The sequence below is a fragment of the Castanea sativa genome, chromosome 6 (genome assembly GCF_040712315.1).
Source record: "Castanea sativa cultivar Marrone di Chiusa Pesio chromosome 6, ASM4071231v1".
NCBI classification, from domain to species: domain Eukaryota; kingdom Viridiplantae; phylum Streptophyta; class Magnoliopsida; order Fagales; family Fagaceae; genus Castanea; species Castanea sativa.
The window spans coordinates 21,720,495-21,858,415 of NC_134018.1; the positions used below are offsets into that span (position 1 = coordinate 21,720,495).

The window sequence follows — 137,921 nt, forward strand, 5'->3', positions numbered from 1 at the left end:
CCAATCAAATAATCTCCAATGATGAAAAATAAAATTAGCAGTTTAGCTTGGATATCTAAGGCTGAAAATTTTGAAAGTAAATAAAAATTGAAGCAAATAATCCTAGAGACTCAAACAGTAACAATATATAAACAAACTTATTTGTGGTTTTTTAGCTAAACAAATTAAGTGAGAAAAAGAGGACTTTTTTTATTGTCTTTTTCCTATGAGTGTCGAAGATTAACATGCATTTTTTGTAGAGTTTTTTGGTCTTTTGTTGCTTTTTTTTTTCTTCTTCTCTATCAATTATTTTAAATGGACATTTGTAGAAGTGTTCCATTTTTTTTTCCCAATCTTTTTAAATGTTGTGAGTTAGTGAGAGGTGTGCATGAAGGAAACCGTTAGAAATTGTTTAGTTTGAAGTTTATCATTTTGTTTAAAATTTAATTCTTTTTGTTTGAGATTAAAATTAAAAAAGAAAATAAAAAGTGCTTGATTGTTTTTTTTTTTTTTTTGGATAGAACCTGCTTGATAGGAGAGTTTGCTCTCTTTTTTTCCTTTTTATTTTCTTTAAAGTAACAATACATAATTCTAAATGTTACAGTCTTACGAAACAAACCAAGATATTTTTTGTAAGGGTAAGAGATGGGGTTCAAGTTTCTAAGAATAAGTTTTATATACATATACACTTCGATTATGGTAGAGTAGAATTTATATATTGTATATAAAAAAGAGAAATGTTATGTTCACAACATTTTTATAACATTTTCATAACAAATTATAGGTGATTGATTGTTATTAGTTCAAATTTGAACTTAATACTAAGATTACTTTTTTGCTTCAATAATAACAACTTGCTACTTAGGATTTGTTATAAAAATGTTGTGAAAATGTTGTAAACATATAATTTCTTTATAAAAAAACATAATTCCTTAAAAAAGAGAGTATTTTTTTTATAGGATAATTGAGAGTATTTGAATTCAAAAAAGAATCAAACTTTTCCAATAGAGAATAGATGGTATGTAGTTGAGCAGATTTGAATTAATTCTAACATGTAGTAAGATGAATCCAGTTACAGGTTCTTGGGTGGTTTAAATAACACCAAATTACGTTCTTAACCTTTTTGTTGTCTTTTATAGCTAATTTTAACTATAGGGTATCTGATTTTAGATTTTATATGACCATATTTTGGTATGTAAAATGAAAAAACCCAAACAAGGAATAATACATACATACATACATACATACATACATATATATATATATATATATATATATTACTTTTTATAATTTTTTTTAGTATATCTATACTACTATTTAATGGTTTCTCTTATTTGGACCGAATTTTTTTGTTCTAAAATACCCCTATATTCCTATGTTTAAATAGGGACAAAATTAAAGAATAATTTGGTAAAAATATAACTCTAACTTCAACTAAAATATTGCCTAAAAAATAGGGTCACTCTCTTATTGATTTTCAAATTTATTTATTTACTTATTATATTCTCAAAATAAAAATTATATATATAAAATAAAAAAACATATATTTTTTTGCTACAACTACTAAAAAAAAATAAAGCATATTTTTTTTTTCACGCGTGCAATGAGGTTAGTTGGGCAAAATTTGGTAAATAATATATTTTTTGGAAAAAATTCGGTGAATAGTATGTGACTGAAAGTATTTAGTAAGGTGGACTTTTTTGAAAATCGAGTTTGTGAAACTTGAGTTTCGACCCAAAATCAAGTTTCTCAAACTCGATTTAGACTTGATGTGAATTTAAAAAAAAGAAAGAAAGTGGAATTCGAGTTTAATAAACTCGAGTTCCATGCTTTTTTAAAAAATAAACTAGATGGAACTTAAGGGAAGCAGACACGAGTTCCGTTATTTTTTTAAAATGGAACTCAAGTTTACTACACTCGAGTTCCACTTTTTTTTTTTAAAATTCAATTCAGGTCTAAATCGAGTTTAAAAAACTTGATTTTGGGTTAGAACTTGAATTTCACAAACTTGATTTTTTAAATTCAGTCCAAATTACTAAATACTTTCAGCCGCATACCATTCACCGAATATTTTTTGCTGAAAAAATGCTGTTGAGCAAATTTTGCCAGGTTAGTTGTATAGAAGAGAGATGATAAAATTGGGAAACTGTGTTTGGTGACAGACATAGATAGCACTAAGCAGCACTACTGATAAACTTAGCCCGGATAACCCAACCCTTGGTCTGTAACTACTACATTAACCAACACCAAAAACTCTATCCTCTCAGTTCTCAGTTCTCAGTCTCTCTTTGCCATGTCGAGTGGAACACAGCGCATGTTGAAGAACTTGAAGAAGTTCGCAGATGTTAAATACAAGCTCTTCACAACTCGCTATGGCCAACAAGTCTCTGACATCTTCGACTTCCCCGTACACTTCGTTCTCTCTCCATTCACTCTCGCTTTCGACATTGTTGGCTCTGCTCCTCGTGGCTTTGGCGTCCCCGAGCTCATCTCCAAGCTCTCTTATTTTTCTATCTTCGTGAGTTTCTTCTCATAATCACTGTTTTTTTTTTGGTGATGATAAGTACAAAAATTTGAGAACTTGGCGGTTGCTTTTGGTGGTGTTTGCCATTTTGTTAAATGGGTTGCTTCAATATTTGTTGTTGGTTTTTTTTGAATTTTACATGCTTCAATCAAATTTGAAATCTCAAATCTGTGTTGGTGTGGAAATCATGGGAATTTTTTCGATGTTGCTTTTCGTGTAATTGTTATTTGGATAATTGGGTTGCTTCAGTCTTTGTGAGTTCTTAAAATTCACAAAGTTCAATTTAATGTGAATTTATGTTGGAATGCAAATTATTAGAATTTAGTGTCTGTTGTGGGTGCTATTTGTCATTTGCTTTAACTATAATTGTCATTTGGATTAGTGGGTAACTCAATTTTTGTTCACTTTTTGTTGGGTTTTGTGATGTTTGGGTGTTGTGGGTTGGACTTCATATTGTTTGATTTTATGGGTCATTGAATTATGCTTATGTTTTGGTCAGTGGGACTTGCATGATATTCTTATGGGACTTGCATGATATTCTTGTGCTTAAATCATTTAGATTTATATTTATATGCTTTGTGGGTCGATTGCAGGCTGTTGCTACTCTAGGGACTTATGACATTGCATTGGAGCTTGGAAAGAAAGTGATATGTCAGAGGTACTTGTCAGTATCCCTTTGAACTTGGACTAAAGCCTTTGTCCCTCAATAGCAGTTCTCTAGTCAAAATCTATAAATTTTCTGCCGTTTTATAGTTTTTGGGTGTGTATGTAAATTATATATTATTCACTTCTTTTACATGCATTTGAAACTGCACCTCCTTTCCCACTGCTTTACACTCACCACTTCTCTGTGGTAGCAAAGCAATCTTGTGATATTGTAGAGCTAAAATGGGTTGTTGTATCTCCACCGTGGTCATAAACGTTGATTGTAATAGTGCTCATGGTTGTTTGTGGGGGTAGGGGGGGTTTAGTTGGGGTTGATAACCTAAAGAGTTTGCCATTTTTCATTTATTTGTCAGTGCAGATATTAAGTTATTTTTTCATTGGTGTAAATTTTTGTAGGCTTTGATACAAGGATAATGAATGCACCAGATTGGTTTGCCTTTTGAAATGTATATTTTGGTGCTACAAACAACATATATCTGGGTAGCTTTGTATGGTGAATTAATGATTGGTGCTTTCTTACCTGGAAATGGTCTTGATGTGCAGAAACTGTCGTACTTGCAATGGGTGGCAGGCATTGCGGTGTACTAAGTGCAGAGGATCAGGGAGGGTGCATTACCAAGTTAAAAATTACACCTTGAAAGGGTAACCTCTCTCTAATCAGTTTTGATTTCTTAGATTGCAAACCTTGTAACTTTATAAGAGATAATGTTTCTGTTTCTCCATGACAAAATTCAACCTGCTACAGAGCTGGAATAGCTACCAATATATAGAATATAGCTGTTTGCCTTTCAAATGTCATCGTTATTGTCATTGGCTGTTTCCATGGAATCAAGCTTTAATCAGCATCCAAAAATTGCATTTCTTGTGTAATATCTCTCTCCCATGAATCCTTCTCCAGTGGAGAGAAGGCAACAGCTGAATGTGTTGCAGATGCCATTATGGACAATCGGGCAGAGTTGGTGCACCTTCCATCCACCATGGATCTTCATGTCCCCTTGCCAACTAAAGACTGCCCAACTTGCGATGGGACGGTAAGACATATGTTCTCTAGCACATATGGCTTTGTAAGTGATAGTCAAGGCATGTGCTTCTGCATGTAAAGTTTGCTATTTCTTGACATCCATTCAGGCATAAAATTTACTATAATCTTTTAACATCTCAATGTTAGGTTCTGATCTTTGTGTAAAATATATGTTGGTATTGCAGGGTGTAATGGGCTGTCCTGAATGCAAACACAAATTACAAGTCAGAATCTCTGCAGATGACGTGAGTTCTCGTCTGATACTGATTAGATTTTACTTCGAGCATTGTCAAAAGTTATTTAAGACTAGTGCACGTACGAAATTGCTGCATGTTTTCTGACACTACAACTTAGCAAATTCACAACTTTTGTTCTCTTCTTACATATATAGTTTCTTTATGCCTGACAAAGATGGCTAAATGTTGGGAGTACATTCGGGAGCTTTAGTATCTTATGCACCTCTCCATTAAAAGGATTTCTGATACAGCAGTGAAGACTGCTTCATGCCATGATCCACTCAAAAGCCTTCTAGTAATACTTTTTCATTCTTAGAGCCTCCATCTGATTCCGTAGGTCCTCCAGTCATTGTGAAAGTATAAAAAGAAAACCCACTGCCCTACTTGTAGAGCTTCCATCTGGTTCTAGATGTTCTCCAGTCACTTTGAGGATTCCTGATCAAGATTGTCTTGTCTGGCTGCCAAGATTATACTAGTCAGAAGGAAGGGGAAAAAGTAGTATTAATTGTATAATCAGAAAGAAGAGTGCAAGGGGAACTCCACCCTACAAGAATTTGATAGGAGAGGAAATGCCATTGAACATGAACATTGATGACAGACCATAATTGTCAAGATTGAATCTCAAAATGGTTCTGATAAGGAGTTGGTATCAGCAAAGATGTGTTGATATTGCATAGGAGAATTCTTTTGGGTTGTACATCTCTTACTTTGGCATGTTGTCTCAAAACTACCAGAAAGATCAATGCCCCTAATTGGCCTAGACTAAGCAGTTTGTACATACCATCCATTTTTTTGGATCAACTGATTACTTTTATCATCTATGAATTTTCTGATGACCATTTGAAATTGCTTCTATATGATTATACTAGGGTAATTTTAAGCAAAATACTGGTGTCTGGAAGAACTATAAGAGAGGGTTGTTACACTAAGACCTATGTTTAAATTCTCCTGTCTTTTTATCATTTTTGGATAACTTACTTGATCTATTTACAAATCATAATATATTCCATGGAAAATTTACACCGATACTATATGCTTTTAGTTGATGACATTGCCATAAGTGTGAGGGTAAAATATTCATGCTCTGCACTGTATTGGAATAGAGTGATTGTAAACTGAAGTAAAACTGGGTTCTAGGAGCATGTCATGGAATTTTGTAATTGTGTAGATCATTGGAAAATGCCATGAAATATCAAGAATCAAGAAGGTTGGCCATGGTGTTGGACCTTATTTTTCGATCACCCAGACACATTAAACAAGAATAGTATATAAGAGATTACGTTGTTGAGAAAAATGATTGATTTGGCAATTTTTTGAGTACAAAGCATTTGGCCAAATGTTGGGGCAGCATCGTTAGAGGATAAATTATTACTTATAATCTAGGGAGTTTGTCTTGTGCATTCTTATAGTGTGCTAAGGGTGGTTCCCTGTGCCTTCTAATACATATCACTTATGATTTTTGTTTCATGGCATATTCCATGATTTTGTTAAAAAGCTTCTATCCTTGGTGAAGATGCTGGTAACTCTCTCAATGCTTGACTGATTTTGCACCAACTTGGAGAAGGTGCTTTGACTTGCATGTTGAATTTGGTTCTGACTTGTGGGAGTGATTCTGCACAAGTCCAATGGTAATTTCCTGAACAGCATCACCTTCTGAGTTTTGTGGCTGTTCATATAAGCTAGAACTTTAGACGCTATATGAGCTTTTCATTGTGCTGAGATTTGTACTTTTAAGATGTTTAATAAACCTGGTTTTCATATATTAATGAGTCACACTAGTGTTGTTATATCTATTTGCTCTTATTTCATCTGTCCAATTTTAAAATGCTTCAATTATTTTTTTTCCTTGTGTCTTCTTGCAGATCATGGAGCCTCCATGGAAGGCCTATAATGTCTTGAAAAGGATGGACTATCCCTATGAGGTTAGTATTTTACTCTTAATATAATTTCATGATCATGTTGTTTATATTAGTGAAAGTGTATTCAGAATTCTTCAGTTTTCATCTAAAATTTAGAGTTCCATGTACCATTTGTCTAAAGGTAAAAGTGCGTGATGTAAAATCCTAGGATGATGATCAATAATCTGCAGCCCTCATGGAAAAGGATCATGGGCTCAATCCTTTTAAAGCAGCATATTACCTCACCAGCCTCACTTCCCATGGAATGGAAAATGAGGGGTGTGTTTTCCTTATAGAGAAATTAATGAAGATTTTATTAATAATTCTTTTGTAATTATTTTAGGTTATGTTGTGTCCTCAGCGTGAGCATGACATGATATTTTTTATCAATAAAATCTCTTTACTTATAAAAAAAATGAAGATTTTACTTAACTCAAATAAATAAATAATGATGCTCTCTGGCATGTTCCTTCTTTATAACCTTGACTTGCATTTTGTCTTGTCATGCCTCTACAAATATTATTTCTGTTTCTAGTTATGACATAATGATTGTTGTAAGTTGTAACTCTGCCATGCTGCTTAAGAATTCATTAAATATACTTTAATGCAATTCTGTCTTTGATTTTAACATTGAAATCAAGGGGAAAAATGGATATGTGTTTGATGACAGTACAGTTTCCTGTATGCTAGGAAAAGTGAAGGTCAGAGTTACCTGAATGTTCCTGACTTGATTTTTCTGAGTCATGGTAATATATGAGTGGTTTATGTTAAATTCCTGAAGGGCTTATAGACATATGCTCTTATCACATAATAAGGCATATGCCTTTCCAAAGGCATCATGGAATATGATGTGCTTGTGTTCTGAATATGTATGCTTGATAATGGATCCACCATGGATGGCCTGTAATCTGTCTGATGAAGAAGTTGATTAACAGAGGATGATAGAATTGGTGCCAGTGCGCCTGATATCAATATAGACATCTTGTTCATATCTAATTCATGGTTTTGTATACTGTTGCAGCATATAGTTCACAGCATGAGGGATCCCAGCATTGCTGCATTTTGGTTGATCACCTTGCCTCAGATTGTGGGTGGATTCGACTATGATGATGATGTCAAGCAGAAAATTTGGTGGCAATACAAGGTTTTGCATGCATCTTGCTTTCTTTTTCCCACAATTACTGAGGCATAAATTTTCTGTTAGGCACCTAGTGTCGTTTCACATACATGTTGCTGCTTGCCCTTTGAACTGTGCTTTTTCTTATTTTGATAATTGATTGGTTAAAAAGAGGGCAAAGCGAAATCTAGTCCTACTGGATATATCATATATGTTCTTATACAAATCTCCACTTCTCAAATTTGATCTGAAAATGGTAGACCTGAGTTTTGTTAACATACAAAATTTTATCCCAAGAATTGACTAGATGAAGTTGTTACTAAATTATGTTCTACAGCGCATGTTTTTGGATGGTAGCTATGCAGAAAAGTTATAGTATGGTTCCCTTTCCTTTTTGACTTATCCAAAAAAAAAAAAATCATTTTCCTTTTGGTTACAAAAGCTATCACAAAGTTATCAATTTTTTTTTGATAAATGAGTTAGAAATAGTATTAAGTACACTGGAAATGTACAATGGGAGTAATACAATCAAGTCCCTGATAGCAGTGGTCTAACAAATCATCACAAAGTTATCATTTATTGAAGGTTAATACATAGATGCAACAACAACAGGGGTTCAAATGATAGCTCAATGGTAATGACATCTATTGTTGTGCCCATATCTATGATTCAACCCCCCCTCCCCCAACTATCTACCTATATGTATATAAAAGATGCGACATCAACAACAATAATAATAGATCGTAGTACTGAGATTTTGGGATTGGCTATGAATCCTCAATAGACTAATCGGGGTTGGCCTGGCTACATGTATTCTTCTTCTCAGCCATTTTTTAATAAGTATTCTTCTTTGTTGGGTCCACGACCCTTTGTCCTGATCATCATCACACTAGTGTCGTTTAGGGCATAATGGGCATGATGACTTGGTGTCATCCTCACCTTCCTCCCGCTTATCATTGGAGTCTGCTCTGGGTTCCAAATTCAATGGTTGCAACAAAACATGAGGGTTGCTCTTGTTGTAGGAATCATACTCTGTATCATCTCTTTATTTAACATGTCATTTTTACTATTACTATTGTTATTTTATGTCTTCTTCTACCTCTTTTCATTTACTTGAATTGAATCCAATCACTTTTCTTCATTGGTGTATCAATTGCTCTCCTTTGCATATTATCAAACCATCTCAAACAATTCTTCCTCTTCTTTACATCAATAGGCACCACCCTTATCTTTAAATGATTTAAATTTTTTATTTTATTTTTTTATATCCTATCTTTCTTTGTATTTCCACTTATACATCTTAACCTTTTCATTTCAGCTACACTCATTAAATCATTTTATGAACATGTTGCTTCTTGATTGCCCAACATTCAATACCATATAGTATAGCTAGTCTTATAAAAGTCTTGTTGGCATCAATGGCTTGGGAAACATAATTTAGACATTTGGACATTTGGTTCCAGTGTGCTTAATGTGGATTGTGTGGTTAGAACGAAATCGTCATTCCTTTGAGGATAATGAGAAGACGTTGGATGAGTTAAAGGTTTTATGCTAACGTAGTCTTTTGGAGTGGTCTCATTGTTGGGGTTTTACTGATTGTTCTTCTCTCTCTGAGTTTATGTTTTCTCTTAGCTTAGTTTCCTGATTTCTCTTTTGGCTGTGCTGTTTGTTTTTTTTTTTTTTTTCCTTCTTGTTCATCATCATGAACAACTTGTACTTTTTTTTTTTCTCTTTAATAAAAGTTTTCTGATTACCTATCAAAAAAAAAAAAAAAAAAAAGTCTTATAAAACTTTCTCTTTGAACTTATAGATAATCTATGATCACATAGTACTCCTGATACATTTCTCCACTTTATATTCTCTGCTTTATCTTTTTTTTTTTTTTTTTTTTTTGGGATAAATAATAAGACTTTTATTGAATGAATGAACATCGTGTTCACGATGATGAACACTCTGGACATGAAATAAATACAAAAAGCTCAAGAGCTAAAGCTAACGGATTGTCGGAAAGAAGAAATTGAAATACATTGCGTAAAACTCCAAATAGTAGCCCATTGAAATAAACTATCAAAAAGAAGAGGTTTCAAAAGATCAAAGGATCTCTCATTATCTTCAAAGATGTGGTTATTACGTTCCTGCCAAACTAACCACATTAGACAAGTTGGAATCATATTCCAGATAGTTGATAGGTGCTATTCTCCCATGCAAAAAGAAGAGATATAACCATCTTTGGCATACCCATTGGACCCCAAACACCTGAAAAACTTCACTCCATAAAGCTTGAGCATGCTTACAGTGAAGTAAAGTAAAAGTTGGTCCCAAATTCCCCATCACATTGACACAGGCAACACTAACTAACTAGGGACTGATATCTCTTAACAAGATTGTCAATGTTAAGTATCCCATCCTTGGCTGCTGTCCATAAAAAGAAAGACACCTTTTTAGGCACCTTTACACACCAAATGCTATTCCAAGGAAAAATATTAGCAAGAGTACTAGACAGCCAATTATAATAGGAGTGCACATCAAACACACTAGTCAGAGTCAACTTCTAAGATAGCTTATCATCCCCCTCACCTCCCGGCATATAGGAGTAAAGATAAAGAAGCTAAAAAAAAGAACTAACACCATCTAGCTCCCAATCATGAAATGTTCTATGGAATTGTAAATTCCAACTCCTCTCTCCCTTCTGATGCAGAAACAATCAAGTCAGAAATCCAAGCTTCTTTAGACTGAGAACAAGCTTACAGTTCTGGATTAAGATCCTTTAGATGTGTACGTCCACTCCAAGGGTCACACCAGAACCAAATACGATGGCCCTCCCCCACATCATGCACTATCTGTCCAAAGAAGCTCTTTGCTCCTGTGCTAATACTCTTCCACATCCCACACCCATGAGTCCCTCTTACACCTCTAGTACACCAACCTCCTCTACTCTGCTTTGTCTTATGATTTACATTCTTTTCGATCTCTCCATCCTTATGAAATATTACCCTAAGATATTGAAAACACTAATGCTTTGGTATCTCTTACCATCAAGTTTTATACTCCATTGTTGTTTCTCCTTGTACTGAACTTTCACTCCATGTGCTCTGTTTAAAACCTACTTAACCTAAAGCCTTTAGATTCTAAAGCATCCTTCTACATAAAAATATATTTGTTTGGTAAAGTTGATTTATAAACAAATCCATTATAATACTTATCAAAAAATAAAAAAATCCATTATTGCTACATTGTCTTGTCAGGATTGTTCCGAATTGGTTTGGTACCCTCTTTCATGTCCTAAGATTAAAGCTAAATAATGAAGAAGCCTCCTGCAATGATATATAAGCTTGAGATGCAATCATTAAAGTCAGGAACCTAAATCTTACGGAAGACATATCTATGGATAATTATGTTCATTTTTAAAATTCATGATATACGTAAGTTTTTTTCTTACAAAGATTTTTATGCTCTTTTCTGTCTCTCGCACCTGTTTTTCTCTAAGACTTGAATAATCTAGAATATCTCCAGTATATTATCTGATATTTTGTTACTTTAAATGGTGTTTTACCAAACTCCTCAGTTCTTCAATTATTAAAGGTGCTTTATCTGTATTTTCATAGAAACTGGTAATGTCAATATAAATTAATACAGGTGTGCTACCTGACATTGGTAGATTTTGTACTATTCCTCCTAGAGTAAAATATTATGACCTTTTGATTTCATTGTTTTAGGTCACATTTTATGTTGGCATCTTTATCACATTGATTAATTTGTTAAGCACGATTTTCCTGATGCCTTCCTGTAATTCTTTATATATTTTTGTTGGGTTCAGGACTCCATGCAATATGATCAACTTCGAGATGTGGTGGCAAAGCGAAGACCAGGCTGGGAGCACTTGCAGGAGGTAAGATAATTTTATTCTCAGATGATGGTTCTATTAAAGAAATTTATTAAAACAGTAAGAAAACCAATGTGATTTTTGTATGCAATTAAGATTTCTCTAGTTTCGGTGGGATGCATTAGTACCTTGGTTGGTGGGGTGACGTAGGACAACCACAATAGTATAATAGAACAGAAAAATAATAGGATAACCCTAGGAGTCAGCACCTAAGGGCTGCTTGGAGTCAGCACCAAGCAAACTGGAGTCGGCACCAGTGTAAAAGAAAACAAACGTTTTTTTTTATAATTCTCAAAAGCTGTCTTACAATAATCAGAAAAAAGTGTTTAAATAGCTAACAACACAAAACCCTAATTATTAAATGTTCGGGCTTGCTTAATCTCAAGCCCAATAACTAATAGGCTCCATCCATAAGGCCACAGGTTGGGCCATCTTCTTTTTGCTCTTCCTCCCATACGTGTGTATAATTGGGGGCCTGTATCTTGTGTCCGCACCAACTCCCCCCGGGTGAGAGGAACTCGACCCCGTCGAGTGGAAAGCTGAAGAGCTCTGATAGTACTCCAGTAAGTCAGGATCCAGTCGCTGTAGCTCATCTCTAGTAATCCATGTGCAATCAGAATCTGGTCGCCCGCGCCACCGAACTAGGAAACGGTGAACTCCTCCATCACTGGTAGAAACAATTTGCTCATCTAAAATAGCATCAATAGATTCTTTATGTGCATAGGGCAAATTTAAGGGTAAAGGGGTAGACATAGGGGCATCAATAGGATTAAGCAAAGGCTCATCAAAAGGAGTATCAGGAATAGCTGTAGGGCTTTTATAAGCAACTAGATCCTCAATATTAAAGGAGGAGCTAATACCATAATCATGAGGAAGGTCAATGACATATGCATTTGGGCCCATTCGTTTCAATACCTTGAACGGACCGGCACTACGAGCCTGCAATTTCTTAACGGTCCTAGAGGGAAACCGTTCAGGTCGGATCCGAATCATGACATAATCTCCTACCTGAAACTCTGCATGATGCCGATGAGTATTAGCATGAATTTTATATTGAGAATTACTTACCTGAATTTTTTTGTGAATCTCAGTATGCAAATCATGAATATGTCGTGCAAATGCCTCAGTAGATTTAGAAATCCTAACATGTGGGGACATGGGCAAAAGATCTAAGGGCTTCCTAGGTGTAAATCCATGCACAACCTCAAAAGGACTAACGCCTATAGACCTATTGACAGAGCTATTATATGCAAGTTGGGCTATAGGAAGAATTGAATCCCAATTCCGATTGGCTTCACCCACTAGACACCGAAAGAGGTTCCCTAGGCTACGATTAACCACCTCAGTTTGACCATCAGTTTGAGGATGAAATGCCGTGGAAAATTTCAATTTGGTGCCTACTAAATGCCACAAGGTCTTCCAAAAATAACTCATGAAGTGAACATCCCTATCAGACACTATGGTTTTGAGGAGACCATAAAGCTTGGGAATCTCATCAAAGTAAAGCTTTGCAATTTTAGAAGCATCAGAAGTCTTAGAACATGGTAGGAAATGAGCCATCTTAGAGAAGCGATCAACAACTACTAGGATAGAATCATGCTTCCTAAAGGTGCGGGGCAAACCTAGCACAAAGTCCATACTCACGTCCTGCCACGGGCGATCTGGCACAGGTAAAGGCGTGTACAGACCAGTGTTTTGCTTGTGATGTTTGGCTAGTTGACATGTATGACACTGACCAACTATCTTGGCAACGCCCCTCTTAAGACCAGGCCAATAGAATTGACGTTCCACTTCCTCAATTGTCTTATCTCGGCCAAAATGACCTGCAAGGCCTCCTGCATGTATCTCCCAAACTAGGAAATCTCTCACTGACGACCGAGGGATACACAACTTGTTGGCTTTGAACAAGTAACCATCTTGAAGGGTATAATCATTCAAGATGGGACGTGAAGCATTACTTAGGCTAGTGTAGAGCTCCCCAAAATCTAGGCATGACTGATAGTCATCCTTAAGTCGTTCAAACCCAGTGACTTTAACACTCATGACTGATAGCAAAGACACTCTTCGACTCAGCGCATCAGCAGCCTTATTCTCAACTTCCGCCCTATGTTTCACCACAAAGTAGTAGCGTTGCAGAAATTCAACCCAACTACCGTGCCTAAAATTTAGCTTCTTTTGGGAATTGAGATAGCGTAAAGCTTCATGATCAGAGTAGATAATAAACTCTCGAAACAACAAGTAATGGCGCCAATGCCAAAGAGCTCATACAATGGCATAAAATTCTTTGTCATATGTGGAGTACTTTTGCTTAGCATCATTCAACTTCTCACTGAAATAGGCAATTGGATGACGCTCTTGACTAAGTACTCCCCCTATGCCAATACCTGAGGCATCACATTCCACTTCAAAAGGCTTGGTGAAATCAGGGAGACGCATGACAGGTGCCTCAGTCATCTTCTGTTTCACCTCCTTGAAGGCCTTAGTAGCAGCTTTTGTCCAAATAAACTCCCTATGTTTCAAGCAGTCAGTGATGGGGGACATAATGGTACTAAATCCTTTGATGAATCGGCGATAAAAGGAAGCGAGCCCATGAAAGCTTCGAATCTCATGTATAGTTTTGGGCTCGGGCCAATCCATAATTGCTTGAACTTTCTGGGGGTTGGCAGAAACTCCTTCAGATGACACTATGAAACCTAAGAAGACAACTTTATCTGTAAAGAAAGGGCACTTCTTGAGGTTACCATATAAACTCTCCTTCCTAAGGGTTGTACAAACTTGAGTTAGGTGGTCTAAGTGTTGCTCCCTAGACTTACTATAAATGAGGATATCATCAAAGTACACAACCAGGAATTTTCCCATAAAAGGCTTGAGCACTTGAGTCATCACTCTCATAAAGGTACTAGGAGCATTGGACAATCCAAAAGGCATAACCATCCACTCATATAAACCATCTTTCATCTTGAAGGTAGTTTTCCACTCATCACCAGGACGAACCCTAATTTGATGATAGCCACTTTTCAAGTCTATCTTGGAGAAGATCGTTGCTCCAGCCATCATATCCAACATGTCATCCAACCGAGGGATAGGAAAACGATACTTCACAGTGATCTTGTTGATGGCACGACTATCAACACACATCCTCCAAGTCCCATCTTTCTTTGGAGTTAAGAGTGCAGGGACTGCGCAGGGGCTCATGCTCTCACGAACAAAACCCTTCCTAAGTAGTTCTTCTACTTGCCTTTGCAACTCGGCATGTTCTGCAGGGCTCATCCTATAATGGGGCAAGTTAGGTAGGGTCGCTCCGGGCACAAAATCTATGGCGTGTTGGATATCATGCATGGGCGGTAAATGATCGGGGAGTTCCTCAGGGAAAACATCCTTAAATTCTTGGAGCACGGACCTCACTTCTTCAGGTTGCTCCTCACAGGTCTCTCCATGAAGTTCCCTAGCAACCAAGACAAACACAATGGATTCCTGAACTGCTACCCTTTCAAATGCCTTTGGGCTTATGATGTTCAGACCTTTCGCCTTCGGCACTTCTGGCTTCTTGCTCATGTCGATTGGCTTGGGTTTCAAAGGATTAAGCACAATCTTCTTGCCTCCAAACATAAATGAGCAAGAATTGGATCGCCCATGAAGGGTGACATCCAAATCATAAAGCCAAGGTCTACCTAAGATAATATGCCCTACATCCATGGGAATTACGTCACACCATATTTCTGCCTTGTAGGTGAGGAATTTTAGTGGGACAACACATCTTTCTTTTATGGCTATGGAGGAAGTATCCACCCAAGAAACTTTATATGGGTTAGGGTGTGGGATCAATTTCAAGCCTAGGCGGGAAACAACGTTAGAGGACACCGCATTAATGCAACTCCCACTATCTATAATAATCTTGCACGTTTTGTCTCCACACTTAGTGTAAGTCTGGAAGATGGCACTTCTTCGCCAATCATCAGTTTCCCTTTGTTCTGTCAAAGCACACCTTACCACATTCACTCTAGGGACACCAAAAACAGCCTTGAAATCATCAACCTGGGGAGAGATGGCTCTAATGCATGTGAGGTAGCTAGGATCATCTTCCCATTCGGCCTCAACATCTTGGACTTCTTCAGCATTTGGATCATACACTAGCTCTTCAACATTTTCTACCTTTTCATCATCCTCTTGAATGACAAGGGTCCTAGAGGGACATCTAGCTGCGACATGTCCAATCCCATTGCATTTGAAGCATTGGAGGCGAGAGCCTAATCTTGAGGGCTCATTGATCACACCTTTTCCCTTGTCCTCTTTTTCTATCGGGATGCTATTGGGGTTGACCTTAGGGGGTAAGGCAAGTTTAGGTTTGCTACCAAAAGGTTGAGGGTTGGGAGGAATGCTTCGAAGCTCAGAACGTCGCCAAAAGATAGATTTGGATGCTAACTCACAATTCCTAGCAAGGTCATAGGCTTCTCTTAAGGTGGTGACTCCTCGGGTGATAATCTCGCCTAGTAGGTTAGCATTTAAACATTTCTTGAACCTATTGAGTGTGACAACCTCTTCCTTAACTATTTGAATTCACCTCTGGAATTCCTTGAATTTCTCTATGTATTCGGTCATAGGAGCAGTGCCTTGTTTTAGGCGATCCCACTCCTCAAGGAGGGAGCTCCTATAAGTTGGAGGAAGATAATTCCTCGAGAGGGCGTCCTTCATCTCCATCCAATCAATAATGGGGGGCTCACGTCGTCGCCTAAGGGTTTCCTCAAGGTCCTCCCAGAAAAGATCAGCTCTCCCAATCAACTTCATCCTAGTGTACCTCACTTTCCTATTCTCAGCTCAATGGTAATAGTCAAAGAATTTCTCCATTTGACGTAACCAATTAGTGAAAACCCATGGGTTTAGGCAGCCATCAAAGGTGGGTTCTTCTATCATTTCCTTAGACATCCTATCATCATAATCCCTAGGACCATAGTGATTATAGTGATCATGTTCAAAGTGTGGAGCCCTATTAAAGTGACCATTGTTATTTTTCCCAAGCATGTTATCTCCTTTATGGTTAGTGGTCTCTCTTTGAGATGTTTCAATTCGCTTTACCCTATCCAGCAAATCACGGACACTCTTGGCTAGGTCTCCTATGGTTTGCTCTAAAGAGGGCCTAGATTCGGAAGTGGATTGATGTTCAGGGTTTGACATGACGCGACCACTACGTAGATGCATGCAACACAATATTTATGAATGCAGTTGAGATTCCCAAAAATTCAAGTAATCAATTCTCAATGTAAAATTAAAGGTCAAGCAAGAGTGCATGTAGAGACTAGATCGATGAATCAAAGGAAGGAATTGCAGACAAATAGTGACAGTGTTCACAGTATTAAGAGATAGCCCAAATAAAAGTCAAATTCCAATAAGCTCCACAATTAATAATAAGAATCAGATATTTCAAAGAAATTGGTTTTTTTTTTTTGGAATTTTAGAGTGGGTACTGAAAGAGGACACAAACAGTAAAACAGCTAATTTGAGCACAAAATGGATAGGATAATGGAGTATGGTGGGATATGCACATAAAAAAAACATAAAGATAATATTTTTTTAATGAGACAAAATTGAATCCACCAAAAATATAGAGTTAGAATTGTACCCTAGTCAGTGGCTCCACTTATTGCTCTAGGTAGCTACGGTCTGCTCCTCAAGTGAGTGAATTGACTTGGGCTGAATGGACCTGTGAAAACAATTTAAGCCCAATACAAGCAATGGGCTGTCACAGCAACAATTTTTTTTTTGGTTTTTTTATTTTTATATATATATATATATATTTTTTTGCAAAATAAAAAGTACATTGCGTTTAAGACATTACAGACTTGAAAAAAAACATGTTCATACGACAACTCAAATAAGAAACCAAACTACAGACTTAAAAAAAAAAAGAAAAAAAAGGAAAGACAACAGAGCTAAAATGAAAAGGAGCGGCGGAGCAAGCACGAAGCGACGCTGGAGTCAACGGCGGAGATGCGGCCTAGGTTCACCGGCGTCACGATCAGCGGTGCTCGATGGTGCAGATCGGAGCTCGCTTGTCTCGGCCTTGGCATTGGCGGTGGTCGTTGTCCTCAACGGCGATGGTCGAAGGTGAGGTGTTGGGTTTTGCGGCGGCTGAGGGCTGGAGGCTGTTGGGTGTCGCGGCGGTGGGCGTTGGTGTTGTGGGTTTTGGCGGCTGGTGAATGCTGGGTCATGCGTGGGTTGTCTCTTTTTTTTTTTTGATTTTGTGGGTGTTGGCGGCTAGGTCTTTTGTGGGGCTGTGGGTTCTGTGATCAGAGGCGGCTAGGTTCTGTGATTGGCGGCTAGGTTTTTTTTTTTTTTTTTTTCGTTTTGGGGCTGTGGGTTCTGTGATCAGAGGCGGGCACGGATGGTGGTCACCGGCTTGGGAGGCGCCGCTGGCTTCTCTATTGGTTTGGGGGTGAGAAACTCATGTGGGGCTTGGGGGAATACACTGATTGCAAGGGCTGGCTTGGGCTTGTTCAAGATCTCATGGGGCAAAAACTTGAAAGGTACTTTCATGGTTGGCTTGCTCTTTTTGATGGTTTTGCTTTGACGTGGTTGTCTACGGTTGTATTGAATGGATCGGAAGTTTGCTCTGATACCAAAACTGACGTAGGACAACCACAATAGTATAATAGAACAGAAAAATAATAGGATAACTCTAGGAGTCAGCACCTAAGGGCTGCTTGGAGTCAGCACCAAGCAAACTGGAGTCGGCACCAGTGTAAAAGAAAACAAACGATTTTTTTTATAATTCTCAAAAGCTCTCTTACAATAATCAGAAAAAGTGTTTAAATAGCTAACAACACAAAACCCTAATTATTAAATGTTCGGGCTTGCTTAATCTCAAGCTCAATAACTAATAGGCTCCATTCATAAGGCCACAGGTTGGGCCGTCTTCTTTTTGCTCTTCCTCCCATACGTGTGTATAATTGGGGGCCTGTATCTTGTGTCCGCACCATGGGGCCATCTAGCGCAGAGGTTTAACTCATCATGGTGGAAAGTGACTTGTTCCCAGGACTCCACCTTTTTTATTCAGCAAATAAAAAAAGGGATTTCTCTAGTTACCTTATTGGGGAGAAACAACTGTGACATTTGTGGTTAGAATATGCTCAAGTTTTATTTTGAAAATAGAGATGGTTGATCACAAACTCACAGTCACAATTGTAAGACATTCATGGTACAATTGTCAAATGTCAATGTCTGACTTGAATGAGAAGAAATTCGATAGTTTGCAAGTGGAAATCAGATCTCAAAAGATACAGAATCTTAGTGCTCTTTCTTTCTCTCTCCACATAAATGCAGATATCTTCTCATTTCCTTTCTGATTTATGCCTTCTTTCCAAGTTTCATACAATGCTGGAAAATGTGTTTTTAGCCAAAATAAATGATTTTAGCCCTTATAAAAAGAAAACTGATTCTTGAACTCTTTTCACGCTCATGTAACGTCAAGGCACTGCAGAAGAGAAAACTGCAAAACCTGATCCAACTTATCGTAATCGATTAGTTAACATGTTGGTTAACTATATTCTGAAACATGGAAAAAAAATCATTGGCTTATCAAATTATCTATTGAGCTACGAAAAAGATTCAACAAAAGACACAAACAAATCCACTATCTCTTTTACGTCCCTTTATTATGTCTTCCACGTAAGTCTTAAGGCCAATTAGGTCGATTTTTTTTCACTTGAATTTATCCTTATTCCCCAATTTTCCTTCTATACATACTCACCCCAATCTCACTTTTTAATAAATCAAAAGTACAAAGGATGATACAAACAGGTGTTAAAAATTATCTACAATTTGAATCTATGCTATTAGTTTATTCTTCTGTATGTGCATATGCGTAATAGTTACAGAGAGCTTTGTGGTTGTGTAAATAAAAGTCGATCTCTATCGATCAGTTTCAGGCTCTAAAAGAGGCAATATTGAATCTTCATCTTTCCACTATACTCTTTTCCATTTTATTTGAAATATATATTAATAACTGCTTCTAATACATCTAGATTCATAGTGGCTTCTGTAGACACTCGTATTGTTTCCCATGATTCAACTTTTGCAAAATATTTCTTCTTATAATATTGTTTATGATTCACAGGCCTTGATTTCTATAGATCCTGTCCGTGCTAGGGATGATCCTGTTATAGTGAAAAATATCCCCTACCACAAGGCCAAGAAGGCATTGGAGGCAGAAATGATGAAGCTTGATCCTCCACCACGGCCACCAAGCTGGGGTGTGCGTATTCTTTGCCTTCATTCTATTGCTCATAGTTTTTACTTTTCAACGTTTGTATACTTTTCAATCATATTCTGAATTTTTTATTTTAGCCATTTATTAAAAAAAAAATTCTGAAAAATGAAAAATATTTTGGCATGTTGCTTAGGAGGATGACTTGACTAAAATCAATTCACGGGGTAACTGTTGGGGCTGATAGCACTTGGCTGAATAACTGGGGCTTTTTAGATGGCCAGAACATGATCATACTTATCAGATTTTTCAAAAAGCATAAAAAAAGAAAGAAATTTAACCAGCAGCAGGAACAGCCAACTGTGGTTTTGATTTTTGTAAAGGGGTTTCCATACAAAGCTGACATTTGCTGTTGTACAAATGTTTGTTAGTGTCTCATAACAGCTATCATTGCATAGACTACGACTATTATGTGTATATTTTCATCTTATATTTTATCTCTTCTTTATGTCTTGTAAAATGTTCAGTAGTCTAAGTATGATAGTGTGTAGCTCTTCAAAATCTTCAGTTGTCTAAATGGTAGTGATTTTGCCTTTTGTGGGTTTTATTTATTCCTTCTAAGGGCAGGGGAGGAATTTCCAGTTTTTTACTTTGCAAGGACCTATTGCAGTTTTTCATATAATATGAAGACCAATTTTGCGGTTGTATTTGAAGTACTGTTTTTCTTTTTTCTTTTTTTAATTTATTATATGGCAGCCAGCTTTGTCTAACCATAGATAATAGAACTGAGTATCTAGTAAATGGGGTCTGACTGATATTTGGGTACCAGTATTTCACTTTGTTATGTTTTTTCAGCAGATTAAATTAGAAATTCATATTTAATGTTTCGTAGAATTTATCTACTGCTTTTGCATATAATGCATTGAAGTGTAAATTGACATGCTAATGCTTTTATAGATTGGATCTTAGTTAAATATATCCCTTTTTCTCTCGGTCTCTCTCTCTCTCTCTCTCTCTCTCTCTCTCTCTCTCTTGTTTCAATGTTACATGTTCTTTGGATGTGACCATGAGATGGTGACCACAATTTATGTGCTCTCTTTCTGCATGTGATGCATTTAATTGTGGTTTGACTTGCTAACTCTGGTTTGGCTTTTACAAATCGGTCCTGAATTTTATAACATCTACTCTCTCTTGCTGTTGATTGAATATTTTTTTGTTCTCTTTAGATATAGATCGCATACAAATAGAAGGGCATATGAGTTAGAATATTTTCTGCGTTGCATCAGAGATGAGGAATATACTTTGGATGTTTTGAACTAACTGCAGAGCATTGGCAGGAGCTAGAACTTCCACTTAATGCATCTTCTTGGAGTGAGGAAGATCTCAAAGATCCAGAGAAATTGTATGAGATGACTGTTCTTCTTAATGCACAAAGAGAAATTGCTGATAAAATCAAGGATGTTCAATGGGAAACTAAATGGCGTCAGGAAAAGGTTAGTTCTGACTTTTATGTGGGCTATGAAGGTAATTTTAATGTTTGAGAAATATTTGATATGTTGACAACATTGTGGTTTCTGGAAATCAAGTTTGAAACTTAGGTCTTAAAAGATGGTAAACTACTTGGGAACGTGGTTCTTTTGCAACCTGTAAATTACCATTACTCATAAAGAAAATAATGAGAGCTACAGCTCTATATATTGGGCCTTTTCATTTTCCTATTAAAGTGGCAAGGAACTGTGTGTGAGACATGCACAAGCATGTGCATAGGAGCCACTATGCACCCCACCCTAGTAGTGCCCATTTGTCCACATCTATCACTAATATACCTTGAATGTACGGTACAGTAATCCCATGCTACCACCGTGACTGCTTTGACTTACTTTGTCGACTAAGCATATAGAGGAATCAACTTTATTTCCTTACATTCATTCCCAAGTTAACAGAATAATTGTGATGTGGAGGGAAAATATTATTGTATTTTCATTATTTTTTGTATTTCTAGTGTCATGTTGAACAATATGGATGTCACATTAGTGCCTTTCTAAGTATTTTACTGATAGCCAATGGCCTCCTGTCCTAGTGTTATGAGGTTGGTACTGAGACCTCTGAAGGAAAAGTTCTAGAATCTGGAAATCCTTGAGTTTTAATGACAGTAGTCAAGTTGTTCACTGCATGAGTTTTGTAGGGAAAAGAAAAGAAACCAAGAAGTTGACAAAAATGCATATGTGCGCATATCTTAATGGCAGGGAACAAAATCCTCTCAATTTCACTTGGAATGGAGAGACCATTTTGCGGTTTAAGATTTTTTTTCTTGGATCTAAGAATGTATAAAGTGCCACATCATTTAAAATTTTTAATGACATGCCATGGAATAGACATTTAGATCTGTAATACTCAGTCTAAACCATGAAATGAATCAATTTCAAATGGAGAGGTTCCTTGTCTACATGGTGACACATTAACCTGCTTTTCCCAAGTACTTTCTTGCAATCCATTGAGAATTAATTTTACCAAAAAGTGAGTATTTTTTATATTTTTTTTGATAGGTAATCAAAGAAGTAATATTAATAGAAAAAGTAGTACAGGATGTTCATGATGATGAACAGAAAGATACAAAGAAAGAAAAACTAAGGGAAGGAAACTCTAAGGGAAAACATAAACTCTGAAAGAGACGAAGAATCCGTAAAACCCCAACAACGAGACCACTCGAAGAGGCTACGCTGACATAACACCTTTAACTCATCCAATGTCTTCTCCATGTTCAGTATTTTTTATATCTTAGATAAATAATTCATAAGGATGGTGAGATTGAAGAGGATGTAGAACATCAAAGAAGAGCAGGGTGGTTGAAGTAGAGAAGCACATTGGGATTATTGTGAGATCGTAGAATACTTATTAAGTTAAGGAGACAGTTTTACAAGGCTATAAAAAGACTAACCATGATATATAGCACTAAATGTTGGGCTATTAAGGAACATGTTCATAAAATGTGCATAATTGAAATGAGAATGGTAAGATGGATAAGTGGAAATAGAAGGAAAGATAGGATATGAAATAGGGGTGGCCTCCTTTGATGAAAAGATGAGAGAGAGTTGCTTCAGATGGTTTGGTCATCTGTGAAGGGTGAAGGAGAGCCATAAATGCACCAATGAGAAAAGAACAGTTTTTTTTAAAAATTTTTTTTTTTTTAAGAATTGAGAAAGGGTGATTTGATTTAAGTTGAGGGAACAAAAATATGTAGAGGTATACATAAAATAATACTAGTAGTAGTAAAAAATGACATCTTAATTAAGGAGGTGACAAAGAGTATAATTTTGGATTGGATAGAATGGCAAAGAAGAATATAGTGAATGACCTCGATTAGTCTATAGAGGATCCATATTCAATTCCATAGTTTTGGGACACCAACTTTGTTGCTGTTGTAACATCTTATGTCAAAGTTATAATAATTGTAAACCATCCATTTCTGTACATTGATCCTATATATTTTATTTTATTTTAATTTTCAGTTAAATGAGATGTTGGAGGAGAAGGTGCAACCATATATTCAGAATATTGACAATGGCATCCTGTCTAAACCTATTGTCTTACAATCACAAAATCAGGAGCATAAGGTTTGTCTTTAGCCTTTCCTTTTCACTTATCATTTACTTATTTTTGGGTTATCAAGAACTTATTTGGAATTTGGAAATTGAAACACCACCCCCCCCCCCCCCCAACAAACAGAAAAAAAAAAAAAAACACTAACCTGAAATCCTTACTTGGAACAAGAAGTTTATTTATGCATTCCAAATTGGCCACTTACAATTCCTTCTATCATTTCTTGGATGCTCCGTTTGGTGCTTCAAAAATATATGTAGGTAATGGCTATATTTTGTACATGCTAAAGCATGATACAGCTTGTGCATTGGAGCATCTCTGTACAATTACCTTTTAAGACAAAGCTGAATCATGAAGAAAAAGCGAAAACAGCAAATACAAGGTGTTTATGATGGTGAACACAAGAAACACATATTTATGATGGATTAAGGCTCATTTGAAGGATCAAATTTGTTCTATATTGAGTCAAAATTGTTCAAGTTCATATTGGAAGGGGGTGGAAGAACATATGGGCTGTGGATCTTTAAGAGGGGAAAGAACTGCATGCACAACGTGCTGCTAGGGAAGGAAGGAGCTTTGTCACTTCACTCAATGCTGGTGGAGATATTCTCGCAACCACTGGATCAACAGTTTATTAAGTAAAATTTGAGGCATGGCTACCTCGGATTAGTCACAAAATTGTGGTTTTTACTTTGTTGATATGGGAGTTTCCATTTTCTTTTTCGTGGAGTCCAAGACCTTTGAGTTCTCTGTTGAGGAGGGAGGAACTTATTTTATGTTACGCATTTTTTAGAGAAACCGAGATTCTCTCCGATCAGTTTTCATGGGCAAAGAGGGTGCAAAACGTTTGCTAACTATTGTGGAGGATCTCATGTCTAATGTAACTACTGGAAATTTTGCACGAACCTTTAGAGAGGGTGACAAGGTATTTATCTTGCAATTAGGTTCCAATTCCCATGGCAGATTTTTTATGATCTCGGAACTTGTCCATGGCCGGCGGAAAGGCTTTATCGTGGTGCCAGAAGGTAAATTGGGTAGTGGGTGGAGAGGGTTTGGACTACACTTGCGGAAAGTCATTGTTCCTGAGTCGAAAATCAGCACCCAACCACAAGCTGTCTTGAAGCAGACAATGGAGAAGTCCAAGTCTCTCTTGATGGCAACGACGGAGACTGATCGGAGAGGGGATGGTGGTAGCAAGAAAGGAAAGTCATTACTGCCAAATTTTCAAAATTCAAACACAACAAACTTGCGCAATCATACCCATGATTCTCGTGAATTGAATGCTGAAAAAGATCATGCGAGGTCTGAGGCTAAACTTCCGTTTGAAATTCAAGATATAGCTGGCAGAGCTGTATCGCTGGAGATTTCCATGGGATTGGAGTGTGGGCCGGATGGTAGATGGCAGGTTCAGTGGTCCAATGTGCAGGAGGTTGTAAAGCCCAACCCATCAATGAAGCCTATAGCTCCCTTCAAACCAAAGCCCAAACCCATACAAGTCTGGCGGCCCAAACCGATACAAACCCACTTACGTTCTTTATCAACTGGTGAAACCCAACACTTTGGGAGTTCTTTACCATCGGTCTCGGTAAGTAATGAGAGAGATTCCCGAAGCAGTATCGCAGTGATCGCGAAGCCGACGCACCCTCAAGTTGATCCTTGTAGCTCTCCGACGATAGCCCAGTCATTGAAGCTCGCCGATGACGCCGATATTGATGCCGATAGTGGGATTCCTGGCTCCGACGGGGCCGATACTGAGTCTCTTGGCTCCGATGAGGCCGATGAGCAAGCAACCACCTCTGATGGCGAAGATAATTTGCAGCGAGACATCCGATTGTTACTTCAGGAGCATTCCGGCAATGTTATCAAGAAATGGGGGAATTCAGATCAGTGGGTGCTTGAATTGAGAGACGGAAGGAGAGTGGCGGTTCCGATACAAATTTCTCTGCCACCGAGTGAAGTCACAGAGGTTCTAGAAGTGCAAAAACAGTTGGCTTTGGTTCCATTGAAGTGTTCAGACCCTTTGGAGGTGTCATCAGCTCAGTTTGAAGGGGATGAAGTACTTGTGGAGGACTGGGTTTCGGACACATATTCGGAGGTTGCTGAGTTGCCTAACGAAGGGGGTTTGTCACCTATAGCGGTGGAACCACTGGCCTTTTCTCTACCATTGGGCATGGAAGGAAAGGAAATTGTGGGTCTGGAGAGTCCAGTAAAGAAGGAATCTTACTCTGACTGGTTTCAAAGTAAATTCAATGGGTTTGATAATTTCCTGGGCGTATCATTAAAAGGGTTGGAAAATCAAGCAACAAATTTCTTGCTAGCTGTTGAGGCTGAATTGCAACGTAGGGCTGCTTTGGAGATTAAAGCACGTGACTTGAAGAGTTCCGGAGTGAGAGGTATCAGAGAGCTAAAAGGTCTATTCAGTTCAATTAATTATGGTTCTACTTCTTCTAGGCGGAATGGTACTAGTAGGATGCGGGCACTATCTGTTTCTAAATGAAGTTGAAGATAATTTCTTGGAATGTCAGAGGATTGAATGGGGTTGAGAAGAGGCTTCAGATTCGTAATTTATTGCAATCATGGAGGGCTGATATAGTATGTTTGCAGGAGACCAAACTTGAGTGGATCACTAGAGGAATTGTTCGAAGTATATGGGGTTGCCCATATGTTGATTGGCTTTACCTGGGTTCTGAAGGTGCTTCTGGGGGTATTGTTTTGATGTGGGATCGAAGGGTGGTGGAAAAAGTAGAGGAAGCAGTGGGGCATTTTTCTGTTTCGTGTAAATTTAAAAATGTTGGGGATCAATTTGAGTGGGCGTTTACAGGTGTATATGGGCCTAATTTAAACAAGAGGCGGAGGAAAATGTGGGAGGAGTTGGCAGGGTTGATTAGTTGGTGGGATGTGCCATGGTGTCTAGGAGGCGACTTCAATATAATCCGCTTCCCTTCGGAAAGATTAGGGGCTGAAAGCTGTACTCGGGCTATGTATGAGTTTTCAGATTTTATCTCTCTCCATAGGTTGATGGATATAGCTATGGATGGGGGCCTTTATACTTGGTCCAATACTTCCTCCGCTTCTAGAATAGACCGATTTCTTTTCTCTCCACTTTTGGCAGATCACTTCACTTTGTTCTCCCAAAAAAGGCTTTCAAGAGTACTTTCAGATCATTTTCCAATTTTGTTGGAGGGGGAAGTCATCGGAGAGGTAAAACCCCTTTTCATTTTGAGAATATGTGGTTGAAGCTGGAGAACTTTGTTGATAAAGTGAAGGTTTGGTGGGCATCTTACTTGTTCCAAGGCAATCCAAGTTTTATTCTAGCTAAGAAGTTGGCAGCTTTGAAATTGGATCTAAAAAAGTGGAACGAAGAGGAGTTTGGTAATGTCACTATTAAGAAACAGCATCTATGGAACAAATTAAATGATTTGGATGTTAGAGAAGAGATTCAGCCTTTAATAGCTGAGGAAAAATTAGAACAAAATAATCTCCGTACGGATATTGAAAAGCTCACTCTCTTAGAAGAGATTAGTTGGAGACAGAAGTCTAGGATGTTGCAATTGAGGGAGGGGGACGCAAATACCAAATTTTTCCATAGAATGGCTAATTCCCATAGAAGAAATAATGGCATTGAGAGCCTTATGGTAGATGGAAATTTGTCTTCCGATCAAGGCATGATTGCTAATTGTATTACTCAATTCTATAAGAAACTATACTCTGAGGAGCAAGTTGATAGACCATTTCCAGAAGTATTGATATTTCCAAGGATATCCGGTGATAATGCAGATTGGTTAGATAGACCCTTTGATGAGGTAGAAATTTTTGAGGTCATAAAGAATTTTAATGGTGACAAATCGCCTGGTCCAGATGGGTTTCTTATGGCTTTCTTCCAAGCTTGTTGGGGAATTCTCAAACCTGATCTTATGGCTGTTTTTAATCATTTTTATGTTAAAGGTCAGTTTGAGAAGAGTTTGAATGCAACATTCATCACTCTCATCCCTAAAAAAAATGCAGCAATTGAAGTTAAGGATTTTCGCCCCATTAGTCTTGTTGGGGGGGTTTATAAAATCATTGCTAAGGTCTTAGCCAATAGGCTTCGCACAGTCATGGAAGATATAATTTTAGCCTCACAAAATGCTTTTGTGAGAAACAGGCAGATTCTTGACCTTGTACTTATTGCTAATGAGAGCCTTGACAGTAGATTGAAATCTGATTTGCCAGGACTACTTTGCAAATTAGACGTTGAGAAGGCCTTTGATCATGTAAACTGGAGATTTCTTATGCAGCTGTTAGAAAAGGGTGGTTTCTCTGCTAAATGGCGTCAGTGGATTTTCTTTTGTATATCTACAGTTCGTTTCTCTATTCTGATAAATGGCTCTCCTTGTGGGTTTTTTGAGAGTTCCAGGGGGTTACGACAAGGAGACCCATTATCCCCTTTGTTATTTGTATTGGTTATGGAAGCCCTTGGGAGGATGTTGGAAAAGGCTGCCCATGATGGTCACATGTCAGGCTTTAGTGTGGGTTGTGTAGAGGGAAGATCATTGGTGGTGTCTCACCTTCTCTTTGCGGATGATACTTTGATTTTTTTGTGGTGCTGATTTGGACCAGATTCTGTTTCTCTGTATGATCCTTATTTGGTTCGAGGTGGTTTCTGGCCTAAAGATAAATTTGGACAAGTCAGAATTGGTTCCTATTGGTATGGTGCATAATTTGGACCTATTGTTGACTGTTCTTGGCTGTAAACAAGGTACTCTTCCAATGAAGTATTTGGGTCTTCCTTTAGGAGCTAAATGCAAGGATAAGGCAATCTGGAACCCAATTCTGGAAAAGATAGAACGGAGATTAGCAGGATGGAAACGTCTGTACTTATCAAAGGGAGGTAGAGTCACTTTAATTAAAAGCACTCTATCTAATTTACCTACTTATTTCCTATCTCTATTCCCTATTCATGTTGCTGTGGCTAACCGAATTGAGAAACTACAGATAAATTTCTTATGGGGTGGCATTGGAGATGAACCAAAATTCCATTTAGTTAAATGGGCTACTGTATGCAGTCCCATTGCTTCAGGGAGCCTTGGGATAAGGAAGATAAGACTTTTTAATGAAGCTTTGCTAGGAAAGTGGCTATGGAGATTTGGGATGGAGAGGACTGCCTTTTGGAGGCAAGTCCTAGAGGTAAAATATGGCTGTGAAGGGGGTGGCTGGTGTACTAGGCCTGTTAATGGTCCATATGGTGTGGGTTTGTGGAAAAATATTCGTCAGGGATGGCCTTCTTTTTCTCGTCACATTCTATATGATGTTGGGGATGGGTCAAGAGTGAAATTCTGGCAAGACCATTGGTGTGGTGAGACTTTCCTTGCAGTCAGTTATCCGGAATTGTATAGATTTTGCAGAGACAAGGAGGCTAGTGTGGCTGAGCTTATGAAGCTTGATAATGGAGTTCTCTTTTGGGATGTAAGTTTCTTTAGGGGTGTGCATGCTCGGGAATCAGAGGCATTGGCTGGTTTTATGGATACCATTTATGGTGCTTCGGTGAAAGGATTTGGTGAGGATAAGATGTGCTGGAAACTTGATAGAAGGAAGGGTTTTATGGTTAAGGATTATTATAGTCTCTTAGTGGGCTCCAATGATTGTTGCTTTCCTTGGAAGAGTATTTGGAAACAGAAAATTCCTTCTCGTGTTGCTTTCTTTGTTTGGACTGCTGCTTTGGGGAAGTGCTTAACGATTGACAATTTACGAAAAAGGAAGATTTGGATATTGGATTGGTGTTACATGTGCAAGTGCAATGGTGAATCGGTTGATCATCTTTTTCTCCATTGTCCGGTTGCAATGGATATGTGGGCAATGGTGTTTGGATTGTTTGGAGTTAGCTGAGTGATGCCGCAATCTGTAGTGGGGCTATTAGCATGTTGGCAAGGCAGATTTGGTTGTCATCGAAATGGGCATATATGGATGATTGTTCCACATTGCTTATTGTGGTGTCTTTGGAGAGAGAGAAATATCAGGTGCTTTGAAGATAAGGAGAGATCAATTTCAGACTTGAAGCTATTTTTCTTTAGAACCCTTAGAGATTGGTTGACTGCTTTGCAGAACCAATCATCTTTATCTTTTCTTGATTTCTTAGATTCTTGTAATTTTTGTTCTTGACTGTTTAACCCTTGTACACTCCCTGTGTACTAGGGTGTTTTCATTTTTTGATATCAATAAACATCTTACTTATCAAAAAAAAAAAAACAGAAACAACAACAAAAAACAACAAAGATATGAAAAGCAACTTAAGGGGCAATTCTAAGGGAAGTAAGAAACTTCAAAGTTGAAGAACAATTTGAAGAACCCTAGCACCTAGCCCAATCAAAAGCATAGAGCTTGTAACTGAACAAGCAATTTCTCTTTAGCCTCAAAAGAGCGCCAATTTCTTTCCATCCAAAAAACCCATATCAAATAGCAAGGAACCATATTCCATATGTCCAAAGAAAATTTCCTCAGCCAATTACTCCAACAAAACACCAAACTCCCCACTGAACCTGGCATGACCCTTTGGATCCCAAAAACTTGTAACATTTGCACCCACAAAGAGTGAGCTACAGGACAATGTAGGAGAAGATGGTCTACAGATTCCTCATTACAGCAGCACATACAACACCTATTCATCATAGGGAGACCCCGAAGCATCAAATTATCCAAGGTAAGTATCTGACCATGAGCTGCAGTCTATGAAGCACGGAAGCGGCTGGGAGGGTGCCACACCGGAGTCCGACGCGACCCGACGCGGTTGCCTGCGTCAGTGCCGCGTCTGAGTTTTTTTTTTTTTTTTTTTTCACGGATTCGCACTGAATCGGCTTCGATTTGCGCCGAACCGGGCAGATTCGGCCGGAATCAAGCCGTATCGGCCGAATCGGCCGGCGACCAAAATGGCCGAAACAGGCCGAAATATGCCTTGAATCACGCCGGAACAGCCGAAATCAGCTTTAAATGATGCCCAAACATCCTAAATTTGTCCTTCCTTAATTTTTTCCTGAATATTTGTTGCTTCTTTTGTGTTTTCTTTTGTGTTTTGTGTTTCTTGCCTTCTTCTTTCTTGTTTTGTGAATCAAGGCATAGTAATGTGTTTTTTAAGAATATTTCAATAGTAAAAATATATAGAAAATATAAATAAAAATATTTTTAATAATTTTTTAATCGCCGCACCCCGCCACACCCGCACCCAACTTTTTCAAAAATTGCCAAGTCCCGCACCCACACCCGCACCCGCACCCGAATCTGGAAACGCTCCCGTGCTTCGTAGGTTGCAGTACACATGAAGAAAGCCACCCTTTCGGAACCTTGACTTTCCAAATCTCCTTCCAAGGGAAGCTAGAAAGAGAAGTACCCCTAATCTTATTGTAAAAGGACCGAACATCGAACTTACCATTCCCATTAAGACACCAATGGGGACTATCACACCCAATGCCTCTCAGAATCCGAGACTGCATGAAATCCAGGAAAGAGAAGGCAGCTTCTAATTCCCTCTCATGAAAATCCCTATAAAATCTCAAGTTCCAAAATCTATCATTCCCTCCCTCTTGATGACACAATACATCAGAAATGCAAGTTTTCTTGTCATTTGAACACGTATATAATTGAGGATAGAGCATTTTAAGTGAGGTATCCCCAATCCACCTATCATGCCAAAAAAGAATGCGAGAGCTATCACCCACCACTAGGGCCAAATGTTTGGAGAACCTCTCCCAACCGTCATTAATACCATGCCAAAGACCACACCCGTGAGCCCTTCTGCAAATTTTAGTATTCCACCCCCCTTGACCCTCTCCATATTTGGTGGCAATGACCCTCCGCCAGAGATGAGTTCCTTCTTGGCCAAACCTCCATAACCATTTTCTTAATAGGGCTTGATTGAAGTGAACTAACTTCCTAATCCCCAAACCACCCATCTGTAATGGTGAACACACCTTCTCCCAAGCCACCAAAGAATATTTGAAACACTCCTCTGACGACCCACACAAAAAATTCCTCTGAATACGCTCCAATCTATCGCTCCAATCTATTAGCCACAGCTACATGGATGGTAAATAAGGATAGGTAGTATGTAGGAAGGCTAGAAAGGGTGCTCTTCAAAAGAGTAAGTCTACCATCCTTAGACAAATATAGACGCTTCCAACCAGATAACTTCCTTCCTGATCTGATTCCCAAATGATCTGATTTCCATTTAAACATTAAATCCATAGGGCAAGATTGTCTTAATTTGTATGATTGAAATCATTGGTGGGGGTATAGGAAGGATTACGCATTAAGTGCTATTCATGTTGTGGATGATCTGTCCTTTTGATTAATGTGTTACTGAGTTTGGATTCAAGCTTCTCCTTGTATTTGAACTTCGAAACAGGTAACTCTGTTGTGGGATTTTTTTTTGATAAGCTGTTGTGGGAATTTAATGGTTGAAAATTGAATATTTTAGAATAATGTTTAATATTTCTAGCTTAAGCTTTTGGGACGTGCAGTAATTTATTATGGAATTAGAGTAGGTGATACCATGTCTACACTCTACCTTTCATTTTAAAATTAAATATCCCACATGTTGGGTCCCACTTATTAAGGGAGAGCCTAGGCCTTTATGTGAAGGGGAGTAAATTCTACGTGTTGGGTTTGTGGGTTCTGATGGTGCGATCGGTGGGACAAGGGTTGTGTTTTGTGCGGTGGTTGGGTGCTGTGAGTTGGGTTTCTAAGGGTTGTTTATGGTGGCATTGGGATTGGTGGGTTTGTGGGTTTTTTTGGGTTGTAGTGGTTGTCGGTGGTGGTAGGAGGCAGAGTGGCATTTTTGGCCAAGGCCGTGGTTGTAGGAGGCGGAATTGGGTTTTACACTTGTTGCCCAGGTCTTTTTGGAAGGGGATCTTGGCAGTGTTGGTGTGTTTGTGAGGGAAGGAGGAGGAGTAGTGGTACCTAAGGGAAGGAGGAGGAGAATTGTGATTTGTAAGTATGGTTACCGATTTGACTGGTCAAACTTATGGGACCCACTATTTTGAGTTAAAGATGAGTATTTTTAGCAGAAAACTAAATCCAAACACGTTGGGAGTAAGTTAAGAGAAAAAGAGAATAAAATATGTGATATGAGAATGAGTATTGAGTTATGAAAATTGAGATGTGAGAAGTGAGATATGAGTGATGTGGGAACCAAACAAGCCTTAAATGATTAAATTCACTATTTCTTATCTGCTTAAATTTTTGGGATAAGCGGTAATTTATCAAAATAGATCTAACTACTACCTTTGCCCAACTTGTGAATACAATTATTACTCTGCATAATGATATCCTTTATAATAGCATCTATTTGTCATTAAAAGTTCCTTTAAATGGTTAGAATGTTGAATGGGCATTCATTTTAGGGATAGAGTTTCTGATAGATTGGCTTGTAAATTTTTTTCCCCTTCATTATTTTTATTTCCAATCATGGAAACAACTATACGTGCAAAATTGGCCATATTATATTTCTGCAATTTATTAATTTTAAGGACTCATGTTGATATGTTGTTGCAGAGGAGCCGGCACCGGAGATGGTTTTTCTTTTGACAAATTTTGAACCACTGTTGTATCTGAGTGCCCACAGCAGTTCATTGATGTTCATTTGGGATGGTGTATTTTTTAGTTTTCCATTGTCTTCCTCATGGTAGATAGTTATGTTTCCCCTTATAAGTCCATCTCTACCCTTTTGAGGCCTCTAGAAATTCTGTTTAATCTAATGAGTCTCTCTACCTCCTTATATACAGAACTGTGTATCTTTTTGCAGTAAATTTTTTCTTCCTTATAACTGCATGTATGAATCAGTGGATTCTTTTCTTAACACCCCGCCTCCCTCCTTTTTTTTAACTCTGCTGTATGAGTGAAGTGTTGGGAGATGATAAACCAGTAACATGAGTGTGAATGAGAGAAGCTTTGCCAGTAAATAGATGAAAAGCGAAAATACACTTTTGGTCTTTACATTTTGGGCCGATTCTCATTTTGGTCCCTAAATTAATTTTGCTACTAATGTAGTCCCTAAAAAAAGAAAATCAATTCTATTTTAGTCCTTGCTGTCAACCGACTAACAGAAAAATCTTACGTGACAAACAGAGTGTATAGGTGGCATATCAAATGCTGACGTGGCTAATAAAATAATAATAAAAAAATACCATGTCAGCATACACGTCAGCATATATATATTTTAAAAAGCAACCTCAGAAAATTAAAAAACAAAATAATGAAATAAATTATTTTTTAAAACCTTAATCGATTTTTTTTTTTTTTTTTTGCTTTTCATTATTTCTTTGGTGTTCTTCCCATTCTTCCCAAAACATGACTGTACATGTTCTTGAAACCCAGCAAACCGATCAACCAAAACCAATATAGAACCATCAATCTGAGATTAAACCAATCAAACTCATGAAAAAAAAAAAAAAAATCAAAACCGATCAACCAATCATACTCATATGAAACCAAAACCAAATCAAATCCATATGAAACCACAACCAAATCAAACCGATCAACCTATCTATCACCACCACTGTCGATCTCAACCTCACCCACTGATCAACCCATCCACCACCACCGAGTTCCCAAATCAAGAAACTAAAACATTAGATGTAGCTTCACCAAGTTCCCACCACCTTGTGCATATCGAAGAGAGAGAGAGAGTGGTTTAGACTGAGAGAATTAGAGAGGGAAGAGAGTTTTTACCTTCGGTCTTGGAGCTACGGTGGCGCGTGGTGGAGAAGAAGGCCGAGCTGTGAGCTCTAGCCCTAACAGTGAAGAGAAAGAGAATGTGAGATTAGAGAGTTTTTAGGGATTATTTGATGGGTTTGAATTAAAAAGATAAAGGAGTGAAGTGTGAAAAATTATTATTGTTTTATAGTTTACATTTTTGTGTTTTTTGTTTTTTGTGAAATGGGATTGTTTTCTTAGCTTCTTATGAGATTTGGGTTCATGTTCTTTTGATTTTTTTTTTTTTCAAATCTGAATCTATGTATTTTTATGTTTTTTAATTTTTTTTAAATTGAGAAATTAATTTTTTTAAATTGGATGCTGACATGCTATTTTTATTATTACTTTATTAGCCACGTCAGCATTTGATATGTCACCTATGCACTCCGTCTGTCACGTAGGATTTTTTAGTTAGTCGGTTGATGGCAGAGACCAAAATATAATTGATTTTATTTTTTTAGGGACTACATTAATAGCAAAATCAATTTAGGGATCAAAATGAGAATTGACCCAAAATGTAGGGACCAAAAGTGTATTTTCGCCTAGATGAAAATCAAGCAACCCAAAAAAAAAAAAAAACCAGAATTGCAAATTTTCTGATACGAACAAATTTTGCTTTCCATTTTTTTGTTTGTTTATTTATTTATTTTTGTCACTTTAACCTGAACTTGCCTCTCCAGACATAGAATTCCTGTTCTGCCAAGAAGTCCAAAAGGCCAAGACTAGAGTTACCCTTATAAGTTATAACAGCTTTATTTACTCTTCTCCTTCTCCTTAATTATTAAGCGGAAAAAGAAAGGACAACTAACTGCTAGATAAGTCAAGGCCATGAATGAGTACTAATGGAGGAATTGAAAACCAAGCACAAGGATTAAATTCCACATCTTAGGCCTATTTGGTAGTAGTTTTCAAGTATTGCTGTTCAAAATTATGTTAGAATTGAGATTTAAAAGTGTTGTGAAAATACATGTTTAAAGTACTCGTAGTGCAAAAAATGTGTTTGGTACCATGTTTCAAACAATATATTTTAAAATGTGAAAAAATATAATTTAATTGTGTGTTTGGTTCTTGTATATATATATATATATATATATATATATATATATATATATATATATATATATTTTTAAAGTGGTAACTTTTTGACATGTATAATTATTTTATTAATATTTATTAGAGGGAGAGAAGGAACGTGAAAGAGAAGGGAGGAAAAGAAAGAAAGAAAAAGATAAGGTGTGAAAGAGAAAGGAGGAAAAGAAAGAAAGAAAAAAATAAGTAAGAAAAAGATAAGGAGAGAGAGAGAGAGAGAGAGAGAGAGAGAGAGAGAGAGAGAGAGAGAGAGAGAGAGAGAGAGAGTCGTAGTTATAGTTATGTTAGATCTTATTAAGTGGGTCTTACATTTTTTTAAATATTTATAAAAGTGTTATTGAGTAATATTATTTGAAAATTGAAAACCGGTAGGAAGAATTCTTAGAATTTAGTATTTAAAGACTTTAAAATGAGAAGCATAACTCACACACTTTTAATAAAGTCGCTTATCAAATGTGTAGTTTTTTTTTTTGGGTCTACAATTTTTAGTATTTACGTTGTTTGAATAGTCTTTGAAAACTGAAAAGGACATGTCTTAATGTCTTTTCATATAAAAAGCTTGGTTCAAAATAAAGTAAGAGTCTAAATCTAAATTCTCGAAGATATATGATGATGCGAAGAAAATTAGTAGGCTGGATGCTTCGGACTTGAAAGGACTACTTGCTCTCTTGATGGCCTGAAAAAGAAAGAAAAACGATCAAAGGTGACCAGGGTCGCCGGCCAAGAACCCTCCGATGGCAAAGTTAGTTTTTTCTCTATATTTTTGGAGTTCCAACTTTTTTGGGATAAGTAAAGCGTACATTTGTTTTGTCTAAATGAACGTTTATATAGTGTCCTAAGAACAATTATCAAATTTGTAACCTCCCCTGGATTTGAGGAGGTATGAGTGTTCAGAGATAACTTCCACAACTGCTTGGGAGTTACATTTTTTCTCACCTAACTGTTGTCGGAAGTTATGCGTGTAATAAGGAGTTGTACTACACGCTCAGGAATTTTCCTAAGTGTCTAGGGTTCGTTAAGGATCCTCGTCTTGAGGATTTCCCGCCGAGCGTACCTCGCATATTACGGGGGGTCCTTTTATGGACGACTCTTTCCATGGACAAGGTTCACGATGACCCTGGATGACATGGCAAGGTTCTTGTGAAACTTGACCACACAAAACCTCATCTAAACATCTCCCTCCATGAACGAGCTTATGGACGAGGTTCTGACAGCCTTCGATTTTTTGGCCTTGCCCTGGACAACCTCCATGGACGATTATTGGAGTTTATCCTCCATCAATATATAATAGTCTTTATTTATTTATTGAGAAATCTTACGTTTGCAACATTTTCATAACAAATCATGGATAGTTAGTTGTTATTGGTTCAAATTTGAATCTAACACTAAGATTACTTTTTTGCCTCAATAATAATAATCAATAATAACATGTCACTTAGAATTTGTTGTAAAAATATTGTGAAAATGTTGTGGATATATCGTTTTTCTTATTTATTTATTTTTATCTTGTTTTGTTTTGTAAGAATTGGCCCAATGAATGTAATTTAAATATATAATACGAGAAATTCTAGTTGAAGGGTGTAAATATGAAGTTGACACATTCATCAAAAAAAGGAAAAAGAAAAAAGAAAAAAAAGAAGTTGACACTGGTCAGAGTCTTCATATGAACTGTTGAACGGGCTTACAAGTGAAGTGGAAAGAAATACCCTCGTTGGAATTTGAAAACCTTTTGTGGACTAAAATGTCTCTTTCTTTTTCCGGGTCAAACCTTTGTTTTGGAGTCAATTGAGTCTCAATAGACCAATAAGTTTGGGCCTTTAAAGCCCTCAAGCACTTTTGTCGTTTAGTTTTCTTCAATCAAACAAACTAAAGCATATGGCCCCCTCAAGGGGTTGAAAAAACAAAAAAACAAAAAAACTTTTTTTTTTTTGGTGGAGAATTAAACAAAACACATGTTTGTTGATCAAGTGAAGAGTGAAGTTACACCCAAGCAATTAAGACAGCAACAATCCAATCCAATAATTTTAGAATGTGGATAATTTTTTTATAATTAATTTGAGAAATTTTGGTAATAAGCTTTAAACCGAAATATGAATTCCTCATCTCCTTACAAAATCAGGGGTTGATATAATGGTTTTTAATAAGGTTTAAATTCTTAAAATCATTATAATTTTTTTAAAAAATTTTGCTTATATAATATTTTCAATAAATTGAAAAAAAGAAAAAGAAAAAAAGAAAATCCAATCGCCATGCAACTGAGGTGATGGATGATAGTTGGGAAGTCTGAAGCTAAAAGTGTATCAATTCTATCCTCTTGCCGACATGCATTAGAGGCAAGGGATCAAATTAAAAGCACGCTCATTTCCTTGGCCATCATCTCTGTTCCATGAAAATGAAAGGAAACGAAAATAGTACACAATTCATTAATTGGTCCAAGCTTATCATAAAATCTCATTGGTTGATGGATCGAAGTCGCTGTGCCTTTAAGTTTAAGTTGTTTTACCTCCAGCAAGGTCGAAGTTGCTGTGCATTTTCATGAACAAGTAATATAGGTGCCACTGCCACTGCCCACGAGAGAAACGAGTGTGGGACTCCATGTTCTACCTTTTGAATGAGTCCAACTCTTTCTTAATTCTTATTCGGACGTGTAAGATACGTGGAAAATTAACTTGTCATTCACAAGCTTCCCACTTTCTCCAATAATCTACACAAAATATTATTTCTATACCATATAATAAAAGTTATATAGCTATATTCTATAAAATAATACAAAAGAATTATGAAAAAAATATTGCGTCCTTTACCGTTTATTATGCGTTTTGGATATTCTGTTTAGTGAATTATTAGTGTAATTTTTATTAAAAGATATAATTTTTTATTTTTAAATTAAATATGTGATAAAATGTTACGAATTAATTTTTTTTTTTTTTAAAAAAAATTTAGACAAGAGAGAAAAATTCTAGAGACAATTTTTGACACTAGTTGATGTGATATATTATTAAAGGAACAAAATAATGTTAATACCGGGCTCTAATGATAACTATTAACAAGTGAAAACTTGCTAACACAGCTAGTGTAAAAAAAAGTTACCAATTTTTATTTGCAAAAAAAAAAAAAAAAAGAAGAAGAAGAAGAAGCTATTTTAGCTTTGCAAGCGGGTAAATTTTTTTTTTTTTTTTTTTTTTTTGGAGGAAAAGCTTTGCAAGCGGTCAAAGTGTTTGTCGGTAGAGTAGAGAAAGATTAAGGCTGCGTTTGTTTGGACTGAAAACAGTTTCAGGAAATCATTTTACGCGTTTCTTTCTGTTTGGCAGCCACGGAAAATTCGGTCAACGGAAAATCGTTTCCAGTTTGACCGGAAAATCAGCCCTTTCTAACGGAAAATCGTTTCCACTTTGATTTTACCTTCAAACGATTTCCGGAAATCACACCTGAAGAGAGAGAGCTCAGCACACTCCTCACACAGTCCAAAACTCATCTCCAAGCTCACCTCAGCCAAACTCCGGCCAGCCCAGCCAAGCTCCGGCCAGCCCAAACGCCGCGCAATCTTGCCGTCCGAGCCGTGCCTCGCACCGCCGATCAAGCAAAGATCGATCCAACGCCGCACGATCAAGCAAAGATCGATCCCCACCGCGCGATCAAGCAGAGATCGAAGCCTCCACCGCGCGATCTCGCCTTCGCCGTCCATCGCGTGATGGAAGCCTCCGCCGCGCGACGATCGCGCGATCGAAGCCTCCGCCGCGCGACGATCGCGCGATCGAAGCTTCCGCCGCCGTCGATCGCGCGATCGAAGCCTCCGCCGCGCGATCGAAGGATCTCTCCTCTCTCTCTCTTCCTTCTTCTCTCCCAAAGTTGATGATTTTTTTTTTTGGCTTTGATTGTTCTGTGTTTATCTGAGAAAAGATTTTTATATATTGATTGGAAGCTAAGAAAATGTGAGAAAATGTGAGCAACAAATACAAAATGCATTGTCTATAATATTTTCAAGATGACAACCAAACACCTGAAAAAAAATTTCAAAGTATTTTTTCAAATGTTACCAAACACCTAAAAATATTTTCTTTTCCCGAAAATGTTTTCAGCTGAAATCATTTTACACCCGAAAATTATTTACTGCCGAAACAAACGCAGCCTAAAAGACAACTGCGAGAGAGGTCTTTTCCTAAGATCAAATTGGCCTAAGCTGCCGACTTGTCAAACACGTGAACTTTGACACATAATAAAGGAATGGGTCCGGCTTGTGTCCAGTGGTCAGTGCCACTGGACACAAGCTCCACCCTAAATGAATTGAAGAGCTATATAAAGTTAGGCATGAGACTCACTTTTAAATCTATGTCCATACAAAAAGTATATACTTTTTTTTCAAAAAAAATAAAATAAAATTTTGGCATAATAATTAATAAACTATTACATTTTAAATTGTTTAAAATTTTAATTGATGGACAAATTTAATATTGACGGTTGTTTTATAAAAATTATAAGATATTCATGATGAACAAGTGACGTAGTTTACAAAAAATAGAAAATGATTACTGATTTAATAATTTTAAATACGTAAGAAGTTTTTAGTAGAATGGTGGACAATTGACGTGGTCCACTAGAGGACAATAATTTTTCGTTGTTTTATTAGATGTGAATTTTGATAAATTCACCATTAGATTATATATTTTTTTATATCTTCTATACTTGAGAAATCTTTAAAAGATTAAAAATTAATAGTTATGTCATTATTTAAATGTTTAAATTTTAAGTTGTTTTTAATACAAAATAGAAATTCTACTCTAATTTAATTTAAGTGTATATGTGTATGAAACTCCCTCCTAGTGACTTGATTAGCATGAAATTTGACACATGCGTGTTAAGAACATAAAGAATATGCAATTCGTTAAAATTTTAAAATATATAGCTAAGTTAATTTTTTTAGTGAAAATTGTAACAATTGGCTAGAAAGTAGAAACTAGTTTATCAATTTTGTCCAAATTTTAAATTAGAGATATTAGATGGATGGCTAAGTGGTTGTGCTGTTGTTAAAATATATATGTCCAGCTCACACAATTTTAGATAGTTACTTGGTTGTCGAAATGGTATTGCTAGTAGGATATTTAGGAAGATTATCTTGATATGAATTAATATTTTGTCTTAATGCTAGAATGTAAATATAAATGCAGAGTCACTCGTGTGTAAGGGGCCATATCAAAGATATTTGTGTTTGTAATTCACTAGCAATTGTGGGATTTTCAATGTGCTTGTTCCAACAGCTTAAAGGATAAATTCTTTTGCTTTAGATGGAAGAAACCAAACAGCCCAATAAAAAGTAATTAAGCATGAAACATAAGCAGGTACACTTTTGTTCTACTTGGTCATAATGGATAAGGGTCCTTATTACTTGTTAGTTAAGCATTGCATATTCCTCTAAAAAAGGGTTAAGAGCAAAAAGAAGAAGAAGTGATGATTTCAATTTTCAAGTACAGACACTTCTTCCTCTATAAACAAAAGAAAAAGAAAAGAAAAAACGTACAGATACTTCCAATCTAGTGAAGAGGCTGTTTCTTAATGTGACAACGCAACAAAATTTGCGGTACCTAAAGCTCACCATTTATTGCAGCTTAACTTTCTAGCAGCTTTTGGGGGCAATGTGAAATGGAACACCGTTTATTGCAGTTTTTCAATTGATATCTGAGAGTGAGTGGGACTGGCCTCAATTTATTTACTTGTTCAGACAAGTCTATTTTCAGAATAACAAAGTTGATATTAATATAATAATATCCCCCTGTCATTTTTTTTTATCAGCTATATCCTATATGTGAGTCTCACTCGAAGAATTTACAATTTATAAGCTTAGGTTTTAATTTTTAAGTACAATTTTTAAAAATTTACAGTATAAGTATATTTTATTAGACCTTTAACCAAAAAATCTAAATAAGCAATTTTTACAAGAATACTAAAATAAAATACAAAGTTTGTCTGCAAACATTGTTGTAGTTAATGAGATGATTACCATTCTCACTAAAAAAATTAATACATAAACATATTATTAGAGATTATATATTCTTTATATTTTTAACATACATGTTAAATTTTGTGTTAATTAATCAGATGTTATTTACTATTTTGTTTATAAACTTATTTTTTATACACAATTTAATACTATGAAACTTAAATTTTAAACATTTTAATCGATAATAAAACTATCAAGATTCGATTTTTTAGAAATTTTATAAGTATAGAGGATATAAAAAAAAAAAACTAATGGTGAATTTGTCAAAAATTCACAATTCACATGTAATAAAAAAAAAATCCAATATACTAAGTTTGAAGCTAATTAAATTTTATAAAAAATAAAAATAAAACAATAAAAAATCCAATAGTTTTGTACAAAGTTTGGCTATAATTCCACTAAATATTTTTTTATTGAATGTGAGTGGCCATTGGCTACAATTTAAGTTTGTAACCAAATTTTCCCTCAGAAAAAAAATTCCATTTAAAAAAAAAAGAAATATGATACACCTAATACAAATGTATGCATGGCATTTTTTCTTTTGAAAATTTCTTAATTTACATCGTATTAGCAATGTAAGATTTATATTGTAGACAACAAATATGTATAATGTTTATTTAGTTTTTTATCATTTTTTATATCTAAAATCTCTTTAACAATTAAGTTATTAAATCGACATAATTTAACTGGTAAAGCTTCTTATAAATCTACGCTATAGGTTTGAAACTATTTCTAAAAAAAAAAATGACATGACTTTACATTATTTTATAATTATAGTTTATCACATAGTAATAATTTTATTATTATTATTATTAGTATTATATTACAGTTCTTTTTCGTTAAAGCACCATCACCAAAATGAAGTCTATAACCCTGCCATACGGTAATCACAATCGGACACTTATCGCAACGCAACAAAGTCGACGCTTCTTGATTCTTGACTTAAGCATTTACCTTGTTGCAGACTTAAGTCGGTCATTGTATATCAATGGATATTGGGTCGTCCATTTTCCGTAGACTTTTCTGAAAATTTCCACTCTAGTGCCCATTTCCAAACGTGGGGAGGGGGCATTGGTTAGTGCTGTACATTAAATTTCATATATGAATAATAGGAAATGCTATAATATATTACAATTTTTTTTTTAAAGATGGTTGATATGGTGAGCGATTATTTGATAAGTGAAAAAGTGATGAACTTAAATGAGAACTAATAAAATTTGCTACAAGAGTAATTTGTAAAAATGTTAAAAAACTATTTGTGATGGTATAGTATTACTCATGAATAAATTCTCAAAGCAGAATTTTAATTTTATTTCTTTAATAAATATTACTAGGTAAGGTTATTTTATTGTTCCAAAAGAAGAAGAAGAAGAAGGTAAGATTGTTTTATTATTATTATTATACCAAAAAAAGAAAGTCCCACGTATATAGTACTCCATAGACTTTCACAGTTCACACAAAGCAACACTAATCTAATTCAACTCCATTGTTAGTATTTAATAGGATTTGTTTATAAACCATAAAGTCATAGAGTGCTCCTAGAAGATTTGAGATTGTGTGTGTGTGTGTGTGGATGAACCTATTTTTATGAGTTTATTCAACTTATTTTTTTTTATTTTATAAAAATATATTTAAAAGTTCTATATAGCAAATTAGATTAAATTGTAAATTATATCCCTAAAATTTAAGGTAATTTTTATTTTTTTTTATTATAAAATTTTGATCCACTCTCCTAATGTTATGTATTGTTTGGATTTGCTCATTTTTTTCAATGCATCATGACTAGATGTTTGTTTAGTGCCAGATTGGCACCCTAACGCCACTCTCTATGTTCTTATTTATTTTGATTTTGAGCCCTCTATGTTCTTCTACCTTTCAGTCAAAAAAGAAGAAGAAAGCCCTCTATGTTTGGGATTGGAGTAAATCCAAATGATACCTATTGATAGAGGAGTTGATTAAAGTTTTAAAATTAATGGAATAAAATTAAAATTACCCAAACTTAAGGGATGTAGTTTATAATTTAGTGTAAAATAATATGTTGAAATATATATGGTGACAAAATAAGTGATTATAGTCACGAAGCAGAGATTTTTGATTAAGCCAAAAGTTGAAGATTTTTTCATCTTTTACCTCTTCTTACTCATAATTTTTTTTATTACATACTTTTTAAACTTCTTTTATTCAATGACTGATATTAAATATCACTTTCTTAATTTTTGATTACAACCATTAAAAAAGTATTATATGGTGTAATAGCTAGAGTTATTGCATTTGATTTCGATCCATAAAAATATTTAGAACGACTTTTTGAATCTTGGAGCCATATTTTATTGGAACGGTGTCAAAACCTCATTATTAATATATTAATATTTATGATAGTATAGAAAAATGGGACCAATACGTTAAATAACAACAAGCACTTGTTGTTTTATATCGGGAATCCAAACGATGTTACATTGAGAAATAAAATAAAAATGATAATGATGACTTGAAGATAATTGGGGCAGAGAGAAAAACATTAAAATAATAAAATGCAGAGAAAAAAAAAACGAAAAAAGAAAAAAGAAAATGAGCTTATTTAAGAGGATCGTTCATATTATTATTGATACCCAAGAAAAATCCTCAAAAAATCATCATAGATTCCTATTACTCTTTTTAACAAAAAGAGTAAGATACTCGATAATTTATCTTATTGAATCTTAAAAAAAAAAAAAAACTAAATTGGTCTATAAATTATAATAAACTAAACTAGAAAAATTCTAAAAAAAAAAAAAAAAAACTTAACAAAACAAAGTCGAAACAAAAAAGAAGAAAAAAAGAAAAAGTAAAATAAACCCTATTATAATAATAACAAATCCCACTAATGAAATTTTCTTACTCTAAAAGACAGGACCCAAAGAGACACTCAGCAAAATAGTAACCGAACCCACTAACACATATGCGGGAGTTACTGCCCATGCAGATGATTGTGGAGGCGGCGTTGCGGTTGGAGTGCCTGAATCCGGTGACGGTGGCGGTGGCGGTGGCGATGGCGATGGCGACGACGGTGTCGATTGCGGTGACTGTAGCGGTGACTGTGGCGAAGGTTCTGGTTGTGGCGGAGATGGGTACGTTGCCTCAGTTGGAGCGTTGGACTCTGGAGATGGTGCTTCCCCATAAGAGAATGGAGCTGGTGCTAGTGATGCTGATGGTGATGATGATGGTGATGCCGATGGTGCTGATGATGGTGCTAGTGATGGTGCTAATGATGGTGATGATGATGGTACTGATGCTGGTGATGTTACTGGAGATGATGATGGTGAAAATGCTGGTGAAAATGATGGTGATGGTGATGTTACTGGGGTATTAGTTACAGGGACTTGTGAGATTGGACTTGTGGCAATGGACGGTCCAGGTGAAGAACTTGATGGAGCTGGAGAGTTTTGGTGACTAGTGTTGCTGTGTTTCACAGACAATACAGTTATAATAAGTTTCTGTCCCTTCTCACAGTTTTGTTCCTTCCCACTTATGAAAAAGGATGGCCCAGACTTATCAAGCTTGAACTCAGAATCACCTTCTTCTAATTTCTTGATTGGGTTCTTTGTGTTGCAATTGTAGTAATCGTCTTTGTTCACTAACAACACAGAATCCGACCCTTTCTTATACTTGAAAACTACAAAACCAAAAACAAACGAACACCCACATATAAGTAAATATATATATATATATATATATATATATATATATATATATATATATATATATATATATAAGTCTACCATCAAAAACCAAAAAAAGAAAAAGAAAAAAGTATTTTCATCAAAAGTTTCGACCGCAGAATTTGAATAAAGGAAAATATCAAAATATACAAATTATAATTAGGAGATACTAATTGAGTTACAAAATAATTATTGACAAAATGTATTGTAATTTGTGAGTGAATATCAATTAATTAAGGAAAAGGACTTTAAATAATTACCGAGAGTGTCATTGATTTGGAACCTGTTTTTCTGAGCCCAGTGGGTGTAATTCTCGGAGGGGTGCAAGACCCAACCATCTCTTCCACCAACGTAAAATTTGGAAGCCTGCGAGGAAAAGAGAAAACAACAAAAGAGAAGAAAGAAAAAGAAGATATTCATCATGTGCCTCTGAAACGCCATGACTAATGAGGGAATGAAAACAAAGAATACGGTTTCCTAATTAATTGGAAGATTTATGACTCTGTTTATATAGACACAGATCTATATATGATGATGATGATGGTACTCGAAAAAGTTTCTAGGAAAGTAGATCTAGTTTTTAGTCTTAGTTGGAAGATAGAAATTTTAGAGCGTGTGGAAAGTGGAAACCGATCGAACTTGTTGAAGGGATATTTTCATTATAGAGAGAATTCTAATTTCCAATAGAGTTTATAACGTTCACTTAAGGGAAGAAAATAGTGAAAAATAAAAAATAAAATAGTGAAAAATAAAAATCGTGTGAATTTTTGATATGGTACGATAAATTAGCCAAGGTTTATTTTGTTTCTGTCGGCCTCGGGGACTCTAGACGTGGCATAATCATGGAGACTCAACGGTACGTAGTGTTTTTAGAATTTATTAATGTGGTCGCAAGAGTTATGTGGTGGCTACACTTGGAGGAAAATTATTAGGAATGGTCCCTGTCACAAAAATGAAAAAGAAAAAGGAATGGTTCTTTTTTTTATTTATTTTGAAAGAAATGTAACGGGTCTTGGTCTCGGATTTTTTTTTTTTTTTTTTGGAGTACATGGTCTTGGAATTGACGCGTCTTTTTTATTATTCACTTCTTTTCATTTGTGGTCACGTTATCATAATTGATATATTGAAGTACTTGTCCAACTTACCAATTAATAACTCAAAACAAAAACCAGTATAACATAAAAAGTAAAAAGTAAAAATATTTTAATACCCATTACCCACCTTATAATCATTCATCAATTCCATTATGTACCGAGTGGATCCACAACCACATGATAACCTTTTTGTATTTTTCTTTCACCACCTTCACATTTTATTTTTAACTGTTTACAATTCTTAATTATAAAGCATTCCCATTGGTGAAGCAAAATTTTTTAACATTTAACACCTTAAAAAACTACTTTATTTATTTTAACACACAATTTCACAACACACCCCGCATCAATAGTCTCATTTTTAAAATCAGACAAACATTATTTATTTATTTATTTTAATTAATTTTTTTCTCAATTCCTCTCTATTCCTCTCTGCCCCGAAACCCAACTAAGTAATAAAATAATATTTTGACTAAATTGGAGCCTGAGGTTGTAACCACGCATGGTGATGCTCAACTCAATTGGTGATGCTCAATTAGGACTTCATTAACGCATACAATGAATAATAACCGCTGGTGGGGTTTGGACACTGTTCAATCACGACTTGCGGTCCATACTAGGCCTATGGGTGATGGGTCTCTGAGCCCATTGTTATGGCATTCTTTCCTTTGTACGACGTTTGATACTATAAAATTTATCAGATGAATTTAGTTGTAGCATTTATTTTTTAACTATAATTTTGAACGTAATGATCTATTGCAGTTTATATTATTGGGTAGGTAATTTTTTTTTTTTTTTGCAAAAATATTTTTGAGTAATAATGGTCACAAACTTTTTATTACACATCTAATGTACACACATCACCACATGTCGAAATTATGTTTTTAAAATATGAAAACATGATCTCAGAATGGAGTATATTCTTTAACTTCTTATTATACCTAATTAAAAAGAAAGTTGGAGTATGTTACCCATATATTTTTATTTATAGCCGTCAAAGTTTTCTCTCACTTTTTCCTCCCTTTAAATAAATGAATTTTCTTAAACTAAAATGGGCTTAAGGGGCTTGTACCCTTTGCTCCACACCTCTCAGCATGAGCCCAACGTGGTTACAACTTACAAGACTAGACCCAAGAGGCCGAAGAATGGCTGAATTAGCACATCCCTATTTACATGAGAATTGAGAAACGACACCAAAAACAAAAACAAAAATGTTAAAAGTTATAAATTTTAGTATAAAATACTTATAAAAAATTTATGTAATATGAATATGATTTGTGCCACATCAACAAGATAGTAAATAAATGTTTAAATTACTTTTCATAATTGATGACACATTGGTTAAGATTTACATACTAAAACTTGTAGTATTGACATTATCGAGGTTGACTAGTTAAGAATTATAGGGGTCTTGTAAAGGTTCTATATTGACATCAGCCTCATAATAATGCACTAAATATTGTTGCATATATCTAATTATATAGTGCTGTTTACACTGTTTATGAAAAATCATATTTTGAGAAAATGATTTTCAATTATAATATTGAAAGGGTAAAATTGTGCTTTGAAAACAAGATTTCACAATTTTATTTGAAACTGTGTTTGTGTGTTCTGTGCACACAATATGTAATTATTACCACTCATAATCAGACCTTTGCTTTCAAAAAAGCCAAAAGAGTAACAGTTTAGGTAGTAATTACGATTCGTAACTACTAGCCAGGCTATTCTTATATTTAGTAACGAGGACGGCATTAGAATCGTGAGATGCCATGCCAGCCAAAGTTGCACTTCAACCAACTGTGACATAGGGAAACCAAGATGAGGGTCTTTTGGGTTTTGTATAAATCGAGACCCATGCTTTAGAGTGAAAGTTTTAATTCTCGAAAAATTCTTCAGAAACTTGGACGAGGGATTATCACATGCCCTTAAAAATCTCCTTTTTTCTTAGGAGTGATACAATTAATCACAAACAATAGCTATTCTAAAGAGAAAGAACTTGGGAGCTTCCTTTGATGAGAGGGTTAGGGATGAAGAAGAGTTGACAATAGCCTTTACTCATTCAACCGTTCGTGTGAATCCCATACAACTCAAATTTTTTGGCCAAGATGAATTTTGTCATGCAATCACGACGAAATGGTAGAAGAGGAAAAAGTGTTCAAATGATTCCACCTTATGCTAAAATTCTCATGGAGAGAGTAAATTGAGTGAAGGAAAAGCCTGAAAGCAAATAATTTAATAATTTAAGTAGAGACAAAAGGAATGATAATAAAAGAATTGAAGTTTATAATAAGTAATATGTACTTTTGTTTGGTAGTGGAAGGAGGGTGAAAAAAAAAGAAGAATAAAAAAAAAAAACAAAGAGAGAGAGAGAGAGAGAGAGAGAGAGAGAGAGAGAGAGAGAGAGAGAGAAAGTTTACACCCATTAAGGTTGTGTGATAATTAATCTACAACATTTTTGAATGTTTTACATGATCACTTTCTTCGATCTCCTTTCCATCAAAGTGGCTTAAATTTAGACGAGGGGTTCATCTCTCTCTCTCTCTCTCTCTCTCTCTCTCTCTCTCTCTCTCTCTCTCATTAATTATCCAAATATAAGATGAACAAAATTTTTAATCCACTCTTCTTAGAATTCTCTTAATAGTAATACAAACATACTATAATTAAACAAATTTCTTAAGCCAAAAAAAAAAAAAAAAAATCTAGTACCATAAACTTAGTCAAAGTTTTTGCTACAACTCTTTCACGTGGCAAATTGTTAAGTTGTGGAAAAAAAAAGTAGTTGGTCTATGTGAGAGTGATAGGTAGCTAGTCATAGTCTACTGCGCATGTATGATGTTTGTAGCTGAGTTTGTAGTATTAGAACAACTCTTTTTTAAAACTCTCACATTAACTATTAGTAAAGAAGGAAGGAGTTTACTCTAGAACTGGGAAGTGTGTACCATCATTAGTAGCTCTGATTCTGAAGCTTTACCCCCTCCATTTTCAAAGTTTCTATGGGCATTAGGCCATCTATATTTTCCTGGTTTTACCATTGATGATTGTCAATTGCATGCCAACATACAAACATAAATTTTATTTTCTTATAATATAGTGTTATAAAATTTGTATACGAATCTACATGTATAATTTGGTCTCATCTTGTGCATTTGCTGTGCCAAAACGCAGAACATCTTTATAAACCTCTTCTTGTTATAACAATGCTGAAAAGACCCCTAAAGATGAAGAAAACTAAGCAACACAGAACATATTATGACACCCGAAAAGGCAAGTTTGAAATCAATTCTATAGGTTTTCTGAAGTAATTCTGCGCCTTAGAAGATCCTTTTTACCAGTCAACATTGGCGTACAAACATGAATTATAGAATGTATCTCCATTTCATTTCAAATTCCACACTATCATATCTTGATATCACCAACAAAAAATACAAATCAAAACAGAGCAATAGCGGTTGCAAGAATCCTGGCAACGACCCTCGTCATGATTCATGCAAGCTATGTGGCACTTACGGTAGCATGTCTGGTCTGTTCGCCATCTCATCAAGGCTTCTCCAACGTTAGAGGATGCCAGAAAAACGATTATGGTAACGAAAAGCACTATGGAAACCTTGCTTGATGCCATTTTTCTTGCTTTGTCTTTGTTTCCTGCGTTAGTGGGGGTGTTGGGTGCTTTGTTATTTGCAAGAAAATTAAACACGAAGGGTTATTGAGTGGAGTTGATAGTTTTTATAAGGATTGCTTTCCTCATTAGTTAGGTTTTGAAAACTGAAGCGTGGTGTTTGTGGAGAACAGACAAGTGCGGGCAAGCCAATGGTGTGAAGTCTCAAAACTGACATAACAAAACAAACTGAAAATCATGACCTTGGAAGTTATGGATAAATCATTACATGGTCCAATTTGTTAGTTTCCGAACTTGTAATCCAATTGTCACAACTAAATAAGTCAAAATCCTCTATAATTCTTGAGAAACGTTACCATGTAGTTTTCTTTTAATCTTAACATTATCTTATAATGAAACGCCTATATTATATAATGTCATCAATTCATTAACAGAATCCCTAAAACAATGGTTTCTAACCGAAAAAATAAAAAATAAAAATCATAAATGATAAATGTGACCTTATGGTCATTTACTTAAATTTGGTTTCTAGATTTCAAGAGAGGCAAAAAGTGATTTAGTCAGAAAAATTTCTTTGAGGGAGCCGTGGCTGACCTTATATGTGTGTATTCATTATAAATGGAATCCAATTACTTTACATAAAAACAGAATATATATCATAAAATTACAAGATAACTATATAGTTACCTTGTAATCTAAAAACTAATCCTATTAAAATATGATATATTGCTTGGTTAATAAAGCTTACAATATATATTAATACTCTTATAGAAAATATTCTCTTTGTATAATAATTGAATGTTTATAATAATTAAAAAAAAACATATTTATATTCTTCAAACTTTGACTATTTTTTAAATCATACCCCATGTGTTTTAACACACACACACACACACACACACACACACACACATATATATATATATATATATATATTATTTAGAATCATTTGGTTTAACATTACTTTAATCACATTACTTTTGTGCATTGCTCTCGAAATATAAACTAAAGTGTAAGAGACCACATGCTCAACCTATTCATTCATTTTTAGGATCAACCTGTGTGAATGAGTGGATTTGTGTTGGTGCCCTTCAAAATGGTAGTATGACTTACTAAAATTTTTCCCCCTAGATCGAGAGTAGTTTTACAATGAAGTCTACAACATCGGTAATTTTTGTATTTTACCCTTTAAGTTTCTATTATTTCATTGCCCAAAAAAATTATTTTCAAATCAAAGATGGAGCCAGGATATTGATTGAGAGGGAGCCGAAGTATGAAAAAATAAAATCCTAATTGCACTAATTATAATAGAAGAATGTAGGCAGTGTGCAAAAGTACACTAATTATAAATTTATTAGGTCTCAATTTATAAATTAGTAGTGTGACAATTATGTGTGATAAAATACTTAAGTGGTCTCATAGATTAATAGGATGTTGTGCAAATGCAAGATGAGCCGAAAGTGTTTTTCGGCCTATTGTATGTATTAAGCCATAACTCAGTAATAATCTAACTCAGAATATTATACTTTATATTTTTTTATAATTCAATCAACAATAATGGGAAATGGTAGATTTGAATGTCTCCATTTTTTTTTTGAAAATGAACCAAAAGTTATTCAATTAATCAGCAATAGAAGAGTCCAAATACAAAGCCTCAAGGGCAGGGGGGTTGTTCTTCCAACCATACATAGTCCTCACTTAATTGTTTAGCAAATTGGGCCAAAGAATGGTCAACACCGTTAGCACTACGTCTAACACAGCTAGCTGATAAACTTCAAAACCTCATAGCCAATCAGCGAGCATCTTCATATATATTTCCCAACATTGACATGTCGGGGTTGGTAGCTGTCAATCCCCTCATTACTGTGACATTATCTCTCTCAATAACCACGTCTTGGAAACCTGCCTCCACAGCAAATTTCAAAGCTTTCCGACATGCCAATATCACCGCTTCTTTGCTGTTCGCAACTGGAGGGCCCTTAGCTGACAGCGTTGCTATCACTTCCCCCATATTGTTCCTTATAACCGCTCCAATGCCTGACGACTCCGTATCCATAAAGACTGCCGCATCAAACTTTAGCTTATACTGAGTACCTGAAGGTGGACACCACGATTGAATATATGCTTGGGGACAGGTTTCCAAGACGTGGTTTAGTTATTGTTATTCAACTTAGTCTCCATTAATTTGTTCTTTTGGAAGTTGTGTATTTTGGATATCTAATTTATCTCTGATGAATTATATTTTTTTAGTTGTTAATAACTTTAGAATGATTTTTTAGTTTGGAATTTTGAATGTTGTGAAAAAAAACCCATGCATATGGGTGTTCTCTAGAGTTGATATAAAATATTTGAGTTGTCAATAATTGGCAAGATATTTTTTTAGTTGGTTACGACTAAAAATATTTAATCATCATCTTTTCAATTAGATTATCAATATTACCTCATGTATTTAAAATTGAAATGTTGAAGGATTAAGAAAAATAATAATTAAAGAATATATTTTATTGATCTTAAATCCAAATCCAAATCTAAATTTAGGTATCCAAACAATGAAATTTCAAATGATGAATTTCAAATCCTTTGTTATTTAAAAAGACCCAAACAAAGAATTTTAAAATCAAGGAATTTCAAATCAAGGCATTTTAAATCAATAGATTTCAAATCCAAATCCAAATCCAAATATTGCTATCCAAACACAACCTTAAAGAGTTCTCAAAGTTTAATAGTAGATCATGCAAATAAATGGTAGATGAGCCCAAAGTGGTTTTCGGCCCATTGCATGCATTATTAAGCCATAGCTCAAGGGTCTATTTAACAATCTCAAAGATACATTGAACCATTGAGAAGCAAGATTTGGTGACCCATTTTAGTAGCTCAAAGATACACTAAGTGTATGTTTGGTATGATTAATTTTGCTAACTTATTTTACTATTCAGCTTATTTTTGCTACTATTTATGAGTCCCACTGTACTTTTTGGTATTATTTATGGGTCCCATTGTATTATTTCAGCTAACTTTTTATATTTATCTACAGTATTTTCAGTAAAAAGTTTTCAGTTTCAGCAAAATAAGTGGATCCTAAACACACCTTAAGTGTGCGTTTGGGATGAGTTGAATTTTTCAGCTTATCTCCACTTTCGGCTTATTTTTGCTACTATTCATGGGTCATATTACAATTTTTAGTACTATTCATGGGTCTTGTTGTACTATTCAGCTAACTTTTACATTTATCTATAGTACTTTCAATAAAATAGTTTCAGTTTTAACTACATAAGTTGTTTCTAAATGGACACTAAAACTTGTCAAAAGAAACATGTGTGTGTATTGAGGCATCTCTCAAAAGGTAAGTGAGAGAGGCATAAGTGAATTTCCAAAGATTTAAAAAAAAATTACAATAAAGGAATTATCTAACTCAATTAAGCCTACTACAAATAAATTTTGAATTTTGATAGAATTAAATTGTGTCTGAATATTACATTTTTTATTTTTATTTTTATTTTTATAATTCAATCTACAATAATGGGAAGCAGTGGATTTTAATGCCAAACATCTCTGTTGTTAGTTGAATTATAAGACTCTTGGTGAGTGAACATTATATAGAGTAATTTTATATTTCATCATTAAATTAAATTAAAGAATGTATTTTTAGTCATAAAATAACAGTTTATTTCTAAAATAGATATTTTTTGGGTAAAATATCTCTAAAATATATTATCTTAGAAGAAAACACCAAATCCACATTGCTTTTGTGACGTGGCTTGAATTGGAGTCCGTTAAAGTTGGTAATGGCTCATTAGAGGTGTCATTGCCATAAAGTGAAGTAGGGAGGGAATTGAAGTTTGGTCCAACGTTTAAATTGTAATTTTTTTTTTTCCTTTTCCATCTTCAAACCACAAAATGTAAATCCGGGTATGCATCTAGAAAGTCATAAAAGTAGGCAAATTTAGTATTAATTAAAATTTCTCCAACAATGATTAGAAAATATAAGGCATAATAAAAGTAGGCAAATTTAGCTATTACTTCCTCTTCTTTTGTGGTCAGTTTCATGTTCTCCAAATTGTTGATAACTTCGTCCGCCATCGATGTGTGGTAAAATAAAATACAGCCCCTTAGTATCTAAGGGAGGGAGACACCTCATATACGCACGAGAGGGAGGAACCCTTAGTGTCACCTAAGGGAGACAAAGTAAATTTGAATGTCTCCATTAAAAATACAAAAAAAATATGTCAGTTAAGTTATAAAGCTTTTGGCATTTTAGACTTTTGGTGTCAAAACGTTATACTGTTTAATAATATCTTTTGTCATTAAATTAAATCAAGGAACGTATTGTTTTTCATAAAATAATAGTTTATTTCCAAAACATTTTATCTTAGAAGAAAGCGCACCAAACTCACAATGCTTTGAATATACTTGTGACGTTACTTGAATTGGAGTCTTTTTTTTTTAGGGAAATGACCTTGTGTTCTTTTCCTCATTAGAGGTGTCATTGCCATAAAGTGAAGTTTCATTTGGACTTTGAATGGAGGGAATTAAGGTTTGGTCCAATCATTCAATTTTGGAAATCATCTATTATTTCTAAATACAATACTACTACTTATCATTAATGTGATAGTCACTTCGTAAGTCTAAGTTATTGTGAGGTGGGGGGAAAAAGCTTCTAGAAAGGTGATAGGCCAAAAACGTATTGACCTCTTGTGATAAATTAATTTGATTAATTAGCTAAGTTTAATTAATTAATCAATTTAAAATGCAAACGTGTGGTAGTACAAACAAATCACCAATAAACTAAAGTGCAGCGGAAAATAAATTGACACAGTGATTCGTTTACGAATGGGGAAAACCTCCAAGGCAAAAACCCCACCGGGTGATTTTAAGGTCACCACTCCCAAGAATCCACCATTATCAAAACAAGTGGTTATAAGTAAAAGAATCCCAGTACCTCCAGTTGAACCCTTATCCCATTATCCAATTGGACTTGTTTTGTAGTGACAATTTCTCCTTTTAATGTACAGCTCCCAGTACGTGACTAACCAATTGCGCGGATCCTAGTATGCGACTTCAATCACCAACTTGAGAAAGATGTTGGCTGCAAAGTTCTTCTTCTCTTCAACAGATGAAGATCATGAAGTTGCTTAGTCACAAAACCCTATATTGTACAAACACAGCAGCTTCTTCAAGAACTAGGGCAAAACTAGGTTTCCGGTCACACTTGTGGAATTATGCTCTTGTGCAATTGTGCTCTCAGCTGTATAACCAAATACGGCCCTTAAAATAATCCTTGTATATGTTTAGGGTTATGAGAAAAGAAGTCCCAAAGACATATTCACGGATTGGAATCAAAACAGATCTGAAATTCTGTATTTCATAAACCTTGATAGATGCCTATCTGTCGAGCTGCTGTTGAGTCACGGGCTTCATCAACTCCACAGATCTTGATAGATGCTAGCTGTCGAGCTTTAATGAACAACACTTTCTCAGCTTGAATCTTGGACAGACTTGCATGACTTCAATACTTGGACTTGAATTTTTGTTCCTTAAAGTATTAAACACATCTTAGATTTACCCAAATACAAGCAAAGTGCGTTTTGTCAAAGGATTAACCAATTACATAAAATGTTGACATATGTTTCTAACAACCAATCACATATGTCCTAAGAAAAGGAGTTTTACACACACACACACGCACACACACACACACACACATATATATATATATATATATATATACACACACTTGATTATGTTAGAGTGAGATTTTTATCTTAGATTAAAATAAAATAAAATAAAATAAACACATTAATTATTGTTGTTAAGTGAACCTTAATTATTATTGCTTAGAATATTTTTATCAATTAGTTTATGTCTTTACTTTGTACAATTCTTTTATTTAACAATTCAACTAAAAACTTTGACAACTATTGGCCTTTGTAATTCTATGAAGAATTTTTTTGTTGTGCAAACAATTGTTTTTGTCTTCACTCAATTGCTCCCTTGTCCCACCCCTTTGTCTAATTTTTTATTTTTTAAAATTTAGAATCACCCATTGTCTAATTGTTTAATTTTTTTAGTGTTAACATTTACTAACTACTGATTGACTGACTGGCCCATGCCCTAATCCCCATTTACAAGTAACAAATTAAAAACACATTCAAATTCAACCACGTTACTCGCAAATTTGACCAAAAGTTTTTAATTAATTGTAACTTTATTTACAAAAATAGATTATTAAGGGGATCATATTCAAGTTTATTTCAATTGGACTTAGACTTAAAAAAAAGATTTAGAATTAGGGATTTAAGATGTTATATATATATGGTTAGGTTCAAGTTACACCTGGTGTAACTCTAAGCAACGTTACACCACCCAATAACCTGTTATATAATTAATATTTTGAAAATCCCAGTGTTGGATTACATGTCCTATATGTTCTTAACATTCATATTAATTTTCATGTCAATTGGATGTTATTTATTATTTAATCCATGACTCATTTTTTATGCATTATTGTAAAATAAAAAAAAAACTTGATCGAATTTAAACAATTGATTGATAACATGACTATTAATTTTTGATGACTTTGAAATTTTGCGTTCATGAAGAATATATAAAGATAAAGTAATCTATGATGAATTTGTCAAAATTTGCATCCAATTAAAAAAATATTGAATAGTACATGCTTAAAATTACACTAGGTACAACTTGAACCCAATCCACACACACACACACACAACCTTCTGGTGAAGAGATACATGTAGTGGTTTCAAAAATTCTTGGACTCATGTGGCTTGAAATATTCAAAATAGTTGAGAAGTTAATGCATGGAAATGCAGAGGGCTTTAAGTTTTTGAAAAGTCTTTCAAATTATGATGATAAAAAGGATTGGATACAACTTCTACTTAGTCCTCATTAATTTGTTCTTTTAGAAGTTGTGTATTTTGGATATTTAATTTATCTCTGTTGATTTATAACTTTTTAGCTGTTAATAACTTTAAAATGATTTTTTAGTTTGGGATTTTGAATGTTGTAAAAAAAAACCCATGCATTTTGGTGTTCTCTAGAGTTGATATAAAATATTTTAGTTGTCAATAATTGGCAAGATATTTTTTTTGTTGGCTACGACTAAATATATTTAGTCATCATCTTGTCAATTGGATTATCAATATTAGCTCATGTATTTAAAATTGAAATGTAGAAGGATTAAGAAAAATAATAATTGAAGAATATATTTTATTGATCTTAAATCCAAATCCAAATCCAAATTTAGGTATCCAAAACATTAAGGGTAAAACTCTTATTATTTTTAGCGACAAATATCTTTCGTCACTAATTCTTCCTTATAGTGACAAAAAGATTTTTATCACTAATACTATCCACAGCAATACCTATAGTGATGAAATATTTCGTCACTAAAAATTTTAATTTTAGTGACGAAATATTTCATCACTATAGATTAATTAAACTCACGCCAAAGTTTCCCTCCACTGGCGCCCATTTTTCAGATCACAATAGTGACGAAATTTATTTTTCGTCACTAAATGTTATAATTTTTTTCATTATTAGTGACGAAATGCATATTTCGTCTCTAAAGCTGTATTTTTTGTAACAAAAAATATTTTCTCACTAATTTTCATCATTCAAAATACATTTTGTTGTAGTGAGAGTTGTTTGTAAGAGTAGTGACTCTTAAACAAATGTTGTACTGAAGGATGTGGTATGTTCAAATTTTGTGCTTCCATGATAAATTTGTATTGAAGGATGTGGTATGTTCTAATTATGTGCTTCCATGATAAATTTTAACCAATTTTGATACATTGATTTGCTGATGTTATTGTTATAATTATCCTGATTTTTTCTCAACTATGCCTTTGATTTCTAAACTGTAGAATACATGAATGAGCCATTGAAGCAATATCACCATGATTGAATTACATTATGCAGTAAAGTTGTGGCCAAACCTGTATCGTATGTGTCATGTGATTGGGCATCATGTTCAAAATGTCTTGAGCTTGATTTGAAACTGTTCAGGGTTAATATAGTTTATCTTAGGAATAGAAGCTAATACAAGCTCATGCAACTATAACAAACATCTTCCCCATATTTATATTTCAATAGTTATTCATCCTATTTATTTCGTATTAGTCTTGTCTAACAAGCATAACAAGCACCTCATCATTCGGTATCAATAAGTTCTGCAGCTGAGCCACACCAAAGAAAAAGAGTAGGAAAGATCCACTCATTGAAGTTGTTGTAGATATTGGTTCATCTCTTAAAGAGTATTGTTCATCTGTAAAAGGCTACTTCATAGCAAAGAAAAATCAAGAACCACAACCTTCTGGTGAAGAGATACATGTAGTGGTTTCAAAAGTGATTGGACTCATGCGGCTTGAAATGTTCAAAATAGTTGAGAAGTTAATGCATGGAAATGCGGAGGGCTTTAAGTTTTTTAAAAGTCTTTCAAATTATGATGAAGGATTGGATACAACTTCTACTTAGTCTCCATTAATTTGTTCTTTTGGAAGTTGTGTATTTTGGATATTTAATTTATCTTTGTTGATTTATAACTTTTTAGTTGTTAATAACTTTAGAATGATTTTTTAGTTTGAGATTTTGAATGTTGTGAAAAAAAAACCCATGCATTTGGGTGTTCTTTCTAGTTGATATAAAACATTTTAATTGTCAATAATTGACAAGATATTTTTTTAGTTGGCTATGACTAAAAATATTTAGTTATCATCTTGTCAATTGGATTATCAATATTATCTCATGTATTTAAAATTGAAACATAGAAGGATTAAGAAAAATAATAATTAAAGAATATATTTTATTGATCTTAAACCCAAATCCAAATCCAAATCTAAATTTGGGTATCCAAACAATGGAATTTCAAATGATGAATTTCAAATCCTTCGTTATTTAAAAAGACCCAAACAAAGAATATTAAAAATCATGGGATTTCAAATCAAGGCATTTTAAATCAATGGATTTCAAATCCAAATCCAAATGTTGCTATTCAAACACAACCTTAAAGAGTTCTCAAAGTTTAATAGTAGACCGTGCAAATAAATGGTAGATGAGCCCAAAGTGGTTTTTGGCCCATTGCTTGCATTATTAAGCCATAGCTCAAGGGTCTATTTAACAATCTCAAAGATACATTGAACCCTTGAGAAGAAAGATCTGGCGACCCATTTTAGTAGCTCAAAGTTACACTAAGTGTATGTTTGGTATGATTAATTTTGCCAACTTATTTTATTATCAACTTATTTTTACTACTATTTATGGGTCTCATTACACTTCTTGGTATTATTCATGGGTCCTATTGTATTATTTCAGCTAACTTTTTACCTTTTCAGCAAAATAAGTAGATTCCAAACAGGCCCTAAGTATGCATTTGGGTTGAGTTGAATTTTTCAGCTTATATCCACTTTTAGCTTATTTTTGCTACTATTTACAGGTCATATTACACTTTTTGGTACTATTCATGAGTCTCAGTGCACTATTCAGCTAACTTTTACCTTTATCTACAGTACTTTCAGCAAAATATTTTCAGTTTTAACTACATAAGTTGTTTCCAAACGGACACTAAAACCTGTCAAAAGAAACATGTGTGTTTATTGAGGCGTCTCTCAAAAAGCAAGTGAGCGAGGCATAAGTGAATTTCCAAAGATTTTTTTTAATTACAATAAAGGAATTATCTAACTTAATTAAGCCGACTACAAATAAATTTTGAATTTTGATAGAATTAAATTGTGTCTGAATATTACATTTTTTATTTTTATTTTTTATAATTCAATCTACAATAATGGGAAGCAGTGGATTTTGATGCCGAGCATCTCTGTTGTTAGTTGAACTAGATGATATCCTGCGCAATGCCCGGACTACTTTACAATTTTATTTGAAATCATTTTTATGTATATCAAAATCTACACATAATACTTACTAGTTATTTTTTTGTATAATATTTATGTTTGCTCACAATATTGTTAATTTTGAAACTTGATTTTCTTAATTATATTTTCTTTAAAAAAATTGTATAACATTGTAAGATTATAATATTATAATATTTACTGTTAAAAATAGATTTTATTTTCAAACTGATTAAATGATTTTGAAATCTACAAATAAGAATTTAAAGTATATAATACTTTTATATCCTAAAATTACCTAAATTTTAGCAACCTATCAAACACTTTCTCAACCACTCTATTCTCACAACCAAATGTAGAGACCTTGATCACAAACACCCAATTAATTATCTCAATGAAATTAAGGAAATCATTTGTAAGTATCAACATAAAGAGAACGTGATTAAACAAAGAGAAATTTGCTAAAAACACATTCATTTATCAAAATTCAATCGTCTTTAGTTGGGCTTTTGTATCCTTAAAAAAAAAAAGCGAAAAACACTTCTAAATCACCATTGATTTTTTGTTTTTATCACTATGGCTCATACCGCACAAAATAGTAGTAAAATAAACTTACAAAGAAACCTACAAATTATGAATTTTAACACAAAATTAATAAAAAAAATAGCTAACTTTATAAATAATCAATTAGAATGTTTCTTTTTCTTTAGCTCTAAAAAAATACATTTATAACTTTCTCAAACCAAAATCTCAAACACCCAAAGACTCCAAGCAAAACCTAATCTTCACAAAATTTACAATGTCTAACTTCAACATCAAAACCGTAAGCTACCATCACTGAACAAAAAACGCAAGCCCCCTTCCTTGGTCATAGCCTACTAATACGGGTTATGATCAACTGATACTTAACGTTGGAGTTATGTAGGTGTCATTGAAATGTTGAAAGCAAATGACATCATTTTTGATCTAAGCATATTTGAGATGGGATGGTATGAAAGGCTATGGACATGTGTATATAAAGGAGTAGAAGTGAAAAGGGTGAATGGAAATGCAAAGAATTTTTTGTGTGTGAGAGAGATGAAAAGTCTTGAAATATTGAACCAAATAAAACAAATAGTAGTCTTAAAATATTGAATAATAATGTAACAAAATTAGTCTTAAAACATTGAACCAAAGGAAATAAAGAGTCTCTACCTTTAAATTTGTTCTTAAGGTATTTCAATGTGGCTTAAAGTATTTCAATTCTCTTCATAGAGTGCGCTACATGGCAGAATCTCATACTCTCTCGCATGAGTTCTCTTCTTTTATATATATATATATATATATATATATATATATATATATATATATATATATATATATATATATATTGATTGATTGATATTGATATCGATTGATTATAAGACTCTTGGTGAGTGAACATTAAATAGAGTAATTTTATATTTCATCATTAAATTAAATTAAAGAATGTATTTTTAGTCATAAAATAACAATTTATTTCTAAAATAGATATTTTTTTGGTAAAATATCTCTAAAATATTTTGTCTTAGAAGTAAACACCAAATCCACGTTGCTTTTGTGATGTGGCTTGAATTGGAGTCCGTTAAAGTTGGTATTTGGTAATGGCCTCGTTCCTTTCCTCATTAGAGGTGTCATTGCCATAAAGTGAAGTAGGGAGGGAATTAAAGTTTGGTCCAACGTTTAAATTGTAATTTTTTTTTTTTCATTTTCCATCTTCAAACCACAAAATGTAAATCCAGGTATGAATCTAGAAAGTAATAAAAGTAGGCAAATTTAGTATTAATTAAAATTTCTCCAACAATGATTAGAAAATATAAGGCATAATAAGTAGTTTAAGGCGTCTGATCATTTTCATATATTTTAAACTCACAGACACAGACACAGACACAGACACAGACACTGCTTGATATAGCCTCTTGTTGTTCTAGCCATCCTTAATAGCCGCCACAAAGACCTTGGCAGTATTTATCGCATCTGGAATAGCCATAGTTTGGCGGGCACCGCTTAGGATAGCAAGCCTTAAAGCATTGAAAATCATACACATAATAAGCTTTCCCAAGCTCAACACAAGCAGCAAACATCACAACCATGGCAATGAGGAGCAGAGCTAGCACTTTGGTTGAACCCATTTGCGCTCTGCTTCTTTGTACTTTTTAGCCTTTAATTATAAATTGTGATGTGTGGGGGTTTTGTTTTGTGGGAGTCTTTCCATTTTATAGTAATATACTTACGTTGGAAAACAAATGGGAGTTGAGAGGCCCACCTATTTTTGGGTTAAACCATGGGGTCGTTTAGTTGATTTATGGTGTAGGTATAAATGAGCGGATTATCATGGAGTTAGTTAGTTATAAAGATACAATAATAATGTGTAAAGAGAATAACTTATGCTTACAATTTTGTCATGTAGTAACAAATATGGTTATATATAATTGTGCAAATATAATATGTAACACTCGTCAATAACAAGTATTGCTTGTGCATCAAAGTATATGGGGTTTTAGTTTTGTGACAGAGGATCTAAAAATTCCTTTTAGATTGCTGTTTGGATTTTACGGATTTAGATAGAGTCTAGACTATTGAATATATGTTTGGGGACGGCATAGATTGGTCCATGTATTACTTTTACAATAACAATAACTAAACCTTAGTCTTAATTTTGGGGTCAGCTATGGGTAATCAAGATCATTAAGAGCATTCTATCAAAAATTTCTACTATCCATTTTCTAATACTAAATATAAGCTTAGCCGGGAGTCTTGTTACTCAATTAGTTGACACTAATTTGTGTTTTTAATAGAAATATCCAAGATTTAAATTCTCCTTTTTCTAACCATTGAATTATCAAAAGAAAAAAAGAAGAAGAAGAAGCTTAAATTAGAATTGATTATAACGGTACTAGTTCTGGGATGCCTTTTTAATGCTGCTTGATCCCAATCCATCTAGGGGTTATTGAGAGGTCCTTTAACACAGATCTCAAACTAAAAGAAAATAAATGCTTGTATTTTACAACACTAGTTTCAGATTAATATGTTGAAGGACATTGACCCTTCTTCTAATCTTGTTCTTTTGAGCCAGTGTAGGGAAAAATCCATAGTTGCAGTTTTTTTAAGTCATAGTTCTCGAGATAGGCCAAAAGTTCAATGTTTGAAGGAAGCTGCAAAATCTCATGCATAAACTGCATATATGTCTCCCAAGATACGTCACAGTCCCCAGTAGTCTGTGTTGCTAATCACTCCGTGAGACAATGCCTGACGACCTTTTTCTAAACTAAAACTGGATATTCATTTGTGTTGTTCTCGGAGAGATCCAGTTTAGCCCATGTTCTTCGCAGCGTAACCAACAAGAGGGTGACAGCTTGGCAGGATAGACCGCAGATTAAGCCAATCCACAAACCCTGTACAGAATAATTCATTGCAGGCAAATTTTAGATTACTAAATTTCTTTCTAAGCACGACAGATTCTCAAATTGCTATAAAGGAAATATGGAAAACTTATGTCTATGTAGACAAGTATACTGATTTTTAGGCTTGTTTGTGAAGAGACTACTATAAATATATTTCACCTTAGCCTGTAGTTTCAAAGTAAAACCAAGGAGTCCTGCTATTGGTACTCCAATGCAGTAGAAAGTTGCCAAGTTAACATACACAACCAAGTGCTGCCAACCACTTCCTCTGGCCACCCCTGCAGTATCTATATCATTAGCACCAATAACTGTGGATCAATCTGCACATATAAAAGAAAAGTTAAGGATTATTACCTGATAAGACACCTTGAACAGAATCAGATATTATTGAAATTGCAAGTAGAGGTGTCAATGAAGAAAATTCTCGTATGATTTCATTGCTGTTACTGAAGAATCCAGCCCAGATGTTATGACCAAAGCCAAGAGCCAAAACAACTGTGAGTGCTAGAAGGACAGAGAGTTTGATAGCAACAGCCATTGCACTCTTAGCTCGGTTTGTATTTCCTGCTCCCAACTCATTTGATACCCTCGTGCTGTAATCATCAGTTCTACTTTTCTCAATATCTGTGACTAAATACAGAATGGAAGTACTAGAAGGTATAAATACAAACCACTAGAAGTTGTTCAACTTACTAACCTTGCTGCAGCACTGAGACCATATGTGATCATGTAGGCAACAGTTTCTGTGTTCACACTGAATATATAATCCAAAAAAGGAAAAAATTAGAGTAAATCGTGAAAATTAGATCTTAAAATTTATAAAAACTAGGGGAAAAGATGTAATACTTACCACATTGCAATCAGAGATGTAGTTGTTTCTGAGTTTTGCATTATTCCTGCTAAGAAAACCAGAATCTCGAAAGCCCAGTACTCCAAACTGGCAAATTTTTTGACCATGTAAGACTAATAAAATTTTTGAGGTCATGTTTCATACCATACTCCTATGTTTCCTAATAGATCAGTACGTTAAAATGACTCACTAGCTGAAACCCTTTGTATTGAGACGTTTTTTGACAAATTGCCATCTTTAATTAGGACTGGATTTCCTTAATTCATTTCAGACCAGGTTCAATTTTTCTTTTTTCTGGTCATGGTACACCAATAACATAAAGAAGATTTTATAAAATTTTGCAACACTTAGCTGAACATGTCTGAGTGATTGTGTTTCTATCTTTGCAAAGGTTTTCAATTATATTCTAAATGTTGTTCACATATTTTTGTAAGTCTGTTTTAATGTTTAATTCTATACAATTAGCAAGAGCTGAAGAGCAAGGCAATGAGATAAAATAAATGAAGTTTCACTTACCATACCATTGCTGCAGAGGGCAGTGCTAGTTTTAAATTGGTAAAAATGTAATGGAATGAATCCAATGAAAATCCTTCCCATGTGTGGTTAAATTTTTTTGTGCCGACTACATACATGGCCAATATAATGACTGACAGCCATAATGAAATTGAAGTTGCCAAAGAAGCTCCTGTGAAACCAAGACCTGTCAAATGTACTAAAGCATATGCAATGCCTATATGAATAATCAACGGTATCAATGAGAATACAACAATGGGCATAACCACAGACTGTGTCTGAAGAAATCTCAAAATGTTCTGCAGAAAGCCATATGCAAATAGTCCAGGAATGAGAAATCTCATATAGAGAGAGGCGGTCTTTGCGATGCTAGTATCTTGATGAAGTAAGATCAATATTGGTTCTGTATAGAACCAGATGATGGATATAATGATAGAGAATAGGAAGGATATGATACAAGAGGCTTGTAGATAGATCCCCAGCATTCTATATAATTTTGCACCAAACCCTTGCCCACATAGTGTCTCAAGTGCTCCACTTAAACCAACCTAAAGATAAGATTCAAGAATGAAGAATCACAGTAAGGTTAAATAGGAACCGTAGCTTAAAAAGACAATAAATTGACTATGCAATCTAATCAGAGTATAACTCATCTTGGACGCAATTGAGTCACAATCTATAAGCTATATTTCAGGTATTTCCAACTATGGACACTTTATGAACTACATACATTGGACAAGTAACTCTCGAGAACATGACATAAATGGGTTATGGCAACACATTAGCCATAAAAGACTGAAAAGTACTTCCAAACATTCTACTGCCCACAAAATAAGTGAGAGAAAGTTAAGAGCAACAAATTTACTGTGAAAGTGGGGCTGCCCTTCGCGATTGCTTTTAATGACATACAATTAAACTCTCAAAGAGTAACTCTCATTACTTTTTTTTTTTTTTTTTATCCTTTTCCGCTTACAGTAGGTGAGGGTGGGAGGATTTATGCCCAGATTCTCTCTGTAGAACAAACCCGGCAATGTCACCAAATTACAAGACTATTGGTCTATCATGACTTGGAGTTCTTTACGCGTTCATTTATTTATTCAAGCATTCCTGTGCTACAGGACAGTTACACCAAAGTAAATGCCTATTCAAGGAGGGTGAAAATAGCCCACTATCATTGTTTCCTGAAAAAATTAGTAATATGCTACAAATATAAAAAGATTTATCACCTTTTTGAAACTCATGTTGGTAAAACTTGAGTTTATCCTTTGAAAAAATAACTTTCAAATTTGTTGGAAAATTTTTCCAAGTCGAGTATCTAAAAAGTGGTAGATTCTTACATATTTTTAAAATAACGATAGATTGCTAATTTTTTGGAAAATAGTGATAGGGGCCATTTTTGCTTTCAAGGACTGCTATCACATGACTAGAAAACTTGGCCGACAGCTTGAAACAGACCAAACTCGTGGACCTTAGTTTTCTATATGATGATATAATCACCTTTATACTTTTGCTTTTTGACTATTTACATGGAATCTTGATTCGAGCCTTTACTATCACCATCATCATCTTTGTCGGATTTTTGTCATGTGGAGGGAATTACACAAAGATGAATAATTTTTTTTTTTTTTGTCAGAAACAAAATTGCAATTTAAAAATAGGAATACAAACGATATCAATGATCATATAAAATACCAAATCATATTTTAGATTACTTGTACCTTGATATCCTTTTGTACTCCTTACTAGATAGCATAACCATTTTTCCCTCCCAGCAATGACTATGTTGCAGCGCTCATCCATAGACTAACTTGATTTTCATTCATATAAAAAAACAGTTTGGCAAAAAAAAATAAAAGTTGCGGCGCAGTGATTATCCAGATCTACCTTGATCTGTGATCAGCTGAGCAAGAATAGGATTCATTTCAATTTTTCACTCATAAAGCAAAGAAATATTTTCTAGTTAACCCAAAAAAAAAAAAAAATCTAAAAGAAAGTTTAACAATAGAGCCATATATATACTAATATTTATTTGCTACCTTTTTTTTAATCATATGTTCTTTAAAGACTAAAGGGTAACATAGGAGAAAAAGAGGGTTTAGATATTCATCACATAACTACAACAACAGATAAGAGTTACCATGAAAGCAAAGCCGGTGACAGTTGCCCAAGAGTTTGCAAGAGTGGCTCCAGCAAGCTCAAGCTCACCAAGGTGGCCGGCAAACATGACAGATACCAAGGTGATCAAGTAATAGAAAACGTTTGTAAGAATCATTGGTAGCGAAAACAAGATTTGTTTCTTGGCCTCTTCCACGTCCAACACTTTCTGCCACCACCTTTTCTTAGTTTCTTCTTCACCATGACCAACCTCTATCAAAGGTGTTTTACTTTCTAAATTTGTGTTCGCTAACATATTATCCATTTTCTTTGTGCTATTCTTCTTCTATCACTTGTTCTCAGAATATAATGGTGATAATCAAGTGGAACTATGGAATATTATAGACATCGATTTTTTTTTTTTTTTTGAGAATCTGACAGACATTGATTTGACAGCTATTGTAAGATATTTTGGCATGTCCTTCATTATTATTATTATTATTAAGAATTCGCGAGATATTAGTTGCCACTGCGGAATACGTCATCATATGTATATATATCTCACTCTCCCTTGCCATATTTATTAGTATAATGTAGACCTACTTCTTTCTTGGATTCTTGGTACTTCCAAAGCAGTCCTTCCGTATTGACCCCATTCCTATTGATGGGTTAGATATGTAAGTATTCTCCTTACATGAGGGTGGGCTCCATACTTGTCGGATCCACCTCTTTTATAGGAGATGATTCTTTCATATTTCAGATGTATTTTTTCTCATTAGAGAGCACAAAATACAATTAAGTATTTTCCTTTTCCTACACTCATTAGTCATTATCACTGTCTAGACTTGAACTAATAGTTACCTATATTTCCTTAATATAAGTTATTTGTCTTATTAATTGTGTTTCACTTTTTTTTTTTGGGTTAAACACGCATATATATATTAAGCACTAAGGCACCACAAGTCTGTTACAAACATAACCGGCTTTATTACTAGCCAAGATTTCTTCCACCACAGGCGCTGAGTTATACAAAATAAGGTGGTCTAAATGAAGATCAGCCCCCATCCTAGCTAATCTGTCAGTACATCTATTCGTCTCCCTATAAACATGCGCCACAGTGCAGTTAAGGAACATCTTCATCAAGCTCCTAATGTCAAATAACAAAGGTTCAAGGCTAAGGTTAATTACAAAAGAGTTAGAAAGCAAATAAACAAGGAATTCAGCATCCATATCCACACAAATATTCTCAAAATTGAGCTGTTTGGCCATTAGAAGCCCATCTCTAAGAGCCCACAACTCAGCCATGGTACTTGAAGTGTTCCCAAGCTTCCTCAGACATCCCGCAATCCAATCCCCATTGTTGCACCTAAGCACAGCCCCTCCACCAGCCTTCTTCGAGTTTCCCAAAAACGATCCATCCGAGTTTAATTTCACCCATCCCTCCTGAGGTTTAAGCCAAGACACCTGGGCAAAAACTCTTCTTGGTTTATAGGGAATTGTGTTTCACTTTATGCTATACTAATCATAATTTGTCAAGTATTATTTTTACCTTTTTTATTTATAAAACAACTGAGTTCAAAATGAAAATACAATATAGATAATTGCATGTGTTGATGTACAAATTTCAAAAAGCAAAAATGTTATGTCGATGTTTAAAACTTGAAAAGTGAATGTGTACAGAAAATGTGAAATACGTTAACAATGTAAGAGTATATCATTTAAAATAGAAAGTCAAATATTTTGCCACTATTATCTTTCAGTTCAAGTGGCAGGATATTCGGGTTAACACATGGGATATAACCTTACTTAATTTGTTGAAAAGATTCCCTTAAAAAACAAAATAAAAAGTTGTTGAGAATATTGCTCCTAGTATCAATTGTTGAGTTGAACTGAGGTAAAAGTGTGCCTATTGTCTAATGTGGCCAAATATATCTTTTAGAGACCACATCACCACAGAGCTGAGGTGATTGCAGTGAGAACTGAGATCATGATGGTGATGTTCCTTTGCGGGCCGAAGCTCAAGCAGCTCTGTTTCTCAGTAAAGTTGGCTTAAGAGGAGACAATAGGAGGGGATGCTAGTAATGTTACAGACCCTATAAGTAATTACACAATGCTACTCCACTAGTCCATAGCAGCTATTATATATATCTGATAAATCTCTTTTGTTTTACTGAAATTTTCCCATGTTGTAAGATTTGGTAATAGACTTGACCATGATATTGCAAAATCAGCAGCTTCATTTTCTACGCAAGGAAGCACACCGTCTCTAATATTCTAGGTTCTGTTTTTATTTCTGTTGAAGGAGATGGTGCTTCTTCCTCTAGCTGATTGGCTCTGTAATCTCTTTTCCTCCTTAATGCTATATATATTCCAAGTACTTTAAAAAAAATTAATCTTTTTTAACTTTAATTTTTGTTTAAAAAGGAATTACAAAAAAGAAGAAGAAGCCATATCATCAAATAAATAAATTGTTTTGAGACGCTGGTTGATTGAGACAATATAAACCCCACACTGGTAGAACAAACAAGTACAAATTAAACTGATTGTTCAAAGAAAAAGGAAGTTAATAATTGATTGAAACATGGGCTATTCTGTAACACCCACAGTATTTTTTTTTATATCAATTTAATTATTATACGTAAATTATAAAATAGGCCTACAATTAAATGGATTAAATTAATTTGGGCCTAAGACATTAAAAATAAGATAAGTGCTATGAGATACGAAACCCGAATAAGGTGACATAAGTAAAAATATGAGTCTTGATAACCTTAGTCTTTTACCCTTTTAAGTTACACGTATAAGCACATCAGAAGTTCTTTTTCTTTTCAGCCACAACACACAATTGAGCTCTTTTTCTTTTCTACTCTAGAGTTGTGCATCAAAATTCGAGGTAGAAGTTTGAATAGTCATAGCTAACAATTCTTATAAACTTAGACTATCATTATACTAATATAAAAGGGCTATATTAGCTAAAGGATGATCAATATGTCAAGAAGAGCCGCAGACTATGAAATTGAACCCAAGAGAGGGATAGGCTTGGACTTTGTCACCATGTTAAAGGGAAAAGAGTTTGCATTCACACCTAGCCTCTATTGTTGACCAAATTACCATGTCCTTTTTATTATTCTCTAAGCTAGTCCAACGGCATCAAGGGATCAATAGGCTACTAGAGTGATAATTTAAGGCTATTTTGGTGACTTCCAATATTAGATTGAATATATATATATATATATATATATATATATATATATATATATATATATAATATGATATTTTGCTATGAAAATTTAAAGTTTTTAAATCTTCTTGCCGAAAAGCAATCACACCATCCAAAATATAATTGGTTGCTAGCTTTGACAATACTTGCCGGTCAATTAAGTCCACCAAGTCATACATGTGTTTTTCCCAGCATCAATTAGAAGTCTTAAGGCTTTGAGATTGCTCAGGTATATGGTCCTCCATAGGCTTTAGGATTGATTTGACAGAACTATAAAATGTGGATTCTACTATTTGTAATAGATAGTAAAAATACGTGAAACAGAACAATTAGATTAAAACTGAAAGTGAACTGGAGAGTTACATAAATAAAAGTAAAATTTTGAATATATTAGTATTGTCTAGGATAAAATTGTTTAAGTGTAAAAATAGATTTTTAAGAAGGAAATTGTGTATTGATGGACCTATTTTTGGTGTTGCTGGTTTTAATTCTACTGATTCATTGTGACTCAAGGGTGATTGATTCCTTTAATTTTTGCAACTAAGAGGTAAGTGGTGTTTGCTAATTTTGGGAGTTTTCCCAAACAGTGTTGATTAATTAAACGATTTTATATCAAAGGAATATGTTGTTATTCTATATATATATATATATATATAAATGGATATTTTATAATTTCTTGATGTGTACATTAATTATTCATTTTATGAAAAACTTGCGGGACAACTTAAATTTATTTAAATTTGTATGTGTGAATGTATCCTTATATTTTTGAGAATTATAAATAGATTATTTTTGTGAGCATCTCGAATGGATTATTTATGTGAGCATCTTAAATATGTTTTGAAAACTTATGGCAAGTCGTGATTAAAAGCTCAGTATTGTATTAGTCCTTAGCAAGGGATAATCATATTGTAGCTAGTCCTAAGCAAGAGACAGTCCCAGAAAAGGAGACAGTGCACATTTGGTAGCTCCTTAGTAAAAGAGTATACTATTGAGGATCCAAAAGGGAAGCTCCTTAGCAAGGGAGTGCACCTTTAGGTTCTAAAGGAACCATCCTTAAGAAAGGGGATGAAAAGGAGGTTCTAGTCCCAAAAAGGGGACAGCACAACCCTGTCAACGGGGCGTAAACGTTGACCACGAGAAAAACCTAGGAAATTGTTTATATGATAGTATTGATATATGTGTTGTGATGGCTCACAATATAAAGATATTTTTTTTGGCGAAAATACACTTTTGGTCCCTACATTTTGGGCCGATTCCCATTTTGGTCCCAATTTTGATTTTGCTACTATTCTAGTCCCTAAAATCGAAAAATCAATTCTATTTTGGTCCTTGCCGTTAACCAACTAACAGAAAATGCCTACGTGGCAGACGGAATGCTATGCTTGCTGACGTGGTGTCGACGTGACAATTAAAATATTATTTCAAAAAATTATTTGGCATTTTAAAATGCCACATCAGATTTAAATTTGTAAAAAATTAAAACAAAATTAATAAAAATTTAATTTTTTTATTAACGCCAGATTCCTAAATTAATATATTTTTTTGATGGGTTCAATTTTAATTTTAATTGAAAAATAAATAAAATAAACAAAAAATTTACACAATTTCTCTAAACAAAGCTCTCGTCTAAAGCTCTCTCTCGGATCGAAATCTCTGTCTCTCTCTTTCGGCTTTCTTTTTGGGATCTGGGTTTAAAGAAAAAGTGGTAGTCGATTCTGTGGTGGGTGGGTTTTAGATTGAAGCTCTCTCTCTCGTCGGTCCGGTGGTGGGTGGTGGTGACTGATTAGCGGCAGTGGTGGTGATTGGTGGTCTGATTTGTTTATGTGGGTTTCAGATTGAATCTCTCTCGTCTAAAGCGCTCTCTCTCGGTGGGTTTGCTGGGTATCAGTTAGGGGTTATTTGGAGACGAGGTTATCACCGGCGATGACGAACTAGGAGATGCTGAGAACGCCTTTCTCTTTGAAGACGGAGACGGTGCAAGGACCTATGATTCTCTCCACCGTTCCTTTGAACACTTCGTGAAGCTTCTGCATCAGAACCATCTTCTCTCTCTTGCTCTCTCTTCGATTTAGGGATTGTGGAAAACCCTGAGGTGGGTTTCTTAGTTCGACTTGCTGGATTGCTGGGTTTGACTGGGTGGGTTTGCTGAGTTCTGAGGTGGGTTTCTTGGTTCAACTTTCTGGGTTCTAAGGTGGGTTTGCTGGGTTTTTCTGGGTTTGAGATTTTTATGTGTTTGTTTCCTAAGGTGGGTTTCTGGATTTTTATGTGTTTGTTTCCTAATGTGGGTTTGGCCCTGGCCTCTTGCTGGTTTGAGATTTTTATGTGTTTTTCTGGGTTCTAAGGTGGGTTTCTGGGTTTGCTGGGTTTTGTGTTCATGTTCTGGGAAAGAAGAAATGTTCTTACGAAAAAAAAAAAAAAGGAAAAATTAGTCGGAGTAATGTTTATTTTTTAATTTTTTTAAAATTTTCTGATCTGGCCTTTTATTTTTGTTTTTTTATTAATTTAAATCTGATGTGGCATTTTAAAATGCCAAATAATTTTTTGAAATAATATTTTAATTGCCACGTCGACACCACGTCAGCAAGCATAGCATTCCGTCTGCCACGTAGGCATTTTCTGTTAGTTGGTTAACGGCAAGGACCAAAATAGAATGGATTTTTCGATTTTAGGGACTAGAATAGTAGCAAAATCAAAATTGGGACCAAAATGGGAATCGGCCCAAAATGTAGGGACCAAAAGTGTATTTTCGCCATTTTTTTTTATATATGAAATATTTGATGATAAATATTGATGAGGTACAAGTTATGAAATTGTTGTAAGAATTATTTTTTGAAAGGTTGTTCCCACACCTCAATGTTAGTGAATTCCACTTATTGAGTTATCTCACCCCCCCCCCCCCCCCCTTATTTCCCCTTACAGATACATTAGAGGGATTATTGGATTAGAGATTCCGGAAAGTCAACAGTTACAAATTATTTTGTGGACTGAAGATTTTATTTTTATTTTTATTTATGGTAATAAACATTGTACTAAAAAATTATTTTGAGAATGTTTTAATTTTTGGTGGATTAGAGCTCTGACATTTGTGATGAAATTTTTAGGTTGCAAGATTCTTTTATTTAATAATTTTATGGATTTTTCAGATTAAATAGAATTTTATTGCTTATTATTTTAGGGCGTTACATATTCAGCAAAAAAAAAAAAGGGCAAAAGGACAAGCTCAAGTAGCCACTAGCACGCATGTATCAAATCAAAAGGCCTACCAATTATGATCAAGTCCTAATGGGTAAAATACCAGCCCTAATGTCTGCGCTAACTCTATGTACTATAAAAAATTTTCAATTATGTTCAAATTTACTTCTTCAGCACAAACACACTTAAAAATTCTCTATTCCTTTGTGAGAAAGCATGAGGTTCTGCCAATTGACGCTTTTTATGCAAAAAAAATTGAAACATTCTCAAATGCCACATTAGAGTTAAGAACAAATTAAATATTGATTTTTAGTTTCATTTGGTTCAATATTTCAAGACCTTTTTAATTAAAAAAAAAAATTCTTTGTATTCTTTGATTCAATGTTCCAAGATTTTTCATTCCTCACACATACACACAAAAACTCATTGCATTTTAATTCACAATTTTCACATCTTGCACTTTTACCCCTTTATATATATATATATATATATATATATATATATATATATATATATATATATATATATATATTTACCCATAACCCTTCATACCATCTCATGTCAAATACACATAGATCCCAAAAAAATGGTGTCATTTACCTTCAATCTTTTGATGACACCTACCTAGCTCTTACATTGTTATTTTATCTAACCTTAACCCGTATGAATTGGTTACAACCAAGAAAGGAAGACTTGCATTTTATATTAAGTAACAACGGCAATTACAATTTGATGTTAAGGTTGGACGTTGTGGATTTGTCGGTTTTGTAAATGATGTAATTGACTATGAGTGTTTTAGATGTGTATTTTGTTTTAAAATTAAGGATAAAGAGAAATATACATTTTATATAAACTTTTATTCTATAATAATCCTCCAAAGTTTTTTATTTTATTTTATAATAATTTCCCATTACTTCAATTGAATAAGTATAATGGAAATATGTGTGCAATTTATAATTATTGCCTTTTATGATGAACTCATTACTTATACAATTCTGTAACAATTATGTTATAATACATATACAACATTCTCAAAAACCATCTTACATAAAATATTACAACATTATCTATGCATCGCATGGGTAACGTACTAGTGATATATAGTTAGAGAAGGAGAAGGAAGCAAGAAGAATGTGAATTTTCAAACTGAGTTAAATGATATATTTGCTTAAGGAACAAATTGAATATTTTTTAAAAAGTCATAGTTGTTGTTGTTGTTGTAGGTATAGAAGGCCCGGATATGGGTATTGGGCCGTGGGCTGTGTTCAAGGACATCAGGTAGCCTGGGGACAGGTAAATACTAATGAAAGTATACTGGTTGATGGGCCGTGGAAGAAGTATGGTCATAAGGAGTTGGAAATGTTGTTCGAGGAGAAGCACTTCCTCAACTAAACAGGGTAGAGGTCAAAGGCCCGATCCTTCATCAAGAACAAGGCACTAGACAATTGTGTTGGCAAGGATAAATATTAGATAGGGATAAAACAAAAGAGAATTGGGAAATATCTGAGAAGAAAAGTTTCTACCACCGCATTAAATGCTCTGCAGCTAACTCCCTGGCCGCATTAATACGTAGGTGATACCTGAACAGTAACATTCAGCCTTACAGCTATTCACAAAGACTTCAAGAAGGTGCTGATGAGACAAGTATCAAAACCAACAATCTGATCTACACGAGAAGGGCTAAGATGAAGGAAGGAAAGGGATATATAAAGGAGAAAAGCCCCATTGCAATGGGGATCATCTGGAAAACCTAAGGAAAAATTATTGTAAACTCAAGAACTATAATTTTGTGTAAATTTAAGAGAGATTTATAAGAACAAATCATCCTCGGACTTGGCCAAGGAGAGCTTTTCTTGTTCAAAATTGTTTATTTTATCATTCCTAACAACAACTAACCTTCTATGATGACTGTCTATTTAACTCATTGAAAGTTCATCTTTAAGCCAACTCTCTAACAAATTCATTGTTTTGGGCTCTTTGGGTCATTGACCCCTTCATTTGGGCTTTGAGAGTAGATCGTGTCCTTACAATTATTATTGGGCACATATGTAATTATATATAATTTATTTATTTTTTGATTTTTAAAGTGTTTTGTTTCTCACATAGTTTGAAGTTATTATCTCTAGCTAGTTCAGCAAGACTTGCATTTTGTTTCTATGCAAAATAGAACACAAGTTTTTATTTTTTGAGAATAAAATAAAACACAAGTAGATGACATAGATATTCACTATGTCTTGCAACTACTTTTTGATGAACAATTTATGTGCATTTGGATACAATTTATTTCTAGTAGCTTATTTGCAAAATGTGAAACAAAAAACAAAAAGGTGACTTATTTACAAAAACCTAAAAGTTATATATATATATATATATATATATATATATATATATATAGATATAAAAATATAAATTAGGGTTGCTAGACCTCTTCAACTATTTGACTATTTTCTCGAGTATGTGCCATCCCTCCGTCACACACTAGATTATTACACACACACAAAAAATCCCTTAAGAGTAGTCCTAAGATGTTGGCAATAAATTTCGAAGCTATAGTCAAATGGACATGCCCAATCAATTTTTTTCTTATTACTCTTGGAATGGGATGACTGTCTCCAAGATGGAAGCCCAACTTTTTCAGTTGTTGTTTGTTTTTTTTTTATAGGAAACTAGAACTTTAAACATTAACGGAAAGAGAATACATCGTTTGAGAGAGTGTGTTCTAGCCCAACTAAATTTGCATTGGTCAGTGTAGGAGTACCATTTTGGAAGGCCATTCATTATAGTGTAATACTAATACCTCATATACCTCACATATTATTATTAGGCTAAAATGAAAAATTTACCCTCTAAATTTCACCATAATTGATTTTAGTCATTCAACTTTGCTTTTGTTTATTTAAGTCCTGTAAGTTTCAAAACACCTAAATTCAGTTCTTCTTTAAAGTTCCATCTTGAAAGATTTAATTAGTGTATAAAACACCAATGAACGTTTAGACCCCCAATTTAAACTTAATAGATACAAGCTTATACTTAAACAATAGATGTCCAGAATGATAAGTACAAACAATACCCAAAACAATCAACAACTCTAAACCATAATTAATCACAACACAACAGCAATTAATATGTAAGAGTAAGGGAAGAGAGATGCAAACACAAAGATAACATGGCGATGTGTTATCGAAGAGGAAACCGAAGTACTTGGCGAAAAAACCTTTCTACCGCCCTCCAAGCGATCAAATAATCCACTAGAGAATGAAATTGTGATACATGAATAGTAATAGACCCTCCAAGCCTAATATACCAAGTGCACCTAAGCCCTCCAAGCTTCTTGCTCCAATAGGGTTACGCCAAACTTTGTCTTCTCTAGCTTACCAGATCTCACAATAAGCTCATTACATCAATCAAAATGAATTGGTCCTCTCTGAACTGCTTCCTAAGCACCAAAATACCTTCTCACTGATATGGGTATGGTGAGAAAAGGATTTGGCAAATGAACTTCTCAAGGGTATGTCAATGAAGAGGGTGAGAGTAAAGGAATTTAGAGAATCAAAAGATTAAGATTGTGGATGAGTCAATCTTGTTTTTCTCTAGGGTTTCTCTCTCAAAATTCTCTCTGGAAGCTCTCTACATTTCGTGAGTATAAGGGTATTCATAGTAGGGTATGTGAGGAATGTAAAAAGGCAAATTTCATCCAAACAGGGCATTCTAGCGACTTGGCCTCGCGTTTGGAACTAGTAGCAAGTCTGAGTCGCGAGATAACTGCCTGGCCAAATTGTACTTTTTGTCCTGTAGTACTCCAGCTTGTGACCCTTCAGCTCCTTGCATGCTTCACATGTGTGTTACTTTGGTGACTTGCCAGTCGCAAGATCTAGTTGTGAGACTCCTTAAAGTGCACACATCTTGAGTTTTCTTCACACTTGCTCACACATAACCCTTACATAATTCCCACCTAAATACAGGGTATCTAATTGCTAAAATAAAAGCAAATTTGGCACAGAATAAAGCCAATACATGATTGAATAAATTCAATCTTACACATCTAGTATTTCCATTAAGTCCAAAATGATGTCGTTTTGGAATTTTTTTTTTAATATTAGTTTCTATTTAATTAATTGTTTATAAATTTTTAAAAAACAATAATTAAAAAAACCTAGAAAATTAAAAAATTGGGCAAACATATTGTACAGCAGTCTGTTTGGGATCTGCTTATCTTGTTGAAATTGAATTTTTTTTGCTGAAAGTATTATAGATAAAGGTAAAAATTAGCTGAAATAGTACAGTAGGACTCATGAATAGTACCAAAAAGTGCAGTGGGGCCTAGGGATGGCACTGGGGTGGGGTAGGGTGGGGCGGGGCAGAATGGTGGGGTCTTCACCCCCGCCCTGCATGATTTTATTTTGCCCCATCCCCGCCCCTTAGGACCTTGTGAAGCCTCGCTCTACCTTGTAAAACTCTATTTCTTGTTGATTTGTCCATAACTATTACAATTTTTTCAATAAAACATGTTTCATTAATAAAAATATACTTGAAATTACAAATAAATTTATTTCATCAAATCAAACTTATTTTTAGCAAAAACTGAATAATATTATCCAAATTTTTTACAAGACAATATCACAATAAAAACAAAAATCTCTTAGTACAAAATCAATGATTTAACAGTATATAAATTTTTTCTAATAAAAAAAAACTATTAAAATTGGTACCTTATTTCAACATTGCTAAAGAGAAAAAAGAGGCAGAGAACCACGTTAGGTAGAATAAAATAAATTGATAATATGTTTGTTTAAATAATAAATAGTAGGGTTTTAGGGTATGAAAAATTTACAATTTAATTCTTAGCAACACAGAGCGAGGTATGGCAGGGTAGGGTGGGTCTAAAAAGTCTAAACTCATCCCCACCTCACCCCGTGGTGTGGAGCTAAAAGCTCACCCCATCCCCACCCCACCACATTTGCGGGGTGAGGAAAACCCACATGGGGTGAAGCTGAGAGGGGTGGGGTGAGGCAAAATTGCCTTCCTGTTAATAGTAGCAAAAATAAGTTAAATAATAAAATAAGCTAATATTTTAATTTGGAGCGCATGCCTAATCTGAACAAGAAAATACATCACGTCATCACCCACTCCACCAAAATCCCAAATCAATACAAGAGAGAGAAAGAGACACGAAACATGCAAATAGGGGAAAGAAGTTAGCATCATCACTGGAAACACTTCTCTGATGTCACTCAATCTCTCCTGCGTACCTTTTTTCTTTTTTATGAGATCTCGCTCTCTCTATGTACATTACTAAACCTATATATGTTTCATATGTTTGAAAGGAGATTACAATCAAAGCCCCTTTATTCCTAGGTTTCCTAATAGACAAAATTGTATTTGTAGCTTTGAGATACAATTTGTTTAGATTGAACTCAAGACTATCCTAGATTTGTTTAGATTTGAAACCGTCTCCTAAGAGTACATGTGAAAGCATTCGCTTTCAAAAGTCCACATTGTCTGCCCAGTTTTTAGTTTCTGGTTTATATAAAAAAAAAAATTAATGTTTTTTTTAATTTATAAATAAATAATAAAATAAATATAAAATATTAAAAACAAACTAAAACGAACATTGTTTTGGTGGCTAAACAGCAATACTAGACAAAACATTAATGGATGACTAAATTGAGGAGTTTTAAGATTTAGAAAATTGAAAAATGAATAAAAAGAAAATTAGAAAACTTAAATGAATTCTAGTGAAACTTAGAAGGTGAGTTTTGTAGTTTAGCAAATTATGAATACCTCAAATAACCATTCACCATGTTAGCAGTTTATAATTTTTTTTTTTTTTTTTTGTAAAAGTTATTATACATTTGATTGTGAGTCAGTTGCAATAGAAATGCAGTTAATGATATGCTAGCTATTAAGTGATATAGTCAGGGCCGGCCCTAGGCCTAGGCCATTTAGGTCATGGCTTAAGGGCTCCTAACATGGAAAGGCCCCCAAATATGGGGAAGTAAGTTTTTATTTATTTATATAATTAAAGAAAAATGTGAGTTAGCATACATTTTTTTTTTTTGAGGCCTAAAATATTAGAATTATGGTAGTATATTACAAGCTTTATTACATAAGTCGTATAAATTAATGTCACTAATCACATAAAGTAATTCAATACTCATTTATTTTTTTGTTGAAGTGTTACCTTATTACCACATCAGTTTGTAAGCTTTTTGTAATAAAATTTATAGTGAGTTTAGCATTTTCTCCAAAAAAAAAAAAACAATATGAATTAATAGAAATGCAACCTAATCTCCATTAAGTGGATGAAAAATGTTAAAGCTAATACAAATTTTATGAAACTGAAGGTTTTCCCAACCATTTCCTTTCGTGGATTTCTTATTCTGGGTTCCCCGAGACACCGACTTCCTACCCTTGAGCCGTTGCTTTCCAAATCCTCAGGCCTTGTACTGTATTACTGGTTGCTTTGAGAAAAGGGCCATCTGTTTTGTTGTTCCTGGTACCTTTTGAACTGTCTTAATCCTCCTTTAGCCGTGTTGTACATCTAAAGATCCCAGGCAACCTCCCCGGCGTCCTTCCCTAGCTCCTTTTCTTTCTCTGGTCCTGGTGGGCTAAATTATTTTCTTTCCCCTCTCCATTTTCCTATGGACTCCTCACCCCCTTTTGGGCCTCAGGTCCATCATCCCTCTTTCTTTTGTAGCCCCAATCTTTCTCTTCTTTTCCCAATTTTTTATTTCCCATGGATTGGCCCAATGTACCACCTCCTTGGGCCTTTTATCATGTTTTCTTATATATATATATATATATATATATATATATATATATATATATATATATATATATATATATATATTTTTTAGACCTCAACATTTAGCCCCCTAAGCTCGTGGGTTGCTTGCAGTCCACATGTGAGTAATGTGGAGTTTGAGTTCCCGTAAGGATTCCTTCTTTGTTCTTTCAGGGTCTCGACTTCCTTGACTTTAGAGTACCCTGGTCTTTTTCGCACGTTGTAACTCTCTTCCTCTTCATACGGGACGTGGCAGTTAACCTCTCCTTCTTCCTTTTTTTTAATTTTTTTATTCAAAAGAATGGGAAAGAAAAACTTCCCCCCCACTTTCCTCGTTTCCTGTAAATCCCATTAATAACTGCCAATAACATTCTTCCTTGAAATTAAATTTGGCAACTGGCGTGTCTTTCCATACATTGTCTTCCCTAACTGCCTTTGGTGCCATTATTGTGATTGCTTCATACATATATATTTTTTTGAATTTTTCATTCTCAGACTTATCTCTTTCTTCTTAGCTAACTGTTGCCTTCCTCTCTTTTTTTTTTTCCTTTTATATCCATGTGCTCTCCATTCTTTAACCTCTATATTCCCAGCATGCCTTCTGTTATGATGGCTTCATCTTCATCACGAAAAAGGAGAGAGCGCACTCCCAGCCCCTCTGAAGGCGATGGCTCCTCTAGCTCTGCGCAGGGAGAATCACAGGGAGTTACAGAGCGTCTGGCCTTCCCTTTACAGGACCCATGGTACACTCCTAGCCTGTTCTTCCCTAAGGCGTCTCATGGTGAGGCCCCTCCATCTTATCATGCCTGGGTGTTCTCTGGTGAGGCCGGTTTTGCTAGTTCTACTTAGGTACCAAACCCAAGAGAGATTTTAGATCTTCAAATCAGGCAGGGATCTTGCGAGGCGATCCTTATCTTCTTCAATTTTGTCCTTAGGAGGATCTCTGGTTGGCCCATCTAGGTAGACAAAGAACTTTCTGATGGTGAGTTCATGGATTGCCTAGAGCAAGCCGGGCTCCTGAAGGTAGTGGCAATTTCCAAGATCCTTGAAGGTTTCAGAGATGGTAAGGGTCTCAGGCATTTGGTATGCCGTTGGTGTCCTTCCCTTCATACCTTCTTCTTTTCTGTTGGTGAGCTTACGATTACTTTGGAGGATGTGGTCAACAACTTCCTCTTTCCAGTGTTTGGGGATGAGAATCCTTTTACCATCAATCTTTCTAACGAGAATCTCGAGGTGGAAGATGAGTTATATGCTCATTTTGGTGGGCGTGGTGCCTCTCCCCGCGGGAAGCCAGCTAGAATGGGTAAATGGGTGATGAATCTTTCGCGGGAGAAAGACAAAGAAATTAGGCGAGCTGGGTTTCTGGCACTCTGGCTCAGTAAGTTCTTGTTTAGTGAGTTCCCCGGATACGGGATTAAATCCGCTTTCTTCCCTTCGGTGATCAGGATGGCCTAGGGTGTTCGATATCCTTTAGCTCCCATGTTTTTGGGTCATGTTTATACTCAACTGGATCTGCTCCACAGAGACGAAGTTGAAGGTGACTCTTGCTATGTGATCACCTCGTCCCTCCACTATGCCATCCTCCAGGTATTTATGCGGGACCGTTCTTCAGTTACTTTAGCTAAATGTAGGAATTTGAAATTTGTAAAGGATAAATTCGAGGGATCCCCTGATGTAGTGAAAGGTCTATGTGGTAGTTCCACCGATAGTCACCCCATCGCCTTTCACTGGGCTAGTTTGAAAGGTGGTGGTCTTAATCTGGTTGAACTATTTGATCAGGCAGGGCACTTGAAGTGGCGATCTCCCCGGGAGTATGACCACTGGTTTGCTTGTGACTTTGTGTTAGCTTCTTTTCTTAATTCTCCAGGGAACACTTTTGATTTACGTCCTGGTGATGAGAGTAGTCTAGCCTACTTGGTCTGTATTAGTCCTTTATGGCTTCCGATGCCCTCCTCAAATGGCCCCAGGTATACCCATTATTCAGCACACCGGGTGCTCCGACAATTTGGCTTTGACCAGGATATCCTTCCTATGTTTAAGGATGTAGTACCTTCCCTCCCTTCTCTGGATTCGTACCTGAGACCTCAGGCCTTCTTGAATTGGTCGCGCAGAAGTCCCCAGTTTGTGGTGCCCAACTCTTAGAGTCTTTGCCTCTGGTGGTTTTGCTGGATATTGGAGAAGAGTACAGGAGTCCTTTGTTGACTATGTGGGTTCTGGCAAAATTAGGAGAGTGCCTAGCCGCGCTATCCTTTCTATTCCGACCTCTAATAGGCACTTGTCCCTCCCTACTGCTGGTATTGTTTCTGCTGCCGTAAATAGTAAGACAAGTTTCGCGGAGTGGCATGCTTCCAGAGGTGGTTGGGTGCGCTATGCTCAGGATTTTCCAGACGAGTGGCCAGGATGTGACCTTGTGGTTGGTTCTTCCTCTGGAGTGCCAATTAAAAGAGGGACAGTAGAGGCGATTGGGGCTGCTACTCCCGTAAGTAAGAGCAAAGAGAAAAAGATTAGGCAGGAGAATGTTAAGTAGGCTGAACTTGAAGAAGCTGTTGAAGGTGTTGAGACGGGCCATGAAACCAAGAAAAGAAAAACTGTGAAGTCCCAGAAACAACTGGTAATTTTTTATGAACCCGAGAGAGTGAGTTCCCTTGCAGTGGGAAAAGAAGTTGGGCATTCTTTAGCCCCCAAGTCTCAAGTAAAGACTAAGGTGGAGTTCTTTCTCTCTCAGGTTCCTGTGAGTTCTCCAGTCCAAGGTTCTTTGGGATCCTTTGATCTTGTACCCCAATCTCCTCTAGGACACTCTAGGCGTACCCGTAGTAAACAAAAGACCACTGGAGGTTCTGTAGAGAGAGAAAGAAGGGCAAGGCCTCTTTCCTTCTTCTCTCCTTTTTTTTTTTTTTTTTATGGTTTGTCATTGTTGTTGCAGCGCCTTTCTTTCTCTTTTAACTGATGCTTAACCATTTTCCTCCCTGTAGTCCAAGCATAAGTTAGACCCCAAGAAAGGCAGAAGTCAATCATCTGGTGACGAGGTGGTGCGTCCCTCTTCGTGCCTTTCTCTCTTTCTTCTTCTTCCTTTTTTTTTTTTTTTTAATTATATATATATATATATATATATTTATATATATTGTGTACTTATACCCATATTTTTAGGTGGAAGTGTCCCCTCCCATGGCGGGCAACACTTTGGAAGAAGTAGTGGTTACTGCTTCTTCTGTTGGTTTTCTAAGCGTGGAAAAGGAAGCTCTTGGTGGTGGTGTAGCTGAGGAAACCGGGCAGCCAACACGGGATGTCCTATCTATTCCATTTGTTGTTCCTCTGGCTACCCAGTATCCTGAAGCCCCTTAGTCTCTTGCTTCCCAAGATTCCCAGCCTAGGCAGACTTCTAGTCTTGCCAAAACTGTGTTACCTGATCCTTCGTTAAGCAAAGAACCCTCGGGGTGCACGTCTCCATCCATTCAAGCAGGTAAGCCCCCACTCTTCTTTTATGAAATGCTTGACCCTATTTACATATGTTTTCTTTTTAAACTTCCCTTCTTCTCTTCTCTTTATTAGGTCAAACTAGTGCTAGATTTGCCCCTGAGGCTGCTCCTTCTTTGGAATCAGAAGGTTCTGAAGATGCGTGTTGATCCCCTTTACTATACCATCTTCTCTTTTCTTCTTCCGTGCTCTTCCTTTGCCTTTTTCTCCTATGGCGAAGCTCCCAACATCCCTTCCTTCTTTTAGCCATTTTGCTAAGGTTTCCTCACCCTTTCTTCAACGTGCTGCGTGTTCCTTTACAGAGTCCTCTAGGGAATTAAAAGGGCAAGAAAGGGGAGTTCCACCACAGGAAACTGACACAGGTACTCTCCCTTCTCTTCTTTTTTGCATTTTTTCTCTTTTTTTCTTTTTATGACTCTTTCTTTCTTGGCTTCGTTCTTCCTGTTGAATTATGCTTATTCTTGCAGGCGTTGGCACAGGTGCTAGAGGTTCTTAATCCATGGTTCCTGAGGCGGCTATGAGAACTGCTCAGATTGCTGACTCTCAGACCAAGACCCCTCAAACTACCCAGAAGATTGGGAGTTCTCCAGCGCCTGTGAGTGGAGACGTATCGATGGGGGAAGCTTCGGAAGCTATTGTTTCAGATCCTGCCTCGGGGCTTCCTGCCTTCTTGGCCCGTTTTGATCTTCTGGAGTTCAACAACCTTCCTGCGAGCCATTTTCATCATTTTAGGGCTTCCTATGGCAACTTCTTGCATTTCTCTGTGCCTGTGGAGGGTCTACCGTTGCTGGAAGGGCTGCTCAAAGTCCATGGAGACTTCACCAGTGGCTTTAGGGGAGGCATGTTTCTGGGTAACATCCTGATGGAGCTGCTGTGTGCCATGCTGATCTCCCTAAGGAATTCCTCTCTTGACTCCTTATTAGAAGAGAGGCTCTTGGAATGGAGAGGAGTGGTGCAGGATCTTTTGGAGCCGAAGTTCAACCTATCCTTCCTGCTGGTTCACTTGCGTTCACTGGCCCATATGCTATTCTAGAGGCGGGTTTCCAAGAGTATAGATGCCAAGATCGTTGCTCACAAGATCTTGCAGGATTTGAAGGCTAAAAGGCAAAGGATTCTGACTCCTTCAGCTGTCCCTACCATTTCTCCAAATGTTTCTTTGCTGATTAGCCTCCTCCCTTAGCTCTTTACTCCTTTTAGCTAGTTTAAATACATCCTTTTTCTTTTGGGCTGTATAAGATTTGCCTTTCTTAGACACTGTTTCTGGCTTTTCTTCCCTTTCTTTTGTGACATGGATTCTGCATTTGTATTGCTTCTTTTGGACTGCTTCTATTCCTTAATAGCATATAAGATTGTCTCTTTCTTTCTTTTTTTTTCTTAATGTACATTGTTTTGCTGTTTCTTTTTTTTTTTTTTTTGTACATATATATATATAGAGTCCTGGACCATGGTCCTTGCGGGTCTTACCATAGGGGCTGGACCAGGTACCTTGGTGGTTATTTTACTGCTCAGGTACTGAATTGGGTACATTCGGTTCTCCCCCCCCCCCCCCCCTTCTTTTCTTTTAGGGAAGTCCCAAATCATGGACCAGGCAGATCTTCTTTTGCCAAATACTAGGCTAGGTACCCCGGGTACTTATTATCTTTTTTTTTTTTTTACCCATGGTCCTAGGCCATGTACTTTTGGACTAATTGTGATGTGGGCCCTAGATCGTATGCCAGAGTTTTTGCATTGGTCCAGGTATCCTCCTCAAGTTTACCCATGTTTGGATTTTTTATAGTATTTAGTTTCTCCATAGTTTAAAGGAAATAAACAAAAGGCTTCATTGAATCAAAACATGGTTGTTCATTTTGAAGAACACAACACTTGTTAACATAGTAAAAAACCCAAAGTGTTTGTTTTTTTTTTTTTTCTAGGGTTTCTGGATAATGCTACTTAAACAAAATTCATGATAAAGTAAAAGGGAAAGACGAAAAAATACTTGGCGGATCGGAGAAAAAAAGGAAAAGAGGTCCCGATGTACTGAGAGCTTGTTTTCCTATGCATAGTATAGTTTCAGTCACTTCCCATTTATGGGCTCTGTCAGGACTGTTCCATTTTCCATCGTGAGGTAGTAATACCCACTATCATGGGCTTCTCTAATGATGTAAGGTCCTTCCCATTTTGGGGCGAATTTGGAGGGTCCTAGGAGGTTTCTTCTTACATGTTCTGCTGTCCTTAGTACTAATTACCCTTCAGTGAAGGCCCTTAGGCGTACTGCCTGTGCGTATGCCCTAGCCATTCTTTGCTGGTACCTCTGGCTTCTCCTCCTAACCAGTTCTCTTTCTTCCTTTACCCCTTCCAGATCTGCCAATCTCTTTTCATTGCTTGTGTCCACAGTGTCCTCCTGGTTTTCTTCGAGTACTACTCTTGGTGTAGGGACGACTAACTCCACAGGACCGATGGCTTCTGTCCCATAGACTAGGGAGAATGGTGAGAATCCTGTGGCTGTTTTTACGAAGCTCATGCATGCCCAGAGTACGTCTATCAAGTGGTCACTCCATTTTCCACCATACTCATGCTTCATCTTTTTAAGGATTTTCAATATCACCCTATTAGTGGCCTTGGCCTGGCCATTTCCCTGTGGGTAATATGGTGTAGACCTTCCATGCTTAATGCAGTATGCCTCAGTCAGGCTCTTCATATCCTTGTTTATGAACGGGGTTCTATTGTCGCTGATTAGTCTTTTAGGGATCCCGAATTTTGTAATGATATGTTCTCGAATGAAGTTCGCTACGGCTATGGCCTTTTTCAAAGGGATAGCTTCTACCCACTTTGTGAAGTACTCAGTGGTTGCTAGGATCCATATGTAACCATTGGAAGGAGGGTTTATAGGCCCTATGAGGTTAAGCCCCTAAGTGTGGAAAGGCCATGACGTTTTCATGTCTTGCAGTACATTTAGGTGAGTATGAATTGCATCTCCGAGTATTTGGCAGGCATGGCAAGTTTTGACTAGTTTCTCAAAGTCCCTTTTCATTGTTGGCCAATAATACCCCAATAGTAGCAGCTGCTTTTGAAGTCTTCTTTTTCCTGGGTGACTCCCACAATCACCGGAATGGACTTCTCTGACCACTTCTCTAGCTTCCTTTGGCCCCAGGCTTCTCAGGGGGTCCCCATTGTTACCCTTCTTGAATAAGATCTCATTTTGTAAGAAGTATCTAACCATAAGTTTCTTGAGCCGGTAGGCTAAAGTCCTGTTAGTTAGTAGGATCGCTTAAGCCAAGTACTCCATAAGTGGAGTCCTCCAATCTTCCGTGACAAAAACGGAGCAGCTTTCCTTTTTGTCTATCGAAAGTTGACATTTTTGGCACTTCTCCTGTATAGTTGCTGCTTCTTTGCTCATGCTGGGCCAATAGTATCCCATGCGTTGCATTTTTCTGTATAGACTAATCTTTTCTGCAACCCCATAGGCTTGGCTATGCAACTCTTCTAATCTCAGCCTCCCTTCCTTTTCATTGATACACCTAGATAGGATCCCTCTGGGTAGTCTCTTGTATACTTCCCCTTCTATCATAGTGTAGTCTTTTAGCTCTTTGATACTCCCCTCATGTCCTAACCCTTTCATTTTTTCTTTGACCTCTTTTCTCCAGTCTTGCGGCTCTAGTTCCTCGGAGAACATCGTTTGGAGGACTTCTATGATGGAGTGTTCTTGCCTACTTACCCTTATTAAAGTGTTTTTTTTCTTTAATAGACATTTGGGACCCCAAGGTGGCTAGTGCATCGGCGAACCTGTTTTCACTCCTCTGGGTGTACTCGATGCTGAAGGTTTGGAATTCCTTCTCCAGCCTTTGCGCCCCAGGTCCTGTAGGCTGCCAAACTTTGTTCCCTTAATGCAAAGTCGCCTTTTACTTGAGAGACTGCAAGATTGGAGTCTCCTAAAGCCCTCATGTGCTTTACTCCTATAGCGAGTGCTATGGTCAGCCAAATTAGATACGCCTCATATTCGGCGGTGTTGTTTGAGCAGGAGAACCCTAGTTTGAAAGATAGGGGTAAGGTATCCCCATCTTCACAACTTAATACAATTCCTATTCCATTTGAAGTTACCGTTGCTGACCCATCAAATCTCATTGTCCACTTCTTCCCTGGGAGTTCTATCACTGCCACCTCCCCGGGGATTTCTTCACTTAGTGAACATTCCTCACTCCCGGGGAACTGGGCTAGCAGGTCTGCTATGGCTTGGCTTTTGATAACCCTAAGGGTCTTGATGCCTATGTCGTACTGAGAGAGTAAAACTAACCATTGCGCTATCCTTCTTATCAAGAGGGGCTGATGGAGAAGTGCCCTTATGGGATGAGACTTAGTCACCAAGAGGATCCTATGGGCCAAAAAATACCATTTCAGCCTTTGGGATGTGTAGATAACCACTAGGCATGCCTTCTTTATCCTGGGGTACCTGGTTTCAGCATCCTTAAGTGTCCTACTCACGTAGTAAATGGGTTGCTCATTCTCGTCATCATCTTCTTGCGCTAGTAGGGCTCCTATAGCTTGGGAGTTTGATGCTAAGTATAGCAACAGAGGCCACCCACGCACTGGTGCTTGGAGAGTGGGTAGACAGTTCATGATCTGTTGGACCCTCCAAAAGGCCTCTTGTTGTTCAGCTCCCCAGGTGAACTCAGTCCCCTTTTTCAACAGTTTGGATAAGCCACTTGTGACCGAAGCTAATCCTGGCACAAACCTTCTGATGTAGGAGACCCTCCCCAGTGAAGTCGCCAAAATGTGAGAGTCCTTTTTCGAACAATATCCAGGCCCAAGTTTAAACAAGGACCCCGGACTCCCTAATTGTAGTTTGAAGGGACTGAGGTTGGTCTACCGCAGCTAAATGGGCTGTTTAAAGACCAAGTGGTGCACAAGGCGAGACTCTTGTAATACACATACACTAGCAATCGAGAATATACGTATTGATCAACAAGAAAACAACAGGGCAGACAAATGTAATAAAGGTAAAACGAAATAATTGCTCGGGATCCTGAAATCAGTGGGGAAATATTTCATTGATTTTCTCAGTTATGGACTACGATGAGCTCACCAAGACTTAATGCAAGGGTTAAATAAACTCAAAAAATTACAGACTTAGATGACTCTTTTAGGTCTCCAAGACTTGCAAAATTTGAATCCTTTTGAATCCAAGCATGTGCTCTGGTGGCTGTTTCTGGGATACCGAGAGGTATTTCCCTGTTTTCTTTAAGTTTTACAGAGCTTCTTCTTAATGATTCCATCTGTTCTTTTTCTTGCTAAATGCCCCCAACGTTGGCTGCTCTCTCCCTTTTATAGTGTCACATTAGGGTTTCGGGGTACCGTTGGCTCCTTGGGTACTAGAGCCCCCTGTTTATCTCAGCTCTTCTGACAACTGCTCCTTTCCTTATTTTCCATAGCTCCTTTCTTTTGATGTTTTTTCCTTGAAAGTGTCTTGCTGACCTTCTATTCTGAGATGCTTTTGCCTTCCAAGTCCCTTTTTTGTCTGTCTTCTCTTTTCAGACTTACCCCCCTTTAGCCGCCCCTTCCTTTTGTCATTTTTCCCAGTAAGTGGATCCTTCTTCTGTGCAACCGAAGGTTTCCCCAGCCATTTCCTTTCGTGGATTTCTTATTCTGGGTTCCCCGAGACACCGACTTCCTACCCCTAAGCCGTTGTTTTCCAAATCCTCAGACCTTTTGCTGTATTACTGGTTGCTTCGAGAAAAGGCCCATCTGTTTCTTGTTCTTGTTACCTTTTGAACTGTCTTAATCCTCCTTTAGCTGTGCTGTACATCCAAAGGTCCCAGGCAACCCCCCCGGCGTCCTTCCCCAGCTCCTTTTCTTTCTCTGGTCCAGGCGGGCTGAATTCTTTTCTTTTCCCTCTCCGTTTTCCTATGGGCCTCAGGTCCATCATCCCTCTTTCTTTTTTAGCCCCAATCTTTCTCTTCTTTTCCCAATTTTTTATTTCCCACGGATTGGCCCAATGTACCACCTCCTAGGGCCTTTTATCATGTTTTCTTATATATATTTTAGACCTCAACAAAGTCAAACAAATTTTGCTAAACTAATTGAGTTCTAAGCACTCACGTTCACCTCTTTATATTCTATACAATGATAATATAATATAAAAATTTTGAATTTTTTTCTCAAATTCTCTTATTGACTTTTTATTTATTAATACTTATTAACTTTTACACACACACACACACACACACACACATATATATATATATATACATAAATATATATATATATATATTCTGTATAATAAGTAATAGCCAAAACGTTTGACTTTTTGTTGACTAATCCTTATTGGGCCATGTGGTTACATAGATTGTAGCCACATTTCCATTTTAAAACACCGAACAGTTGTGCCTTTTCAATATGTCTATTCACAATTACATTTAAAAACACCAAAACATTGTTCCTTTTCATTTGGTGGAATATTTTCACTTTTCAGTACCGTTGTGTTCAGTTGCCTATAGTAAATTAGAAATACAATATTCTATCTCTTGGTTAGTAGTTACAAAATAGCAACGCACTAGATAAATTTAATAACATATCAAAATACTTTGTATCCCTTCGTTATTTTAAAAGCCTTTGGGTAGTTACAGATTTGAATGTTACATATGTATATCCAAAAGATGAAAACCACTTCTTCTCTTTGTCTCTCTCTGTGCAAGTTCTTCTCCCTCTCTATGCCATTATGAGGAGAAGTGGACCCTCAACAAGGTAACACTTCTCTTTGAATCTATTTTAATCTCAATTCCTTCAATTATTTATTTATTTTTTACATAACTTCTAATAAGAATTTCTCTCTTGATTTTGATTTATGCCATTTTATTTTATTTTTTTGGGTTTGGTTTTCGTGAAAGGCTATATAAAATACAAAATAGTTGAATGTGATGCAGGTGTAGGCAAATCAAGTCTTGCTTATGCAATTCACAGATAGGAGAATCCAGTTTGTGCATATCTCTCCAATGGGGTTAAACTATGAACACTGTAAGTCATCCCCTATTTCTCTCTATCTTTTTTGATTGAATCTAATGTAATTATTTTTTGTTGCCCCAAAAAGAAGGGATAAAAACTTGGTGGCCAAAAGGTAAGTACGATGGTTTTCTCTATATCTTTTTTTTTCTTTTTTAATTTAAGATTCTCTTCTATTATTATTTTTTATTGAAATTTTCAACTAAATAACATAGTTGTTGATTGTGTAGTTTAGATGTTGTATATGATTATAAACCTTAGAGATAATTTTATTTCAAAAAAATGATAATGATATGGTAAGCTCTAGAGAGGTCAATAAAAATTCAAAAGCTTCGGTTATATATATATATATATATTGTAAGTGCACAATTGCACCTGGACCCAAGAATAGTTATGGGCTCAGGCCCAATGAGCCTTAAACAATAAGAATTTGTAGAGTGTGGGCTTGAAACCCAGGTTAGAAGTATATGAGGATTAAATGACAAACTAAAGATTGCAAGTACTTAGAAACAAAAAGGAGTAATGTAAATAGGCCTCCTCGGACGTAAGCCGAAAGCTGTTCTTATATTATATCTCTCTCTTTTTCCTTGTTCTTTTTAGGTTACAAAAAGTTCCGTCCCGTTTCTGTTCCAGGTCCCTCCTTAAATACTCCTCTTTTTAATACTTTATCCACGTGTTGCCCCCCAATTCCTCCCTTAGCCTAGATATTTCTTTTCTTAGTGCCTTTGAACAGTAACTAGAAGTTTCCCTTCCACTGTTTAAGTGTCACTTCCTCATTAATGCGGCCAGGGTGGTAGGTGCAGGGTCTTTAATGTGGAGGTAGCAGCCTTTACCTTTGATATTCTTCCAACATCGGCGCTTCTAGGACATTCAAGGGTTCTCTCCCTTTAACCATTGGTCTTGACCGTATCATTCCCTAATCTTTACCATGAAGTCTCAGGTTCTTTGATGTCAGTCCGAGGGAAAAACCATCCTCGGCTGGATCCTCGGATCCTCGGCGTATAGGCCGACCCATAGCACCAACAATCTCTAACCCCAGGGTCAGGTCGGCCTTCCTTAACAAGGCCCAAAAGGCCCACATTCCCACCAGGATCCTTTTGCCCCACACAATAGCCCCTCAAAACTCTAATTTTCGACATCCGAGGAGAAAAATAGGGTTTTGATCCGACAAGAACCTGCTCTACACACTTTATAAGTGACGACACGTGTGGAAATCGTTTCGCGTCCCAGAAGATGACACTTGGCGGTTTCATTTTCGAAAACGCGCGCATTTATTACTGTAAGTTACTCTTTGTCTCCCACGCTCAACGGTGAGATGGGCATCCAACGGTTCTCCTCACTCCACGAAATTTTAGGCGGGACAGACATAATTTTCTAGGCCGACTTTTCTCACGTCGTGACGCTTCGGAACCTCGCGCCTTCATTTAAGTCATCAGGGATCAATCCCATCAAAACCACAACAATCATTCTTCACCAGCAGAAAACCGTGGAAACCCGTACCTTCAACTTTGTAAGTTCTTGCTCTCTCTAGTCTTGACCTTTTCTCCTCGGATACAGTCCTCGGCTACCAATACAATCACTCTCCCTTTTAAAGTTTAGTCTATCGTCTCTCTGTAATGGGAAGATTCAAGTGTCTAGTTGATACCGCCGCTGGGATGGAAGGCTTTAGAGCCAAATACCATATTCCCGCCGACGTAGGGTTAGAATACTGCCGGCAATACCGTGGCTGGTTCTAGGAAAGAGGGAGAGGTTATCATTCCTATGATAGCCTTCATAGAGGGTGGGATGACCCTACCAATGAAACCCGTAATGAGGGAGTATCTTCGCAACCACCGGTTGTGCCCCGACCAATGCCTTCCAAATGTTTTTAGAGTTTTAGGTAGTGTAGATGCTCTAAACGAGCAGATGAGTTTAAACCTCACATGGCACGATGTCGTGTTCCTATATGAGTCCCACAAACTCTCTAAGGTAGGCTATTATATGAAATCTCGGTCTAGCACCGTTAGGCTAATCTCCTGTCTGCCCAAATCAAACAAAGGCATGAAGGACGACTACCTGATCGTGTCTGGGAACTGGCACGACGGCCTCCTCTGCCCAGTTCAGTGGGGGGATCCAGGTGCGACACCATAGGATTAATCTCCCCATAACACAACTTCTCCTAACACACACACAGAAATGCGTATTTGTATTTACTTAAATTCGTTAAATATTTGTGTGAATCTGACCAGGTTTGTTTGCTTTGACGTCTTTTTTGCAGATAAGCAGCACGTGCGTCCTCGTCTGAGTCACTGTAACGTTGCCGATCTAAACCGAGTACTTCGCTCCGAGGTATTCGTTAGTGCAGACCTACAACTCCGGGCTGCTCATCTTATTCTAGGATACACCCCCCTTTCCAAAGACTTTCAGGAGATAGAGGACGCCATTATTGCCGGCGACCGAAGACGGAAGAGGATAAACGTAGCTCGGCCCCATTTTTTGGATGACCGTGACCTCCCGGACGCTCCTGACACTATTTTGTACAACCGGCCGATAGCAGCAGTCCCCCTCGCCATACACTCACAAACAACTGTCGTTCCAGAAGAGGAGGTGTCTTCTTCACACACTCTTGACGACGAGATAGACCAATTCCATCTCGAAGACACCGAGAGACCTCGCGGAAACCAGTTCGTGGTACTTTCCGACGAGGAGGAAGAAGCCACCGAGGCCTCTGGAATCGCAGGGTTTGTAGTTGCCCTTCCCGAGGACGAATCCGTAGAAGGCATGGGACGAATGGAGGGTCTTCTCACTAATAGGGCTGCCAAAGTTGCAGAGAAGAAGAAAACGGGGACGTCCCAAGTTCCCGGCCTTACCTCCTCCTACTCCTCTAGCCGAGCCAAACGCGGCCCGAGGATCCCAAGAAGAAGAGGAAGGGAGATAATGAGGGGACGATTACCAAAGACCCCAAGAAACCACGCCAACAACTCCCACCGGCCCAGCAGCAGAAGCTGGACAAAGGCAAGGGTAGAGCCCGTTCAGCTGAACTTGGGGAAATCAGGGATGAGGCCGTAGTGTACCGAGCACCGGCCACCTGGTCCCCCGATCTAAGGCTGGACGGCGCCCCTATCTCCTGCCAGTCCAGTATAAGGGCAGTTCAACAAGGCCACGCCCACCACCTGGCCGAGGTCCTATAACGCCCTCTTCGCCGCCCAAGGACATGGAGACCTTGGAAAAGATGGGCCAACCACAACTATTCCTCTCCCTAAAAAGAGACTTAGCGCTGGTAAGTGTTTCTCCTTTTAACAATATTCGTAAGTAAGTTTGTTTTTGTTACTCCTAACTCCATCATACTTTGTTTATAGGCTATTCAGGAGGTCTTTGTAGCTGAAAAGTTTATTGAAGACACTCGGAAAATAGCCAGAGCTGAGCTCGAAATTAGGGTGGAGACCGAGAAGTCCTTGGGTACAGCCCTTGCCGAGAACGAAAAGCTGACCTCGGAGGTAGCAGAGCTGAGGAGAGAGAAGAATGGGGTCGAGTCAAACTTGAAGACAATGAAGACCCAGATAGAAGGACAGCGCAAGCTCCTTCATGCAAGAGATGAAGAGCTCTCCCAAGCTCAAAAGGAGTGCTCGGATCTGAAGAAGCAGTTGGCGCTGATGAAGGAAGAAGCCAGTTCCTTCCAACTCTCTCTTCAAGCTGCGAAGCAGGCAAGTTTTGATGAAGGGGTAGCCACTACCGAGGAGCAGCTGACAGAGGAGTTCGCGGCTTTATGCCGCGAATACTGTCAAAAAGTATGGGGGGAAGCTTTAAACGTAGCAGGAGTTCCCCAGTCTTCGGATTTGAGGAAGTCCGAGAACGTTTGGCTTCCCCTAGAAATACAGGAGATTGAAGAGGCTCCTGCTGCTACTCCTACCCCTGAGACAACTCTTCCTGTCCTACCTCCGATGGTCCCACAGCAAATTCCTGATCCTACAGAACCTTCTGGTTCCAATAAAGAAAAGGAAGGAGGAGTGGATGCAGAGAAGGACTTGAACCAGATAGTGGAACCCAACGTCCTTCCACCAAAGACAGCGGATAAAGGAAAGCAGGTTATGACTCCTTTTGAGCTGGAGTTGAGAAAGACCGAGGGCACTAGTACCTCTCAGCAAGATCCTCCTCCAACAGCTTAGGACTTAGCTTAGGACTTCTCTTTTTCCATTTTTTTTTGTTTTTGAACTATATATTGTAATGTATATTCACCTTGATTAATGAAGAACAATTTCGTTTGCTTTTCACTTGGATTGTGTCTGCTTTTTCTTTATTCTTTATGTACTTATTACAAAAGTTTTCCCATTAAGTCATATCAGAAGTTTCTCAGAGCATAAAAATCTAACTCCAAGGATTGCATAGTCATAACTTTCACATAATCATGCGTATATTACTAAAGATTTAATACAAGGTGACATAGTTAATACGTTTGAACAATGCCTTGATTAAAAAAGGAAAGAGGACTTCATATAACGGTTAAGCCCTTATAATGCACAACACTGTTTCTAGTAGGATGTAAGATCCGAGGACCATTCCTTACACAAATTTACTGAATACTTGAAGATATAAAACTTAAGATCCAAGTTAATAAACAGTAAGGTATTAACATCCAGGCACAATCAGAAGTTAAATTTAATCAAAGTCGTAGTCCGAAGATAAATCTTAAACAATCTTTCGTTTAATTCTTGAAAATTGCAACTGTAAATGATAAGACATCAATTTCCACAAGGTTTGTGGTCCGAGGACCATACTTAACCAGATTTCTGTTGGGTTGTTCAAAACAATAACTTCAAATGTTAATTTTCCCAAAGTAGGAGGTCCGAAGACCCGGCATAACTAAGGTTCTGTTTAACAAATGACAAGATATCAATTTCCACAAGGTTTGTGGTCCGAGGACTACACTTAACCAAGTTTCTGTTTGATTCTTAGAAATTGTAACTTCAAATGTTAATTTTCCCAAAGTAGGAGGTCCGAAGACCCGGCATAACTAAGGTTCTGTTTAACAAATGACAAGACATCAATTTCCACAAGGTTTGTGGTCCGAGGACTACAATTAACCAAGTTTCTGTTTGATTCTCAAAAATTGTAACTTCAAATGTTAATTTTCCCAAAGTAGGAGGTCCGAAGACCCGGCATAACTAAGGTTCTGTTTAACAAATGACAAGATATCAATTTCCACAAGGTTTGTGGTCCGAGGACTACACTTAACCAAGTTTCTGTTTGATTCTTAGAAATTGTAACTTCAAATGTTAATTTTCCCAAAGTAGGAGGTCCGAAGACCCGGCATAACTAAGGTTCTGTTTAACAAATGACAAGACATCAATTTCCACAAGGTTTGTGGTCCGAGGACTACAATTAACCAAGTTTCTGTTTGATTCTCAAAAATTGTAACTTCAAATGTTAATTTTCCCAAAGTAGGAGGTCCGAAGACCCGGCATAACTAAGGTTCTGTTTAACAAATGACAAGACATCAATTTCCACAAGGTTTGTGGTCCGAGGACTACACTTAACCAAGTTTCTGTTTGATTCTCAAAAATTGTAACTTTAAACGTGAGAGCTAGCCATAACTTTGAAATATTAATTAACAAAGGCTTATTTGATTAATAATAATACCTTCTAAGATTATTTACATTCCATGGACGTGGTACAACTCGTTCATCTAGGTCAGCTAGCCTATACGACCCTATGCCTGCTATTGAAACAATGCGATAGGGGCCTTCCCGCTAGGTCCTAGTTTACCCCATGCTGGGTTCTTAGAAGTGCCTACAACTTTCCTTAATACAAGATCACCAGGTGCAAGTGGCCTTAGCTTCACGTGGGCATCATATCCTCGTTTTAGCTTCTGCTGATAATAAGCCAATTGGACCATAGCTGCCTCACGCCGTTCCTCAAGTAAATCAAGATCTTTCTCTAGAAGTCCCTGGTTATTCTCGGGGCTAAAAGAACTTGTCTTTAGAGTAGGAAAACCAGATTCTAGTGGTATCACCGCCTCGGCTCCATAAGTCATAGAAAATGGTGTTTCTCCAATGGACCGGCACGGTGTGGTCCGATATGTCCACAGAACATGAGGGAGCTCTTCTACCCATCTGCCTTTCGCATCGTCTAACCTCTTCTTAAGCCCGTTGACTATGACCTTGTTAACGGCCTCGGCCTGCCCATTTCCTCGAGGATAAGCTGGAGTAGAGTATCTATTTATAATACCCATCTCACCACAGTATTGCCTAAAGGCCTTGCTGTCAAATTGAACGCCATTGTCCGAGACGAGTGTATGTGGTATACCGAATCTAGTAACAATATTTTTCCAGATAAATTTCTTGGAATCAACATCTCGGATATTGGCCAAAGGCTCAGCCTCGACCCACTTAGTAAAGTAGTCTGTTCCCACGAGCAACCATCTTTTGTTTCCAGCAGCTCTCGGAAAGGGCCCTACAATGTCCAAGCCCCATTGCGCGAAAGGCCAAGGGCTGGAGAGAGGGTTAAGAACCCCTCCAGGTTGGTGGATATTAGGGGCGAACCTCTGACACTGATCACATTTTCTCGGCATAGTCCCGAGCCTCCCTCTCGCATATTGGGCCACCAATAACCCCGAGTCGGGGCTCTATGGGCTAAGGACCTTCCTCCGGTGTGGCTTCCACAAATTCCCTCATGCAATTCCTCCGGTAATGATTCCGTTGATTCGGGGTGTACACACAACAAATACGGTCCCGAAAAGGATCGTTTGTATAGCTTCGGTCCTCGGACAACCAGAAACGCGGCGCCTTTCGACGTACCTTTTCTCGCTTCAACTTTGTCTTCGGGAAGGATGTCATTTTTGAGAAAAGATATGATCGAATCCATCCAACTAGGACCAGGCCTTATTAGATGGATGCGAGGTGCGTCGGCGGCTATAAGAGAAGGTTCTACCGGATCCTCAACGAGAATCACCCTTGGTAGACCTTGAGCCGAGGATGTGGCCAATGTAGCCAAAGAATGCATGAGTGTTTCCACTCCTAGAGACATGAGCTAAGGCAAATGAGTCGAATTCGGCTCGCCGACGTTTAACCCGGGCCAAATATTCTTGCATTCCGGGGTCTCTAGCCTCCATGGTCCCCATGACTTGGCCGACCACTAATTGAGAGTCCGAGAACACATGGATTTCCTTGCCACCCATCTTATGTACCATTCGCATGCCTACCAAGATCGCTTCATACTCGGCCTCATTATTAGTAGCCGAGAAAGCCAATCTCAAAGATTTTTCAAAGACAATTCCTTCAGGGGACATTAGAACAAGTCCAACGCCAGACCCTTTATGATTAGCAGCCCCATCCACATAAACTTTCCAAGCCGAGGGCGATACGGCTGTGATCACACCAACTGATTTTTCACCCATGTGCGCTCCCTCTGAAGTTTCTTCTAACAATGGTTCAGCAAACTCTGCCACCAAATCAGCGAGGACCTGACCTTTCACCGAGGTGCGAGGCTTGTACTTAACATCAAAGGCTCCCAAAATGGTTCCCCATTTTGCCACTCTGCCAGAATAATCAGCACTACGCAACACAGCCTTGAGCGGCAACTGGGTCAAAACAACCACAGTATGAGATTGGAAATAATGAGGAAGTTTGCGCGTGGCGTGGACTACAGCCAGAAGTGCTTTTTCCAAGGGCAAATAGCGCACCTCGGCTTCATTTAAGGACTTACTAACATAGTAGATCGGCCTCTGCACTCCTTCTTCATTCCTTATAAGGACTAGACTCACCGCATGAATAGCCACGGCCAGATAAGCAAATAAAACCTCGTCCACCTCAGGGCGAGATAAAATGGGTGGCCGAGATAGATATTGCTTAAGCTGTTGGAAAGCTGACTCACAATCCTCGGTCCACTGAAACCCTTTCCACTTGTTCAACAACTGAAAGAAAGGACGGCACCGGTCAGCTGACCGAGAAATAAATCTGTTCAACGCAGCAATCATTCCGGTCAATTTCTGAATCTCCTTTGGGTTCCGAGGCGGCTGCAAATTTTGAATAGCCCTAACCTGCACTGGGTTCACCTCTATGCCCCTATGAGTGATCATATATCCTAAGAACTTTCCAGATCCCACGCCAAAAGAACACTTGGAGGCGTTAAGGCGCAACTTATACTTCCTCAGCATTTGGAAGGTGTCGGCCAAATCTGTCATGTGCGAAGGTACCGTCTTACTCTTTACCACCATATCATCCACGTATACTTCTATGGTTTTCCCCAGTTGCTGTTCAAACATTCGGGTCATCATTCTTTGATAAGTAGCCCCAGCATTTTTTAACCCAAATGGCATGACCTTATAATGATAGTTCCCCGTTGGAGTAATGAAAGCAGTCTTTTCCTGATCCTCTAATGCCAAGGGGATTTGGTGGTAACCCTGAAAGGCGTCCAGGAAACTCATCCGAGGATGTCCGACAGTAGCATCTACCAGTTGATCAATCCGTGGCATTGGGAAAGAATCTTTAGGACAGGCCTTGTTCAGATCAGTAAAGTCCACACATACTCTCCACCTGCCGTTTTTCTTCTTAACGACAACAGTATGAGCCAACCATTCAGGGTAGAAAACTTCTTTGATAGCCCCCGCCCTTTTGAGTTTAAGAACCTCTTCCTTCACAGCCTCAGAATGTTCTCGGGAAGATCGCCGAGGTGGCTGCCTCCTCGGAACGGTGGCCGGATTGACGTTTAAACGATGACAAATAAAGCTCGAATCTACGCCTGGAGCCTCATAAGGGTCCCACGCAAAGACATCTATATTGTCCTTCAGAAATTCCAACAACTCCATCTTCTCTTGGTATGGCAAAAGTATGCCAACTTGGAAGAACCTCTCTGGATCATCTGCTATTACAAACTTCTCTAACTCCTCGCAAACAGCCTCATCTTCTGTCATCGCTCCAGGTGCCTCCGGAGCTGTTAATTGCTATGACTCCTAGATGGGCAAGGTTGATAACTCGACTTCTGACTGACGAAGTACTGCAGCGGAGATGCATTGCCTGGCCACTACCTGACTGCCGAGGATTTCCTCAACATGTTCCCCCGAGGGGAATTTAACCTTAACGTGCAAGGTAGAGGAGACGGCTCCCAGGGCGTGCAGCCATGGCCTGGCGAGGATGGCTGTATATGGAGAGTACGCGTCAACCACAATGAAATCTACTTCAACCGTTTCTGTGCCGGATTGAACGGGTAAACGGATCTGTCCTTTTGGCACAACGGCTCTCCCTTCAAAGCTAATAAGAGGTGAGTCATAAGGAGTTAAATCTTCCAACTCCAACCTTAACCCCTTAAATAGATCAGGGTACATGATATCTGCACCGCTGCCCTGATCTATCATCACCCTCTTCACGTCATAATTCCCTATTCTGAGGGTAACCACAAGAGCATCGTCATGGGGCTGGATAGTCCCTACTTTATCCTCCTCGGAGAAACCCAAGACAGGTAAAGTGCTCTTTAATCTCTTCGGCCTGCTACCCACATCCTCGGCCTGCGAATGGGAAACCGCCATAACCCTAGTAGGACCCGAGCCCGTCCTACCAGTGCGGCGAAGATAACATTAATCGTCCCCAATTTGGCCGAGATGAACTATTCCTCCGGTTGTTTGAACCAACTTGACCGACTTGCCCGGTGGCCGACACAAGTGCCGCTTTAACTTTCCCTCACCGACGAGCCGCTCTAGATGGTTCCACGGGGTTCGACGGTTCTCGCAGTGTGGCCCACATCCCGATGGTACCGACGAGAAAAGGTTTTGATTTCTTCTCGCGGGGTCACCTGCCATTTTGCCGGGCCATCCGAAGAAGGGCTCTTTACGAACTTTTTCTAATAACCGATGCACCGGTTCTCGGAACACGCATTTACGGCTGGGGTGCTGCCGAGCCGGATTGTCCGAAGTAATCCCTCCTCGGCTTGTTGTTGTGATATCCGTCCGACCCGAAATCCCTTCTCCTGCGGGATAACCTTCTCCTTTCCTTTTCCCTGTTGCTGGTCTTCCTCTACCCTTTTATATTCATCAATACGATCCATAAGACGACGTACGCTGCGGACGGGCTTTTTCGTCAAAGACTTTCTTAGGTCGTGATCAGTAGGGAGGCCTACCTTAAAGGTATTTAGCGCCACCTCATCAAAGTCGCCGTCTATTTCATTAAACATCTCCCAATATCTGTCGGAGTATGCTTTCAGTGTCTCCCCTTCCTTCATGACCATGGATAGCAATGAGTCCAGTGGCCGAGGGACTCTGCTACAAGTAATGAACCGAGAAGCAAACGCCCTAGTTAGTTCCCCAAACGAGCCTACAGACCCCGACTTGAGACCGTTGAACCATCTCATAGCCACAGGTCCCAAGCTGGAGGGGAAGACTTTACACATCAAAGTCTCGTTATGAGAGTGCACTGCCATCCTTTGGTTGAAGTGACTCACGTGCTCCACCGGATCAGTCCGGCCATTATAGATGGTAAACGTGGGCTGGGTGAACCTCCTGGGGAGCCTCCCCCTCTCAATCCTACGTGAAAACGGAGATTTAGAGAGTTGGTGCAACGCCCTACTCATGGTATCGTTGCCTAAACCCCTAGGACGAAGCTTCTTACGTCTGCGGATTGGCTGGTCGTTCTCCTCACCAGAGGATGTTGCACTGGTGGGGGAATATGACCTTGAACCGTAGCCATGTCCCCCATCCTTCTCTGAGGAAGAACTAGATGAGGACGGGGAAACCTTACGTTTAGCACGGCGTAACTTCCTCTTCAAACGATTGATTTCCTTCGCATGGATTTAGAGCCCTCATCGTGGGTAGTGCTACCCCTCCATGAGTATGGCTAGCCCCCGGATATTACGTATGGACGCTTCCCTCACGATCCCTACGTTGTTCAAGACGTTCGAAATGATCTTCAGGTTGTGATCCTTGTGACTCTGCATGATGAGAGCCTAAGCCTGCCATAATATCCCTACTACTTCTAGACTAGATTTCCCACAGACGGCGCCAATTGTAAGTGCACAATTGCACCTGGACCCAAGAATAGTTATGGGCTCAGGCCCAATGAGCCTTAAACAATAAGAATTTGTAGAGTGTGGGCTTGAAACCCAGGTTAGAAGTATATGAGGATTAAATGACAAACTAAAGATTGCAAGTACTTAGAAACAAAAAGGAGTAATGTAAATAGGCCTCCTCGGACGTAAGCCGAAAGCTGTTCTTATATTATATCTCTCTCTTTTTCCTTGTTCTTTTTAGGTTACAAAAAGTTCCGTCCCGTTTCTGTTCCAGGTCCCTCCTTAAATACTCCTCTTTTTAATACTTTATCCACGTGTTGCCCCCCAATTCCTCCCTTAGCCTAGATATTTCTTTTCTTAGTGCCTTTGAACAGTAACTAGAAGTTTCCCTTCCACTGTTTAAGTGTCACTTCCTCATTAATGCGGCCAGGGTGGTAGGTGCAGGGTCTTTAATGTGGAGGTAGCAGCCTTTACCTTTGATATTCTTCCAACATCGGCGCTTCTAGGACATTCAAGGGTTCTCTCCCTTTAACCATTGGTCTTGACCGTATCATTCCCTAATCTTTACCATGAAGTCTCAGGTTCTTTGATGTCAGTCCGAGGGAAAAACCATCCTCGGCTGGATCCTCGGATCCTCGGCGTATAGGCCGACCCATAGCACCAACAATCTCTAACCCCAGGGTCAGGTCGGCCTTCCTTAACAAGGCCCAAAAGGCCCACATTCCCACCAGGATCCTTTTGCCCCACACACACATATATATATATATATATATATATATATATATATATATATATATATATATATATATAATGCGACCTAATTCATCTATGAATTCTCTGTAGACATATGGCTTGAATTAAGGAGTTCCACTCCTTATTGGATGTGGATGAGAAATGAATTTTTTGAAGTTGGAATATAAAAACCAAACTCTATTAACACGATACAAATCTTATCTCCTACTTGATTTGAAATTCTACTTGGAATAGGAGTAGAAATTTGTTTTGATTCAAAGCTCCAACAATACTTGTATCTCTATTGGATCTAGCCGACTATTGTTTTGCTTGTAATTGTGTGCAAGTATTCTTAATGTTTTGTGTATTTTGGTTTTGGATTAATTTTCTTAGTTCCTATTATTTGGTTGGAGATCTTTTTCAAACCTAAAAAATATTTTCATAATCAATCTTGGTAATTTGAGCTTCCGTTATTTTACAACATTCTCAACATGAATATAACTTGTTTTTCATTTCCCAAAAAGAAACAAATTTGGTTTATTTTTTGTAGATCCGTGATAAAAACATTGGAGAAGAAAATTTGGTGATTGAAAAGTAAGTTTGATAGTTTTCTCTTTTTTTTTTTTTTTATAAATATTTATCTTCTATTTTTGTTGAAATCTTATCAACTGAATAACATAATTATTGATTATATAATTCTTATGTTGTATATGGTTATAAACTTTTGTGATAATTTATAATTTTACCCAATTTGCTTGTGATTTTAGACTAATGTTACCTAGAAATAATGAAATATATTGATTTTAGTTTATCTTGGTGGGTTGGTATAAAAAATTGGGTTTTATCACTTATATTTTTTCATTTTCTTTTTTTTATAGACTGAAAATTTTACCTTCTTTGGGCACATTTTAGAATAAAGTTTTTTTGGCTTCTCATAATTTGTATCATGCTCAAAATAGTAAAATTTAGTCATTCTTCAATCGCACAAAGTTCACAAGATTTGTAAAGAAGAAACATAACAGCCCAGCAACCCAACCGAGCACATCATATGCCAAAACTCCATACAACTATGAACTATGTCTCTAAACCAATAAAATCCCCATTCTGTTTTGCCTCGGCCAACCAAACATCTATTCACCCAATCCAACTCAATGAATCTTATGCCTAACATAAGGCTCAAAGTAGATCAAAACATCAACTAAATCCAATTAGATGATACCGTTAAAAAGTTGTAGTTAGTGGTTTAGTTACCGTATTAGTGAGTCACTGCCAATGATGATCTATATTTTTTTCTATTTGCAAAGATTTTTGTGCTATATTTTTAGTATATCATAAGTAAACATAGCTAGCTTTGATATTGAAGTAACAATATCTTTGTTTGATACTTGCACTCTTGAACTTGCTGCAAAGAAATGATATATTCAACCGAAGAAGAAAAAGAAACTAAAATTTCTTTAGATCTCATTATCAACAACTTTTCCGTCCATCGCACGGGTTTACGACTAGTATATATATATATATATCACAACTTTTGTCTATCTCCCCTAAGTGTAAGTCCTAAAATTTCAAAACTTTTCATTCCTTACTAATTCATATAGAACTCTTTACATTTTAATTTATCATTTTCACCTCTTGCACTTCTACCCCTTTATATATACCTACCCATAACCCTTTATGTCATCCCATGTCAAATACACATAGACAAAAAATTATGTTATTTACCTTCAATCTTTTGACAACACCTACCTACCTCTAACATTGTTGTTTCCTTTAATCCTAACTTATATGAGCTAGCTACAACCAAGGAAGGGGCGCTTGCATTTTATATTGAATAATAGCAGCCAATTTGATGTTAAGGTTGGACGTTGTGGATTTGTGGGTTTTGTAAATGATGTGATTGACTATGGGTGTTTTAGACGCATATTTTGTTTTAGAATTAAGGATAAAGAGAAAGACACATTCTATATCAACTTTTATTCTATAATAATCCTCCAAAGTTTTTTTTTTTAATTAAATAATGTCTCACTACTTCAATTGAATAATTATAACGGATATGTGTATGCAATATTTAATTGTTACTTTTTATGATCAATGGTTTGGCTTAGGAATGGCAACGGGTCAGGTTTGGGGCGGGTTTTTTTTTATACCCGAACCCAACCCGCTGGCCATCCCTTGTTATTCGGACCCGGCCTGTTTAATAAACTGGTCTTTTTTTTAGCCCCAAACCTGCCCCGTTGGATCTCCGCGGGCCCCGTCCAGCCACTTCTGGGCCTAATCAGTGGCCCAATTCGACCCAATCTTATTAATTAAAAAAAAAAAAAACACAAGCACAAGCACAAACACAAACACAAACACAAACAGCAACAACAACAGCAACAGCAACAGCAACACAAATACAAATCAATCAACATTGTTAAATCTTGCTGAAATGAGATTTTTAGACGATCAATAATAAATAAACACAAAAATAGAAGAAACAAATCTGTGCTCCTCTATGAGGGTGAGGGTGGGTCGATGAGTGGATGAGAGTGAGGGTGAGGATGAGATGTTAGTGAGAGTGAGAGGTGGTGAGGGGTGGATGAGATGTGAGTGTGAGTGAGGGTGAGGGTGAGAGTGAAAGTCAATGAGGGTGAGGTGAGACTTGAGAGGCAGCTGAGTTAAGAGTTTTTCAAATCCCAAACCCGCTTCGTTTTTTTTATAAAAAAAAAAAAAACCTAAACCCAACCCTATTCTTTATCGGGCTGGGTAAAACTCGCCCCATTAGAGTAGGGTCAGGCTGGGCCGAGTACCCACGAGTCGGGCAAAAATTTTCATCCCTAGTTTGGCTTACCTCCAGTAATTTTTTTAATTGAACATCTCATTTTGTTTTAAATAATAATGGTAAGTGATAGTAGGTTTTAATCTTCACATTTTATTTATTTAGTGGATGATGTGATAGTTTCTTATTAAAATAAAAGAAGATTCAATTTAAAAAAGTACTGGAGGTAAGTCAAACCCTATGATGTGAATTCATTTCTAATAAAGTTTTATAACAATTATGCTATATTACATATATAACATTTTCTAAAATCATCTTATATAAAATATTACAATATTATCTATGCATTGCACGAATAACTTACTAGTCATATTATATCATATACAATATATAATAGCAAAAGCCTTTTTTTGCAATTAAGGTTGCGCTGTCATATAGTAAAAAAAGTCTATCTAAAATTCTGCCAGTTTAAGTAAAAAGACGATAAATTATACTATTTCACAACTTTAAAACACCGTCTAATGTTTTTCAATTTAAAAAAAAAAAAAAAAAACAACCCTTGAAATTCAGAGGTAGAAGGGGAGAAAGACAGAGTTTGTAAGAGGGAGAACCATTTCAATACAACCCAAAAAAAAAGGCTGGTATAGAGAGAGAGGGAATTCACTAGGCCGTATGCCTGCCAAAACCCTATCTCGCACCACCATCAAACTCTTGTGACCCTCACGGTAATTTTTTTTTTTTTTCATTGTTAAAATTTATGGATTTCATTATATAGTTATATTTGGTTGGATTAATATCGATTTAGGTGTTTGGGTTAAATTTGATTTTGATTAAGGAATTTGGGTAAGAATGCTATATGTTTGGGGTATTCGAGTTAAATTAGGGATTGGGTTTTCATTTTTTTTTTTTCTCTTTTCTTTCTTAAACCTAAACGTGGGTTGTGGAGTGTTTTTTTTTTTTTTTTTTTTTGGGTGGGAGTGTTTCTTTTTAATCTATATGTGGGAGTGTATTTCTGTGGCAATGGAGTGTTTTTTTTTAATCTAAATGTGGGAGTGTAGAATTGTGGCAGTGTGGGAGTTCTTTTTTTTATTTTATTTTTTTATTTTTTATAATCTAAACGAAGTAGTGTTTTTGGTTTTAGGTTGGCATTTACATTTTCTAAGGATTCTGCCTCTCAAATCGTTTATTGGCGTCGGGTAGACGATACGGTGTGTTGACTTTTGTTTTTGATTTTCTATCACTCTTACTCTTCCTCAGCATGCTGTTTGGTTTCATTGGGGTTGCTCTGTATTGTTTTCCTGTTTAATTGCATTGCTCTATGTTGCTTTCTCTTTTTTGCCATTTACTCTCTACAATTCTCACGTTACCCCATGTGTGGGCTCACTCCCTTTTGTTTTGTATTCTCCCCTAATCATAATAAAAGGATATGCATTATTTAGAATTGATGGAGGACTCAGGTTCTAGCATATTTGGTAGTTTGATTGGTGGTGCATTATATTTATACATTTAGGATAATAATTTTATTTCTTTGAATATCCATTGGTTGGTATGCATTGGTTGAGAAAATGCAGTGATAGTTAGAGTGGTCATGGTGAGAGAGATACTATTTATTTCTAAGAATTATATTAATATTAGTTTGTTGCTGTACAATGGTATTTGATTTGTGGCTTAGCCAATTTTATAGAAATTATTGTATTTGTGGGTTAGCCAATTTTATATAAATTATTGTATTACTTTACTCAAACATATAAATTCCAGCTGCTGCATAAAAAAAAAAAATCACAACTCCAAGAAAAACTCAATAATGACACAATTTTTGCTCTAAGAAAATTGAGTCTAACGAAAATTCTACTACTCTACTATTTGAGAATGCTGAAATCAATCTAAACTATTGAAGTAAAAATGAATGAAGAGAAAAAAAAAGAAAAAAAAAATCCAATTGCTCACACAAATGAGTTCTGTTGAAACTCTACTACTCTATTAACAGATAGATGAAAATGAATTAGAATCAATGTGTTTAGAATATGCAACTATAGCCAAAAGACAAACCAAAAAAAAAAAAATTTGACATAATATTTTAAACAAGGAGATGTCGGTAATGTTTAACATGAGTTAACTAATTACATATTTTGGACCTCAAACGCACTAATGTGTGTATATTAGATTACACGTAAATAATATAAACCCTGTTTTGAATTCTATAAAAGCACTATATAGAAATAATATTTTTTATTATTTTTAATATTCTTTATGTTAGACTTCGACTAAGAAGATTAATGAAAAGGTTGGGCAATGGAAATATTCTTAGAAAGAGTATGTAAATCAGTAGTTTATCTGTATATTTAGCTATCTGATTCCATGAAATTTCAAGTTAAATGAGTCACAAGTGAAAGGAAAAGAGTTGAAAATATATGATAAATTTAAGAAACAAAGAAGACAAGAAATAGAGAAAAATATACCTCTACTTGGAATAATTTCATCTTCTCAGTTAAAATTAGAGTAACAATTTTTTGAATATGACAATTTTTTTTCTTCTGAATTTGGGGATGAAATATGACTTTTCTTTGGTTATTTTAGTTGTGTTAGTTTTGATTTACATGTTTGAGTTAGATTTGCTTTTGCTGTGGGTATTTGGTTCTCTCAAAAACAAATTGATTTTAGTCTTGGATTTACATTGTAAAGAAACAGAATCTAAATGAAGTCTCTTTCAAATTTAGTAAATAGATTGTTTCACTCCAACTTATATATTTGATTTAATGGGAGAACAACAACTCTCGCGCTCTAATTTTGTTTGGTTTGGGGTTAGAAACAATTAAATAGGAAAGTTGATTGAAATCCCTAACAGATACATAACTTGCATAATAAGACTTAAATTTGGTTGATTTGTAGTTGGATTAGTATTGATTAATGTGCTTGGTTAGTTTAGCAGATACATATGACAATTTTGGTTGTATGATTGTTTTGTATACTTTAGTCAATTTTTTTTTCTTCTAAAAAAAATAGTTGGACTCAATTAGTTTTTATTCTATTTCAAATTGACATGTAAAATTGTTATGATTTCATTAAAGTTTACCCACCTTTTTCCAGTAGCCAAATAGATTGTTAGAGTTCCTTTTTTTTAGGCTATGCTTTAAATTGTAATAAATTTGGCTTATTTGTGTTTGTGTGGTTTTACAATTCATTCTAGCTCAGTGGCAGCAATGTGTTGGGTTTTGAGAGATTTTAGTTTGTAATAGTAAGGGTTCTATAATTGCTAATTTCAATTTCAAGTCATTATTGTATATTTGGTTTGTGGTCTCTAGCATTTTAGTTTTTCAGTGTTTATGGTTAAGCATATGATTCATAAAGGGTTTCATGCACTGTAATTGTTGATTTTCAAGTTTTTATATATGGTTTATGGTCTCCATCATTTTCCCCTACTGGTGTTTATGAGTTTGGTGTTTTGATGTAATAATTGATAGTAGTGGAATACCGATAATGTTGAAGTATGTATCTTAATTCTTAAAATTTTAGGTACTAATTCTAAATAAGTTGGTTTCCTGTTGATGATGCTCAAAATCGTCAGTAGGTCTATTGCCCAAACCCACAGTCTTCAGTGGAAGGTGAAGGATAGTGAATTTGCAAAAAATAGAAACACCTTCAAAAAGCACCGGTGTGGTATTGGCCTAAGACCCTCCGAAAGTTTAGTCAAAAGCCGATAGTGAACTTCTTGGAGAAGAGATTCTGAAAAGTATTTTTTGCATACCTTAAGATTGGAGTGTCTCAATGTTTATGTAAGGGTTTTCGGATGATCATCGCAGCTGAATTGTAGGGATATGGGGTTATCCCTCAGCTAGTGTGTAAGAGTTGGGAACTATCCCATGGTTGATCCGTAGGGAGTGAGGAGTTATTCCTTAACTAATTTGTAGGAGATAAGGGTTATCCCATTATCGGCAGCCATGTGTATTGATAGTCTCTATTAAATTATTATTATTATTATTATTATTATTAGACATGTCAAATTCAAGTGTGCCAAGTGTACATTCTGTTTGCCATGTAGGTATTTTCTGTTAGTGAGTTAACGGTAGAGACCAAATTAATTGCAAGTTGAAAATAACAATAACCAAATTGACAGTTACCAAAATGTAGGGACCAAATTAATTATAACATTAAAATGTACGTACCAAAATAGTGTTCTTTCCAAATATGAATTACAAAAATTAAACTTCAAAGCATTCAGCAATATTATGGGAAATATCATAAATACAATATAACAAAATGAATATTATATATGGGTTTTAAAAGAATAAAAATTATTTTTCAAATGAAATTACCAAGCATCCACGCATTGCGTGGGACATTATCTGGTTTGCTATAAAGATGTATAACAAATATTCCAAAAAAAAACCTTAGCATCTTCCATTAAAGTTAGCACTCAAAATACTAACAAAGTTAAACAACCAATATCATCCAACTCTTAATATTTTGAGAATTTCTAAGTCTGAATATATGAATTCTTATATTAGCACAATGGTACATCAATTTATAGATTTGCTTCTCCAAATGTTTAACGCAAAGACAAATTTAAGGCCAGAATATACTAGATAAAATTAGTGAATAAAGCCCATATCATTTTGTTAAATAAATTGAAGTGGAAAATCATAAAAAAAAAAATTAAATAAATATAAAAGAAAAATTGAAGAGGAATTTTGCTTAGATTTAATTTATAAAAAAAAAAACTCTTTAATAAGGAAGATGGCGCAGACTATACGACTGCCATCATCATATATAGTCTTTATAATAATGCTAAGAAACTTAATGACATGACTCATGAGGCTAATTTTTAGCAATAATGGAGAAATTTTTAAAACTTCTGGGAGGCCAAGGCCCCCACAGTTGTAAGTAGTTCTGCACCTGTCACTAGATCCGTGAGCGTGAGGGTTATCACCAAATTCGGCGAAGATCTATTAAATTCTACGAGATCTATTCGCCAGACCTCATGCTAAAACTTGTCATTACAAAATGTGTGTCATTGGTCATTTATTAGTTCGTTCACCCAACCCAAGCAGGCCATGTTGTTCATCTCTTTTCAGCAGCTTGTCATTCAATTAAACCAAAACTGGGTTTTTTCTATTATCTTTCTCGGGGAGGCTTAGTTTAGCCCATTTGGTTCGCAGTGTAATTAAAAAAAGGGCAACAGCTTGGCTGGAGAGGCCACAGATCAAGCCAATCCACAAACCCTGTATGACATAAAATGCACACAAAGGAAACATTACAAAAATTTTGTAGCTGATTGTTTCTCAAATTTTGTACGTGTTTAACTGATGTGTAGATACTTTGTTCATAGTATCATGATATAAGCTCACCTTAGCTTGCAGATTCGTCTTAAATCCAAGGACGCATGCAATTGGTACACCAATGATATAGAAGGTCGCCAAGTTAACATAAACAGCCAAGTGCTGCCAACCACATCCTCTGGCCACCCCTGCAGTGTCAAAACCATTAGCCTTGAAACTGAAAATGTAAATTTGAAATGATGAGGGAGGTAGATAGAGCGTATTGTAGAAAATTGTATGATTCAGACCTGAAATTACACCTTGCACTGAATCAATGAATATTGAAATTGCAAGCAGAGGAGTCATTGAAGCAAATTCCTTAATGATTTCAGGGCTATCACTGAAGAAACTAGCCCATATATTGTGACCAAATGCAATAGCCAAAACAAGTGTGACCCCAACAAGCAGAGAGAGCTTTAGACTCACACCCATGGCATTCTTTGCCCGGTTGGGATGGCCTGCTCCCAACTCATTTGACACTCTTGTGCTGTCACAATAAGTTTAAATTTTTTCAATATTTGGAACATACAAGAGAAAAGACAAAGTTTTTCTCTAAATTAGTTTGAAGAATCTCTTCCAAGAAAATATGTGGCTATTAGAGACCATCCACACGTGCTTAATCACAGGCCTTGTTAAGTCTCACATGAGTATTAAAAAATTCATGTAATTAAAAGTACCTGTTGATGGTTATTTCAATCATGGCATAAATAGCGGGTTGGAGGAATTTTCCTTTTCAGTTTAGTCTACGGAAAAGGAAATGCAGAGCTTAAAAAGAATAAGACAACTTAAACGAAGGTATTATACAAACTAACCTTGCAGCAGCACTGAGACCATATGTGAACATGTAAGAGATAGCTTCTGTATTCACGCTGAAGTTTTAATCCAAAAAAGAATTATTAAAGCAAAAATATCAAGTCCGTAACTGATACAGCTAGGCAAAATGACCGTGAAGCTTCTTACCACATAGCAATCAATGAAGTGGTTGTTTCTGAGTTTTGCAACAATCCCGCTAAGAGAACCAGAATCTCGAAAGCCCAGTACTCCAAACTGACAAAATTTTCTAATTAGAGGACTTGTGAAATTTAGAAGGTCATGACTGTGCTTATGATACCATGTCTTAGGGCTCAACTTATGTACTGGGGTAATTTTGGTCATAATGCTAATTTCAGTATGGACCGGGTTCTTTTAGCCTGTCAGTTTGGAATTTCATTTAGCCAGATGGAATTAATTTCATGTATTCTCATATCAAAATAAGCTATGTCACAGCTTTTTAAAAAAAAAAAAAAAAACATAATCATCATGAATAGTGAACACAATAGGATTAAAAGCACACTTACCATACCATTGCTGCAGAAGGAAGGGCTAGTTTCAAGCTTGTAAGAATGTATTGGAATGATTCCAATGAAAATCCCTCCCATGTTTGCTCAAATTTCTTTGTACAAGTCACATACGAGGCCAACATAAGGACTGATAGCCATAATGAAACTGAAGCTGCCAATGGAGCTCCCACAAAACTGAGAGATGTCCAGTGTACTAAAGCATATGCAATGCCAATATGAATAACCAATGGTAGCCCTGTGAATATGACCAGGGGCCACAAAATAGATTGTGTCTGAAGAAACCTCAAGATGTTTTGCAGGAAGCCATATGCAAATAATCCAGGAATGAGAAACCTTATATAATGAGCGGCCGTCTTTGCAATCTCAGTTTCTTGATGAAGTAAGATTAGTATAGGTTCTGTATAGAACCAGATAATGGCTATGATGATAGAGAAGAGGAAGGATATGATACAAGAAGCTTGTAGATAAATCCCCAACAGTCTGTATACTTTTGCTCCAAATCCTTGTCCGCAAAGTGTCTCAAGTGATCCACTTAACCCAATCTAGAATGAAAAAACAAATAATTATAATGAAATAGTCAACTATGGAGCATCATTGAATAGTTAGCCTTCAATTTAGGCCTGTCCATGGTCGGTCCGGGTTGGGTTTGTGCCCAGCCTGGAACCGGCCCGACCACTTTGGGTGACAGGAAAACTGCCGAAAACCACCGTTCGGTTCGGTTTTGTTTCGGGTGGACAGAGTCAGTTTCGGTCGAAACCGATGGAGCAGCAATATGTCTTAACCATGAACCAGAATAACAAGTATGGCAGTGAATTTCTATCAAAATCTTCTTGGGCATTCCAGCAGGGTTCCTAACAAGTACGGACAGCAGGCTATCTCAAATCCTTAATTATCAGCTCCCAAGAGTGATAATACAGAAGGATGTTTCAACTCAGGAGATTAAAGCTGCTATGTTTTCTGATTTTCTCTTAGGAGTGAGAAGGGCCCTGTTCCTGATGGTTCTAATGCTCATTTCATCAAAAATATATGCCTAACTTATTCTTGGTGAAGTGGTGGAAATAACAAGCGTCCTATGTGTAAAAACAAGGCTGATATTCTCGAAGCTTATGTTTCTGTGGAGTGGGGATATATTCTTGATATGCTAGCTGCTATTGGTTAGCCCTCAAAGACGGTCAAAACTTGTATATTTACTCCAAAATGGTCTATGGCTTCAAATTGTGGTTTATTTGGATATTTTGAAGTTAGTAGGATTTCTATTTTGTATCAATTTTTTTTTTTAATTTATATTTTGAAGTTAAAAAGAGGTTGAGGCAAAAGGATCCTTTGTCCCTCTACCTCTTTGTACTAATTATAACGGTTTTCACAGGTTTCATATTGCAAAAAAGAGCAGGATGGAATGGTTTCATGTACCATCCTAAAAGTAACAAAAGTGTATCTGTTTCACCTATGTTTTGTTGATGACCAATTGATTTTTTATGCTGCTAACAAAGATTCTATTGAGGCTAATAATCAGTTTGTAGTAGAGTTCAAGGCACCGTTTGGTTTGGTAACTAATGTGGGTAAGTTTGAGGTCTCTTTCTCAGAGGTGTCAGCTGAAATTAAAGACTTGAGAGTGCCCTTGATTTCAAGGAAAACCAACTGTGGCACATTGTTGGCCTTTAGTTGATGGCATCAATAAGAATCAACTCTTGCAATGCTAAGTATTATAAATTAGTCAGAGCATTCCCATCAACAATTCTAAACCTGATTTACCATATAGCCTAATTTACCATCTCAAAACTTAATTTTATGACATAGCCTACCACTTTACAACATCCCTTTCATCAAAACTTCTATTTTTTGTTAACACTTCATTTAAATATTATTTCTTTATCATTTTTTATTCTTCCTCTCTCTTTCTCTGACTCTCTCTCCTCTGTGTCTCTCTTTCACAACCCAGCGCCGTCGGCCATCGTATTCAACCACCCATTTAACAACCACCACATCCACCCACCATCGCTGCAACCACAAACAATAGCAGGAAAAAAAAACCTTCCACATCCAAAGCCACAAAATCAAAGAATCATCCAAATCAAAGAATCACAAAATCACAACAAAGACCAAAAACCACCCTGATCAACCCACACCCATCTCTGAACTACCCCAATCAACCCACACCCAGCACCCAAAGCCACCCTGATCAACCCACGAACCCAACCACACCTAGCATCGCATCCCGGCCACACCCAAGGCCCACGAACTCGAGATGCAGAGAGAAAGGGAACAAAGAGGCGGAGAGAAAATGAAAGAAAGAGTAAGAAGGAGTGGACGGAGAGCACAAGAGACAGTGAAAAGGAAAGGAGTGGATGGAGAGCATGAGATCGGCGGCGGCATGTGGGTATGGAGATAGCGCAGAGATCGGAGGGTAATCGGAGAGAGTATGTGGGTATGGAGGGCTTGCCTCTGAGAGAGACACCAGAAGGAGAGAGGGGCGAAGAGCACAAGAGAGAGTGAAAAGGAAAGTGAAAAGGAAGAAAGAAAAAATTAAAAAAATGAGAGCGCATGGAAGAGAGAGAGAGAGAAATTAATAAAAAAATGATAATATTGTGCTCCAATGTGGTCTAAAAAATGAGAGCGCAATATAGCAGTATTGCAAATTATTTAGTATATACAATCTTTGATGGAGCAAGCTTTTAAGTTATAAATGCTAAAAAAAAAATTTTTAAAAACAACTTCGAATGAGTCCCACCACTTTTTGTTTAAAAAAATACTGGTTTTAAATTGGTTTTCCAAACAGGCTCATATGCACTCAAGATCAGCTGGTGCAGAGAGTTCTATTCGAGATTGTCTTGTACAAAAGAAGAACATTAAGGATACCAATATTCAAAGCAGAATTCTTTGTACCCTTTGGATCATCATCCCGTACTCTGTGTTTGATTTTAGCTGTTAGTCTAGCCCTTTTTTGTGTTAGTATTTGCTAGTGCCTAGTGGGTCAGCTTTGGCTGCAGGTATAGTTTTGTTTCCTTCTGTGTGTTTTCTTGTTTTGTCTGCTCATGCAACTGTACCACAGTGCTTTGATCATGAAATACTTTCATTATTCATTAAAATAAATTTAAAGGTAAGAATAATGTCTCTTCAATGGTATGTATGATCACCCTTCTCATTTGGTCTTAATCATTCACATGGTAGACTAAACACTATCATGAACTCAATACTTTTAAGACTACATTAAATGTATATTGCTAAAATTATAGTTAAATAATTAGGTTTTCTATTTTCTAGTTACTTAAATTTTTAAGAAAATCCATAATTTATTATATATTATTCAAGGTTGGTATCAAAGGACTATTAAATTTTTAAAAAAATCGATAATTTATTATATATTATTCGAGGTTGGCATCGAAGGACTAAAAAACAAGAAATATAGCTCCAGTCATGTGGACCTTCAGTTTTTTAATCATGTTATAGGTCACGTTTATGGCTTTATGCATACTGTTGCTATTGAATTTTTTTATTCCTGGTCATATGTGGAGTGTAGTGGAGTGGTTGCATGGATTGTCAATACGGCCCTTTCACAATCATCACTGTCATATTTGAAAGCAATTACGTGGAAAAACAGAATGTTCAGACAGAGAAAACCACTCTATAAAACAAAACCAAAAACAATAAGGCAACAAACTATTCCTCCTGCTACTTCTGCTCTCCCACTGAGTCTTATTCCTCCACAAGAATATAAGCATGGAATTCCAAATCCTATGTGTATTTATTGGGGTTTGATACTTATTTGTACCCCTGAGACAATATCATATAATACAAGCAACAAGATTGATATATACTGCAAAAAAATGTGTGGCAGTAGTATCCATTTAAATATTTCTTGGGGAAGCTACCTAATTTGTATCAGCTTAGCAAGAATGAGACACTACAAATGTTTCATTACTATTCTCTGAACTTCTTGCTTAATTTTCTGAACAGATGGGGGTTTATTACTCTCTTTGAAATCTTTGAAGGTATAATATGAAGCTGCTTAATTTAAGATTTTAAGAAAATGAAGGAAAACTAGATAAATGAAAGAAATGAAAGACATGAACATGATAGAAAGAGTTACCATGACAGCGAGGCCTGTGACAACTGCCCACGAGTTTGCAAGAGTCGCACCGGCAAGCTCGAGCTCACCAAGGTGGCCGGCGAACATGACAGATATTAAGGTTATTAAGTAGCAGAAAACATTGGTGAGAATCATTGGTAGGGAAAACAACAATTGGGTCTTGGCCTCTTCCACATCCAACACATTCTTACAACACCCTTTATTTGTTTCTTCTTCTTCTTCTTCTTCTTCTTCATTGTGATGATGATCACTGGCCTCTAACAAGGGTGTAGCACTATCTGAACTTGTGTTTCGTGACATATTTGGTTTAAGAATTTTTGTTTTTCTTCTGCTCCCCTTCTCCAAGTAATCTTCTTAAATACATGTCAGTCTTACTAGGATTTTGACGCGGTCATGTGGCCCAATCCAATAAACGAAGTAATGGACAATAAACAAATCACTGATTTTCACAATGATTAAAATATTGAGGGAGACACGAAACTAGGAAAGACAAATAAATTAATTTTCGATACTTTATCTGACAGCTGTGCTGATTTTCTTATCCAAAGGAAAATCCCGTGGTGCCACTCGATCCGGAAGTTGTTTTTTTTTTTTTTTTTTTTTTTAATTAATGAAACGTTGGTGCAATGTGAGATTTTTTTTCAATGAAAAAATTAAAAAAAAAAATTCATTTTGTTGACTATAACATGGTGCTCTGTACCTATCCTTTATTTGGGAGGAAACAATGAAAAATCTCTAATTAAGGCTTATAGAGATTGATCAAACTTACTTTTTATTGAGAAATAATTTAGAAATACTTTATAACTGCAAAGATAGGTGTAACTTAATTGACATTTTTTAATATTTCTAATAAAAATTTTCAAGATTCAATTATTCAAATCTCCTTCTCCATATTAATTTAATTAAAAAAAATCAATAGAGTTGAAAAATGCATGTGGCTATAAGGAAAACCATTATTAAAAGACACCAGTCACTAACCCATGTGATGCACAAAAACTATTGACTCTGGAAAAAAATGATAAAATATTTAACTTCTATACTTTTCTATAGTTTAGAAGTGTTATCTAACATCGAACATTATTGAGTTGCAAGTGCATAGTTACCGAAACCTATAAAGTAATTTACAATTCTTAAATTAATAAAGGAAAACTCTCAATAGTTATTTATACACACACACTGAAAACTAATATAAACTACAAATATATAAATAAAGACCATGATATGAGGAAGACACACCAAGTTTCAAATTTGAATAGCAATATGACTTTTTTGTAGTAATAACAATATGAACAATTCAAAACATGGAATAATATCAAAATTATAATGCCTAATTCCATTATCTTTTATGTTGAATCCAAAAAAATAATTAATTGAAATTAATCCAAAAAAATAATTAATCAATCAAAAATCATAGTTTTTAATAAGAAAACAAAAAATCAAATGAACCTAAATAAAAAGCATTTAAGATGGAGAATTAAGATCAACCTATTGAGACGTAAATGCCAAAAACTTCAAGATTTAAAACTTCATAATTTATAGAATCCCCAAATTTTACTTTAAAACCAAACCAAATTCAACAAATTTATATAACATACCAAATAAAAATTTATCGTTCCCTAGGCTAGAAGACATAAGTTGCAATTTTGATTTTTTTCCAAAAAATAGAGATGTTTTATCTGCCATGTACAATATAAAAAAATAATTAGTAGAAATTTTAACCCAAAAACCAAACCCACGAATACAATGCCAATATAAATATGAAAATTAACCCAAATACTCAAAAGAAAACCAATTCTAAACATAACAAAAGAATAAGATAGAAAGAAAATCTCAGGCACATATAAAAGCAAATAAAAAATTTGATATAAAAGATAAAATTCATTAATAACAATGATGATGCAAAAAATCAACAGTTGAGCTCCTCGTCGTAACGGATGGACGATGCTGTGAATGAAGTCGTCTCTGTGGATGAGAAACTTGCAAAAGGAACTGGTTGGAAGAGTAACACGTCGGTGTGGCGTCAGCCAAACTGCCTCTGATGCTTAAGTTAGTAAGGGAGAAAGATTCTAGAGAGAAAATGAGTAGAGAGTGGTTTCATAGAGTGTTTATGTGTAATTAGGTGTACCTTAGGTTTTTGTTCTCTTCTCTCTTATAGTTGTGTGCCTCATGAATGGGCAATGATGTGCTGTATTTATCTTCAACGGCTAGTGCATTACAGAATCTTTGTTTGGAGGCCACAACTCATTCTCTGACCATTGGTCCATCAGTTACGTTTTGTCATCAATGATCGCAATAAATGCGCAGTGTCTTCTCTGGGTGAATGACGACCTCCGTATAATGACAACCATAAATTTCTGGTTCATCAGCTGCCCCTTTGTTCGTTATCTTGTCTTTTAGACGAGATAAAAACAAATTTGTTTAACGCTTCGTATTCCGTGTGCTGCGCATTTATGACGATTTGATATTTGGGTGGTTGAGCCCACGTGTACTGCTAGGATGTGTTCGACGTGCAAACATGTCTCGATTTTCCCGTGTGAGTTTTGGCCACTTGTTTGGCATTTTTCCCTTCTCTTTCCTTTCTTCTGTGTTTTTCCTTATTCAGTTCTCCGTTTTAGGGTTTGTTTCTCCTCTGAGCTTCCTTTCTCTGTTCTACGTTTCTTGGTAAGTCCTACATGTTTCTTCTTCTTTTCTGATTCTTCCATGGTAGACTATTTTGCTATTAGAGCAGATTGTCCTTCCATAGCCTTCTTTTTAGCCCATTTAGGTAGTTTACTTGAGTTTGTAGAGGGAGGTGTCTTGAAGGGATCAATTCTTTCGTGGGAAAGGACTTTCTGTATACTTTTGTTCTTTCTTCCTTGTTCCCTTTAGTTTCCCATTCTGCTGAGGTAGCTAGATTGTTGAGGATGTCTGAGGTAAGGTCAAGTGACTTGGAGACGGGGTTATCCTCGTTTGATGATCGTGTAATCTCAGAGGCCACTTTTGTTTTTACCCCCTATAAGGCCTGGAACATATCGTGTTCTCTCTTTGAGAAGGATGAGAAATCGATTAGGGATAGATTTCAGTTCCCTGATTCTATAAAAATTAGGATCTCAAGTGACAAAGAAAGAGCTTGTCACTCATATGCTGATGAGGTTTGTTTCTACGAGGCCGATTTTCAAAATTTTGTTCAAGGGTTTTGGCGACTCATTTTGGCGACTTGTTCATAGGTCATTTGAGTAGCGAAAATCACGTGTTTTGTACAAATAAGGTTAAATCTCAAACAGTTTTCCCTCACATCACGTGCACACCCTTTTTCTTCTTCGCCTCTCCCTCTCCCAAAACCCCCCATTGACACTCACAAAACCTCCATTTTCTTCTTCAATCCTTCATCAATTTTCAAGAAAATGTATGGATTTTCTCTTATTTTCACTCTATTTCAAGTTGCTAGCCCTAGGTTTCTTGGATTGTGTGTTTATGTTGAGATATTGAAATATGGTTGTTGAATATGGATTTTTTGATGTTTTTATGAGTATGATATATGGGTTTTGTTGGTATAATGTTTATTTTACATGTTTTACATGTTTGTTCTTCATTTTTATGCATTGTGCTATGTTTTGTGTTGGGTTGTGCATACCATGTTCATGATAAAATATTTTGGATTCTATTGAGTTCAAAGATTGTGGAGATGATCATGTTTCTATGATTTTGAAACATCAAATGATTATGTGTTTTCACACTTTGCCCTAATTTGCACACTTTTGCATATGATGCACGCATACACCCTTTTGACATGTTGAGTGAATAATGCCAATGATACTATCATGTTGTGATGATTAGGATATTCACATGTTATTTGCTTTTGAATTTCTTTTTAAATTTCAGTTTTTAGGGTTTTTAATTCAAATTTTATGTTTTGGTACCAACTTGTAACTAATCAAGTTTATTATCAGATTTTGTGCTCTGATTTGTGTTATTTGCTGCTCTGTTTTGCAGATGGCTCCACGAAAAACCACTGCTCAACGTGGTGACAAGAGGAAACGCGAGGATGATGCCCGGTTTTTCTCCAACCAACATTTTGAGTGATACAACCATCACTTTAAGAAGGCTTCAATCATTCAAGAGCGATTTGTGGATCTTGTTGACCTTACTTCATCCTAAGCTGTTTTGAAGAAAGAGGTTGGGAAAAGTTTCTTGGTGATCTCCATGAGGTTTATGAACCACTGATTAAGGAATTCTATGCCAATGCCATAATTAGAAACGATTACATCGACTGTTGGGTTAGAGGCCTTGAATTCACTCTTGAAATGGGAGACATTGATGGTGTTCTTGGACATGAAGACCTAGATCATGATGACTTCACTCCCTTCAAGGACAGGATGCTCTCTATAAAGACGATTCAATCCCGTATTGGTGGTGCTAGGGAAGGAAAATGCCTCAATACAACCACATTCCCTTCGGATTTGAGATGCCTTACATACATCATGTTGTTCAACCTTTCTCCGATAAGGAAGTTGACCGCCATCAACAATGCTAGAGCCATCTTCCTCATAGAGCTTCGTGAGAGAACCTACATTGACATCAGTGCTCATGCATTCACCATCATTTCCAAAGCAACAAGGACAACCTCAAGGCCAAAGCTTGTTCTCCCTAGTTTGATTATGAGAATCGTCCATGAAAAAGGTGTGCAAACTCCACAGGACATAAGCCTTATGAGTGTGCCTCCTTCCATTAACACTCAAACAATCCTAAGGAGTAGAGTTCATCTTTCGGGTGATGAGGAAGCAGATGATCTTGAACAAGCACCTCCTGCAGACACCGAGACTGAAGCAGAAGGACAACCACTTTCTTCAAGAAGAGGTGGGGGTCGAGGAAGGAGTAGAGCTTTCTTCATTAGTGCCTCTAGATGCTTTTCAGATCATTCTTGAGAGGATTGATGGCTTAAGGGATGTCCAAACTGAGTACTCCAACAGGCTTACAACCATCCAAGACAAATCAACTTGCTCACAACCAAATTTGATAGCTTCAGGAACCAGACATATCCCTTTGGCCATTTCGGTCAAAAAGGGAGAGTAGTAAAGAGTAGCTCTTAAGGGTGAACCTTATCTTGAGGGGAAGAACTTTTTATAAGTTTTTATAGCTATTATGTTTTTTTGTGGTTTTATGGGTTTTCATGGCACTTATTTTAGTACTTTATGGTTTTAGTACTTTAATTTTTAAGTACTCTATGACTTTAGTACTTGGTTTTTAAAATACTTGGATATTGTGTGTTATGGATGCTTGAATGTTTTAGTTATTTAAACTGTGTTTTTGATTTATTCCTTTGTTTTGTAGCTATTTAGTACTTTTAGATTTTGTTTTGCATTATCTTTAGTACTCTTGTGCCTTTGTTGGATCTTGTATCCTTGATACAATTAACTTGGTGTTCTTGCATCGGTTGAGTGTTGGACATGCAAATGATACTTTGCATTGAGTTTATTAGCATACATGTCCGGATGTTAATTCACCGTGGGAATGTTCATTGTGGTCACTATTTATAATGATTTTTCTTGTTTGGTCAAGCTATGTTTAATTGTCATATTCATTATTGCTTGATCGCATTGTGCTTGCTCTATATGCATTTCAAGATTTCTGCTTACAATGAACTTTTTGTGATATTGTTTTCAGAAAAAATTTGTTTGTACGGTTCAAGAGCTTCATAGAATCTAGAGTTAGGTGTGAGTGAGTTTTGGTAACTGTTCCCAACTTATAAATTTTAAGTCTAGAGTTTGTTTTAGGGTTTTGTCATGGAATAGCCAAAGGGGGAGATTATAAGGTTGAATTTATTTAACCATGTGTTGGCTTTATTCCGTGCCAAATTTGCTTATATTTCAGAAATTAGATACCATATATTTATGTGGAAATCATGTAAGAGTTGTGTGTGAAAGAGTGTGAAGAATTCAAGTGTGTGTGCATTCAAGAGGATTCTCGCGATTGGAACTCGAGAGTGACTCGTGACTGATGACTCGCCAAAATGCCACACATGTAAAGCATGCAGGAAACTGAAGGGTCACGATAGCTAGAGCACTACTGGACAAAAAAGGATAGTCTGGCCAGTTAGTTATTTCGCGACTGAAACTCGTGACTTGTCCCAGTCGCGAGTGAGTCGCCAGAACGTCCTGTTTTGCAGAAAAATGACTTTTCACATTCCTCACATATCCTACTATAAATACTCTTATACCCACAAAATGTAGAGAGCTTCTAGAGAGAATTTTGAGAGAGAAATCCTAGAGAAAAACAAGATTGACTCATCCACAATCTTAGACATTTGATTCTCCAAATTCTTCTACTCTCACCCTCTCCCTTGACATACCCTTGAGAGGATACTTAGCCAAATCCTTATCTCACCATATCCATATTAGTGAGAAGGTTATTTGGTGCTTAGGAAGCAGTTCAGAGAGGATCAATTCATTTGGCTAATGTAATGGGCTTATTGCGGGATTCGGAAAGCTAGAAAAGACAGCTAGAACTGACCTTGTTGGAGCAAGAAGCTTGGAGGGCTTAGGTGCATTGAGTAGATTAGGCTTGGAGGGTATATTGCTATTCATGTATCTTAAATTTATACTTTAGTGGATCATTTTACCGCTTGGAGTGTGGCGGAGAGGTTTTTCACCGAGTTCTTCAGTTTTCTCTTCGATAACATGTGTCGGTATTATCTTTGTGTTTGCATCTCTCTAACCCTTACTCTTGCATTTTAATTGCTATTGTGTTGTGATTAATTATGGTTTAGAGTAGTTTATTTATTTGGGTATTGCTTGTACTTATCATTTCGCACATTTATTGTTTGAGTATAAGCTTGTGTTGGTAATTTTGAAATTGGGGGTTTAAACATTCACTAGTGTTTTATACACCAAGTGAGCTTTCAAATCTATTCTTGCAAATAAAGTTACAATCAATTAAAACTTTTGATTGAATCTGCAAGTGGAGTGTCTAAATTTGAATCTGTTTTTTATTTGTTATTTGTAAGTGGGGGTTGGGGCATGCATGTGCCAATCAGTCAATTAGTAATTAATAAATCTTAACACTAAAAGATAATTAAAAAAATTAGATAAGTAGTGATTCTAAACTTTAAAAAAAAAAAAAAAAAGAGATAAGGGGCATGACATGGGACATGGGAGTGATTGAGTGAAGACAAAACAAATATTAACACAACAAAAATTTTCTTAATAAAAATATAAAGACTAATAGTTGTTAAAGTTTAGTTGAATTGTTAAATAAAGTTACAATTAATTTATACTTTTGAATGAATCTGCGAGTGGAATGGTTGAATTTGAATATGTTTTTAATTTGCTATTTGTTAAGTGGGGATTGGGGCCTAGGCCAGTCAATCAGTCAATTGTTAGTAAATGTAACACTTAAAAAAATTAAACAATTAGACAATGGGTGATTCTAAATAAATAAATAAATAAAAATTGGATGCGGGGGGGGGGGGGGGGGATAGACACAACAAAAAATTTTCTAATAGAATTACAAAGACCAATAGTTGTCAAAGTTGAGCTGAATTGTTAAATACAAGAATTGTACAAAGCAGAGACATAAACTAATTAATAAAAATATCATAGGCAATAATAATTAAAGTTGAGATAGAAATATCACTCTAGCCAAAGTTGTATTTTTATTTTATTTTTAGTTGAGATAGAAATATCACTCTAGTTTAGTCTAAGTGTATATGTATGTGAAACTCTCTCCTAAAGACTTGAATCCCGACTCTTACCTCCCACCCCACAAAAACTTGTACTTACGATTTCTTCGTTTCCTCACTAGATGTGTCAAAGAAGTCATATTACTATTGCAGTTTGCATGTAAAATGTTTGCATTTGCACAAAAGAGATTTAACACCAATCATATGCATCAATTCTTTGTGGACTGTTGGAGGATTTCCTATAGTTTGAACTCGGAAGGCCACAAATCAAGAGTTTAGTTTTGTTATGACACTTCATTTTTGTGCTTAGGAAATAGAGGGGCTTTTATTTATTATTATTTAAAAATCTTCGTTCTCTTGGAAGTTTTTGTTTTTTACTATATCGGTTTTCCCCCTTCTAATTTGCATCAGTATAAAGTAGAATTGCTTAGTATATTATTATTATTATTATTATTATTATTATTATTATTATTATTATTATTATTATTATTATTATTATTATTATTATTATTATTATTATTATTATTATTATTATTATTATATATTGATTTTAGAATAAGTTTAATTTTTGTGTTTAAGCAATTGAGAGATGTAATGGAGGAGATTTAGGAATTGGCTTTTGCAGTTATATATAGTAATGGTAAAAGATATTGATTGATGGGGGCATAAACAAAGGGATTTTTGAATCCTCTGTCACAAATGCAAAAACAAAACTCGTTATAGGCGAGTGTCACATATTATATTTACACAATTATATATAACCATATTTGTTACTATATGACAAAATTGTCACAAAACTTGTTGTATGCATAAATTGTTCTCTTTACATATATTATTATTATTGTGTTTTATAACTGACTAACTCCATGACAAGCCACTCATTTACACCTACACCATGAATCAATTAAACGACTCCATGGTCTAACCCAAAAATAGGTGGGCCTCTTAACTCCCATTTGTTTTCCAACGTAAATATATTGCTATAAAATGCAAAGACTCCCACAAAACAAAACCCCACACATCACAATTTATAATTAAAGGCTACAGAGTACAAAGAAGCAGAGCGCAAATGGGTTCAACCAAAGTGGTAGTCTTGCTCCTCATTGCCATGGTTGTGATATTTGCTGCTTGTGTTGAGTTTGGGGAAGCTTATTATGCGTATGATTTTCAATGCTATAAGGCTTGCCTTCCTAGGCGGTGCCTGCCAAACTTTGGCTATTACAGATGTAATATATATTGCCAAGGTCTTTGTGGTGCTGGACCTCATTAAGGATGGCTAGACCAACAAGAAGCTATATCGGGGAGTGTTTGTGTCTGTGAGTTTAACATATATGAAAATGATCAGACATTACACTTACGTCGTAAACTACTTATTATGCCTTGTGTGGGGATAAAATGGTCAAAATATGCCTTTGGGCCTTGGGCCTAATTTGGTGGTGTAAGCCTGTCCGAGAAGAGCCTTTGGGGGCCACAAGCTAGCTTTTGCTGGAAAGGTTGGTGGTGTTGTCCGAGGAGGGCATCTCCTCAGCGGAGTCTAGTAAAAATTGAATGACACGTCATGGTGTTTGGTGAGAGAATTCTGGAAGGTTTGGTGGGTAAAGATATGTACCATATGGTTACAGGAAAGAAAAATATACAAGGCTGATCAAGGGAAAAGCTGCTACCACCGCATTAAAAGACCCTGCACCTACCTCCCTGACCGCATTAATGGAGAAATGACCTCTAAACAGTAATATTCAGCCTTCCAGCTATTGTTTGAAAACTTCAAGAATGTGATGGATGAGACAAGTATCTATTTGGAAGATCTGTGCTACACGTGAATGAGAAAGGGAAGAAGAAGATGGATATAAGAGGACGAGGGAGGAAGAGAGAAAAAGAGGACAGAGAAAGAACTTCATTTGTAATCTCTTGCTTAAAGAAAGAAAAGTAATACAAGTGGTCCTCAGCTTACGTCCGAGGAGAGTTTTTTGGTTATATTCATCCATCGACTGCATAGATAGCGGCAATCTAGCCAATTTACCATTTGTCCAGTATCCATAAATCTAGGTTTCAAGCCCATACTCTATAAATTTCATTGTATAAGGCTCTTTGGGCCTGAGTCCATCTAGTGATTGGACTGGGTACAAATTGTGCACTTACAATTGGCGCCGTCTATGGGGAACCTTGTGTTAAAGGGACTGGAACACGATGGTCGGCTCAGGTCCGCATCATGCAGAGTCTCAGGGATCCCAGCGTGAGGATCAGTTCCAACGTCTCGAGTGAGAAAGGGAACGAGAGGGTAGTGTACACACGGTGCGCACCGGAGGGAGTCGTTCACGTGGTGGAAGTAGGGTCCTCCATGAAAATGATGCCAAGGTCATGTAGAAGGAGATTGACCACCTTAGGAAGAAGTTACGCCGTGCGAAACGGAGGAGGACACCTTCCCCTTCTAATTCTTCTTCTGAGGGCTCCCAAGGCAGTAGTTACAGGCCAAGGTCCAGAATTCCTCCTAGTGAAACCTTCTCTTATGAGGAGGACGAACTTCATGATTGTGGGGATAAGAAGTCTTACTCTAGGGGCTTGGGAAACGATACTATGAGTAGGGCGTTGCACCAGATCTCCAAGTCTCCTTTCACACATAGGATCGAAAGATAAGAGCTTCCATGACGGTTTGCTCAGCCCACATTCACCATATATAATGGCAGAACAGATCCAGTGGAACACGTGAGTCATTTCAATTAGAGAATAGCGGTACACTCTAAGAACGAAACCTTAATGTGCAAGATCTTCCCCTCTAGCTTGGAACCCGTTGCGATGAGATGGTTTAATGGCCTCAAGGCAGGTTCCATCGATTCCTTCATGGAGCTTACCAGAGCATTTGGGTCTCGATTCATTACATGCAGTAGAGTTCCTCGGCCTTTAGACTCGTTGCTGTCCATGGCTATGAGGGAGGGAGAGACCTTGAAAACGTATTCTGATAGATACTGGGAGATATTTAATGAAATTGATGGCGATTTTGATGAAGTGGCGATTAACACTTTCAAAGTGAGCCTCCCAATTGATCACGACTTAAGGAAATCTTTGACCAAAAAGCCTGTACGGAGCGTACGTCGGCTCATAGATCGTATTGACGAGTACAAACGAGTCGAGGAAGATTAGCAACGGGGTAAAGGAAAGGCGAAGGTTATCTCTCAAGAGAGGAGGGATTTCAAGTCGGATAGGTACAATAATAGCAGGCCGAGGAGAGATTTCGCTGGGCAGTCTAGTTCAGCCATCCCTCAGGCAGTCAACACCGTATTCCGAGAACCAGTACATCAGTTGCTGGAGAAGATCCGGAAGGAACCATACTTCAAATGCCCAACCAAGATGGCCGGAGATCCTACGAAACGGAATTAAAACCTCCTTTGCCAATACCACTAGGACGTAGGTCATACCACCGAGAATTGCCGGACACTGTGGAACCATTTGGAGTAGTTGGTTAGTGAAGGAAAATTGAAGCAATATTTGTATCAAACCAATGGACAAGAAAGCCATTCAAATTCAAACAATCAAAGGAACAACTCGTCCCGGCCTCCCTTGGGGACGATTAATGTCATCTTCGCTGCTCTTGGAAGGACCGACTCATGTCCTACCAGGGTGATGTTTGTGTCACATGTCCTCGCCAAGGAGTCTGGCTCGAAGCCGAAGAGGATTAAAGGGAGTGCTCCACCTATTTTGGGCTTCTCGGACGAAGATAAGGTTGGGGCGATTCAACCGCATGACGATGCCCTGGTGGTTACACTAAGGATAGGGGTTATGATGTAAGGAGAGTCATGGTTGATCAGGGTAGTGGTGCGGATATTATGTACCTTGATTTGTTTAAGGGGCTTAATCTAAAGTTGGAGGATCTCACTCTTTATGACTCGCCGCTGATAAGTTTTGAAGGGAAGGCGGTCATACCAAAAGGACAAATTCATCTGCCTGTGCAAACAGGCCCAAAAACGGTGGATGTGGATTTTATTGTAGTTAACGCTTATTCTCCATACACGACCATCGTAGCCAAGCCTTGGCTGCATGCTTTGGGTGCTGTATCTTCAACGTTGCATGTCAAGGTGAAGTTCCCTTCAAGGGAACAGATCAAAGAAATTCTCGGAAGTCAATCAGTGGCTAGACAATGTATATCGACTGCGATATTGCATCAGGCTGAATCTAGATCCTTGGCTACTGAGGACTTATAGAAATTAACGCCTCTGGATGCGCCCAGTGAGGTGACAGCAGAGGAGGCAACATGTGAAGAGCTGGAGAAATTTCTTATAGGTGATCATCCTGAAATGTTCTTTCAAGTGGGTGTCCGGTTGCCACATCAGGAGAAGATGGAATTAGTAATGTTTTCAAAAAACAATACCGACGTATTTGCATGGGATGCTTATGAGGCCCTAGGGGTTGATCTAAGCTTCATTTGCCATCATTTGAATGTCAATCCTGTCATTGTTCCGAGGAGGCAGCCACCTCGGTGTTCCTCTAGGGAGCATGCAGAGGCTGTCAAAGAAGAGGTGCTCAAGCTCAAAAGGGCTGGGGCTATTAAAGAAGTTTTCTACCCAAAATGGTTGGCGCACACAGTTGTAGTAAAAAAGAAGAACGGGAAGTAGAGAGTATGTGTGGACTTCACAGACCTGAACAAAGCCTGTCCCAAAGACTCGTTTCCAATGCCTCGCATAGATCAGTTAGTGGATGCTATAGTTGGACATCCTCGGATGAGTTTTCTGGACGCTTTTTAATGCTATCACCAAATACCTTTGACACTGGAGGACCAGGAAAAGACAGCCTTCATTACTCCTACGGGAAATTATCACTATAAGGTGATGCCATTTTGTTTGAAAAACGTGGAGGCTACCTATCAAAGGATGATGACTAGGATGTTCGAGTCTCAGCTCGGAAAGACTATTGAGGTATATGTGGATGACATGGTAGTGAAAAGCAAGACGGTACCTAGGCACGTGAAAGATTTGGATGACACTTTCCAAACGCTCAGGAAGTACAAGTTACACCTAATGCCTCTAAGTGCTCTTTTGGGGTGGGCTTTGGTAAATTCCTAGGCTACATAGTGACTCATAGAGGAATAGAAGTAAATTCGGCGCAAGTTAGAGCAATCCATGGCCTACAACCACCTCGGAATCCAAAGGAAGTTCAGAAATTAACTAGGATGACTGCTACTCTCAGCAGGTTCATCTCTCGATCCGCTGATAGGTGCAGACCTTTCTTCCAGTTGTTGAATAGATGGAAGGGATTTGAATGGACCGAGGAATGTGCTTTGGCTTTTCAACAACTTAAAGAGTACCTTTCTCGACCACCCATCATGTCTCGGCTAGAGGTCGATGAAGTCCTATTTGCGTATATAGCTGTGGCCATCCATGCTGTTAGTTTGGTTTTGATACGGGACGATGTTGGTATATAGAGACCTGTTTATTATGTGAGCAAATCTTTGCATGAAGCTGAGGTGCGTTATTTGCCATTGGAGAAGGCGATTTTGGCCATAGTACATACTACGCGTAAGCTTCCTCACTATTTCCAATCCTACACAGTTGTTGTTTTGACTCAGCTCCCTCTTAAGTTGGTGTTGCGAAGTGCTGATTACTCAGGTAGGATAGCAAAATGGGAACTATCCTAGGGGCTTTTGATATCAAGTATATGCCTCACACCTCTGTGAAGGGCCAGGTCCTTGCCAATTTGGTGGCAGAATTTGCTGAGCCCTCATTAGAAGAAAGTGTAAAGGGGCTACACATGGATGGAAAATCATTTGGCATGATCATGTGCAAAGAGCTCCCTGTTTGGAAAGTGTACGTTGATGGGGTGGCGAACCAGAGAGGGTCAGGTGTTGAACTTGTGCTTGTGTCTCCAGAGGAGCTTACTTTCGAGAAATCATTGAGATTAGGGTTCTCGGCCACTAATAATGAGGCTGAGTATGAAACTGTTTTGGTTGGGCTAGGTATGGTTCAAAAAATGGGCGGAAAATCAATTCAAACATTTTCGGACTCTTAGTTAGTCGTGGGCCAAGTGATAGGGACACTAGAGGCAAGAGATTTAAGAATGCAATAATATTTGACCAAGATTACATACTTACGATCCAAGTTTGATTCTTTTATCCTAACGTATGTTTCTAGGAGTGCCAACACGCATGCGGATTCATTAGCCACGCTTGCAACATCCTCGGCTCAAGGTCTGCCTAGGGTCATCCTTATGGAAGACTTATTGAAACCTACTCGGACGTCTGTTGATGCTGTCCATATTCATCAAGTTAGGCTTGGCCCTAGTTGGATGGACCCTATAACATCCTTTCTCAAGAGCGATGTCCTGCCCGAGGATAGATCTGAGGCAGATAAAGTTCGTAGAAAGGCGCCCCAGTTCTGGTTGTTCGAGGATCAGAAGTTATATAAACGCTCCTTTTCTGGGCCATACTTGTTGTGCGTACACCCTGAAGCCACAGAGTCACTGTTGGAGGAATTGCATGAAGGGATTTGTGGAAGTCATACAGGAGGGAGGTCTTTAGCTCATAGAGCTCTGACCCAAGGATATTGGTGGCCCAATATGCAGAGAGAAGCTCAGGATTACGCTAGAAAATGTGACCAATGCCAGAGATTTGCTCCTAACATCCACCAACCCGGTGGTGTACTTAACCCTCTATCTAGTTCGTGGCCGTTCGTGCAATGGGGATTGGATATAGTGGGGCCCTTCCCAAAGGCTGTGGGGAATAATAGATGGTTACTCGTAGGGACCGATTACTTTACCAAATGGGTTGAAGCAGAGCCTTTGTCAAACATTAGGGATGTGGATGCAAAGAAGTTTGTTTGGAAGAACATCGTTACAAGGTTTGGAGTACCTCATACACTTATTTCAGATAATGGCTTGTAGTTTGATAGCAAAGCTTTCAGAAAATACTGTGGTGATATGGGTATCACGAATAGATACTCCACTCCAGATTATCCTTAGGGAAATGGGCAGGCCGAGGCTGTTAACAAGGTGATAGTAAATGGACTGAAGAAGAGGCTGGATGATGCAAAAGGAAGGTGGGTGGAAGAATTACCACATGTTCTGTGGACGTATTGGACTACACCACGAAGGTCCACAGGAGAAACGCCTTTCTCCATGACCTATGGGGCCGAAGCCGTGATCCCTTTGGAAATTGGGTTTCCGATGTTGAGGAAAAGCTCTTTTAGCCTAGAAAATAATGATAGTTTGTTAGAGAAAAGCCTGGATCTGGTTAAGAAACGGCGAGAAGCCATCATGGTTCAACTGGTTTATTATCAGCAAAAGCTCAAACGAGGATATGATGCTCACGTGAAACTAAGGCCACTTGTGCTTGGTGATTTGGTCTTGAGGAAAGTCATAGGTACCTCTAAGAATCCAGCGTGGGGAAAGCTAGTACCTACAAACAGAAACTTGGTCATGCATGGTCCTCAAACCACATACCTCATGGAAATTGATATCTTATTGAACGTTAAACAGAACCTTAGTTACGTCGAGTCCTCGGGCCTTCTACTTTGGGAAAATTAACATTTCGATTCATTATTCTAAGTATCAAACAGAAACTTGGTCATGCATGGTCCTCGAACCACATACCTCGTGAAAATTGATATCTTATTGAATGTTAAACAGAACCTTAGTTACGTCAGGTCCTCGGGCCTTCTACTTTGGGGAAATTAACATTTCGATTCATTATTCTAAGTATAAAACAGAAACTTGGTCATGCATGGTCCTCGAACACATACCTCGTGAAAATTGATATATTATTGAATGTTAAACAGAACCTTAGTTACGTCGGGTCCTCGGGCCTTCTACTTTGGGGAAATTAACATTTCTTTTCATAATTCTAAGTATCAAACAGAAACTTGGTTATGGGTGGCTCCTCAGATTACATACCTCGTGAAAATTGACATATTGATAAACCATGGTAAGTTTAACGGTTTATTTTATGCCCCAAACTAAATACTAAATTAAGTCTTAAACTGTATTTCTCTTGTTTAAATGTAGAAATATTCATTCATACTTGACTGTATGTTGTTGTACTTCATATATTACAGTTTCGATACATAATTTATCTGTTGATGATTAAAATTGATAAAGTGAATGTACTTTTATGTGGGGTTATTGATGACTGAGGCGTTGTAAAGGCTTCACCGTACATTGGAATATTGAGTTAATTGTTCCATGCATGTAATTTACATTAAGGTGAAGGAAATTAGTATTTCACTATCGGAAATAAAAAGAGCAATCTTTCAAATTTCTCATTAATTCTATCAAGGGGTACATTGGAAATGAAACTCTGAAATAAAAAGATCAAGATAAAAGTCCAAGTACAAAAAATTATTACATAAAGAAAAGGGTCCTAACTGGCCTATGCCTTAAGTTTTGGTGGGGGGGTCCTGCTTGGACTTGCTGGCAGCTTCTTTTATTTTGTCCCCCTCCTCGGTTTGCTTGAGCTTCGCTTCGAACGAGGTTTGGACTTGTTTTCCTTTGTCTTTTGCTACTGGTGGAGGAACATTTGGCTCGGCATCCTTGCTTAGACGCTTCTCAGCTTTGTCACCTTGTCCCTTCTCTTTGTCAGAACCAGCAGGTTCTTTAGGAGTTGGAATGCATTCTTGAATGGTGGATGGCTATGTTAAAGGCACTGTCTCGGGGGTAGGTGTGACAGGAGGAAGTTCTTTGAACACTTGGACGTCCTAGGGAATCCAAATGTTCTCAGGTTTCCTTAGTTCAGAAGTTGTGGGGATTCCTGCCACATTTAGGGCTTCTGCCCACACTTGTTGGCAATACTCCCTACATAACTCTATCAACTCCTCTGTCAGTCGGGTTTCTGTCGCCTCGACCCCTTCATTGTAAGAAGCCTTCTTGACATCCTCCATGGTCTCCTTGAAAGAGCGAACCTCTTCTTTCGCTCTAGCAAGCTCTTCCTTTAACCCTGAATTTTCTTGCTGAGTTTTGGATAGGTCTTCATCCTTTTGGCACAGCAGCTTACGTTGCCCCTCCATTTGAGTCTTGGTTGTTTTAAGGCTGGCCTTAGCACAACTTCTTTCTCTCTTCTCATCTGCCAACTTCTTGGTCAAATCCTTGTTGTTTGCCACGCAAAGCGTGTGAAGGTTGTGGGGTTAGTTCAAAACTCCATTTCTCTCTTCGGATTGGGAGAAAAATGAAGTTTTTAGGGGCTATTGTGGGGGTAAAATGGTCAAAATATGCATTTGGGTCTTGGGCCTGATTTGGTGGTGTAAGCCTGTCCGAGAAGAGCCTTTGGAGCCACAAGCTAGCTTTTGCTGGAAAGGTTGGTGGTGTTGTCCGAGGAGGGCATCTCCTTGGCGGAGTCCAGTAAAAATTGTATGACATGTCATGATGTTTGGTGAGAGAATTCTGGAAGGTTTGGTGGGTAAAGATATGTACCATATGGTTACAGGAAAGAAGAATATACGAGACTGATCAAGGGAAAAACTGCTATCACCGCATTAAAGACCCTGCACCTATCTCCCTAACCGCATTAATGGAGAAATGACCTCTGAACAGTAATATTCAACCTTCCAGCTATTGTTTGAAGACTTCAAGAATGTGATGGATGGGACAAGTATCTATTTGGAAGATTTGTGCTACACGTGGATCAGGAAAGGAAGAAGAAGACGGATATAAGAAGACGAGGGAGGAAGAGAGAAAAGGGGGACAGAGAAAGAACTTCATTCGTAATCTCTTGCTTAAAGAAAGAAAAGTAATACAAGTGGTCTTCGGCTTACGTCGGAGGAGAATATTTTGGTTATATTCATCTATCGACTGCATAGATAGCGGCAATCTAGCCAATTTACCACTTGTCCAATATCCATAAATCTAGGTTTCAAGCCCATATTCTATAAATTTCATTTTATAAGGCTCTTTGGGTATAAGTCTATCTAGCGATTGGACCGGGTACAAATTGTGTACTTACACCTTGTATTTTGTAATCACTGTTGGAGAATTTTTAATTAAAACTAAATTTGCCTACTTTTATTACTTTCTAGATGCATACCTGGATTTACATTTTGTGGTTTGAAGACAGAAAAGGTACCAAAAAAAAAATACAATTTAAACGTTGGACCAAACTAATGAGGAAAAGAACAACTGAATTCCCTCCCTACTTCACTTTATGGCAATGACACCTTTTTAACGAGGAAAAGAACAAGGTCATTCACCAACTCCAATTTAAGCCAAGTCACAAAAATTTGGGGTCTTTCTTTTAGAGGGATAATATGTTCACAACAGTTTCACAAAATTTTTTTAACAAATTCTAAGTGTCAGATTGTTACTAGTTGTTATTGCTAGAGCAAAAAAGTAATCTCAGTGTATGTTCAAATTTGAACTAATAACAACTAACCTCCTATAATTTTTTGTAGATGTAGCATCTCTCTTTATGACTGAAAATAAATTCTTTAATTTAATGATAAAAGATAAAAGTCATAAACTATTCTGTATAATATTTCACATTAAAAGCCTTGTAACTCAATTAATACATTTTAGTGTTTTTAACAAAGATATTCGGCATTCAAATCTACCGTTTCCCATTATTGTATATTAAATTATAAAAAATAAAAATAAAAAGTGTAATATTGAAACAAAATTTAATTCTATCAAAATTCAAAATTCATTTGTAGTAGGCTTAGTGCCCGTTTGTTTCAACGTTTTGAGCCCAAAAGTCACGTTTTGAAAAAAGTCAGTCATTTATGTGCGTTTGGTTCAGCACAAAACGCAACTTTTTAAAAAAAGTTGCGTTTTATATTTGTGAAGAAACGCGCAAATCACTGAAAGGAGCTCAGAGCTCCATTTTGGAAAAAGCCAGTGCACGCTTGAATCTATCCGTTGGACTCACAAGGCAATTACCAAATTACCCTTTCACACCATTCCTCATTCCTCTCATCTCTCTACTCTGCCCTCTACCCTCTCAATAATAAATTTCCAAATCCAAACACAAAAAAATCTATAACAAATTCGCAAATCAACTAAGAAAAATAAAAAATCAATCCCTTGCAAATTAGGATTCCTCAAAATGCAAAAAAAAAAAAAAAAAAAAAAAAAAAAAAAAAAAAAAAGAAGAAAGAGAGAAAAGAATATAGCAAAATCAGAAGAGATCAAGCAGCAGAATCACACAAGAAGAAGAAGAAGAAGAAAAAAAAAAAAGAAAAAAAAGAAAGAGCTCTGCGGAATGATACTGGAATGTTCTGCAGGACGATCAAGCACAGTAGAATCACGCGGCCGAAGAATTTTTCGTCGACGTTGACGGAGAGATCAGAGTGCGTGAGTGATGGAGGGAGGTGTCGTACCACCACCTTCGTCTTCTCCGATGGCTCTTTCATCGATTTCGTCCCTAAATCTCTCTCGCTCTCTCTGTGTTTTCTTTTTTCTCTGTGTGTGTGTGTGTGTTTGTGTTTTGGTTGCTTTCTCTGTGTATTTTGGGTGAGGACGAAAAGCTGAAGAAGAGAAGAGACTTTCTGTGTATTTTGAGTGAGGACGAAAAGCTGAAGAAGAGAAGAGACAAGAGAGTGACTAGTGAGTGGAGGAAAAGAAAAGAAAAGATATTTGATGGGAATGGGGGAAGAAACGGGTGGATGAGGAAAAAGGTAGGAAATTAACTTTTTTTTTTTTTTTTTTTTGCCTCCTGGAGTGGGACACGTGGAAATAAAAATCTACTTTAAACAAAATTACAATTGTGTTAAAACGTAATAAATTTTCATAACAGTTGAAGTATCAAATATTTCATATGTCAAAATAAAATAAAATAAATTAATAAAATATTAGACTAGGATTGACCACAACAAAAAATAAAGAATATTGTAAAAATATTGTGACATTTTATTATATCTCTAAACTTTTTAAATTAGCACTATTTTTTTAGAAAAAAAATAGTGCTATTGATAGAATATTTTTATAACAAATTCATAATAAAGTTTATCTAGTAAATTGTTATTGGTTCTCATCTAGACCTACTAGTGACATTATTATTTTTTTTCCTACCCTTAACAACTTGTCATATTAACTTTATTGTGAAATTTTTGTGAAAATATTGTATCCATAACTTGCATTAAGAGAGGTAATTAAAACAAAGAATTCTCTTTTTATATATCTTGTCCTTTTTGGTAATTTATAACTCAAAATGCCACTTTTATAAGTGCTAACCAAACACTCAACTTTTTCAAAAATCACTTTTTAACAGCTTTTACCAAACACTCAACTTTTTCAAAAAGTACTCTTTTATTATGCACTTTTTGAAAACTCAACTTTTTTATTATGCACTTTTTTAAAAAGCCCCACCAAACTGACCCTTAATTGAGTTAGATTATTCCTTTATTGTAATAAATAAATAAAAAAAAAATTCTTTGGAAATTCACTTATGCCTCTCTCTCACTTACTTTTTGAGCGACACCTCAACAGTCACGCACGTGTTTCTTTTGACAGGTTTTAGCGTATCTTTAAGATACTGAAATGGGTTGCCAGATCTTTCTTCTTAAAGGTGTCAATGTATCTTTGAGATTGTCCTATAGACCCCTGAGCTATGGCTTATTAATGCATGTAATTGGCCAATAACCACTTTGGGCTCATCTACCATTTATTTGCACGGCCTACCATTAAAATTTGAGAACTCTTTAAGTATTTTCCACATTGCGAATTGCCCCTAGTTTGTATGAAGTTAAAGGTTAGCCCTTGAAGGAAACGATTGGTGCTAAGGCTGTTGCTCAACCTACAGCAGTGAGGCTCCAGAGATTATCCCCGAATTGGGGATATATGAAAATTATAATTTCTTTTTCGTTTTGACCCTCTAAAATAAAATTTTCAACATCTTGAATCCCTACAAGTCCAATTGAAATAAACTTGAATATGATCCTCTTAATAATCTATTCTTGCAAATAAAGTTACAATTAATTAAAACTTTTGATTGAATCTGCCAATGGAGCGGCTAAATTTGAATGTGTTTTTAATTTGTAAGTGGGGGTTGGGGCATTCATGTGCCAGTCAATCAATCAGTAATTAACAAATCTTAACACTTAAAGATAATTAAACAATTAGACAAGTAGTAATTCTAATTTTTTTTTTTTTTTTAAAATTAGACAAGGGGCATGGGACATGAGAGTGATTGAATGGAGACAAAACAAATGTTAACACAACAAAAATTTTCATAATAAAATTACAAAGACTAATAGTTGTCAAGGTTGAGTTGAATTATTAAATAAAGTTACAATTAATTTATACTTTTGAACGAATTTGCAAGTGGAGTGGTTGAATTTGAATTTGTTTTTAATTTGTTATTTGTTAAGTGGGGATTGGGGCATGGGCCAGTCAATCAATCAATTGTTAGTAAATGTAAGACTAAAAAACAATTAAACAATTAGACAATGAGTGATTCTAAAAAATTAATTAATTAATTAGACGCGAGGGGGGGGGGGGGGAGGGGGTGTAGCAACTTGGACTCTACTTTGGTTAATATTATTGGCTCCAAAGGCCCTTTCTCTTTGGGAGATGATAATCACAACTCACTTGTTCCAAAGGCCCTTTCCAAATTCCTCACATGAGCTCATTGATTTAGTACGGGCACAAAAATCTTGCAATTGTGTTCTTAGCTGAAACATGGTAGGATGAAGCTAGGCTAATTGGAATACGTGATAAACTGAATTTTGGAAGTTATTTTGGTGTGTCCCAAGTTAATCGTGGTGGAGGGTTAGATTTATTTTGGAAACACAATTGTGCTGTTTATGTTGAAACTTCTTCACCTTTGATCCTATAATGAATAAGGGCAAGGATAGTTCTTGGGGCTTCACTAGCTTTTACGGAGTGCTTGAAACTTTTAAATGTCACGAGTCGTGGAGCTTATTAAGATCTCTTCATCAGAAATTCTCCCGTCCATGGCTTTGTGCAATTGACTTCAATAAGATATTAAGTCTCATGAAAAGGCTGGAGGTCGTCTGACGCCGTTTCAACAAATGCAAGGTTTTCGTGATGCTTTGGATGAATGTAGTTTTCTTGACTTAGGTTATGTGGGGAATAAATTCACTTGGTACAAAAATTATATGATAAGTTACTATATTGGATGTGTGAGTTAGAGATTTTTTTTTTGTATTTTGTTATTATCCATGCAATATGTAATTGGCTAATCATTAAATTGGATTTAATTGGTCAATCAATTAAAATTTAGTAGAAAACCAATTTGGGGGTCAGAAGACTCAGAACCGTTCATCCATTGGTTGTTTAGGTTTTTCAACGGTTCAAAACTTCAAATGGAAAGTTTAAGAGCCAAATTAACTCTAACTCTACTTGTAGTACAAATGTAAAATTCCTAAAACTCTAACCGTAAAACTAATTTCTTATGATATGAGTAATGAGAAAGAAATTCTTTCTTGGAACAATGTTTTATTTTATTTTATTAGTAATTCTTGGAACAATGTTTCAGCTTTCAACTACGGAGAAGTTTCAGTGGTCTGAAATTGAAATTGAAATTGAGTGATTGGTCACTTATCCAAGTGTTTGTGCCCAAATTCCTACACGTCCCATAATGAAACAAGAAATTTTCCGTTTCCCCCAGGTAGAAATAGATAGTACCGCTCAACTATCCACTTTTCTTGCTTATCAAAACCTGATTTCCTAGAGAGAAAATGTAGATGGAACTTCAATTGCTTCCCATTATACGTTCAGGCAGCAAAATTGGAGCACGTAGTTCATGTGAAGTTATTTCAGTTTCTAAATTCTACTGTATCCTGTGTGAGTAGGTGGTGTGGGGGATTGCCTCAACAAGATCTTTCCCTCTCTCTGACATTGACATGAACACACATACACACACACTCACTTTCCAGTTTCCAACAACACTTATGTGAGCACACACAGGTTTTATGTAATGTTTAAATCTTCAGTACCCATCAACCAGAATTGATGAATTTGACTAAACCTCTACAACAATCTTTTAAAGCTACACATAGAAATGCAGTTGCCATAGAGGATGGACCATGTGAAATTAAATCCTACCTTCTAACAATTGATGATGACCATGACAAGTCTAACAGATCTACTAGTATCAAATTTGCAAGAAATGGGCATATTTAAATACCAGCTATATAAGCATTGATATGTCAAATGCAGATGTTCGCATACATTGCAAGCAACTAAAACAAAATGATGATAATGTAACATTTTTATATTATTTCCCATGAATAATAATTATTAGTAGAGGCATCACACATTTTCAGATGGATATCAAGATATGAACTTGGAGGAAAGAAGTAGATACACATTTTAGTTGCTTGTGCATACTAAAAAGGATCATTTACTAGTCAACATTATATTGCTCAATTGAGATGCATTTGTCACTCTTTCTTATCTTCCTTG

At 36.6% G+C, this 137,921-nt stretch overlaps 6 protein-coding genes across 6 annotated transcripts; 2 read left to right on the plus strand and 4 right to left on the minus strand.

Moving 5' to 3' along the window:
* Positions 1-2,223: 2,223 nt before the first annotated feature.
* Positions 2,224-32,950, plus strand: LOC142640388 (uncharacterized). The gene is made up of 12 exons (XM_075814449.1): positions 2,224-2,497; positions 3,097-3,161; positions 3,713-3,811; positions 4,068-4,200; positions 4,376-4,435; positions 6,289-6,348; positions 7,346-7,468; positions 11,259-11,330; positions 19,435-19,572; positions 20,862-21,017; positions 23,034-23,138; positions 32,647-32,950. The coding sequence occupies exons 1-12, from the start codon at positions 2,273-2,275 to the stop codon at positions 32,677-32,679; spliced, it is 1,269 nt and encodes a 422-aa protein (XP_075670564.1). The 5' UTR covers positions 2,224-2,272; the 3' UTR covers positions 32,680-32,950.
* Positions 32,951-43,507: 10,557 nt separating this feature from the next.
* Positions 43,508-45,354, minus strand: LOC142638570 (uncharacterized). Its single transcript, XM_075812601.1, has 2 exons — positions 44,889-45,354; positions 43,508-44,582 (listed from the first exon to the last, which is right to left on the minus strand). The coding sequence occupies exons 1-2, from the start codon at positions 45,067-45,069 to the stop codon at positions 43,810-43,812; spliced, it is 954 nt and encodes a 317-aa protein (XP_075668716.1). The 5' UTR covers positions 45,070-45,354; the 3' UTR covers positions 43,508-43,809.
* A 16,740-nt stretch (positions 45,355-62,094) lies between these two features.
* Positions 62,095-66,457, minus strand: LOC142641682 (protein DETOXIFICATION 18-like). Its single transcript, XM_075816160.1, has 7 exons — positions 66,124-66,457; positions 63,990-64,534; positions 63,474-63,560; positions 63,321-63,377; positions 62,978-63,216; positions 62,783-62,901; positions 62,095-62,614 (listed from the first exon to the last, which is right to left on the minus strand). Exons 1-7 carry the CDS (start codon positions 66,403-66,405, stop codon positions 62,483-62,485), a joined length of 1,461 nt encoding a protein of 486 aa, XP_075672275.1. The 5' UTR covers positions 66,406-66,457; the 3' UTR covers positions 62,095-62,482.
* Positions 66,458-86,524: 20,067 nt separating this feature from the next.
* On the minus strand, positions 86,525-88,005 carry LOC142639646 (uncharacterized). Its single transcript, XM_075813794.1, has 2 exons — positions 87,856-88,005; positions 86,525-87,514 (listed from the first exon to the last, which is right to left on the minus strand). The coding sequence occupies exons 1-2, from the start codon at positions 88,003-88,005 to the stop codon at positions 86,525-86,527; spliced, it is 1,140 nt and encodes a 379-aa protein (XP_075669909.1).
* A 20,859-nt stretch (positions 88,006-108,864) lies between these two features.
* On the minus strand, positions 108,865-115,271 carry LOC142638630 (protein DETOXIFICATION 19-like). The gene is made up of 7 exons (XM_075812677.1): positions 114,932-115,271; positions 110,842-111,386; positions 110,465-110,551; positions 110,317-110,373; positions 109,753-109,991; positions 109,535-109,653; positions 108,865-109,408 (listed from the first exon to the last, which is right to left on the minus strand). The coding sequence occupies exons 1-7, from the start codon at positions 115,229-115,231 to the stop codon at positions 109,277-109,279; spliced, it is 1,479 nt and encodes a 492-aa protein (XP_075668792.1). The 5' UTR covers positions 115,232-115,271; the 3' UTR covers positions 108,865-109,276.
* Positions 115,272-126,379: 11,108 nt separating this feature from the next.
* LOC142639647 (uncharacterized) lies at positions 126,380-126,784 on the plus strand. The gene has a single exon (XM_075813795.1). The coding sequence runs from the start codon at positions 126,380-126,382 to the stop codon at positions 126,782-126,784; it is 405 nt and encodes a 134-aa protein (XP_075669910.1).
* The last annotated feature ends 11,137 nt before the right edge of the window (positions 126,785-137,921 follow it).

Bases quoted from the DNA above. Each gene is read 5' to 3' on its own strand.
- LOC142639647 (XM_075813795.1), top strand. From the start codon at position 126,380: ATGGTTGATCAGGGTAGTGGTGCGGATATTATGTACCTTGATTTGTTT.
- LOC142638630 (XM_075812677.1), bottom strand. From the start codon at position 115,231: ATGTCACGAAACACAAGTTCAGATAGTGCTACACCCTTGTTAGAGGCC. The intron at 110,552-110,841 runs GTAAGTGTGCTT...AAATTTTGTCAG, and splicing joins CCTTCTGCAGCAATGGTATG to TTTGGAGTACTGGGCTTTCG. The intron at 109,992-110,316 runs GTTAGTTTGTAT...TTATTGTGACAG, and splicing joins GGTCTCAGTGCTGCTGCAAG to CACAAGAGTGTCAAATGAGT.
- LOC142639646 (XM_075813794.1), bottom strand. From the start codon at position 88,005: ATGGAATCATTAAGAAGAAGCTCTGTAAAACTTAAAGAAAACAGGGAA. The intron at 87,515-87,855 runs GTAATTTTTTGA...TGTTCGAAAAAG, and splicing joins TAAAAGAGTCATCTAAGTCT to GACTCTCACATTTTGGCGAC.
- LOC142638570 (XM_075812601.1), bottom strand. From the start codon at position 45,069: ATGGCGTTTCAGAGGCACATGATGAATATCTTCTTTTTCTTTCTTCTC. The intron at 44,583-44,888 runs GTAATTATTTAA...TTGGTTTTGTAG, and splicing joins CCAAATCAATGACACTCTCG to TTTTCAAGTATAAGAAAGGG.
- LOC142640388 (XM_075814449.1), top strand. From the start codon at position 2,273: ATGTCGAGTGGAACACAGCGCATGTTGAAGAACTTGAAGAAGTTCGCA. The intron at 4,436-6,288 runs GTGAGTTCTCGT...GTCTTCTTGCAG, and splicing joins TCAGAATCTCTGCAGATGAC to ATCATGGAGCCTCCATGGAA. The intron at 19,573-20,861 runs GTGCGTATTCTT...GAGCATTGGCAG, and splicing joins CACGGCCACCAAGCTGGGGT to GAGCTAGAACTTCCACTTAA.
- LOC142641682 (XM_075816160.1), bottom strand. From the start codon at position 66,405: ATGGATAATATGTTAGCGAACACAAATTTAGAAAGTAAAACACCTTTG. The intron at 63,561-63,989 runs GTAAGTGAAACT...AAAATTTGCCAG, and splicing joins CCCTCTGCAGCAATGGTATG to TTTGGAGTACTGGGCTTTCG. The intron at 63,378-63,473 runs GTAAGTATTACA...TTATATATTCAG, and splicing joins ACATCTCTGATTGCAATGTG to TGTGAACACAGAAACTGTTG.